The sequence below is a fragment of the Chiloscyllium punctatum genome, chromosome 2 (genome assembly GCF_047496795.1).
Source record: "Chiloscyllium punctatum isolate Juve2018m chromosome 2, sChiPun1.3, whole genome shotgun sequence".
NCBI classification, from domain to species: Eukaryota; Metazoa; Chordata; class Chondrichthyes; order Orectolobiformes; family Hemiscylliidae; genus Chiloscyllium; species Chiloscyllium punctatum.
Window position 1 is genome coordinate 8664154 of NC_092740.1, and position 144179 is coordinate 8808332.

The following is a 144179-nucleotide window of genomic DNA, read 5'->3' on the forward strand; positions in this document are numbered from 1 at the left end:
CAAGACATCCCCAGAAGGTAACTACAGAGCAGGTGAATTCCCCCAAAAAAGGACTCAAAAAAGAACATTGTGTTAGTTACCTGTAGGTGAGCAGGCCAATGCAGTCACTGTCAATCAGACTAACGTAGAAGACCTTAGACAAGAGCAGCATCGTGATGACCCGTTGAAACAGATTGTGGCAGGGATTTATCCAGATGCCTAAGCTTGGTGGAAAGATTCCCTGCAAGTACATGATGGGTTAGTCCAAACGGCAGGATTCGATGTAGTCCTGACTCAGGACAGTAACCACATTATTTACCAATTCCATGATGGGCTTGGGCACCAGGGAATAGAGACTGTGACAGAACACTTGAAGAACTGTGTTGGCACACACGTCCAGTGGAAGGGCCCTGGACAAACCTCCAAGTTGACTCTATAGGTGCCCTGCCTCCATGTGAAAACAGATACACCTCCATCCATGACATCATAGACACTTTTACAAAATGGATCGATGCATTTCCCAATGGGACAAACACAGTGAGAACAACAGCCCAGATCCTCACACAACAGGGGTTCACGAGATGGGGTTTACCCTGCAGTATCGAGTCAGATCAGGGAACCCCATTTCACCAGCCGAGTAATACAAAATGTGATGACCATGTTTGGTATCAAACAGGAATTCCACATCGCTTACCACTCCCAATCCAGTGGGATCACAGACAGAATGAACCGCAGACTGAAAGGGATGATGAGGAAAACAGTGCAACAGAATAACAAAGCCTGGGAGACAGTGCTTCCATTTGTCCTCATGGTGAGGAGATACCACCCCCTCACCCCCCAACAATGAATGACAGGCTGACCCATGAAAGGGGTTGTCTACCTGTTCGGACTTGACCTATCAGTGCCTGCCCTCACTGCCCTCCCCCACAAAAAGCCAGACAGCACCTCCCCCACAATAGCAAAGGCACTTAGCTGGCAGTAGCCGTCCAGTTAGGGACGAGAAATAAACTAAGTAAGGCTTACTTCAATCGCAAAGTTAACCGTGTCGAGAATCCCACAGGATAGCAAGTAATGCTCCAGGTCTATGAGCCAAGTTCCTTCCTTTCCCCTAAATATTCCAATCCACTTATGGTGGGGGATTAAGCTAGCCCCTCAGTGTATAAGATTCTACTAGCCACGGGTAAAACTGGCTGGTACCACAGAAACCAGTTAAAAGCCTTTGGCACACAACACAGCCACTCTCATCACCTTAGTGTATGGAAGGCAGATGACACAGTTTCAGACCAAATAACAAGACCAAAGACACCCCATAACACATCCTCAGGGCACCCACCCCTGATGGAAATGATACACTTCCATCACCGGCAGCAGTCACCGGCAGCAGATTCCACATCCAAGGGACCCCCGACCAGTTTAAATGACCCAATAGGAGAGTGTCCAACAGATTGGCATCACTAACTACTCAGTGACAACACGGACATGTCACAGATTGCCGAGACCCCCTGACAGATCGGCAAACTGAACATTCCCAACTCAGTATAACTCAGACACTTAACGGTATCCCCGCACCATGGACATGAGACTCACTCAGAACAGACTCACTCAGACTGTCAGGCAGCAGTTCCTGATGACTCCAAAAGAGGAGGGACAGTAAACCAACAGGGAAACCCAGAGCAGACGAGATGAGACCCCCAGACGGTAATTCCAGATGTCTCCAATAGGGGGCATGGCACAGCCCATGTCTGGGAACCGAGAGAATTCCAGACGAAACAAAACTGATGCAAACTCCCAGGTGGCAATTCCACATTTCCCCAATAGGGGGACTGAGAGCACACCAATAGGAGAACAGAGAGGATTTGATACAGACACCCCAGAGACAGAGGATTCAGACTCTCTGTTTGGTGTCTCTTTGACAAATTCACTGATTCAGTGATCCAAGTGATGAAACAGCTCCTGACAGCCACTCAAGGGAAGGTGCAACTGTTTCTGGTGATCAAAACTCTCATGCAGCTCACACCTCTTCCTGCTTTATTCCTCTGCACGCTGAGGAATTTAACCAAGTTATAATTCTTCAATTTTCTGCTCATTGGATAGAATCTCCAAGTCAGATTCTTCATGGTACCTTCACTTTCATCTTCATTTCTATGACCCACATTTAAAGTGGTCTCTGTCAGTCAGGCCAGCTTCATTTTGGTTTATATTTTGATGATTGATCTCTTGAAATCCCCGACACATTCACTCGTCTTTGAAACATTGGTCTTCATGACCACCTCGTCTCAGATTTTGTTTTTCTCCTAACCACATCATGGTCAGGTCATTTAAACAGTCCTAACCTCTACCGCTAGAAACCAAGGTTGGAGCCTAATAGGCCTCGAAACCCAATCTAACATTCCACCTGGGATTCACATTACCAGGTTTTGTTTTTGTTTTAAAAAAAGTGGGGGAGGGTTAGATCATATACATCCTGAGCATATCCATTGTATTGTATCAAAACAGTTCAGCTATTAAACAAGGATAACAACAGATCTCTCCCCAGGGTAACCATGGACCGCAAGCAAGAGCTATTTCATCACATCAAACAATCCAGGATGCACTTATCAATTCATTGCCGCTTTCAGTGGTTGGGATAGTTTGTTTGTTTTTATCGTAAAGTACTTAAACTGACCCATTAAGGCAAGCACTTGAGAATTCTTTGTTCAGTTAAGTAGATTAGACCAGTGTAGACATCCTGTGGTTACCCCCCTGCTGTGCACTCTGTGCGGTAGGGTACTTGAAACTGACCCTTCAAGGTTAGTCCCCAATGACTCTGCTTCCACCACCACAACTGGCAATGCATTTCATACATTCACAACTCTCTGCATAAAGGACCTGCCTCTGACGTCTCCTTTATATCTTCAAACTATGACTTCTCGTACCAGTCAATCCTGCCCTGGGGAAAAGTCTCTGGCTATTGCCTCTGTCTATTCCTCTCATTATTTTGTACGCCTTGATCAGGACTCCTCTCTCCCTCCTTTTCTCCAGAGAGAAAAGTCCAAACTTATTCAACCTTTCTTCATAAGGCAAGCTCTCCAGTCCAGGCAGCATCCTGGCAAACCTTCTTTGCACCCTCTCCAAACCCTCTGTATCTTTACTATAGTAGGGCGACCAGAACTGGACACAATATTCCAAGTGTGGTCTATTACATATGGATGGATACTATTATGCCTCACTGAGGTAGCATGTTGGAAATCAAGTTGCATTATTCCCTGAGTTGTCACAAAAGTTTGTTTCTCCTGAGTTTTAGACTAAAGATGACAGAAAGCACAGACTAGGTTTCTGGACTTCACAAGGGTTACTATTTATCACACATAAGTAGATTCTAATTCCACAGAAAAATGATGGACCATTGAGCTATAACACCATTAGTTCAAACTCTAAGATGCTCATGAACCAAGTCCCCTAAAAAGCAAGCACATATTGTACACACACACACATACACACAAACACACACACACAGAAACACACACAGAAACACACACAGACACAGACACACACTCACACACACAGACATACATACACACAGAGACACATACACGTACATGTGCACACACACACACACACAGATACACACAGTCGTGCACGTGCACACACAGACACACACACAGAAACTAAACATCAATCTTTGAGTGGAAGGAACACACAGAAAACAGTTTCGTCGATCCCTGTTCACGGGATTCGCTGAGATGATTCTTGAGCTGATCAGAATGCTGCTTCCCCAGATGCTGTCACTGGTTTACTAGAGATACAGTCTGTGGTTTATGAAAGGTCTGGCTTACTCATTAAAGGTCAGAACTTTCTGCAGCTGCTGAAGGAAAAGACAATCAGCTGGTTATCCTCAGATTTAAAGTCGCTTTTCCTGCCAGGAACAGAGCTGATGATGAACAGGTCCTCAGATGGTGGAGGTCGGATGGCTTCTCCCTGTCATGTTCATATCCACAACCTGTTCAATTACCTGGGAACCAATCACATAGTCATTGGCAGCAAGACGGTCTTTGTCATTGATTACTGGTCTTTAGTACAAAGACCAATCAGATACTTGTTTCTGCCTGAATCACCATTTGTACATGGGCATGTCTCCAGTTCGTCTGCACCTTCTTCTGCTGCTGTCTGACCCAGCAGCTGTGTAAACAATACTTACAATGAGCGTCAGGTTACTTGCTTTCAAAAGTGTGCAGTATCCCTGAAACAATCCTTGGTTTTCAACAATTCTGATGCGTTTCAGTCCACAATTAAAAATACACTAAGATAAAAAGGCACAAATTTTTTAAAAAATTTAAAAATCACTTTTGAAGAATAATAATGCCAAGTTTCTGAGCTGGTAAGTTCCATGATGTTCCTTGAATTTGATCTGAGAAACAATGCAACCTCAGTTACACAGGTTCAGTTCTTATTCGCTCCTAATGAGTCTTCACCACAGCTGCATAGGTTACATCCGCTAGAAAGAGACAGAAATCAGAGCTGATGATCATTATCAATTCAGTTTGAAGGTAAATACAGGAAAGGGGCATATTTATCCAAATATCAGTCCCATCACTATCAGAGTAGCTACAGGAAAGGGAAATATTTACTCCATCAGTTGTACATTATCCCCCTCATTCTCTTTATGACGCTCACAAATACATTGGAAGAGAAAAGCTTTTTGAGAGACAGTCAAGTATCATCCAATGGGATAGTGGAGAGACTGTTTACTTTCTGATTGGTGGAGTAAAGGAACACCCTAATAATGATGAACAGACTGACGGGCCAATGACAACAGCATCGTGGTGAGGGATTGGGGCTTTAAGGTCATGTGATCAAATCTCCATAATGGCGCCACCCAAAGTTGGGGTCTCAAATAACAAGGAAATGGATCACCCAGGCCCAACTAGCACTGTCCCACACATTGGAAAATGGGCTTCAGGGATTGGGAAATGAGAAAGGATTTGGATTCGGATTCTGAAAGGACAAAACTGACTCACTCTCTTCTGAATCAGCAACCCGGAGAATCTTGCCACCTTGAAATGAAAGAGAATAGTCTGTTAGTGAGGAGGATGTATTTTAAATGTTTAGAAATACCACTATGTGGGAAAAAAGTATGTAGCTGGTTACCTTTTCTGTTGCTGTCAAACACGATGCTGGCATAGGTACAGGAATCAGGCTGAGCTGTAATACAAACAGTATTCACTCTGAAACTGCCTTACTGCATCAGCTTTCTGACTCTAGAATCAAAGAATCATACAGAATCCTGGATTCACATCACAGCTTTACCATTGGAAAATGTTGAATGAACTGCATGAGAATCAGACATCAAACCATATTCGGAGTTATTTGGACAGGTGGTGTTCCAACACGCATGTCTTAAGGAGCGACTTAAGAGGGGGAAAGAGAGTTGGAGAGGTTTGGACAGGGATTCTCACAGTCTTGGAGATTGAAAATTAGACACCAGTGATGTTACTATTACAGTCCGGTGAATCCACCACCACACATTTCTCTCCAATGAGTGTAGATTAGAGTGGTGCTAGAAAACCACAGCAGGTCAGGCAGCATCCGAGGAGCAGGAAAATTGACATTTCGGGCAAAAGCCCTTCATCACTGTAATCTAGACTCTGATCTCCAGAACCTGCAGTCCTCACGTTTGCCGAGCTTTTCCTCTCTAATGAGAGAACAGCCCGATGCCCTCTGGGACTATGGTGAGTTTACATTTACAGGAAGGGATATGGAGGAGCCAGATTTGGAAATATTGTGAGTATATGAGGATGACAGACCCAATGCCGTGGAAGAATTTGAACCTGAGAAGGATAATCTTTAATTTTATTTCTTTTTCAATTCAGGAGCCGTTCTGGGCACCACACCTTGGGAAGGATATTCTGACCTGAGAAAGAGTGTGGCGCAGAATGATGACATCAGGTCTCACAGAGTTAAATTACAAGGTGTAGGATCACAAATTATGTTTGTATCCTGTTGCACTGGAAGGTTTGGGGATGATTTGATTGAAGTTCTCAACAAAAGAAGAGCATAAACTATCTTTCCACATTCTCCAAGTTGGGAAGTCTCAGATGCCTTCCCATGGGTTTCCTCATTCCATGATTCCCAACCCTATCCCAGGATTTCCAATTTTCCCACAGTCCCATGGTTCAGGTTATAAAACCCTGCACCCAGCACTCTGAGCCAATCCTCTCCATTGCAGAGAGAAACACATCCTGCTCCTCCACAATGTACACCCAGTCGGTCCATGATTTTAAAGGATCACGGTTCACAGTGTCTCAGATATTGTGGATCACAGTTTACATGAGGGAACTTATTGGGAGTTAAATTCAAAGTGTGCCCCTTGCTAAGGCATACCTTTTATGCTCTCCCTTCCAGAACGCACTTACCATCCCCTCACCTTGCTAAGATGTGGCACTTTGATGCCCATTGCCAGGTATTTCAAGTGAGTCATACTTTCCTGGAGATATTGTCCAAACACATTGATGAGAGATATTATTACACACTTGAGGATCAAGTGGGACTTCACGGAGGCCTCCTGGCTTTGAAGGAGGAACATTACCACTGTACCACAAGATCCCTAATGGTTTTAATCATAGAGTCATAGAGTTTTAGAGCACAGTAAAAGGCCCTTTGGCCCATTGAGTCCATGCTGGTCAAAACCAACCATCTTGGTAAAAATAATGACTGCAGATGCTGGAAACCAGATTCTGGATTAGTGGTGCTGGAAGAGCACAGCAGTTCAGGCAGCATCCAAAGGAATTCCTGATGAAGGGCTTTTGCCCGAAATGTCGATTTTGCTGCACTTTGGATGCTGCCTGAACTGCTGTGCTCTTCCAGCACCACTAATCCAAAACCAACCATCTACCCATTCCAATTCGATTATCGAGCAGTTGCCCCAATGCCTTATACATCGACATTGCAAGTGCACACCTAAACAAGTCTTTAACATTATGAGTGTCTCATGTCTTTGTCACCCTTAAAAGCAATGCCTTCCTGATTCCCACCATCCTCCGAGTGAAAAGGATTCCCTCACATCTCCGATAAACCTCTAACATTCATCAAAGATCCTCAGACATCACCTTCCCAACCCCACGACCATCTCCAGCGAAACGTTCAGTGGCAGCAGATAAAGGGGAACACCATCACCTGTAAATTCCCCTCCAAGGCACTCACCATCCCGGCTCGGAAATATATCATCACTCCTTCACTCTTGTTCGGTCAAAATCCTGGAATTCACTCCCTCAAGGCATTATGGGTCTACATCCAGCACGTGGACTGTAAGGGTTTAAGAAGGCAGCCCATCGCCATCTTCTCAAGAGGTCAACAAGGGATGGGCAATGAATGCTGGCCAGCCAGTGATATACATGTTTCATGAATGAATAAAAACAATCGCCCTGCCCCGTACCTTAAATTAATGTCCCATGGTCACTGAACACTCTATCATGGGGAAACAATTTTCAATTCAACTGTATTTATGTCCCTCATAATTTTACGCATCTCAATCATGTCTCCTCTCAATCTCCTCCTCCCTGGAGAAAACAATCTATTCAAATTCTCTTCAGAATTGAAACTCTCCAGCCCAAGTAACATCCTGGCAAATCTGCTCTATACCATAATGTGGATTCCTGAACTTCACACAATTCTTTAGCTGTGATCTAACCAATTTTGCATACAGTTCCGACATAACCTCACTGCTCTGAATTAAACTCTGTGCTTCAACTAATAAAGGGAAGTATCCCATAGGGTTTTTTATCCATGTTATCCACCTGTCCCGATACATTAAGGGACTGGTGTACATGCACACCAAGGTCGCTCTGATCCTTGGTGTTTCCCAGGGTCCTATTGCTCATTATATCTTCCCTTCCCTTTTCCGTCCTGCCCAAGTGTATCACCTCACACTTATCCATGTTGGATACTGTTTGCTCCTGATCAGTCTATCTGACCAGCCCGTAAAGATCCTCTTGTTGTCTAAGGCTATCCTCCTCAATATTTACTACCCCAACTATTTGTTTATCATCTGGGACTATATTGATCAACCCCTCTTCATTCAAGTCGAAATCATTTACGACAAACCGCAAATAGCAAGGGCCCCAACAGTGACCCCTGTGGGAACCCCCAGGACACACACTTCCAGTCACAAAAATGTCCCTCGACCATCATCCTCTGTTTCCTGCCAATCAGCAAGTTGTGCATCCAATTTACCCCAAATTTCCTTGGATCCCATGGGCTCTCACCTTTGCTATCGTTCTCCCATGTGGAACCTGATCAAAAGTTTTGCCGAAGTCCAAGGAGACACAAGAACATAAGAAATAGGAGCAGGAGAGGGTTATCTGACCCCTCAAGGAGAATGTGAGGACTGTGAATGCTGGAGAGTCAGAGTTTAACAGTGTGGCACTGGAAAAGCACAGCAGCTCAGGCAACATCTGAGGAGCAGGAGGGTCGATGTTTTGGGCACGAGCCGTTCATCAACCTGACCTGCCACACGTTTTGACACAGAGTTGAGACTGACTAGCCTGAAGTTTCCTGGTTTATCCCTTGTTCCCTTCTTGAGGTACCAGACTGGCTGTCCTCCTGTCCTCCAGCACCTCTCCTGCAGACGGAGAGGAATGGAAAATTATTTCCAAAGCCCCTGCTATTTTCTCCCCTGCCTCACTCAACAACCTGAGATACATTTCATCCTGCCCTGGAGATTTATCTACTTTTTGCTGCCCATACCACTCAGCAGTTCCTCTCTATGTTAATTTCTTTCATCTTGTCACAGACTATCTCCCCGATTTCTACACCAAAATCATCCCTCTCACGCCTGAACACCAACATAAAGTTGTCAATTACAGCCTCTGGGTTCAAGTTTCAATTACAACCATGTTCTTTGTTGTCTTTTTACCATGAATATTCCTTTCAATATTTTGGATGCTTCTTTATATTACCTGTCAGTATACTTTCATATTTCCTTTTAGCACTCTGAATCTTCACTTTAATTTCCCACTTGCACATTTTATAATCCTCCAGAAATTGCTACTGTTTTGAATTCTCAGTGTCTGCCATAAGCCTCCCTTTTCCCTTCATCCAGTGCTGTGTATTCCTCAGTATTCAAGGTTCACTGGATTTGTTGGTCCCACCCTTTAGCCCTGGACTCTCCTTATTTCCTTCTTCAATGCATCCCATTGCATACCTGGTCTGGTCTACATGTGACACCAGTCCCACAAAAGGACACTGGTGTAAGGTACAGTAATTGTTGAAGAATGAGAGGGGCTGTCAGTGAGCAGATTTATACAGGGCGACAAGGTGCCACATGCTCAAAGAGGAAGCCAATGTCATCAGGAAGTGATGGAAAGCAGCAGCCAGTCTCAAAGATTGCACTGCAGCAAGTCTGCATTTAGAAACATTGTACAGGATGATTTTCCATTTATTTTGGTAAATGGAGGGTACAGAAACAGATATTTTAATAGAAATAAATAGAGATTTGCCTCAAGGTGAGGAAGCACATTGTTGAGAGCTTGTACAGAATCCTTGGATTCTGTTTAGTCACAGGACAGGTCCCAGAGCACTGGAGAAGAGCCAACATTGTCACTTTGTTTGAGGGCAATAGGGATAATACAGGAACTTACAGGCTGGTGAGCATTACGTCCGTGGTAGGGAAAATATTGGAGTAGATTCTTAATGACTGGCTTTACTCAATTTGAAAAAATATCTTCTTATTAACACGAGGCAACATGGTTTTGTGCAGGAAGGTCATGTCACAGAAACTTGATTCAGCCTTTTGAGCAAGTTTCATGATTGACAACAACAGGGTGATAGATATTGTCCACATGGACTTTCATAAGGCCTTTGACAAAGTTTTTCATGGCAGGCTGATAGTGAAATTGAAGTCACATGGATCTGTGGAGAGGTGGTAAGATGGATGCAGAATTGGCTTAGTCATAGAAGACAGAGAGTAGTGGTGGAAGGGTGTTTTTCTGACTGGAAATCTGTGACCATTGGTGATCCACAGGAGTCAGTGTTGGGACCCCTGTTAGTTCACAACATTTATAAATATTTTGGAGAATATTGTAGGTGGCATGATTAGTAAGTTTGCAGATGACACAAAGATTGAGGGAGCTTTGGATAGTGAGGAAGATTGCCAGAGGATACAGCAGGACATATAAAGGTTGTAGACTTGGGCACAGAAATGGCTGCTGAAATTTAATTTGGAGAGACATGTGGTGATGCCTAAGGTCTAATGCAAGAGGGAAGTATACAGTAAATGGTACAACCCTTGGAAGCATTGAAGAGATCGAGGGTAGTTTACTCACTCCTGGTTCAGTCCTTCCCTCACTCCTGGTTCAGTCCTTCCTTCACTCCTGGTTCATGCCTTCCTTCACTCCTGGTTCAGGCCTTCCCTCACTCCTGGTTCAGTCCTTCCCTCACTCCTGGTTCAGTCCTTCCTTCACTCCTGATGTGGCCCTCCCTTAATTCCTGACATCTCACTGCAATTATATCGATCTTTGGTGAGATCCCATCTGGAATGTGGTGAACGGATCAGATTTCCATATCAACAAAAGGATTCACTTGTTACCGAGTGAGTGTCATACACTGGCTTGAACCAGGGAATACAGTCTCAGAATGAGGGATAGGTGGTTGGAACTGAGATAAGGGGGAATTTATTGTTTCGAAGCAGTTAATCTTGGGAATTCTCTCATCAGAGAGCTGTGGAAGCTTAACCATTGAGTATATTCATGAATGAGATTGATAGATTTCCCAGCATTAAAAACATTGAGGGATAAGGGGATAGTGCAGGAAAGTGGTGTTGAACTACGAGCTCAGACATGATCCTCTTGAATGGTGGAGCATCTTGTCCTTAGTGGAGAACATCCTAATCCACATTCTCCCGACTCTCCTACTTCCTGTGGCTGTGGGAATCCTCCCAAAGACACACTACAGCTTTAAACCTTCCAATGGAATCTCCAACGTGGCCTTTGTTGTCAGACAAATCCAAGTAAAATGTCAAACACAACACCAGGAACTCTGTATTACATTTCTCAACCTGATCACAGCAGATGTCTCAGTAAATCACTTGATGAATCATACTCTTAAAATTTGGAATGTCCAGAAACTTCTTCCAAATTCTGCAACTGCTTTGGGATGACTTGACATCTTCAGGAACGGATGTCTTCAAGGAACAGGACCAGAGTAAAGCAACGCTGTTTGATAGCTCCATATTATCTATAATCTACCAAACAGCAGCTTTGACCTCTGGTGTCAGGATTAAACCTGGCCCAGATAGAAATCTCTTCAACCTCAGTCTCATCCATGCCAATAATAAAATGACCACAACAGACCCACATAAGATGCAGTATGCACTGATAACATCACTGTTGTTTTCACATTCTGCACCCGACTAGCAAGCCACCCTTGGTCTCTTCAGTGCTGCAAACAAGGGACTTGGCCAATGCTTGAGTGTTGCCAAACCAAACCACAAATCACTGGTCAGTTCAATATTCTACCTCTTGTATATGCTAAGACTCCGGGATACATTTAGCACTCTCGATAGCTTGGGAGGCACCTCCCTCAAAACAGAGCCCAGGGCTGACATCACTGGCTCTGCCCATCAATGCCAGTCTCAGTCCAGCCCATAGGTGACCACGAGGGCACTCTGCTTCTCAATGCCCATTGGAAAAGTGATCCAACACTGGATCAGCTGAGACAGCTCAACCTTCCAGAAATTATGGCAGTGACTGTTTGACAACAAAGTTCTCCACAAGGCAGCAAAAAGTCCTTGCTTTCATGATCAGTCCGTGTAAATGTTGGGAGACCCACAATGCCACTGGGGAGGGAATTCCAGGATTATGACCCAGTGACAGTGAGTGAACGACAATATATTTCCATGTCAGTACAGAGTGGGTGGCTTGGAAGGGAACTTGGAGGTGGTGATGATCCCATGTAACTGCAGTAAGGAACAGGAATGTAGTGACTGCATCCTCACGGTCAGGAAACTGAACAGTGTTTGGACACATTCCTTGTTCTTCCAAAGACAAAAACTTCAAAATCTTTTGCCTCTGTATTTTTGAATCATTTCATTGTTTGTGTGTGTTTGGGACTTCTTCAATTCATGAACCAACTACTGCAGCTTGTGAACATTTGGTCATCTTGCAGGATGTTTTATAATGTTTCAATTCACAATCACCTTGTTAAATACAAATGGTTCTGAGACTCAGAGCTCATTAAGGGGTGCCATGGTGGCACAGTGGTTAGCACTGCTGCCTCACAGCGCCAGGGACCCGGGTTCAATTCCCACCTTGGGCAACTGTCTGTGTAGAGTTTGCACATTCTCCCTGTGTCTGTGTGGGTTTCCTCCAGGTGCTCCAATGTCCTCCCACAGTCCAAAGATGTGCAGGTTAGGTGAATTGGCCATGCTAAATTGCCTGTAGTGTTTGGTGAAAGGGTAAATGTAGGGGAATTGGTCTGGGTGAGTTGCTCTTTGGAGGGTCGGTGTGGACTGGGTGGGCCGAAAGGCCTGTTTCCACACTGTAAGTAATCTAATCTAATTAACTGTTCCAGTCTCTGACAGGTACAGATCAGAGTTAACTCTCTCATATCACATGTGCCTCTTATGGAATGCCACTCCAGTGTGGCAGCAAAACAGGAAATATTGTCTTCCCGTTGTACAGTATCATACATAACAGGAGAAGACCACTCAGCCCCCCTGTGCCTGGGCTGGCCCTTTGAAAAAGCTATTGAAATCCGTCACACACCCAATGTCCTTTCCTGGGTCTGGGTTTAATCTGTCATGTGACCTCTGGTTCTTTCATCAACACCTTTACCTGGATCCATTTACTAACTGACTGTCCTGCCATTGGAAACAGTTTCTCATGACTTACTTTCGAAAGACTGTTCTTGAATTGGCACAGCCCAACCAAATCTCCCCTGAATCTTCTCTGCTGTAAAGACAACACCAGTTCCTCCAAAAAACTGAAGTCTCTCTTCCCTGGAACCATTCGATTCATCTGCTTTGCACAAAAACATCTTCCTTAAAGGATAGTGCTCAGAATTGGTCATGTGTCGAACTGATGTTTTGGAAATGTCCATCCTTGCTTTTCTACTCCATGTGCCATTCAATAAAAACAAACATTTCTTTTGCCTTTTTTGATCCATTTCAATGAAACCTCCAAGCTTCAAAGACTTCTCAATGTGCATTTCTGCTAATTTTCTGTTCCTGTAACCATTGTAAAATTGCACCATTTATCACACCTCTCTTTGTTCTTCCTATCATGATGTGTCACTTCACTCTTCCCAGTGTTAACTTTCATTGGGCTGGCCATTTCACCAGCCTATATGCCCCAGAGCCTGTGAGCACTTTCCTCACTCTTCACTGTGTTTTTGAATTTTGTGTCATCTGCAAACTTTGGAGTTTGTCCTGTATCTCTGAGTGCAGATCATTCACAAAGATCAAGAAGAGAATTATATCACCAGCGCTGCACACTTCCCTCGCGTCTGAACTAAAACCACAGACCACAGCGCTCTGCTTCCTGGCCCAAAGCCAATTTCCAAACCACACAACCAGCAACTTTGAAACTCATCTGCTTCAATTTCAAGAAGATATGTACATTGTACTTCACAGCAGGAGCAAGCCCTATGGCCCATCGAGTTTTCTCCACAATTCATTAAGACCATAACTGATCTGGTTCTGTCTCAGTTCTGCTCTCCTACCTTGTCCCCACTACTCTCGATAAGGCCAAAGGCTGGTAGTCAGACAGCATGTGTTAGCACCGAGGCTATAGGGATGAGAGGGATTGATGGGACGGGATGGGGTCATTCGTTGACACAAACAGTGAAAGAGTTTCATCCTTTGTGTTTTGAATCCACCCAGGATCACAGCTCTCTCCATGATGTCCATCACTCCTCAGACAGCTGCTCTCACCACATCCTGAGACCCACACTCAGTGCTATGTGCCATCATATACACACTCTTGACCTCTCTCTCCATCAGCACCCCTTCACACTGTCTCAAAGCTGTCCTCAGCCCCAGTTCAACTTAATTCTCTGGCTCATTCACCCGATACCATGTACCCCCACCCCTCTGGAACTTTCCTCCACCCACTCTCCCACTTGTCTCTCCCCATTCTCCTACCTCCACCTCTTGTTGGACATTCACTCTCCCTTCTCCGATACTGAGTACAGAACATTCAGCAAAGGTCTCAGTTTTAATCACTTTGCACTCCCACCTCACCGAAGTTCAGACACGACATGATGTTGATCTCCTCTTCCGTTGCCTTTGTCTCTGTGCCCATTTCTTTGAACAGGAGTCCTCTGTCCATCCCACAGACCCCTTCATCCACCTCCAACTCTCTTCCTCCACCTGGACCCCTCCCTCTGGCCTTTAAGCCGCACTTGACCTGTTCATTGAGAACTGACACTGGTCTTTGTATTTCTCTGCCCTCCTCCATTCACTCCTATCTCCCACTGAACTGAATACTCTCAGGCTGTTCTGTCCTCAACAGTCACTCATCTCATCTCAGATCGAGACAAAAGCTCAAAACCACCAAGGTGAAGCCATTTCCCTGTTCTGTTGCTGTCAATCTTGGCACAGAGTCTGGAATTGTCCTGATCTGTAACACAAACAGGAATGATAAGGGGATATTTATTGGTCGGTTTGTTGTTAGGTATGGGACGGGATGGGGTCATTCGTTGACACAAACAGTGAATGAGTTTCATCCTTTATGTTTTGAATCCACCCAGGATCACAGCTCTCTCCATGATGTCCATCACTCCTCAGACAGCTGCCCTCACCACATCCTGAGACCCACACTCAGTGCAACAGCTCAGTGGACACCACATATCCCTCAGAGTTAGAAGGCTGTGGGTTCAATTCCCCATTCCAGTGGCTACATCGTAAGATCAATGCTGAGACTTCGGAGCAGTTCAAATGGAGCGCTGCAATGTCTAAAGTTATCTTGGGGCTGAGATGTTAAAGGTTGCACTGGTCTGCTCTCTCAGGTGGTTGTGAACAATTCCAAATGTGTTACTTCAATGAAGAACAGAGGAGCTCTCTACTGTGTCCTTGTCACTCATCCCCCAACCCAGATCATTGTGTCCTCAACATCACTCACCCCTCAGAATACATCATGAAAATACACAGGCTAACTGATTGAGCACAGGGCTGTTTGGGGGACATTACTCTTCACTAACTGGTTGTTGCATTTCTCATTACCAGAATGAAAATAAATGCATTTACGCCTAACTTTTCATGATCTCAGGGGACTGAATAACCCCTTACAGCAGATGGAGCTCTATTTTTATGTTTGCAGTCAACTAATTTCTTACTGCAAGCTGCCACAAACCACAATGTGATCATGATGTCATCATCTGGTTAAAGCACTGAACAGGAGAGTTGGATTAGCTTGTATTGATCACAGAGTACAGACATTGGGCAGGGCAGACACACTAAACACAGGGAAAAAGGAGAGAATTATGTGAATGGAGAACCACTGCAGTATTCTAACATGATGTGGGAATCAGGTCACAAAGGTAGGTACACTCTTACACCATGGAATCAGGAAGGTTAATAAAATGCTATCCTTGAATAAAAGAGGAATTGGATATAAACGTAAACATGTTATTTTAGATATACAAGGCAGTTCTGAGACCATATCTCAAATGCTGTACATAATGAAGGATATTGGTGCTGGCTCAAAGGAGGTTTCTGAGATTGAGAAGCAGGTTGTCTCATGAGGAGAGGGAGGACAGGCTGGGTTTGTTTCCCCTGGAGTTTAGAATAATGAGGGGCTGTGAGAATGTAAACTTCAGAACTTTGGTAATGATTCAGAGTTTGAATGAATCAACAATGATTTTTTCTGAAATGCAGTGGTACTGAGATGAAAGGGACAAGGAGAAACTGTAATCAAGGAATTAAAAGCAACATGTTAATTAGCCGTCCCTGAGAAGAAGGAGTCAACGCAACATCAAGGATCTGTTCCTGGGAGACAGGAGAGAGTTAACACTGAATGTAACAAGGAACAAGGGAGCTACTCCTGATAAGAAGACAAGCTACAGACTTAATGACTCAAGAAGAGTAATCAATGTTGTGGTTGAACGAATTGAAATGATCATCAATAATCTCACACCGGAAATTTTGCCTGTCCATCGAGAACTGCTAACATTACATGGGTCATTTTAATTTTTCTGCCCTCCTCCATTCACCCCTATGTCCCCTAAACTGACTGGTCTCAGGCTGTTGTGTCCATAACAGTCACAAAGTTCATCTGATCCAGGCTCTCCACACCACCCCCACAGCCTCCAAGCTCAGATTCCCACAATCCTGACCTGCCCACTTCTACCTTCTCCCCAAAATCTATAGCTGGACTACCCGGGCAGATCCAGTGTTCTTGCTTCTTCCTGCCTGAGGGAACTTATCTCTGCTGTCCTTGACTGAATTTTTCCTCCCCTTGTCCATCCCTTCCCAACTACATCCATGATACTTTTGCCATTTATGTCAGTGTCAGAATTACTGGTTAGTGAGCTCCAGCCACCTTCTCTTCACTGGTGTGGCCAACGGTACCCACATGGGCCCCAGTTATGCCTCTCTCATTGTGGGGCAAGTGGAACATTCCTCATTCCAGGCCTCCTCAGGCCATTCCCACAACTCTTTCTCCTGTATGTCGATGACATCATCAGTGCTGTTTCCCTTTCTCATCCAGAATTGGAAAATTTGAACAATTTCACTTCCAATATCCACCCAGCTCTCACCTTCACCTGATCTCTGACTCCTCCCTTCCCTTCCTTGACATCTCTGTTTCTATTTCTGGGGATAGGCTGGTCACCAATATTCATGACAATCTCAGTCTCACACAGTTACCTTGACTCCCCATCCTCACACCCTGCTTCCTGTAAAGACTCTGTTCCATTCTCCCAGTTTCTCCAAGCCCACCACATCTGTCTGATGGGGCCACATTCTGCAAAGGGGACCTCCGAAATGTCAAGCTTTATCCTCAACCAAGGATTCTCCATCACCATGGTTGACAAGGCCCTCAGCCGTGTCCAATCCATCTCCTGCATTTCTGCCCTCATCACTTCTCTTCCCTTGAGGTAAAAACAATGACTGCAGATGCTGGAAAGCAAATACTGGATTAGTGGTGCTGGAAGAGTACAGCAGTTCGGGCAGCATCCAACGAGAAGCGAAATCGACGTTTCGGGCAAAAGCCCTTCATCAGGAATAAAGGCAGTGAGCCTGAAGCATGGATAGATAAGCTCGAGGAGGGTGGGGGGTGGGGAGAGAGTAGCATAGAGTACAATGGGTGAGTGGGGGAGGAGATGAAGGTGATAGGTCAAGGAGGAGAGGGTGGAGTGGATAGGTGGAAAAGAAGATAGGCAGGTCAGACAAGTCCAGACAAATCAAGGAGACAGTGCTGAGCTGGAAGTTTGAAACTAGGATGAGGTGGGGGAAGGGGAAATGAGGAAGCTGTTGAAGTCCACATTGATGCCCTGGGGTTGAAGTGTTCCGAGGAGGAAGATGAGGCGTTCTTCCTCCAGGCGGCTGGTGGTGAGGGAGCGGCGGTGAAGGAGGCCCAGGACCTCCATGTCCTCTGCAGAGTGGGAGGGGGAGTTGAAATGTTGGGCCACGGAGCGGTTTGGTTGATTGGTGCGGGTGTCTCGGAGATGTTCCCTGAAGCGCTCTGCTAGGAGGCGCCCATTCTCCCCGATGTAGAGGAGACCACATCGGGAGCAACGGATACAATAAATGATATTAGTGGATGTGCAGGTAAAACTTTGATGGATGTGGAAGGCTCCTTTAGGGCCTTGGATAGAGGTGAGGGAGGAGGTGTGGGCACAGGTTTTACAGTTCCTGCGGTGGCAGGAGAAAGTGCCAGAATGGGAGGGTGGGTCGTAGGGGGGTGTGGACCTGAACAGGTAGTCGCGGAGGGAACGGTCTTTGCAGAAGGCGGAAAGGGGTGGGGAGGGAAATATATCCCTGGTGGTGGGGTCTTTTTGGAGGTGACAAAAATGTCGGCGGATGATTTGGTTTATGCGAAGGTTTGTAGGGAGGAAGGTGAGCACCAGGGGCGTTCTGTCCTTGTTATGGTTGGAGGGGTGGGGTTTGAGGGCGGAGGTGCGGGATGTGGACGAGATGCGTTGGAGGGCATCTTTAACCACGTGGGTAGGGAAATTGCGGTCTCTAAAGAAGGAGGCCATCTGGTGTGTTCTATGGTGGAACTGGTCCTCCAGGGAGCAGATACGGCGGAGGCGGAGAAATTGCGAATATGGGATGGTATTTTTGCAAGAGATAGGGTGGGAAGAGGTGTAATCCAGGTAGCTGTGGGAGTCGGTGGGTTTGTAAAAAAATGTCAGTGTCAAGTCGGTCATCACTAATGGAGATGGAGAGGTCCAGGAAGGGGAGCGAGGTGTCAGAGATGGTCCAGGTAAATTTAAGGTCAGGGTGGAATGTGTTTGTGAAGTTATGAATTGCTCAAATCCCTTGCCCTCATCGATCATCGCACCAGCTTCCACATCCGGAGGATCATTAACCACCATTTCCACAGCACTCCAGCGGTGCTCAGTGCAAGTTGGAAGAACAGCATCTCATTCTCCACATGGGCACCCTGCAGCTTCCTGGCCTCAGTATTGAGTTCTAAATAATTTTACAGCCAGAATGAGGTGTTTTATCCATCCTCACACCTCAGGCCCTGCCGTGACATGAGTTGTTTTCAGCACAGCCAAACCATTTTCACCAACTTATTGTCCCCACTATCAGCTTTTCATTCTCCCTCCCATCCTTTTGATGATCTGACTTCCATTCACTCTCTCTGGGCTCCATCTCCACCTTTCTGCTCACTCCTTTTCCCCTCCCCCACCACCTGTCTTTACCATAGATACCACTTTTCCCCAGCTACAGACAGTTCTGAAGAAGGATTTGAAATTTTAACTCTGGTTTCTCTCCACAGATGCTGCCAGACCTGCTGAGTTTCTCCAGCAATTTCTATTGATTTCTATTGGAAGGTTTCCCAAACAAGAGGAAGAGGCTATTCAGCCCATTGTATATGTGTTGATTGATAAAGAGCTCTCTAGAACACCCCACTGCCCAGCTCCTGGTCCATAGCCCTGGAGACTCATGTTCTTCAAATCCTTATCCAAGTGAGTTTTAAATGTCGGAGTCAAAAAGGTTGGTGCTGGAAAAGCACAGCCGGTCAGGCAGCATCCGAGGAGCAGAAGACTCATTCCTGATGAAGAGTTTATACTTGAAACATCGACTCTCCTGCCTCTCGGATGCTGCCGAACTAGCTGTGCTTTTCCAGCACCACACATTTTGACTCTGATTTCCAGCATCTGCAGTCCACACTTTCTCCTGGGTTTTAGATGTGTTGATGGTTCCTGTCTCTCTAAACATAGAATACAGAACATGGGACAGTACAGTGCAGGAACATGGCCTTTGGTCCACCATGTCAGTGCAAACCATGATGCCATTCTAAACTAATCCCATTTCCCAGCACATGGTCCATCCCTCTCTGTTCCTGTTGTTCATGGGCCTGTCTAAATGGCTCTTAAATGTTGCTAACGTATCTGCTTCTATCACCTCCCCTGGTAGCCTGTTCCAGACGTCTACCATTCTCTTTGTTAAAAGCTATCCTCACAAATAACCCTCAAATTTTTCCTCATTCACCTTAAATTTATGCCGCTTGTATATGACATCTCCACTCTTTGAAAGAAAACTGACTGTCCCCCCTATCCCTGCCTCTCATAAATTTATGTATTTCTGTTCGGTCTCCCCTCACCCTCCAATACTCTCGCAAAAATAAATCCAGGTTTGACCAAGTTCTCCTGATAGTTAACACACACCAAATCAGGGAACATCCTGCTCAATCTCTTCTGCACCTTTGTTTTGTGCACAAGTACCCCTATGTCCCTTCATGTTGTAGCTTTCTTCCATTTCTTTTCTCCAGACCTGCTGAGTTTGTCTGTTTGTTTCTCAGTCATGACACCTACAGACATGTGCAAACTTTGATTGAGCCTGAACACTGAGGGAACTGGTTCTGAATGGCCCTCGGAACAGCATCACAGTCACAAAACTCACAATAACTCAATGTCTCCTGCTTTGGATCAATCTCGCCACTTTCCCCTGGATCCCATGAACCTTTGATTTTGTGACCAGTCTGCCTTGTGGAACTTCACCAAACACCTTGCTAACATCCGCATTGATGGTCAATATCAAACACCCAATCAACCATCCTTCAATACTCCTTAAAAATTCGATCATGTTTATCAGATCCGACCACCCTTCAACAATCGTCTTCTGAGGGAATGGTACTGGGTCAGACTCGCATCATGAAGACCTCATCAGGGGAGAATTCAAGGTCATTTAAAACTGAACTGGGAGCTCTCATTTGGGATGATTCTCTGAGGGTGACCAGGCACGAATTCTATGAGTTGACCAGTTTCCCACTGCAGCTTCAAACATCAACACTGCAACTCCTCCTCAGGAAACCAGACCCCCAGTGAAATCAGCTCTTAAAGATATGGGGGAGTGGGAGTGATCTCAAACGATACACTTTCTCAATATAGAAACAAATGTTGACTCACGGCCTTCTGACAGACTGTTTGTGAATCTCTTGCCACCTTTAACAAAGACAAAATGTTCTCTTAGTTTGATTATAGAATCTGATTATCAATTAGACAATTGCTCAAAACCTTTAAGGTGCAGCCATTTACCTGTTCTGTTGCTGTCAATCTCAGCATAGAGGATGGAACTGTCCTGATCTGTAACACAAACAGGAATGATAAGGGACCATGCATCGACAGGCTTGTCCTTAAATATCAGCAATGGCTCAGTGGACACCACATCATTCTCTGAGTTAGAGATGTGATTGGAGCAGGTGAAATATTGGACTTGCAGCATGGGTTGGTACCTGGGACTTCGATGTTGTGCTTAAAAATGTGTTGCTGGAAAAGCGCAGCAGGTCAGACAGCGTCAAAAGAACAGGAGAATCGATGTTTCGGGCATAAGCCCTTCTTCAGGAATCAAACATCCTGAAGAAGGGGTTATGCCTGAATCGTCGATTCTCCTGTTCCTTTGATGCTGCCTGACCTGCTGCGCTTTTCCAGCAACACATTTTTAAGTTCTGATCTCCAGCATCTGCAGTCCTCACTTCCTCCTATTTCGATGTTGTGGCCATTTTGGAGATATAGGTAGAGTAGGGACAGGAATGGTTGTTGCAGTTCCAGGATTTAGATGTTTCAGTAAGAACAGGGAAGACGGTAAGGTGGGGGGAGGGGGTATGCAGTGGCATTGTTAGTCAAGGAGAGTATTATGGTTGCTGAAAGGACATTTGAGAACTCTCTACTGAGGTAGTATGGGCTGAGGTTAAAAACAGGAAAGGTGAGGTCACCCTGTTGGGAGTTTTCTATAGGCCTCCAAATAGTTCCAGAGATGTAGAGGAAAGGATAGCAAAGATGATTCTGGACAGGAGCAAGAGTGACACAGTAGTTGTTATGGGGGTCTTTAACTTTCCAAATATTGACTAGGAATACTATAGTTCAAGTACTTTAGATGGGTCAGTTGTTGTCCAATGTGTGCAGGAGGATTTCCTGACACAGTACACAGACAGGCCAACAAGGGACGAGGCCACGTCAGATTTGGTACTGGGTAATGAACCTGGCCAAGTGTTCAATTTGGAGGTAGGTGAGCACTTTCATGATAGTGACCACAAATTGGTTAAGTTTACTTTAGCAATGGAAAGGGATGGGTATATATTGCAGGACAAGAGTTATGAGCTGGAGGAAAGGCAACTACGATGTGATTAGGCAAGATTTAGGATGCATGGGATGGGCAAGGAAACTGGAGGGGATGGGCACAATTGAAATGTGCAGCTTATACAAGGAACAGTTACTGTGGGTCCTTGATACATATGTACCTGTCAGGCAGGGAGGAAGTTACTGAGCGCGGGAGCCGTGGTTTACTCAGGAAGTTGGATCTCTTGTCAAGAGGAAGAAGAAGGCTTATGTTAGGATGAGATGTGAAGGCTCAGTTAGGGTGCTTGAGAGTGACAAGCTAGCCAGGAAAGACCTAAAAAGAGAGCTAAGAGGAGCCAGGAGGGGACATAAGACACCATTGTCAGATAGGATCAAGGAAAACCCTCAGGCTGTCCATAGGGATATCAGGAATAAAAGAATGACAAGAGTAAGACTAGGGCCAATACAAGGATTGTAGTGGGAAGTTGTACACCGAGTCAGAGGAGATAGGGGAAGCGGTAAATTAATGTTTTTTCTCAGTATTCACACAAGATAAAGATAATGTTGTCGAGGAAAATACTGAGATACAGGCCACTAGACGAGATGGGATTGATGGTCACAAGGAGGAGGTGTTAGCAATTCGAGAAAGTGTGAAAATAGATAAGTCGGATATGATTTACCATGGGTTCTCTGGAAAGCCAGGGAGGAGATTGATGAGCCTTTCACTTTGATCTTTATGTTGTCGTTGTCAACAGGAATGGTGCCAGAAGACTGGAGGAGGGAAAATGTTGTTCCTTTATTCAAGAAGGGGAGTAGAGACAACCCTGGTAATTATAGACCAGTGAGTAACGAGGGTAACGTGTTGCAAAAGGTTATAAGTGATAAGATTTATAATCATCTGGAAAGGAATAAGTTAATTAGGGATTGTCAACATGGTTTTGTGAGGGTCGTGCTTCACAAACCTTATTGAGTTCTTTGTAAAGGTGAACAAACAGGTGGATGGGGGGGAAAGCTGTTGATCTTGTGTATATGGATTTCAATAAGGCATTTGGTAAGGTTGCCCATGGTAGGCTACTGCACAAAATACAAAGGCATGGGATTGAGGGTGATTTAGTTGTTTGGATCAGAAATTGGCTATGTGAAAGGAGACAGAGGGTGGTAGTTGCTGGAAGATGTTTATCCAGGAGTTCAATTACTAGTGGTGTACCCAAGGATCTGTTTTGGGTCATGTTTGTGGATGACCCGGGTGAGGGCTTTGATGAATGGGTTAGTAAATTTGCAGATGACACTCAGGTTGGTGGAGTTGTGGATCATATTGAAGGATGTTGTGGGTTAAAGAGAGACATAGATAAACTGCAGAGCTGGGCTGAGAGGTGGCAAATGGCGTTTAATGTGGAAAAGTGTGAGGGGATTCACTTTGGAAGGAGTAACAGGAGTACAGAGTACTGGACTAATTGTAAGATTCTTAGTAGTGTAGATGAGCAGAGAGTTCTCCGTGTCCATGCACATAGCTCTCTGAAAGTTTCTCCCCAGGTTGATAGAGTTGCTAAGAAGGCATACAATGTGTTAGCTTGTATTAGTGAAGGGATTGAGTTTTGGAACCATGAGGTCATGCTGCAGCTATACAAAACTCTGGTGTGGCTGCACTTGGAGTATTGAATGCAGATCTGGTCACCGTATTACAGGAAGGATGTGGAAGCTTTGGAAAGGGTGCAGAGGACATTTTGAGGATGTTCCCTGGTATGGAGGGAAGGTCTTACAAGGAAAGGCTGAGGGACTTGAGGCTGTTTCCATAAGAGAGAAGAAGGCTGAGAGCTGACTTAATTGAAACATAAAATAATCAGAGGGTTAGATAGAGTGGACAGTGAGAGCCTTATTCCTCAGATGGTGATGGCTAGCACGAAGGGGCATAGCTTTAAATTGAGGGGGGAACGATATCGGACAGATGTCAGAGGTAGCTTATTTACTTAGAGAGTCGTATAAGAGTGGTACACGCTGCCTGCAACAGCAGTAGACTCGCCAACTTGAAGAGCATTTAATGGTCATTCGATAAACATATGGATGAAAATGTAATAGTGTTTGATGGGCTTCAGATTGGTTTCACAGGTCGGCACAAAATTGAGGGCCAAAGGGCCTGTGCTGCACTGTAATGTTCTATGTTCAATGTTGGACGCTGGTGGAGAGTTGAGGTGAGGCAGGGGGGATCATTGGAGGATTCAGGGATTGAGAAGAGAATGAGAACAAATTCAGTAGTTTTCATATCCTTGCAAGGCACGTGGGACTCACAGGCAAGGCCAGCGTTTGTTGCCCATCCCTGAACACCCTTGAAGTGAGAGGCTTGCTTGGCCATTTCAGAGGGCAGCAGGTCAGAGTCAGACACATTGCATTCAATCGCTCCTAAAAGGACAACTGAGGTTGAAATGGGGATCTGAAGTCACCTGTCGGGGAGATTGGGTAAAGATGGTAAGTTTGCTTCCCTGAAGGAGACTGCCAAACAGAAACTTTTTTTAAGACAACAACTAATGTTAATTCAGATGGCCACCATCACAGAGTTGAGTTTATGCTTCCAGATTTAATAATTAAATGTAAATATTACAAGTTGCCATGGTGAAAATTGAACCCCTCTCCCCAGAGCATGAACCCGACCCTCAGGTTCCCCACAGCAGCCCAGCGACTGGGAGTCATTTGAGACGTGTGACACCCAACTGGACTGTTTTCCTTGACCCATACCGAAGCAGCAGACAGACCGGCCGTGAACAGCTCGAGGCAGCAAGGACCGGGCCGAGCCAGTTACTCAGCCAGATGATTCAGGGAATCGGAAATGGTTATTGTCCAAGAATCCATCCAGGGTCAGTGACTGAGGAGAAGATTTCCATCTCCATTGCCTGAACAATAATCCAGAGTCTGGTCAGCTCCCTTAATGGAAACCCATAGCTTTTCATTCATTTACATTGAATGGTCTGAAAGTTAAAAGGTTCATCTATCAAAGACGTCAATCTGTGCAATAAGTGTGAAGGGTTAAGGATGGGGGTGGGGATAGTTTTCAACTGATGCAGACTCAATGGGCCGAAGGGCTTTATTCGGTGCTGGAGAACGGTTTAACTCAATGTAACAGTCTGTCCCTGAATATCTCTCCAGGATTCACACTCTCTCCATTAGAGTCTCTGAAATGGACAATGATCGGTCAGTTAGAGTACAGACAGTACCTGGGGCAGTGAGCTGCGGGGCCTGATCAGTCCCGGGAATGCTGGATGAACTTGGATCATTCCTGAAAAATACACAAGGAAGATGAATATTCCAAGGAATCTAAATGCATTCTGTCAGGTCACAGAAAGGAACATTCTTACTGTACATCAATCTCTTGCTTTGGTTACACAGAGAACAGATTCCAAAGAGTGATAAACACAGTTAATGGAATGAACTTTGCTAGAAATCACAGATACTCAGATGTAGACACAATCAGAAAAGTCATCCTTGAATAAATTGTCATGAGAAACAGTTTTGCCTTGGCATCAGAATATGGCTGGCACCCAGGGAACCCAAGGTGTAGTCAGCTGCTGTAACACAGGGAGGGCTGTGCAGACACTGTCAGGAATCACAGTGACAGATCATTCCAGGCAGCTCTGGCTCAGCTTGGAGCAACTAGTCACAGGGCAGGGAGGGAGGGTGTTGGAGATGAGGGGAAAGTGCTTGCAGGGGCTTCCCATCTGCTGTAACTTTGGAGGATATTACAGGGCATGGAAATCTTGGAAAGTGGGGAATGATCAGGAAATCACATTCCCACCCAATGGAAATTCAGCTGCTCGGAGAGCAAGGGAGAAAATAGTAGGATTCACAAAAACATCCTTTTTATCCTCAGCACTCACTGCAAGTGATAACAGTTTAACCTTTCCCTCCATAAAACATTCATTACAACTCAAAGTATCCACTGTGATAAAAATAAGCAACATTTCAGTTTTGCATAAGGATAAATTGCAGGTTAATTTGGAGACGGTGAATCTGGAGCTTGAGATTTACAAACAGCTGGAAAGTGACAAATCCTGCTCAGAAATCATTAACCTGTCATTTACCTCAGTCTATTGATTACTTTCCAACTCTGAGTGCTCTAGCAGCTTCTCAAAATTATAAATGATAGTAAAAGTTTCTTTCAATACATAAGAAACAAACGACAGGCAAAAGTAGACATTGGGCCACTTCAAACTGATGCTGGAAGCCGAGTGATGGGAGAGAAGGAAACAGCTGGAGAACTTAATAAGTACTTTGCGTCAGTCTTCACAGTGGAAGACATGAGGAATATCCCAACAATTAAAGGGAGTCAGGGGGCTGAGATGAGTATGGTTGCCGTTACAAAAGAGAAAGTGCTAGAAAAGCTAAAAGGTCTTAAAATTGATAAATCTCCTGGCCCCGATGGGCTACATCCTAGAGTTCTCAGGAAGGTGGCTGCGGAAATAGCGGAGGCGTTGGTTGAGATCTTTCAAAAGTCACTGGAGTCAGGGAACGTCCCGGATGATTGGAAGATCGCTGTTGTAACCCCACTGTTCAAGAAAGGATCAAGACAAAAGATGGAAAATTATAGGCCAATTAGCCTAACCTCGGTTGCTGGTAAAATTCTAGAATCCATCATTAAGGATGAGGTTTCTAAATTCTTGGAAGAGCAGGGTCAGATTCAAACAAGTCAACATGGATTTAGTAAGGGGAGGTCGTGCCTGACAAACCTGTTGGAATTCTTTGAAGACGTGACAAGTAGGTTAGACCAGGGAAACCCAGTGGATGTGGTCAATCTAGACTTCCAAAAGGCCTTTGATAAGGTGCCACACGGGAGGCTGCTGAGCAAGGTGAGGGCCCATGGTGTTCAAGGTGAGCTACTGGTATGGATTGAGGATTGGCTATCTGACAGAAGGCAGAGAGTTGAGATAAAAGATTCTTTTTCGGAAGGGCAGGTGTGTGAGGTGTCAGTGAGGGAGCACTTTGTGGCCAGCGACCATAATTCTATTTATTTTAAAATCGTGATGGAAAAGGTTAGACCAGATCTAAAAGTTGAAGTTCTAAATTGGAGGAAGGCCAATTTTGACAGTATCAGGCAAGAACTTTCGAAAGCTGATTGGGTGGACAGATGTTCGCAAGTAAAGGGACGGCTGGAAAATGGGAAGCCTTCAGAAATGAGATAACAAGAATCCAGGGAATGTATATTTCTGTCAGGGTGAAAGGGAAGGCTGGTAGGTATAGAGAATGCTGGATGACTCAAGAAATTGAGGGTTTGGTTAAGAAAAAGAAGGAAGCATATGTCAGGGATAGACAGGATAGATCGAGTGAATCCTTAGAAGACTATAAAGGAAGTAGGAGTATACTTCAGAGGGAAATCAGGAGGGCAAAAAGGGGACATGAGATAGCTTTGGCAAATAGAATTAAGGAGAATCCGAAGGGCTTTTACAAATATATTAAGGACAAAAGGGTAACTAGGGAGAGAATCAGGCAGCTCAAAGATCAGCAAGGTGGCCTTTGTGTGGAGCCACAGAAAATAGGGGAGATACTAAATGAATATTTACTGGGGAAAAGGATAAGGAAGTTATAGACTGTAGGGAAATAAATGGTGACATCTTGCAAAATGTCCAGATTACAGAGGAGGAAGTGCTGGATGTCTTGAAATGATAAATCCCCAGGACCTGATCAGGTGTACGCGAGAACTCTGTGGGAAGCTAGAGAAGTGATTGCTGGGCCTCTTGCTGAGATATTTGTATCATCGATAGTCACAGGTGAGGTACCGGAAGACTGGAGGTTGGCAAACGTGGTGCCACTGTTTAAGAAAGGCAGTAAGGACAAGCCAGAGAACTATAGACCGGTGAGCCTGACGTCGGTGGTGGGCAAGTTGTTGGAGGGAATCCTGAGGGACAGGATGTACATGTATTTGGAAAGGCAAGACTGATTAGGGATAGTCGACATGGCTTTATGCGTGGGAAATAATGTCTCACAAACTTGACTGAGTTTTTTGAAGAAGTAACAAAGAAGATTGATGAGGGCAGAGTAGTAGATGTGATCTATATGGACTTCAGTATGGCAATCGACAAGGTTCCCAATGTGAGACTGATTAGCAAGGTTAGATCTCATGGAATACAGGGAGAACTTGCCATTTGGATACAAAACTGGCTCAAAGGTAGAAGACAGAGGGTGCTGGAGGAGGGTTGTTTTTCAGACTGGAGGCCTGTGACCAGTGGAGTGCCAAAGGAATATTTGCTGGGTCCTCTAGTTTTTGTCATTTACATAAATGATTTGGATGCGAGCACAAGAGGTACAGTTAGTGAGTTTGCAGATGAGATCAAAATTGGAGGTGTAGTGGACAGCGAAGAGGGTTACCTCAGATTACAACAGGATCTGGACCAGATGGGCCAATGAGCTGAGAAGTGGCAGATGGAATTTAATTCAGATAAATGCGGGGTGCTGTATTTTGAGAAAGCAAATCTTAGCAGGACTTATACACTAAATGGTAAGGTCCTAAGGAGTGTTGCTGAACAAAGAGACCTTGGATTGCAGGTTCATTGCTCCTTGAAAGTGGAGTCACAGGTAGATAGGATAGTGAAGAAGGCGTTTGGTATGCTTTCCTTTATTGGTCAGAGTATTGAGTACAGGAGTTGGGAGGTCATGTTGCGGCTGTACAGGACATTGGCTAGGCACTGTTGGAATATTGCGTGCAACTCTGGTCTCCTTCCTATCGGAAAGATGTTGTGAAACTTGAAAGGATTCAGAAAAGATATACAAGGGCGTTGCCAGGGTTGGAGGATTTGAGCTATAGGGAGAGGCTGAACAGGCTGGGACTGTTTTCCCTGGAGCGTCGGAGAATTATACAGGTTTACAAAATTATGAGGGGCATAGATAGGATAAACAGACAAAGTCTTTTCCCTGGGGTCGGGTAGTCCAGAACTAGAGGACATAGGTTTAGGGTGAGAGGGGAAAGGTATAAAAGAGACAACGTTTTCACACAGAGGTGTTACATGTATGGAATGAGCTGCCAGAGGATGTGGTGGAGGCTGGTACAATTGCAACAGTTAAGAGGCATTTGGATGGGTATATGAATAGGAAGGGTTTGGAGGGATATGGGCCAGGTGCTGGCAGGTGGGACTAGATTGGGTTGGGATATCTGGTCGGCATGGATGGGTTGGACCGAAGCGTCTGTTTCCATACTGTACATCTGTATGACTCTATGGCCCAGCGCATTTCTACAACCACGTTTATATCAGTCACTGATGACCTTACCTTTTCAAAGCTGTGGTCGGATCCATTTGCTGTGAACCCCCTAAAGAGATAAAAATAATTCGTAAATATTTTGTTAAATTATGAACAAATTTGCCACATTGTCTCCACAGTTGGATGAGTCTCAAGCAAAACCATCCCTGACCAACAATATATATATTTTGCACGGTTAGATACAGTGATCTCTCGAATCTTATCTGATTGCTAAAGCTTTACTTAGGGGTGTCCTCCTTAGCCCAGTCCAATATCAATAATGGACCAACAACAAAAACAGACGTTGCTGGAAAAGCTCAGCAGGTCTGGCAGCATCTCTGAAGAGAAATCAGAGTTAATTAAATTACCTACAGTGTGGAAACAGGCACTTCGGCCCAACAAGTCCACACCGACCCGCAACCCACCCAGACCCATTCTCCTACAATTACCCCTTCACCTCACAATACAGGCAATTTAGCAAGGCCAATTCACCTGATCTGCATATTTTTGGATTGTGGGAGGAAACCGGAGCACCCGGAGGAAACCCACACAGCTACGGAGAGAAAGGTATTAATATTGTTCTGGTCCCAGTTGATGTTATTCCTGGACAAGTCAGGTCCCAGACTGAAACAGGTTTGCTCGAGCATATTTTGAGTTGTTTTTGTTTCTGATGAAATGGTCTCTCTCTGAAAGATAAGCGCACGATGCTGCAGAGTTTGCTGTCATACTATAGCAGAAGCTCATTCCCAAAAGAAATGAAGATAAAACATGTGTCTACTGAAGACATAAGTTCAAAAAAGTTTAAAAATAGAGTTAAACTTTATCGTATTAATGCCAAAATACTTCTTTATAAATTAAAAATAATAAAAGCTCTGTGTCAACCCCAGCACTCATCCCCAGTACAGTACTCAAAAATACATCTTGTTTTATACCCAGAAAGACTACTTGGGCAAGACTAACCCCAGGGTACCTGTTTCGAACACACTGGGAGATTTAATTTTGATCATAAGCAGTCAATGAGCTAAAGTTCACTTATAAATTATGTGAAGGGAATGGTCAAGAGATACAGATATCTCACGAGGAGTAATAGATAACTGTAAAAAAATTAATGACAGTGTCAAACTGAAAGAAAACACAAATATTTACACAAAATAAAGGAACAGGTGAGAAGATTGGACAGGATATAAAAATCATCAATCAAAGGCAACAAAATTCAAAAGGAGGGAAATCTTACTGTCCAGAGAAAGTTAGGCAGTAATGTAAGAGTGGATAGTTAGAGTTTCTCGAGACATTTTGCAGGTATGTTGGTGAGACAGCTGACTTGGGATGTAAAGCATGGATTCAGTTACCACATTAGCTGATCTTACCACAAAGGTCCCACTTTTTCAACTTCAACTCTTACTTGAGATAAGATGATTATCAGGTTAAACACACCACCAGTCATCTGTCTCTCTCTCTCTCTCTGATCAGAGAACACCACTGTGGTCCTCTGGGAATATGGCAACATTACATGAAGATGGTTTAAAAACAACAGGAGTTTGTAGAATTAGTCATGGAAATGCCAATTGCATTAAATGGGTATTTTGCATCAGTCTTCAGGATAAGGGATAAAAATAACATTCCAGATCATTATAAATCTGGAAATGAAAAGGAAGGAGCAACCCAGAAAATTCCAAACACCAGAGAAGTGGTCCTGAGTAAATCATTGATGCTGTGGACTGACAGTTCCCTGAGTCCCTGATGGACTTCATCCCAGGGTCTTTAAAGAGGAGCTGCTGGGAAAATTGAACAATTGCTTTACATTTGCCACGATTCCCAAGGTTCTGGGCTGGTCCCACTGCCTTCTACAATAGCAAATGTAACTCCTGTATTCAAAAAGAGACTATGTTTTTAATTTGATCAACCAGTGCAAAGGGAGGACACGAGGTCAGCCCCAAAACAGATCAGTGCCTGAACATAGCCCCCACTGCACAGGCCCGAACAGGAGCCATTGTTACCATTCCACCCCGAGATGTCTGTTACTCAGACTATCTGAGGCACCAGGTTGTCTTTTTGCAGCAAATTAATTTTAACAATAAAAACACAAAAAGGAATTGTTTCAAATTGCAGCTTCCTTTATGTTCCATCGAGATTCTGTACTGAGTGAGAATGAATGGAAAAGGTGTGGTCTGTTGGGATTCTGTCAAATGGAAGGGAATGAGAAGACATTTTGGTGCATTCAGAGTTGACAGTAATGGGGAGAAGAATGGGGATTAATCCATCAGAGTTTAATAGAATGGAGTGGAATGGCCTTGCTTGTGAAACAGCCTCAATCTTCAATCACCCATGAGTCAGACATCAGACAGTGGGTGATACTATTGAACAGGCCACCTTCGCCCACCCTCCACCACCCACCAAAGACAAAGCCAGCGTTTTCAGAGAATGTACTGAAGAGGAGAGAGTCGGTGAGGGAAAATTAATCCAGGGCCATTGTTTATTGCTGTTTCAAAAACAGAACCATATTGTTTTATGAACCTCGTTCTCGACAGAACCCACCTCCTTTCTTCCTGAAGGTGATGAAGATGATGACAATGACAATGACGATGAGGAGGAGGAGGAGGATGAGCAGTGGAATGACCAGTGAATATACTGAGACATACTGAGCAGGCTGAGTCTTCACTGTAAAACAGCAAGAACAACATTGGTTAGGAATATCTCAATGTTGCTGCAGTGAAACCTGTAGCAGGGTGATAGAGTGTGAGATTAAATGTACACATTGGGCATTCTTTGACAGAGCAATCCAGTTCATCCCCCTCCCCCTGTCCATCACTATAACCCTGTAACTTGCTCCTTTCTGAATACTTATCCCTTGTTTCTGAAAGATGCCCCTGTTGAATCTGTTTCCATCGCCCTGTCAGGCAGTGCTTTCCAGATCAGGACAATTCTTGAAGGAGGCAGCTGCTTAATTCTGTGACACAGAATAGAAGTTTAGATGGATATTTCACATCATTCCACAGGGCAGTTGTTGGATCCGGTGATGACTTGCCTGGTCTCAGCTGGATAATGGGAAGGACAGATTTAGCTCCAGCTCCCCCGGACTGAGGGAGAGAAGAATTGGTAATAGTGACTGCCCTTGGGATTTCGGCACACCAGATGTTGTTATGAAGGAATCAATAACAAATATTGCTGGAGAAACTCTGCAGGTCTGGCAGCCATCTGTGGACAGAACTCAGAATGAAAGTTTTGAGTCCAGTGATCCTTCATCAGAACTGACAGCTGCTAAGGAAAGGTGGTATGGAAACTGTTGACAGGGGATTGTGGGACCGGGGTGGGAGTGGGGGGGAAATGAGTGAGAGGCTGGGTGGAGACTGAGCCCAGAAGGTGAGAAAGACAGTCACATAGACAAAGGGACACTGAATGGCCCTCCAGGGAGAAAGACAATGTGATAATGGGAACCAGGAAATAGGTGAAAGCAACTCATGTCATTACCAGGCCAGAGATGTGCTGTGGTGGGATTTGAACCCATGATCTGGGTTTCTGGATTGGTCACCCAGTGACAGTAGCAGAAAACCACCACCTTCCTTTATAACCCATGTGTGAATGCAGGACATGGTTTGGTTCCACATTGTTGTGCTTCCTCACACAGTCAGATGGACACTGGGGGAACATACCAGCATTGATGGAACTATTCCTGATGAAGGTGTGAACACTTTCATTGTCACCAAGAGGGACACATTAGGCTGTTGCACCTTCCTGCTCGAGGAGATGATCTCAGTGTCAGTATAACTTTGGTGCATTTGGAGATTGAACTGAATGTTCTGAGTGTGTCAATGTCTTTCAATACTGACATCAGAATGAACCTAAAAGAATCAGCACATCAAATTACACTAAACATTTAAAAAATCAAATTTCAAACACAAAAGCAAAATATTGCAGATGGTGGGAATTTGAAATAAAAATCAAATAGTCAGCAGGCCAGCTCATACCTGTGGAGAGAAACAGTTTCATATTTTAGTTCAATGACCTTTCACTAGAAAATCAAATTGTAAAAAGTTCACACAATCTGTTCCACCCACACTATCGACCCTTTACAGACTAAAGCCTTCATCATGGTCATTAAGTTATGAGGGTGTGACTGGCTCAGTCAGCCTTTATTGCCCATGCCTCATAGTTAAGAATCAGCCACATTACTGTGGGGTATGGAGTCACATGTAGGCCAGGCCAGGTTAGAATGGCAGTTTCCTTCCCTGAAGGACACCAATGATCCAGATGGGGATTTACAACAATCAACCTTGGTCACACAGCCATCTTTAGATTCTTACTTTGACAATTTATTTGATTTCACATTGTACCATCTGCCAAGGTGGGATTTGAACCCTGGTCCCCAGAACATTACCTGGGTCTCTGGATTAACAGTCCAGCAATAATACCATCAGCTGTTGCCTTTTTTGCAGAATGATTTCGAACATGTACCAGTAGCCGGGTTTCCTTCAGGATCAGATACTGAGAATCAGGTTCTGACCTGTATTCCACCAGACACAGGTAAGTGTGATTGTCCCTCACTCTCAGCTGGTTTATCCCAGTCGAGGCGTTTCCCTCCTCTGAGCTCGTACCGATTTCCATCGTGTACAGTTGTCCAAGTTCCCTGTGATTGGGCTCTAAATGTAATGACGTGTTGATAGGGCTCCTTCCTCATCCAGGTAACAGTGGTCAGGGTGTGGGAGCCCCAGCTCCTGAAGATACAGGGTAAAGAGACTAAATCTCCCTCTGTCCCAGTCACCACTGAGACATTTCCCTGAGCAGCTGAGGAAAGGACAAACATCAGAATGGATGAGGTCAGTGCCCAGAAGTTCCAGATTCAATTTTTTACATTTCTTTCAACTTCACAATGAAATGAGTAATTAAATACCTCACGCATATTTCTCATGGGTCTGGACCAGGCAATTATAGTTTCCTGAAGGATGCACCGTGTTGAAAATCACTTACGCTCCACCCCCTCATTTTGAGTTTCTCATTCGTGGGATCGTTACAGCTTAGTAAATGGACTAAACCCACATCACTTCATTCATTCTGGGCCCAACATCCCTCCCACCTTCACTAAAACCTTTTGTTTTTCGTTCCACAGCCCTATACTTCAGTTGGTGTTCCTTCACACTGTGAAGGAGGGGTGGGGCAGTGGTTAGGATTTAGACCCATCCTGTACCACATTTATACTTTAATAATCCCATGAAAGGGGTAATCTCCCCCATCTCCATCCTAATTTGAAATAGGTTTCAGATTCACCCACATCCTCTCAGCATCTACTCCCTCAAGACCCCTCAACATCTTGCAAGTTTCAATAAAGTCACTTCTCAATCTTCTGCAACGAGCAGCCCCCATCTGACTCTGAACCAATCAGGATGGGCAGGTAACAACACTCTGACATTCTCAGCCAATGGGAGGTAGGGAGGTGGCTCTTCACATATTCTCGGCCAATGAGACCTGAAGTTCCACCATGTGCTCACTCAGTGAGGGATTGGAAGATACTTGCCCTATCTTGTCCTCAGTCAATGCCAATCATTGGATTGACGACAAGAAGGAGGTCATTTTACCCATTGGGTCCTGGTTAGCTCCACATGGAACAATCCAGGTGAGACCCACCCATCTGTTCGAGACCCCCAAGTTCTGCCGGTTCACTTCCTTCAAGGACCTATCAGGTTTAATTCTGAGATCAATGACTGTTTCCACATGCCCCTTCGTTGATGTTGGTGACTGTCAGTCATCAGTACTCACTGTGTAAACATTTCACTCTCACATTCTCTCTGTACCTCTGCCCCAAAATCTAAGGCCTGCATCCTTGTGCCAACAGCGAATGGATAGACCTTTTACTTGTTTACTTTCTCTTCACTTGTCACTGTCTCAATCAAATCTCCCCTCAATCTCCTTAGCTCCGAGGAGAATGACCCTTGCTTCTCAAAACTTACAACGAAAACCAGTCTCTGATCCCCTCCCTGAAACACCCCAAGCCCATCCCTGGAATAATTTGGGTCACTCTGCACTCTCTCAAGGACATTCACATTCCTCTTAATAGGTGGTGACAGATCTGGACACAATACCCTCATTGGGGACCAGTTGGAGAGTTAACAATGTCCACAGTTGTTCGGCCCCTGAACTGCAAAGTCAGGAATGATGGGGCATAATTTTCATGTGAAAGCAAGTGTGATGAGAGGGGCTTTGCAGAAACGGTGATGGGAGTTTGGAATGCACTCCCTTGGGAGGGTAATAGAGGCGGAAAACCTGGCAACATTTAAAAAGTATCTGGATGAGCAGTTGAACCATCATAACATTCCTACCAGGGGAAAGCCATAGTGGCCAGGCCTCTGGCACTGAGCCTGGATCTGTGGCTCAGAAGGGAACGGGGAGAATAGAAAAGTGCTAGTGGTAGGAGACTCAATCATTAGAGGAATGAATTTTGATTTGAAGACAGGAGCTATGTTTAGTAAGTTTTCAGATGACAGCAAAATCGATGATGTCGTGAACAGCGAAGAAGGTTATCTCAGAGGACAACAGGACTTTGATCAGATGAGATGATGGGCTGAGGAATGGCAGATGGAGTTTAATTTAGATAAATGTGAGATGTTACATTTTAGTAGGTGAAACTTAGTGCAGGGCTTACACACTTAATGGTCAGGTCCTGGGGAGTGTTGACGAACAAAGAGGTCTTGGAGTGAAAATTCATTGTTCTTTGAAAGTCGAGTCACAGGTAGACAGGGTACTGAAGAGGGTGTTTGGTACGCTTGCTTTTCTTCATCAGTGCATTGAGTATAACAGTTGGGGGGTCATGTTGTTACTCAACAGGTCACTGGTAAGGCCACTTTTGGAATATTGCATTCACCTCTGGTTTCCCTGCGATCGGAAAGGTTTTGTGAAATCAGAAAGGGTCCAGGAAATATATGGGAGGATGTTGCCAGGGTTGGAGTATTTGAATATAAGGAGAAGCTGAATAGGTTTGGGCTATTTTCCCTGGTGCATCAGAGGCTGAGGGCTGAGCTTTTAGAAGGGGCATGGAGAGGGTGATTCGTCAAGGTCTTTTCCCCAGGGTATGGGAGTCCAAAACTAGAAAATAGACAAGGCCTTTTTCCTGGTGTGCGAAAGTGTAGAACTAGAGGGTATAAGTTTAGGGTGAGAGGGGAAACATTTAAAAGGGACATAAGGGGCAACTTTTTCACACTGAAGGTGGTGCATGTATGGAATGAGATGCCAGAGGAAGTGGTGGAGTCAGGTACAATTACAAAAATTAAAAAGGCATCTGGATAGGTATATGAATAGGAAGGGTTTAGAGAGACATGGCCCAAGCACTGGCAAAAGGGACGAGATTAATTTAGGAAATCTGGTCAGCATGGATGGGTTGGACAGATGGGTCTGTTTTCGTGCTGTACATCTCTATGATTCTGTAGACCAATTAGTGAATGTCTGTTATTGGGAAAATGTGAGATCAAAATTAAGATGTCTTGGCAGAACATTTAGAAATGTATAATATGATCAAGCAGAGTCAACATGACTTCATAAAGAGGAAATTATCTTGAAATCTTTGAGGTGGTTACAAGTTGGATAGATAAAAAGGAATTGGTGGATTAGATTAGATTTTTTTTTTAGATTAGATTACTTACAGTGTGGAAACAGGCCCTTCGGCCCAACAAGTCCACACCGCCCCGCCAAAGCGCAACCCACCCATACCCCTACATCTACCCCTTACCTAACACTACGGGCAATTTAGCATGGCCAATTCATCTAACCTGCACATCTTTGGACTGTGGGAGGAAACCGGAGCACCCGGGGATGTTTCATATGTTTTTAGAAGATATTTCAGAAGGTGTAACAGATTAAACTCCTTAATGCGATTAGATTCTATGGTGCTGGTGGTACTATACAAACATGGATAGAGAATTGACTGACTGATAGAAAACAGAGAGTTGGGATAAGGCAGGAGTGATATCCAGCCTGCAAACTGTAATTAGTGGTGTATCACAGGATCTGAGATGGGGCCACATTTACTATAATATACATTAATGATTTGGATGAGGTCAGTGAATGAGGTCAGTGTAGCCAAGTTTGCTGATGACAAAAATGTAGGTGAGAAGGCAAGTGATGATGATGAAACAAAGAAGCTGCAAAGAAATGTCGACAGTTAAATAAGTGGGAAAAACTTGGCAGTTGGAATATAATGTGGAAAAAGTAAGGTTATACATTTGGCACAAAGAAAAGAGAGGCTGAATATAGTGAAACAGAGAAAGCCTGCAGAAAGTTACAGAACAGAAGAATATGGAGGTTTCTCAAAAACATTCAGCAGAGAGTAGGGAAGGTCAATGGAATGCTGACCTTTATTTCAAATGGAATCGAAGTTTAAAGTGGGGAGGTTTTACCAGACACTAGTTAGCTCACAGCTGGAATATTGTGGATAGTTTTGGTCCCTTATCAAAGGAAAGTGAAACTGGCATTGGAGGCAGTCCAGAGAAGATTCAATTAGTTGATGCCAGGTCGGGAGGGGCTGTCTTATGGGCAGCGTTTGACAAGATTGAGCCTGTACTTGATGGATCACAGAAGAATGAAGAGTGACCAAACTGAGACATTAAAGATGCTTCGGGTGCTTGATAAGGTGGATGCAGCGTGGTTGTCCCCCTTGTCAGGAACAGAGAGCATCAGCTCACAATGAGGGGTTACACATTTCAGATGAGAGGAATGTTTTCTCTGAGTGGGTAGTGAATCTCTGGGCTACTTTACCACAGACAGCAGTTAATGTTGGGTCATTAATTATAGCCAAGGCTGAGATAGACAAATTTTTAATCATTCATGGAATCGAGAATTGTGAAGATAAAGCAAGTATGGGGAATTGACGTTTGTCATCTCAGTCACGATCTCATTGAATGTGGAACAGACTCAATGGGCTGAATGGCCTTCTACTGTTCCTATGTCTTATGGGCTACCTGCCTCAGTTCTCAACACCTCCATTTCTGAAACCTGTAAATCCCATTTGCTTTTCCAACCACATTCTCAATATGTCCTGACATCTTCAAAAACCGATGCACTCTGACCACCGACTTCCTTTATCCAGATCCATCCTTGAGATCCCTGTCATTGACTCCATATTGCCCATAGGGAACATGGAACCAGGTGGATCTTGGAGCTTGCATCCTTGGTGATATTTTCTCTGGTCCTGACCTCAGAACACTGAAGCCAGTTTGAACACAACAAATTAGGGAGTTGATGGGAGACTCTGGGAAGTTTAAGACACAGTGGTGGAATGGTCCATAAATCCCAGCCTCATTTCTCTCTCTCTCCTTCTCACTGACTCCTGCCTGAGACCAACTGAAAGAGCCCAAGAAAAGGAGCCAACCCGAGTGCTCCCGGTCCAGGTGGACACTGTTCCCATTGAGCTATCGGGACAGTGACACCATCCAAACATTGTTCCTTCCCTTCAACTTCCTACGTTGTTGGAGGCTTTGTTTGAAAACTATCAATATTGCGCTCCACACGACACTGATAGGGACCAGCATCCTCCTGGCTCAGTCCCTCCATCATTACTGAGACAACTTTGTTGGTGAGACTCCCCACAAATCTGAATCAATTCCCACAGTCCCGCTGTCTCACATTCTCACACAGCTCACCCTGGGAATGGTCTGGACCAGGATATGTACAGGTAAAGATAGCTCCTGTGCCAGATTTAATCCGTATGATGGATCCGGTGAGTGTGAGGTGAGTGTCAGGGTAGGTGAAGCTGCAGGGTAAGACAGCGGAGCCTCCTTCCTCAGCCCTCACTCCATCCACGACTGTCATTGACCAATCAAGGGCCAATCAAGGACAGTAGTGGGAAGTTGTGTGTGGAGTCAGAGGAGACAGGGGAAGCACTAAATGAATATTTTTCAACAGTATTCACTCTAGAAAACGACAATGTTGTCGAGGAGAGTACTGACATCCAGGCCACGAGACTAGGTGGGATTGAGGTTCACAAGGAAGAGGTGTGAAAATAGATAAGTCCCCTGGTCCGGATGGGATTTATCCTGGGATCCTCTGAGAAGCCAGGAAGGAGATTGCCGAGCCTTTGACATTGATCTTTAAATCGTCATTGTCTACAGGAATAGTGCCAGAAGACTGGAGGATAGCAAATATGGTTCCCCTGTTCAAGGAGGGGAGTAGAGACAACCCTGGTAATTATAGACCAGTGTGCCTTACTTCAGTTGTTGGTAAAGTGTTGGAAAAGGTCATAAGAGTTAGGATTTATAATCATCAAGAAGAGAATAATTAGATTAGGGATAGTCAGCACGGTTTTGTGAAGGGTAGGTCGTGCCGCACAAACCTAATTGAGTTCTTTGAGAAGGTGACCAAACAGGTAGATGAGAGTAAACCGGTTGATGTGGTGTATATGGATTTCAGCAAAGCGTTCGTTAAGATTCCCCACAGTAGGCTATTGCACAAAATGCGGAGGAATGGGATTGTGGGAGATAAAGCAGTTTGGATCAGTAATTGGCTTGCTGAAAGAAGACAGAGTGTGGTGATTGACGGGAAATGTTCATCCTGGAGTCCAGTTATTAGTGGTGTACTGCAAGGGTCGGTGCTGTTCATCATTTTTACAAATGACCTGGATGAGGGCGTAGAAGGGTGCGTTAGTAAATTTGCAGATGACACTAAGGTGGAGTTGTGGATAGTGACAAAGGATGTTGTAGATTACAGAAAGACATAGATAAGCTGCACAGATGGGCTGAGAGGTGACAAATGGAGTTTAATACGGACAAGTGTGAGGTGATTCACTTTGGTCGGAGTAACCGGAATGCAAAGTACTGGGCTAATGGTAAGATTCTTGGTAGTGTAGACGAGCAGAGAGATCTCAGTGTCCATGTACACAGATCCTTGAAAGTTGACACACAGGTTGACAGGGTTGTTAAGAAGTTATACAGTGTTTTAGCTTTTATTAATAGAGGGGTCAAGTTCTGGAACCATGAGGTTATGTACAAAACTCTGGTGCGGCCGCACTTGGAATATTGTGTACAATTCTGTTCACCACATTATAAGACGGATGTGGAGACTTTGGAAAGGGTGCAGAGGCGATTTACTAGGATGTTGCCTGGTATGGAGGGAAGGTCTTATGAGGAAAGGCTGAGGGACTTGAGGCTGTTTTCGTTAGAGAGAAGAAGGTTGAGAGCTGACTTAATAGAGAGACATAAGGTAATCAGAGGGTTAGACAGGGTGGACAGGGAGAACCTTTTTCCAAGTATGGTGATGGCGAGCACGAGGGGGCATAGCTTTAAATTCAGGGGTGATAGATATAGGACAGATATCAGAGGTAGTTTCTTCACTCAGAGAGGAGTAAGGGTATGGAATGCTTTGCCTGCAACGGTAGTCGATTCGCCAGCTTGAAGTGCATTTAAGTCGTCATTGGACAAACATGGACGTACATGGAATAGTGTAGGTTAGGTGGGCTTCAGATTGGTATGACTGGTCGGCGCAATATCGAGGGCAGAAGGGCCTGTACTGCGCTGTAATGTTCTATGTTCTAAGTTCTAACCCTGAGCAGACACTGCTGTGAGGAGAAAGACAGGGAGAGAGAGGATATGAACACAGCACTGGGACAGATATCAGTGTGTGGGACTGAAACTTGGAGACTCTATTCTGAGTATGTTATATAGTAAAAAAATAGGGTTCGCAGCTATAATGAGAGGTAGTGAACAAATAGTAATGTAAATTCATGAGCAATGCAATACACTGGGGACAGAGTTTCAGTTCCCACCATGGCAGCTGCTGGAAATTCAATTCAGTTATTACATCAGGAATTAAACACCAGTCTAATGGGAACCATGAAACCATGATCAATTTTGGAAAAAATTCATCTGGTTCACTGACGTTCTTTAGAGAAGGGAAATACCGTCCTTACCCAGTCTGACCTGCATGTGACTCCAGTCCCACAACAACAGATTAGACTCTGAAACTCCCACATCAATGGCAAAGGGAGACACTGAGTTGGACAAAACCAGTACAAAATGTGAAAGGAAAGTTATAGGTATGTGCAGCATAGAATCAGACCCTTCAGTCCAACTTGTCCATGCCCATCAGATATCTTGAATATCTTTTCTGAACTCTTTTGAGTTTCTCAACATCTTTCCTACAGCAGGGAGGCCAGAAATGAATGGAGTATTCCAAAAGTGTCTAACCAGCATCCTGTACAGCCATGACAAGACCTCCTCATTCCTATACTCAGTGCATTCAACAATAAAGGTGAGTTTACCAAATGCTTCCGTCATTAACCAGTCTAACCTTTGACTCCACTTTCAAAGAACTGTGAACCTGCACTCCAAGGTCTCTTTGTTTGGCAACACTCCCCAGTACCTTATCAGTAAGTGTATAAATCCTGCCCTGATTTGCCTTAACAAAATGCAACACCTCAAATTTATCTAAGTTAAACTCCATCTGCCACTCCTCAGCCCATTGGCCCACCTGATCAAAGTCCCATTCTACACTGAGATAACCCTCTTTGCTGTCAACTCCACCTCCAATTTTGGTGTCATCTGGAAACTTACTGACCATTTCTCTGATATTCCCATCCAAGCCATTTATATAAATGTCAATAAGCAGTGGATCTAGCCCCGATCCTTGCAGCACACCGCTGGGAACAGGCCTCCAGTCTAAAAAGTAATCCTGCGCCACCACACTCTGTGTCCTATCTTCAAGCCAGTTATGTATCTAAATGGCTAGTTCCCCCTGTATTCCATGTGATCTCACCTTGTTAACCAGTCTATCATGCAGAACCTTGTCAAAGACCTTGCTGAAGTCCATTGAGGCCATGTCCACCACTCTCCATTCATCAATCATCTTCATCACTCCTTCATAAAACTCAATGAGTCATGCTCTGTCTGAACATGTCCTACTGCTCTACACATTATCAGGAGCTACACAAATGGACAAGAATCCCAGTAGGATCACCCTAACACCCAAAGTTCCTGACAGACTGCTCCTCAGGACAGAAGTGAGCCACACCAGGATTCTTCAGTAACAGTTAAAATAATTCCATTAATTAATAATTCCAGTAATAAGAACAGTGAAAGAAAAGGATTTTTAATTAATGCTCCTGAACTGCGCCCCTTCAAAACCACACACACACACACACACACACACACACACACACAGACAACCACAATTAAGACAGAGAAAAGATAAATCATTTCTATTTCGACCATGAGTGCAAAAAGAACATAGACAGGGTAACAGGCTAAACAAAATGCTGAAAATAAAAGTCCTGACCACAAGATGGAAGGATTGCTCTCTCTCACAGTCCTTGTGTTGTTTCACAGCAATGAGATGCTGTGTTCTGGACAGTGATGGGCAAACTTCAAATCCAACGGCCAATCAGGTGAACTCAGGACTTTTCTTTCCAGATTACTTGTGGTTTCTCTGCTTTTCTCTACAGTGATGGGGGAGAGGCAGAGCTGGCTGCTTTCACTCTGTAGGCTCTAGATACTTTACACTTTCAGACACTCCAGGAACGTATAGCTTTGTAACAGCACAGTTCAACCAATCAGACAGCAGTTGCTAAGCAGAATTTTCTAAACTCGAAACATTATGATGAAGTCCAATGGCATCAGGTCAAACATGAGCAAGGGAATCTCCGGATGACTACCCACTGCCACAATCCCCCCACTCCCAGGCTTCCGATCATGTTTATCATCATTTGGAGGAAGCACTTTGGTCAACACTGGCACAGAATGTACTCTGGGTGGGAGACGTCACTGTCCAACACCAAGACAGACTCAGCAGCTTTCCTACTGCCTGAGCTGGTGGAATCTGAAATGACATAGCTCTTGGACTGGGTCTGTGGCGGGTGGTGAGGGAACCAACAAGAGAGAAAAGCTTGACCTTGTCCTCAGCCGTCTATCTGCCTATTATAGGATTGGGAGGAGTAACTACCACACAGTCCCATGGAGACAAAGTCCCATCATCACATTGAGGTACATCCCCATCATGTATGGCACTAGCCCTGTGTTAAATAGGACAGACTTTGAACAGATCGAGCAAATCAATTCTGGGATCCCTGATGCACTGTGGGCCATCAGTACAGCAGAATTGGGCTGTAACACAATCTGTAAACCCATGGCCTGTAATATTCCCCCACTCAGCCATTAACATCAAGTCAGGACATCAATCCTGGTTCAATGAACAATGCAGGAGGGGATGCCAGGAACAGCACCATCAAACCTGAAAATGAGATGTCAGCTATAAAACAGGGTTACTTCCGTGTCAAACAGCATGAGCAGCAATTGATGCTCTGGGGTAAGTGATTCCACTGTCAGTGCATCAGATATAAGCTCAGCAGACCTGTCACATGCAGTTATGAATGGTTGAGGACAATTAAGCAACTAACAGGAATATGAGTCTCCACAAATATCCCCATCCTCAATGAGGGGGAGCCCTGCTCATTAGTGCAAATGTTAGGGCTGAAGGATTCCCAAATCACTTGACCCAGAAGATGTCCCCAGCATCACAGATGATTCCTTACCCAGCCGCCAAATATAATTCAGTGGGTCAGCATTCACATGTAGATAGGGCTAGGGACAGAAATCATGGGACCTAGTGCTGTTCCTCACACAGCCCCTGACCCAACCTCCAGGACCCACACTTGCTTCCACTGACCTGAGACAGTGAACACCCTTCTTCAATACTGATGTACTGTCCACCCCTGTCCTGGAGACCTGACCAAGTAAGGATGGCAGAGACAAAAACAGAAATTGCAGGAAAAACTCAGCAGATACAGTGGCATCTCTGCAGAGAAAGTAGAGTTAATGTTTTGGGTTCAGTGACACTTCTTCAGTGGACCGAGAGGAGTATGGATCTTGCAGCTGCTCCTGAGATTCAGATTTATTTCCAGATTTACTTTCAGATTTCTTACGTTTATTAAATTTCAGTCAGAAAAGCTTTTCATTTGATTCATTTTTAGCTCTTTTCTCGTCAAAAATGCCAAAGAAGCAAAACAAACTGACACAATTTTTTATGAAATGGAGTTTTCTCAATGGAAGTTTTGGACAGGCCCACATGTGGACTGTTCAGTCTTTTTCCACTATGAAATTATGAGAGAGATGTTTTAAACTCACTGAAGCAATTTTTTTTTAAATTGCTGAGGAATGTTTTGTTTCAAACCAAGTTGTAGTTTCCACACCTCTTGGACAGGCTGACACATGGGATTTTACTTTTAATCAGAACATTGATAGCTGTCTGCTGGACCACTTGTGCTTAATATTAACTCTTCAGTCATGAAAGGTAAGAAAGGTAAGAAGGTAGTTCAGAAATCTCTCATCCTGTTGAAAGGATAATCTCTCAGAGGAAATTAGAAGGGTCAGTCAAATCTTGGGCTGTAAGAATGTATCTTATGTTTGAAGGGGTTTGACAAAATTTAAAAGAATAATTGTTGTCGGTGATTCTAATGTCAAGGACACAGACAGGAGGTTCTGCAGCAGTGAGCATGAATCTAGGATATTATACTGTTTTCTTGGTTCTAGGATTAAGGACATTACAAAATGTTTGACACATACTGTTAAAGGGAAGAGTGAGATACTGGAAGTTTTTGTACACGTTGATGGGAATGACATAGTTAGGGAAAGAATAAAGGCTTTACAAAGTGAATATCAGTGGTTAGGGAGAAGATTTAAAAAACAGACCCTCAAAAGTAATAATCTCTGGTTTACTCCCAGGGCCAAGCTCAGATGAGGGAACAAAAGGATAAAGGAGACAAATCAATGGCAGAAGAGGTGGTGTAATGTTCAGGGATTCAGATTCTTGGATCACTGCGATCTCTTCTGAGTCAGAAAAGACCGTTCACAAAGGATGGTTTTAACTGTAATGCTTTCGAGAACAACAGGTAAATAAAGAGATTGAGGTTCCAGTCAGGGATAAAAAAGAATCATATACTAAATATAAACAACTGGGTGCAAATGTATCTCTTGCACTGTATAATGAGTGTCAGAACATTCATAAGAGGGAGATCAGGAAGTCAAAGAAAAGATATGGGATAGCCTCAGCAAATAAGGTTAAGGATAATCCAAAGGGATTCTATAAGTACATTAAGACCAAGACAGCAACAAGAGATAGAGTGGAAGTCTCCTTAAAAAACAAAGAGGTTGCCTTTGTGTTTTAGATTCCCTACAATGTGGGCAGCACGGTGGCACAGTGGTTAGCACTGCTGCCTCACAGCGCCAGAGACCCAGGTTCAATTCTATGCCTCAGGCGACTGTCTGTGTGGAGTTTGCACATTCTCCCCGTGTCTGCGTGGGTCTCCTCCGGGTGCTCCGGTTTCCTCCCACAGTCCACAAAATGTGCAGGTTTGGTGAATTAGCTAAGCTAAAATTGACCGTAGTGCTCGGTGAAGGGGTAAATGTACGTGAATGGGTCTGGGTGGGTTGCGCTTCGGCGGGTCAGTGTAGAGTTGTTGGGTCAAAGGGCCTGTTTCCACACTGTAACAAATCTAATCTAATCTAATGTGGAAACAGGCCCTTCAGCCCAACAAACCGTCATCGACCCTCGAAAGAGTAACCCACCCAGACCCATTTCCACTGACTAATGCACCTCACACTATGGACAACGTAGCATGGCCAATTCACCGAACCTGCACATCTTTGGACTGTGGGAGGAAACCCTCACCACACAGGGAGAACATGCAAACTCCAGCTGCCTGAGGCTGGAATTGAACTCAGGTCCCTGGTGCCAGTGCTAACCACTGAGCCATCATGCCACCCCTCAGGAGATGGGAGAGATATCAAATGAATATTTTGTGTCAGTTTTTACTGTGGAGAAAGAAGTGGAGGCTAGAGAACTCTGAGAAATAAATATTGACATTTTGAAAACAGCTTGTATTCCAGAAGAGGAATTGTTAGAGGTGTTCGAAAATATAAATATAAATCTCTGAGACGTGATCTACTCAATCCCAGGACTTTGTCAGAAGTGAAGAGGAAATTGCTGGGCCCCCTGCAGGAACATTTGTATCATCCATAAATAACAGTCAGGTGCTGAATGACTGGAGAGTGGCTCATGTTCAAGCAGGAATGTCAGGAGAAGCCTGGGAACTTCAGACCTGGGAGTCTGACTTCGGTGGTGAGGAAGTTGTTCTGAAAGTTTAGATTTATATGCATTTGGAGAGGCAAGGAATGATTCGGGACAGTCAACATGGTTTTGTGCAAGGGATATCGTGTCTCACAAACTTGATGGAGTTTTTTGAAAAAGTAAACAAGAAAATTGATGAGAGCAGAGGGGTTAACATTGTTTACTTAGACTTTGGTAAATCCTTTGACAAGGCTCCGCATGGTAGACTAATTAGTGAAGTTAGATCCCATGGGATTCAGGGTGAGCTTGGCAAGTGGATGCACAATTGGCTGAAAGGCAGAAGACAGAGAGTGACAGTGGAGGGAGGGTTTTGTTCTGGAGGCCTATGACCAGCAGTGTTCCACGGGGATCAGTGCTGGGCCCACTTTGGTCAGTCATTTATATGAACAATTTTGATGAGACTACAAAAAGCATGTTTTGCAAGTTTGTGGTTGATACCAAAATTGATAGAATATTGAACAGTGAAGAAGGTTATCTTAGAATACAAAAAGATCTTAGTCAAATGGGTCAATGGGCTGAAGAGTGACAGGAGTTGGGATGTTATGTTCAGGTTGGACAGGATGCTGGTGAGGCCTCTATTGTGTCCAGTTCTGGTCACCCTGTCATTGCAAGGATATCATTGAGCTGGAGAAGAGATTTACCAGGATGTTGCAAATAAAGCAGGCCTTGAGTTATCGGAAGAGTACGGAGCGACAAGGACATTTCTCACTGGAGCGTACAAGGTTGAGAGGTGACCTTATTAAGATCGATATAAGCATGAGGAATATAGATAAGGTGAACGGCAGGTGTCTTTTTGCTCAGGTGGGAGATTTCAAGAGTCAGACATATCTTTAAGGTGACAGAAGAAAGATTTTAAAAAGACATAAGGAAGGAGGCTGAGGGGTGACCTTATAGAGGTTTACAATATTACTAGAGGCATGGATCGGATAAATAGGCAAAATCTTTTCCCTGGGGTCGGAGAGTCCAGAACTAGAGGGCATAGGTTTAGGATGAGAGGGGAAAGATATAAAACAGACCTAAGGGGCAACCTTTTCACGCAGAGGGTGGTATGTGTATGGAATGGGCTGCCAGACGAAGTGGTGAAGGCTGGTACAATTTCAACATTTAAGCGGCATTTGGATGGGTATATGAATAGGAAGGGTTTGGAGGGATATGGGCCAGGTGCTGACAGGTGGAACTAGATTGGGTAGGGATATCTGGTCGACATGGATGGGTTGGACCGAAGGGTCTGTTTCCATGCTGCACATCTCTATGACTCTATGCCTCTAAGGGGCAGTTTTATTTTACAGAGAGAGTGGATTATGTGGAATGAACTTCCAGAGAAATTGCTGGATGTGGGGACAGTTACAACGTTTAAAAGACATTTAGATAATTTCTTGAAAAAGAAATGTTTGGAGGGATATGTACAAAGCGCAGGCAGGTGGGACTACTTTAGTTTAGGATTATGGTCAGCATGGACTCGTTGAACTGAAGGATCTGCTCCTGTGCTGTATGATTCTATAACTGATTATAGCTGGGAAAAGGTTGGTATAGAGGCTGAAGATGGGGAAGGGGGGTGAAGGGGCAGGAGTAAACACTCAGTGGAAACAGACCCCAGACAGAGAGAAAAGCAATTGGACAGACAAACAAAAGGGGAAAGGTCAGCCTGGGAGAATGAACAGCTGCTGATGGAGACCATTCGTCACTGACAATGGATTGTTTTGGTGGTAGCCCATGTGATGACAAGGCCTGGTGTGTGGGGGTTGGGGGAAGGAGGTAGGAAAAGGTGCTGAGGCCGTAAAATTATTCACCTCAATATTGAGTCCAGAAGGTCACTGGGTCCCAAAACGTGGTGTGTGGAAATGGCAGGCAACTGGATGCTGATAATCATTTTTGTGGGCAGAACATTTCTGTTCTGCAAAGTAATCACCCAGTCTGTGTTTTGTTTTCCCAATACAGAGTTAGAAGTGGACTGTGCAGAGTTGGTGGATTATGAGCAGCCCTGAGTCTGTGTGAGGTGGTGCTGATGGAGAGAGAGGGCTCAAGATTGTGCATATGGCAACACATGACACTGAGTGTGTATGGCAGATTTCATTCTCTAAATCAAGTTGCTATATTATTACCAGACCATGGGCTGCTTTCTCTTGAGAGAGCGATAGAGAGAGAGAGAGAGAGAGAGACAACTGGTGGTGGTTTAACCTGAGGGCCACCACACCTCAGTGAGGGGAGAGATGAGAAGGAGGGTCCTTCATGGTCACCTGAGCCAATGTGGGGATTGAACCCACACTGTTGGCATCACACTGCTTTGCAAACCAACCGTCCAGCTAACTGAACCAAAACCCAGATTCCCGAAAGTGTATGATTGAATCAGATCAGCTTTTCCAAATCTCAACAATGGTCACATGCAGCCATTAGGTTCGCTTTTTTTTAAAATCTTGATTTTAAAAAATTCACCTGCTGCGGTGGGATTTGAACCCATGGCCCCAGCATTGGGTGTCTGGATTTGTCACCCAGTGACAGTAACAGTGCACCACCAACTCCTGGTATAACCCAAGGCTGAATGCAGGGCTAGGATAGGTCCCACATGGCTGGGATTTCTCACACAGTCAGATGGACACTGGGGGAATGTACTTGCATTGATGGAACTATTCCTGATGAAGGTTGGAACCAAGAGGGACACATTAGTCTGTAGCACCTTCCTGTTCAAGGAGATGATCTTCATGTCAGTATAACTTTGGGTCATTTGGAGATTGAACTAAATATTCTGAGTGTGTCAATGTCTTTCAATACTGACATCAGAAGCACCTAAAAATACCAGCACATCATAGTACATTAAATATTTTTAAAAATTTGAAACCAAAAGCTAAAACACTACAGATGCTGGACATTTTAAATAAACATCAAAATGCTGCAAACACTCAGCAGGGCAGACAATACCGATGGAGAGAAACAGGGTTAATGTTTTAGTTCCATGTCCTTTCAGCAGAAAATCAAATCACAAAACATTCACAGAATCTGTTCCACTCTCATTGTGCACCTTCTACAGGCTAAAGAATGTGTGAACGGTTTCTTACCGTGTACCTGCAACCGAGTCTCTTTCTGGATCAGATACAAAAGATTGTGTCTTGACCTGTATTCCACCAGACACAGGTAAGTGTGATTGTCCCTCACCCTCAGCTGGTTTATCCTGGTCGAGGCGTTTCCCTCCTCTGGGTTCCCGATGAGCTCGTACCGATTTCCACCATGTCCAGTTGTCCAATTTCCCTGTGATTGGGCTGTAAATGTAACGATGTGTTGGTAGGGCTCCTTCCTCATCCAGGTAACAGTGGTCAGGGTGTGGGAGTCCCAGCTCCTGAAGATACAGGGTAAAGTAACTGAATCTCCCTCTGTCCCAGTCACCACTGAGACATTTCCCTGAGCAGCTGAGGAAAGGACAAACATCAGAATGGATGAGGTCAGTGTGCAGAAGGTCTTATTTCAATATGTTACATTCCTTTCAACTTCACAATAAAATGAACAATTAAAGACTCCACTCATATCTCTAACAGGTCTGTGCTGGACATTCCCCAAGAAGAGTCACCCTGATCAAAATGTCTCCTCGCCACTCAATTTGAAAACCTTGATTACAAGATTCAGAATCAGACATCACCAGGTTATAGTCCGACAGGTTTAATTTGAAGCACTAGCTTCCGGAATGCTGCTCCTTCATCAGGTGATTGTGGAGTATAAGATTGTAAGACACAGAATTGACAGCAAATGTTTACAGTGTGATGTAACTGAAATTATATTTTGAAAAAGACCAGGATAATTTGTTAAGTCTCTCGTCCGTTAGAGTGACCATGTTGGTTTCAGTTCTTTTAGATGTAAATCACAATTTTCTTTTAAAAGTTACATTCACGAGTGAACTTTAACAATTGGTGTTTGTCAGCCCAGATAATGTATTGAAGGTGTGAGCTCCCCTGGGTGATACTGTCTGTGCCACAATGTTTAGACTGATTCTAATCTAAAAAATGACTTTATAGAAACTTACATGGATTCATGCAGTTTTTGGAGCAAAGTATGATGAAACTCTGAAAGTACAAATTCACCCCACAAACGTATAAGTGTGTGTGTTTGTGTTTGTGTGTGTGTGTGTGTTTGTTGGGGGGTGGCTGTGAGTGTCTTTGAAAGAGTGTGCGCATGTGTGTGAGTATGAGTATAAAGGGGTCTAAGTCTGTAAGATGGAGCATGTGTGATTGTGGGAGTGTATTTGTGAGCGTATGAAAGAGCATCTGCGCCAGTATGTGTGTCTGGAGGAGTGTGTATTTGGGAGTGTCTGAGTGTGTGTGGGCACGCGCATGTGTGTGTTTGTGTGTGTGTGTGTACGCACATGTGTGTGTTTGTGTGTGTATATGTATGTCTGTGAGTGCAGGACCATTGAAGTGTTCTCTGACTGGTTGAGGGGCGGGGTGGGGGGGGGGGTGGGGGATGTGGGGAGCACTCCTGTCTGTTGATTGTTGTCCGGTGCCCATCCATCCAATGCTGTAGCCTCTGTTTGCTCTCACCAATGTAGCATGCCTCAGGGCATCCTTGCCTGCAGCGAATGAGATAGCCAACATTGGCTGAATTGCATGAGTACCTGCCACATACAGCAGTCTGGGACATTCAACCTTGGACTTTCAGGTGACCATCCTCCAAGGCGGACTTCGGGACAGGCAGCAACAAAAAGTGGCCGAGCAGAGGCTCTTGGCCAAGTTCGGTACCCATGGGGATGGCCTCAACTGGGATCTTGGGTTCATGTCACACTACAGGTGACCCCATCACGCAACACACAGACACAGACACACACACACACACACACACACACACACACACACACACACACACACACACAGAGACACTCCTACACACACACACACACAGACACTCCTATACACACACAGACACTCCTATACACACACACACACACACACACACTCCTACGGTTACACACACTCTCCTATGGATGCACACACTGATGCATACCCTCACTCATATGCTCACACATTCACTGCCACACTCACGCATTCACCCTCTCACAGACTTTATACTTACACTCACACACAGGCACACACTCCTCACAGACATTCACAACCACCCCCCTCACCCCTTCCCCACCCCCCCCCCCCCCCTCCTCCCCCCCCCCCCCCCCCCCCCCCCACACGCACACGCACACACACACACACATGCACATATAGGTTTGTGGGGGTGAATTTGTACTTGCAGAGTTACATTTTACTTTGCTCAAAAATCCATGTAAGATTCTACAAATTCATTTTCTTAGATTAGAATCAGTCTAAACATTGTGGCACAGACAGTATCACCCAGGGGAGCTCACACCTTCAATACATTATCTGGGCTGATAGACACCAATTGATAAAGTTCACTTGAGAATGGAACATTTAAAAAAAAGTTTTGTGATTTTCATTTTAAAAAAATGAAAGCCAACATGGTCAATCTAATGGATGAGAGATTTAACAAGTAATCCAGGTCTTTTTCAATATATAATTTCAGTTACATCACACTGTAAACCTTTGCTATAAATTCTGTGTCTTACAATCTTACGCTCCACAACCACCTGATGAAGGAGCAGCGCTCCAAAAGCTAGTGCTTCCAAATAAGCCTGTTGGACTATAACCTGGTGTTGTGTGATTTTTAACTTTGTACATCCCAGTCCAACACCAGCATCTCCATATCTTGATTACAAGATATTTCCATGATGTGGAGATGTCAGTGTTGCACTGAGGTGGACAAAGTCAGAAGTCACACTACACCAGGACTTCACCTGATGCAGGAGCAGTACTCTGAACCTTGTTATTTCAAATAAACCTGTTGGACTATAACCTGGTGCCATGTGCCTGCTGAAGGTACTAACAGATTGGATCCATTGAACCCTCCTGAATTCATTCATGCAGAACCCTCCACCCATTGCTCAAAGTTAATTTTCTTTAAATGAGGTCAAGGATTTTACAGCCTTCCCCCTCACTCTGTCCAGCAAACACATTCAAAGTATTGACCACACTCTGTGTGAAGGAGAACCCCCTGGTGTCATTCCTAATGGAACCATTCACCAGCTCCAACCTGTGACCTTTGAAATGAGCACAGGTTAAATTAAACTCAGAGTCCAGATTAAACTTTTCTACATTAAGTAAGATATTTGGGTGCAGGAGGAGGGGCATAATCAGCCATGTGGTTCTTTGCTTCATCAACTTAAAAGAGAAGCTGAGAGATTAAATGTTTCCTCATTTCAATTTAGAGAAAATCCGTTATTTTGCAATTGTTCCCCTGTTTGACTTCTGTTCACAAGAACAAATATCCTCTCAGAATCTGTCTTGTCAAACATCTCAGCATCTTGAGGAAGGGTCACTCTGCCTGAAACATTAACTCTGATTTCTCTCCACAGGTGCTCCCAGACCTGCTGAGCTTTTCTGACAATTTCCATTTTTGTTTCTGATTGGCAGCATCTGCAGCTTTGTTTTTGGTTTTTCCTCAGGATGTTCTTTGTTTCATTAATTTCTCCTTTTGTTTTATTCCATCATGGGTATCGCTGGCCCAGATGATGTACATGTATTGTCCATCCTGATTGCCCAGGTGAAGCTGCTGTTACGAGACGGCGGTGAAGCCTTCTGCTAATTAAACCAAAACCCCAGAAAAGCTCACCTCGCATCGCCATCTGTTAAAGTATGAGGAACAGAGAACTCCCAAAATTCACTTTTATATTAAAAAAAGCAATTCATTCTTTGACTTGAAAACCAAAGAGCTGTGTGCCAACTGTACCATGTGATCTTTCCATGACTCACTAAAGATCACTGCATCATCCAGATATACTGCACAGTTTGTTACCACAGCCACACCTCTGTTCACGAGCCTTTTAAATGTGGCTGGTGTGTTCTTCATTCCAAAGGGCAGCACTTTGAATTGACATAACCCATTTGGGGTGACAAACGCAGAAATTTATTTCACTTTCTCTGATAAAGTGATGACAATACCCAAACAGTAAGTCCAACTTTGTGACGTAAGGGGCTTGTCCAAATTTCTCTATACAGGCCTCCAATTTTAGTATTGATCTGAGTTTGATTTTGTAACTGCCTTAACCTTCCAATGGTCCACGCAAAATTGTTGAATCCCGTCAGGTTTGGCAACTAACACGATCATCGAACTCCACTTGCTTTGACTCAGTACGATGATAGCTTCACTGAGCATTGCATCCACTTCCTTCTGGACCTATGTGGCATTGAAAGGATTAAGCCTGTAAGTGTGTTGTTTTATTGGAACAGCATTTCCTACTTCTACCTCGTGCACAAGAGGATCAGGCCTCTCCATCTTATTCCTGCATATGTCCTTGTACTGCTGCAACAATCCTTTCAACTGGTTCTTTGTTCCAGTTGACCTCCGACTTCAGTCCTGTCAATTTCTCTTTAATTAATTTCAAAGTACCTCTCACTTCATGTCCGAATATTAACTCAAAGGGAGTGAACTGAGTAGATTAATTTGAGCCATCTCTAATGGCAAACAATATGAATGGGATACCTTCATCCCAATCATTCAGGTAATCCTGACAGAACACTCTTAACATGGTCTTCAGGGTCTGATGCCACCTTTCCAAAGCTCCCTGAGTTTCAGGATGATCTGCACTTGGTTTAATGTGCTGTATGCCTAATCTATCCATGACTTCTTTAAACAGCTGAGCAATAAAATTAGACAATGGTCTGACTGAATCTCTCTGAATAGCTCATACCAAGTGAAGAAAGCTAATAACTTCTCTACCACCCATTTTGTCTTCATGCTCTGGCAAAAGTTAACAACATCTTTGTGCATCCCAGGCCAATACAACTGCTTTTGTACCTTAATCTGAGTCTTCCTTAGACTGAGGTGACCTCCTACTGGTAGTTCATGTGCTCCATGGAACATCTCCTGTCTGTATACGACCAGCAACACAATCTGGTGGAAGTTGAGTGATGTGAGTTTTTAACCTCGTCAGCAGAATAACCTCTTCTAGAGCCTCAAAGGTCCTATCGATCTTTAAATCATGTTCCCATCTGTCAAAATGACTGATTGATTCTTTCAAACTCAATACAAGTCTGACTTGATTCCTTCTTTATATTTCTGAACCACTGTCTATACATTTCTGGTACCAATTCAGAAGCACTCAAAATAGCATGTTTGACATCATCATAATCTCTTGACCCCTCATCTGACAGCACTGCAAATACCTCACTAGCTCTGCCGACCAGCTTATTCCGAACTAACATTACACAGAGGTTCCCTGACCACTCCCTATGCCGAGCCAAATTGTCTAATGAAATAAAAAAGGCTTCAACATCTTTCTCATCAAAATGTAGCAGAGCTTTGACGTATTTGTATATATCACGACCTTCACTCTTCATCTCCTTCCTGTTAACTTGACTTTCCTGACTAATTCACAACTTCGAAGTTCAAATTCTCTCTCCCTTTCTCTTTCTCTTTCTTCGCTCTCTCTTTGCTCTGCTAACAACATTCTCTCTTTCTTTTTCACTCTCTCTCTCTCTTTCTTTTTCCTTTCTCTTTCTTCACTCTTTCTCTCTCCCTTTCTTCTCTTTTTCTCTCTCCCTCTGTCTCTTTCCCTCCATTTATTCTATCTCTCTTTGTCTCTCTCTCTCTCTCTTTTTTCTCTCATGGATCCTTTTCTTTATCTTGAAACTCCATTTTCCTCAATTGTAAACTAAATTTTTCGAACTCTCCTGCACTTCTCTTTTTCTCTGACACACCAGAGTGCTTGACTAACTCCCTTACAATTTCAGCTTTCCCATGTCCCTGGTTCGATCCAATTCTAAGGGGGATTTAAACAATCCTTTGATAAGTACATGGATGATGATGGGTTAGTGTAGGGGGATGATCTGAGAATAGTTCACAGGTCGGCACAACATCGAGGGCCAAAGGGCCTGTACTGTGTTGTATTATTCTATGTTTTATGTTCTATGTTCTAACCTCAATGCTAATTCTAAAATTATGGTCTTCTGCTGTCTTTCTAAACTTTCTTGGCAAATTTGGAACCATTTTCAAACCACAGAACGTCTTCAGCAATTTTAAGAGCCATTTCTCTCACTTTTAATTTAACCAACCACAAATAACTGAAAATAAATCAATTCTCTCACCCAAATTTTCTTTAAAAATCTCGGACACTAATCGGCAAATGTTTAAATCTGCTGGGATCTTTTGTACCCAAATCTTTCCAAATCTCAGACTGGATCTGTCTAAACCTGTCCAAATCGAAGTTGAGCCCCCAAACTGTAACGACATGGTGGTGAACCCCTCTGCTAATTAAACCAAACACCCAGAAAAGCTCACCTCGCATCGTAATCTGTTAAAGTCTGAGTGAGAGAGAACTCCAAAATTCCACTCCTTAAACAAAAAAATCAAATTATTCTTCAACTCTCAAAGTGAACATTAAACAACAACTATTTCCAACTCTAAGACTCCTTTCCCTTAACTGATTTCTCACACACACACACACACATACACACACACACACACACATTCACTTTCTCACACTCACAACCCCCATCCCAGACAGACACACACACACAGATAGACAAAGACCCACATGCACACATATATTTTGTGTGGTGAATTTGTACTTGCAGAGTTACATTGCACTTTGCTCAGAAACTGCATACATTCATGTAGAACTCTGAGCTCAAAAACTGCATGAATTTATGTAAAACTCTGTTGTCTCACTTTTTAGATTAGAGTCAATCTAAACATCAGGTCATAGACAGAGAACACAGGGGGCTGACACCTTCAACATATTGTCTAGCTATCACCACTGTTAACAGCTAAACCGAGAATGCCCTTTAAAAAAAAGGTTTTGTGATTTACACATGAAAGAAGTGAAACTATCACCGTATTCGAACAGATGAAAGGCTTAACAGACAATCAATTTTTCAATGTATAATTTCAGTTACATCACACGGCAAATTTTTGCTATAAATTCTGTGTTACAATCGAGATCTCCACAATCACCTGATGAAGGAGCGTCGCTCCGAAAGCTAATGTGCTTCCAATTAAACCTGTTGGACTATAACCTGGTGTTGTGTGATTTTTAACTTTGCCTTAACTGCTTGCTATCTGCCTCCAATTCTATAATAATATACTGTTCCAATAACCACCTGTATTAAAATTACATCAGCTTCATTACAAAACCACACAGTGGCTGTTATTCTCAGTGTGTTTCTTCATTCAGCTAAAGATCTCCTGGGTCGACTTCTGTCTTTCACTGCAAAGATGTTTCATATGAAGAAGGTCCCTTTGATTGAGAATGTTTTGTACAGCAGTCTCTCAATGGCAGTTACTCTCTGTCTAACTTTCAAAATATCTGCTTTTTTTAATACCCCAAACATCAGATTGTCTCATTAGTTTGAGGTTGGCAAAAACAATAAATTCAAACTCGATTGGGTTTTAGTATTCTGGGGGATAATTTAATCTGATTGTTTAGATTCAAATCATGCTCAAAACAACTGAGGTTCCTCGTTTGCAGTGACATGTTACATATTTTCAATTTGGCCAATTAAACTGCTGGAAACTGTCAGTGACTGAATTGAATTGAATTGAATTGAATCGAATGGAATCGATTCGAATTGAATTTATTGTCACATGTACCGAGGCACGGCAAAAAGCTTTGTCTTGTGAGCAGTACAGGCAGATCACAGAGTTAAGTAGCATAGATAGTAAATAATAGGTAAACAACGGAAAAAACAAAAAGACAGGTACAGGCGAATGTGCCTGTTGTTAACATCAAGGCTGTATTTGAGCGAGTGTAGCATCAAGGAACCTGAGCAAAACTGAATCCAGTGGGAAGCCGAGGGGGGAAACCTCCATGGGTTTCAGTCAGACCTGGCACAGAGGAACCTGGTTGTTCTTCTTGGAGATCAGTCATCTCAGCTCCAGAACACATCTCTGCAGGAGTTCCTCAGGTTAGTGTGTCCTTGGTCTAACCATCTTTAGCTGCATCATCAATGACCCTCCCTCCACCATAAGGTCCGAAGAAGGGATGGTTGTTCACTGATGAACATGGGACACAGGAGAACATCTCCATCTACAAGCTTCCCTCCAAGACACTCACCATCCTGACTTGGGAATATTTCATCATTCCTTCAGAGTCACTGGGTCAAAGCCTTGGAAATCCTTTCCCAACCGTATCGTGAATGTCTCTGCAGCTGAGGGAATACAGCAGTTCAAGAAGGATAGCAGATTTCCCTCCCAAAAGGACATGATTAACCCAGATTCTTTTTTTAATGGTGATGGTTACACAGTCATTATTAGACTAGTTTTCAGTTCTAGATATTTTCAAATTCAAATTTCACAATCTGCCACAATCCCCAGGACATTAGCCTCTGGCAAGGACAGTTCCCCCCATTTTCTCCTCAGCCAATAGAGGGGGAGGATAGCAACAGTGAGGTTCTCAGCCAATGTGAGCTGAGGGTTCCTTCACCCTGAGATGAGCTCATCCAATGAGGGTTCAGGAGGTGCCAGGTCTCTCTTGTCCTCACCCAATGCTGATAAAGCTGGACCCTCATTGGTGGGGATCTTGGAGCTTGGATTGTCAGTGATGTTTTCTCTGTTCCCCATCCCAGAGCAATGAAGCCAGTTTGAACGTGATAATGAACGAATGTGACTGTGGGAGGTTTCAAAGATGGTGATGGAATGGTCTCTAAATTCCAGTCATGTCTCTCTCTCTCTCTCTCTCTCTCTGTTTGTCTCTCTCTCTCTCCTTCTATCTCTCTCTCTCTCTCTCTTTGTGCCTCTCTGTCTCTGTCCTTCTCACTGCCTCCTGCCTTAGACCAACTGGAAGAGCCCAGGAGAAGGAGCCAACCCAAGAGCTCCCAGACCAGGTGGAGCCTGTCCCCATTGAGCTGTCAGGGCAGTGACACATCAGAACGTTGTTCCTCACCTTCCACTTTCAGGCGTGTTCCTTTTCCAGATCCAAACTTGTCAATATTGAGCTCCACACGACACCGATAGGAACCACCATCCTCCTGGCTCAGTCCCTCCATCATTATTGAGGCATCTTTGTTGCTGAGGTTCCCCACGAATCTGAATCGATTCCCACCGTCCCACTGTATCACATTCTCACACAGCTCACCCTGGGAATGGTCTGGACCAGGAACCGTCCACTTAAAGATTAAAGCTCGTGTTTCCTCCTTGTACCATAAGATGGAGCCGGTGAGTGTGAGGTTAGTGTCAGGGTGGGTGAAGCTGCAGGGTAAGACAGCGGTGCCTCCTTCCTCAGCCCTCACTTCATCCGCGATTGTCATTGACCAACCATTAGCAGAATCCGCTGTGAAGGGAGAGAGAGAGAGAGGATATGAACACAGCACAGACACCAAACAGTGAGGTAAAACACTGAATCTGTTATTTAGTGAGAAAAGATATAATATGATACAATAGTGGTTTCTGAACAGACTAGTGACAGAGTGGAATGAGCTTCGGGCTGGATACAACAGAGGGCTTCAGGTGGTTTGTAAACATCCTGAGGTTAGACTGTGGGGGGTTGTTGCTCTTGGTTGAAGAGAGGGTTTGGTGCCTGAGAGTTATCTGAACTCTCCATTGTTCCAGGAGACCCAGAGTGATCTGAAGAGCAGGACTCAGGGCCCTCTCTGCAGAACCTTTTCTATTTCCCATCACTTTCTACTCTATTACCCAGCCAGCCTTCAGCAACCTGGCCCATTCATCAGTCACAGCAGAGGGATGGGGGATGCAGTGGAAGCATTGTGGGGGTGGGGGTGGAGGTGGAGACAGACAGACATGAAGATGGAAAAAAAGTAAACTGAAGTAAAAAAGTAAACTCATCATTGTGCGAGAGAACTCCTATCTCGTTAAAGGAAGTTATGACTGGTAATGATTTAACCTGAGAGTCACTCTGCCTCAGACAATGGGCAAGGTTGAGAAGATTCGAACTTCATGGTCACCGCAGACAATATGGGAATTACACATCCCTTGTTGGCATCACTCCACATCACAGACCAACTGTCCAGCCAACTGAGCTAACTGACATTGAGAAGGCAATCCAAGTAAATCCAGAAGGCAGTGTGAATATCGTCAAGTGAGGGCATAAGGGAGTGTGGCATGGCTGGATGGCATTTACTTGTGAGTAAGGCAGACGAGCTGAGGGTGTAGATTAATGAGTGGGGATGAGATATTGTTGTTATCACAGAGACATGGTTGAGGGTGTGACAGGATTGATAGCACAATGTTTTGGGCTATTGAACTGTGAGATGAGACATGTAGGGGTAGGGGGAATGTCAAAGAGGAGGGGGTGTTGCAACATTGATGAAGGAGTTAATCACTGACATAAGATGGATGATATCTTAGAATGTTCCTCAAATGCGGTCTCATGGATCAATGTAAAAACAAACCTCCATCACTACACTCTGTCTCTTACCATCAAGCAAATTTTGTATCCAACTGGCATTCTCTCCCTGAATCCCATGCCACCTAACTTCACTAATTAGTCCACCATGTGGAACTTTGACAACAGCTTTACACAAGTTCATGTAAACAATATCTCCCCTTCTGCCCTCACTGGTCTTTTGGTTACATTTTCAAAAAGCTCAGTCAAGTTTGTGACACATGATTTCCCCTGCACAAAGCCACTTTTATGTTTTTGAAGACCTCCAACACTTCCTCTTCAGTAAAGTGAGTTGCTTTCAAGACATTAATATTTATTTGCCTGAGTTCCCTTGCATCAATTTCTTTCTCCACAGTAAAAACTGGTGCAAAATATTTGACAATAGACAATAGACAAAAGACAATAGGTGCAGGAGTAGGCCATTCTGCCCTTCGAGCCTGCACCACCATTCAATATGATCATGACTGATCATTCCTAATCAGTATCCTCTTCCTGCCTTATCTACAGAACCCTTGATTCCACTATCTTTGAGAGCTCTATCCAACTCTTTCTTAAATGAATCCAGAGACTGGGCCTCCACTGCCCTCTGGGGGAATGCATTCCACATAGTCACCACTCTCTGGGTGAAGAAGTTTCTCCTCATCTCTGTCCTAAATGGTCTACCCCATATTTTTAAGCTGTGTCCTCTGGTTCGGCACTCACCCATCAGCGGAAACATGTTTCCTGCTGCCAGAGTGCCCAATCCTTTCATAATCTAAGATGTCTCAATCAGATCCCCTCTCAGCCTTCTAAACTCAAGGATATACAAGCCCAGTCGCTTCAATCTTTACGTGTAAGGTAATCCCGCCATTCCAGGAATTGACCTCGTGAACCTACGCTGCACTCCCTCAATAGCCAGAATGTCTTTCCTCAAATTTGGAGACCAGAACTGCACACAGTACTCCAGGTGTGGTCTCACCAGGTCCCTGTACAGCTGCAGAAGAACCTCTTTGCTTCTTTACTCAATCCCTCTTGGTATGATGGACAGCATGCTATTAGCCTTCTTCACTACCTGCTGTACCTGCATGCTTGCCTTCATTGACTGGTGTACAAGAACACCCAGATCTCTCTGTACTGCCCCTTTACACAAATTGATTCCATTGAGGTAGTAATCTGCGTTCCGGTTCTTGCCACCAAAGTGGATAACCATACATTTATGGTAAAAACAATAACTGCAGATGCTGGAAACCAGATTCTGGATTAGTGGTGCTGGAAGAGCACAGCAGTTCAGGCAGCATCCAAGTAGCTTCGGAATCAACGTTTCGGGCAAAAACCCTTCATCAGCAATTATTCCTGATGAAGGGCTTTTGCCTGAAACGTCGATTTCGAAGCTCCTTGGATGCTGCCTGAACTGCTGTGCTCTTCCAGCACCACTAATCCAGAACCATACATTTTTCCACATTAAACTGCATCTGCCATGCACCTGCCCACTCCCCTAACTTGTCCAGGTCACCCTGTAATCTCCTAACATCCTCATCACATTTCACCCTGCCACCCAGCTTTATATCATCAGCAAATTTGCGAATGTTATTGCTGATACCATCTTCGATATCATTAACATATATTGTAAAAAGCTGCGGTCCCAACACGGATCCCTGCGGTACCCCACTGGTCACTGCCTGCCATTCTGAAATGGAGCCGTTTATCATTACCCTTTGTTTCCTATCAGCCAACCAATTTTCAATCCAATCTAGTCCTTTGCCCCCAATACCATGTGCCCTAATTTTGCTCCCTAACCTCCTATGTAGAACTTTATCAAAAGCTTTCTGAAAGTCCAGGTACACTACATCTACTGGATCTCCCACATCTATCTTCAGAGTTACACCTGCAAAAAATTCAAGAAGATTAGTCAAGCTTGATTTCCCCTTCATAAATTCATGCTGACTCTGTCCTCTCCTGTTACTATGCAGATGTGCCATAATTTCATCCTTTATAATAGACTCCAGCATCTTTCCCACCACTGAGGTCAGACTAACTGGTCTATAATTTCCTGCTTTCTCTCTCCCACCTTTCTTAAAAAGTGGTAGAACATTTGCCAACCTCCAATCCTCAGGAACCGACCCCAAATCTATCGAACTCTGGAAAATAATCACCAACGCATCCACGATTTCCCGAGCCACCTCCTTCAGTACCCTGGGATGTAGACCATCAGGCCCCGGGGACTTATCAACCTTCAGACCTAACAGTCTCTCCAACACCAAATCCTGGCAAATATAAATTCCCTTAAGTTCAGGTCCTTCAGCCACTGTTACCTCCGGGAGATTGCTTGTGTCTTCCCCAGTGAATACAGATCTGAAGTACCCATTTAATTCTTCTGCCATTTCTTTGTTCCCCGTAATATATTCCCCTGTTTCTGACTTCAAGGGCCCAATTTTAGTCCTAACCATTTTTTTGCCTTGCACATACCTAAACAAGCTTTTCCTATCCTCCTTTATATTATTGGCCAGTTTACCTTCATACCTCATTTTTCCCCTGCGTATTTCCTTCTTAATAATCCTCTGTTGATCTTTAAAAGGTTCCCAATCGTCAGTTTTCCAACTTATCTTTGCTATGTTATACTTTTTCTCTTTTAACTTTATATGTTTCTTCACTTCCCTCGTCAGCTACGGCCACCCATGCCTCCTCCTAGGATCTTTCTTCCTTTTAGGAATGAACTGATCCTGCAACTTCTGTATTATACACAGAAATATCCACCATTGTTCCTCCATGGTCATCCCTGCTAAGGTATTGCACCATTGACCTTTGGCCAGCTCCTCCCTCATAGCTCCATAGTTCCCTTTATTCAACAGAAGTCCTGTCACTTCCGACTGTCACTTCTGACTAGGAAGCTTTTAAAGAACAACGGAGGAGACAAAGGTTAATCCAGGATATTTAGCATGAATTTGTTTTGGATATCTCCCCCCTCTCCTCTGGTTCTACACATAGATGACCTCATTGATCTTGAAGAGGCCCTATTCCCTCCCTGGTTGCTCTCTGGCTTCTAATGACTTTGTAGAATATCGTTGGCTTATCCTCAGCCTTATCTGCTGAGGTTCTCTGATGTCCACTTTTTGCACTCCTGATATCCCTCATAAGAATGCCCCGATACCCCTTACACTCTTCAAGAGATTCACTTGATCCCAGTTGTCTACACCTAAGACATGACTCTTTCATATTCTTAACCAGAGCCTCAATATATTTACTCATCCATTGTTCCCTCATCTTACTGGCCTTACCCTTCACTCTAACAGGAGGACAGTGTCTCTGAACCCTTGTGATTTCACTTGCCAATCATCCCTTTACCTGTTACCCTATTGTTCAAGGGTGGTCGTGATAAACCAGGACAGTACAAGCCAGTGAAGACAACATCAATGGTGGGGAAAATATTGGAAATCATTCTGAGGGACAGAATGAATCATTACTTGGAGAGACAAAGGTTAATCCAGGATATTTAGCATGAATTTGTAAAGGAATTTGATTGAGTTGGATTTGATGGAATCTTAGAGGAGGTGTCTAGGTATGAAGATGAGAATAATACAGTTGATGTCGTCTACAGTGACTTCAGTAAGCTTCACTTAAGGATGTCTCACTCAACTGAATCTCAGCATTTTCACCAGATAGGATTCTCTCTGTCTCTCTATGAAATGCATTAACATAAACCAACTCATTGACTCTTTCTCTCCCTCTTCCTTTGAGTACTGAAACAGCTTCAGACTTATTTTCAACGCTGATGATCTGGAGATTTTTTTACAACTCTCAACCTGGAGACTTTCGGAATTTTTTTAAAACAACTATTCTTCCGACTACTGTTCTTCTGAACTCAGCTGACTGGTGGTATTCAAAAATCTGTTTGTATCGACTGTAAAACTCACCTTGGTAAATATTCAGCAATGAACGCTCCAGGTCACTTATCTCCAGGACATGGGCGGCACGGTGGCACAGTGGTTAGCACTGCTGCCTCACAGCGCCTGAGACCTGCGTTCAATTCTCGCCTCAGGCGACTGACTGTGTGGAGTTTGCACGTTCTCCCCGTGTCTGCGTGGGTTTCCTCCGGGTGCTCTGGTTTCCTCCCACAGTCCAAAGATGTGCAGGCCAGGTGAATTGGCCATGCTAAATTGCCCATAGTGTTAGGTAAGGGGTAAATGTAGATGTAGGGGTATGGGTGGGTTACGCTTCGGCGGGGCGGTGTGGACTTGTTGGGCCGAAGGGCCTGTTTCCACACTGTAAGTAATCTAATCTAATCTAATCTAGACACTTTCTCAGTGTCTTTACTTCAATGTTCCAGATCACATTCTGACCCTTTGTTTCAAATGAACAAGTCACTTTCACAGAACTGAAACCTAAAATCTCTTTTCACTCCACTTTTGAACCCACATTCTGAGTGAACAATAATATTTTATAAACTGCCATCCCACTGTGCCCTCTAGTTCTTGATCCCTTCATGAGTGGGTACGGTCTCTCTATCTACACTATCCTGACCCTTCATGAGTGGGTACAGTCTCTCTATTGACACTATCCTGACCCTTCATGAGTGGGTACAGTCTCTCTCTATCTACACTATCCTGACCCTTCATGAGTGGGTACGGTCTCTCTCTATCTACACTATCCTGACCCTTCATGAGTGGGTACAGTCTCTCTCTATCTACACTATCCTGACCCTTCATGAGTGGGTACGGTCTCTCTCTATCTACACTATCCTGACCCTTCATGAGTGGGTACAGTCTCTCTCTATCTACACTATCCTGACCCTTCATGAGTGGGTACAGTCTCTCTATTGACACTATCCTGACCCTTCATGAGTTTGAACATCTCAATCAAATCTTCCCTCAGCCTTCCCTTTGGCCCAAATCCATTCTGACCTCAGTTATTCTGATGTCTCCAATTGTGAAGTTCAAGGGGAAACATTCTATCCACTCTATCTAAAGATTGTATGATTTGAAATATCTCTGTTCAATTATCCCTTTATTATGTTCTTCTCTTCGATGCAAAAATAACAGGCACACACAGGATCAGTGTGTATGTGAAACAATAATGTGTGTTTTTATGTGAAGGGAATATTTTGATTGACTGGGATGTGATGTTTATTGTCAATCTGACTTCGATTTTGCTGCTTCAGACTGTCTAACAAGTCATGGGGCTGACCCATCATATGCTGATGAAGTATGTAATGATTGACAGCAGTTTAAGGTGTATGTTGTCACAACATCTCCTATGTAATAAAGTGTTATAATTGACTCCCAACTTTCTCTTAAAGGGCCATCTAGCGAATTAGGATCCATTCATGATGACAATCTCTGGTAGAGTCCTGAGTAGGCTGAAGGCAAAATGTGACTTGAAGTGGGGACACTCCCCACTGCACCACAACAATGTCCTACATATTGAACAGGACATAAGCTCAATGTCAAGATCACTTAGCTCACCAAGACCAGAATACTGACTCCCCGTGACAACCCAGCAATCCTCCCTCCCTTATGGCCCGATAGGTTACAGTGCTGAAGCCAGAGGCAGCTAGACCCAACGACATTGGAAAAGCTTCGAAAAAAGATTGACATGAATTGTACGAGATTGGAGTGGTTTACTAGGAGATTCCATGAGGGAAGATTATTGCTACAAAACCACATATTGAAGCAGTGAAGAAAGACAGGAACAAGGTCATTGCTCAGTATTGTACTGAAAAGTGAAGATTCTGTGTGGTTCACTCAAGACAAGTGACTGCCATTACTCGGGGGTGCAATAGCAGAGTTGTCTTGTAAGGAGGCTATAAATCTAGAGATCCAGGTCATTTTCTGGGGTAATGGAGTTCAAAGCCCTCCATCGTCGAGTTTCATTTATTTTAAATCTGGAATTAAGAATCTCATGATGACCATAAACTCTCGGGAAGGAAATTTGTTATTCTTACCTGGACGGTTCACATTGCTTAACGATGGAAAAGGAAACATTGCTATCAGCTCTTCAACACTTTGAAATTTATGTCTGATATGGAATTAATGAGACAACAGTTTTTGCTAATTATAATCTGCTAATCTTGTAGAAAAGCTTAAAGAGAAGACTTCAGGTCATACAGATGGAGCTTAGACCTGCAGATGGAGAGGTGCCAGAAGACAGGAGGAAAGCCAATGTGGTACCATGATTCAAGAAGTGAGCAAGGGATTAACCAGGTATCTACAGGCCAGTCAGTCTAACCTCAGTGGTAGGGAAACTATGGAAGCAATTCTGAGGGGCAGAATTCATCTACACTTAAGAGATGGAGATGGATCAAAGGCAGACAGAATGGTTTTGTTAAGGAGAGCGAGGCAGAAGATGGGATTCGATAGGCTGTTTAGCCTGACCTCGGTTATTTGAAAGATTTTACAGAAATCATGGGACCTAGTGCTGTTCCTCACACAGCCCCTGACCCAACCTCCAGGACCCACACTCGCTTCCACTGACCTGACACAGTGAACACCCTTCTTCAATACTGATGTACTGTCAACCCCTGTCCTGGAGACCTGACCAAGTAAGGATGGCAGAGACAAAAACAGAAATTGTGGGAAAAACTCAGCAGGTACAGTGGCATCTCTGCAGAGAAAGTAGAGTTAATGTTTTGGGTCCAGTGACACATCTTCAGACATAAAATGATCAAAAAAGGTGGACCGAGAGGAGTGTGGATCTTGCAGCTGCTCCTGAGATTCAGATTTATTTCCAGATTTACTTTGAGATTTCTTACGTTTATTAAATTTCATTAATATAAGCTTTTTATTTGATTCATTTTTAGCTCTTTTCTCGTCAAAAATGCAAAAGAAGCAAAACAACCTCACACAATTTTTTATGAAATGGAGTTTTCTCAATGGAAGTTTTGGACAGGCCCACATGTGGACTGTTCAGTCTTTTTCCACTATGAAATTATGAGAGAGATGTTTTTAAACTCACTAAAGCAATTTTTTTTTTTAATTGCTGAGGAATGTTTTGTTTCAAACCTAGTTGTGTTTACACACCTCTTGGACAGGCTGACACGTGGGATTTTATTTTTAATCAGAACATTGATAGCTGGGGCTGGACCACTTGTGCTTAATATTAACTCTTTGGATAAAGAAAGGTTTATCTTTGGATAAAGAAAGGTAGTTTATTTTAGAGATAATATGCTATTGTAAGTTGCTTCTTTTTAGACTTAATGACATTGCAGGCATACAAGAGACACAGAGTTAGATGGCCAGTAGATTTTGAGAGGTGATAACACAGCAGGATCAGTCAGATAGAAGGATGACTGTCAGGAAAGGTAAGAAGGTAGTTCAGAAATCTCTCGTACTGTTGAAAGGATAGTCTCTCAGAGGAAATTAGGAGGGACAGTCAGATCTTGGGCTGTAAGAATGAATCTTATGTTTGGAGGGGTTTGACAAATTTAAAAGAATAATTGTTGTCGGTGATTCTCCTGTCAAGGGCACAGATAGGAGGTTCCGCAGCAGTGAGCATGAATCTAGGATATTATACTGTTTTCTTGGTGCTAGGATTAAGGACATTGCAAAATGTTTGACACATTCTGTTAAAGGGAAGAGTGAGATACTGGAAGTTTTTGTACACATTGAAGGGAAAGAATAAAAGCTTTACAAAGTGAATATCAGAGGTTAGGTAGAAGATTTAAAAACTAGACCCTCAAAAGTAGTAATCTCTAATTTACTCCCAGGGCCAAGCTCAGATGAGGGAACAAAAGGATAAAGGAGACAAATCAATGGCAGAAGAGGTGGTGTAATGTTCAGGGATTCAGATTCTTGGATCACTGCGATCTCTTCTGAGTCTGAAAAGACCGTTCACAAAGGATGGTTTCAACTGTACTGCTTTCGGGAACAATGGGTGAATAAAGAGATAGAGGTTCCAGTCAGGGATAGGACAGAATCATACACTAAATATAAACAACTGGGTCCAAATGGATCTCTTGCACTGTATAATGAGTGTCAGGCCATTCATAAGAGGGAGATCAGGAAGTCAAAGAAAGGATATGGGATAACCTCAACAAATAAGGTTAAGGATAATCCAAAGGGATTGTGTAAGTACATTAAGACCAAGACAGCAACAAGAGATAGAGTGTAAGTCTCCTTAAAAATCAAAGAGATTGCCTTTGTGTTTTCGATTCCCTACAATGTGGGCAGCACGGTGGCACAGTGTTTAGCACAGCTGCCTCACAGCGCCAGAAACTCGGGTTCAATTCTACGCCTCAGGCGACTGTCTGTGTGGAGTTTGCACATTCTCCCCGTGTCTGCGTGGGTCTCCTCCGGGTGCTCCGGTTTCCTCCCACAGTCCACAAAATGTGCACATTTGGTGAATTGGCTAAGCTAAAATTGACCGTAGTGTTAGGTGAAGGGATAAATGTACAGGCCCTTTGGACCAACAAGTCCACACCGACCTGCCAAAGTGCAACCCACCCAGACTCATTTCCACTGACTAATGCACCTCACACTATGGGCAACGTAGCATGGCCAATTCACCGAACCTGCACATCTTTGGACTGTGGGAGGAAACCCTCACCACACAGGGAGAACACGCAAACTCCAGCTGCCTGAGGCTGGAATTGAACTCAGGTCCCTGGTGCCAGTGCTAACCACTGAGCCATCATGCCACCCCTCAGGAGATGGGAGAGATATCAAATGAATATTTTGTGTCAGTTTTTACTGTGTAGAAAGAATTGGAGGCTAGAGAACTCTGAGAAATAAATATTGATGTTTTGAAAACAGCTTGTAATACAGAAGAGGAATTGTTAGAGGTCTTTGAAAATATAAATATATATCTCTGAGACGTGATCTACTCAATCCCAGGACATTGTCAGAAGTGAAGAGGAAATTGCTGGGCCCCCTCCAGGAACATTTGTATCATCCATAAATAACAGTCAGGTGCTGAATGACTGGAGAGTGGCTCATGTTCAAGAAGGAATGTCAGGAGAAGCCTGGGAACTTCAGACCTGTGAGTCTGACTTCGGTGGTGAGTAAGTTGTTCTGAAAGTTTGGATTTATATGCATTTGGAGAGGCAAGGAATGATTCGGGATAGTCAGCATGGGTTTGTGCAAGGGATATCGTGTCTCACAAACTTGATGGAGGTTTTTGAAGAAGTAAACATGAAAATTGATGAGGGCAGAGGGGTAAACATTGTTTACTTAGAATTTGGTAAATCCTTTGACAAGGCTCCGCATGGTAGACTAATTAGTGAAGTTAGATCCCATGGGATTCAGGGTGAGCTTGGCAAGTGGATGCACAATTGGCTGAAAGGCAGAAGACAGAGAGTGACGGTGGAGGGAGGGTTTTGTTCTGGAGGCCTGTGACCAGCAGTGTTCCACGGGGATCAGTGCTGGGCCCACTTTTATCAGTCACTTATATGTACAATTTCGAAGAGACTACAAAGAGCATGTTTTGCAAGTTTGTGGTTGATACCAAAATTGATAGAATATTGAACAGTGAAGAAGGTTATCTTAGAATACAAAAAAATCTTAATCAAATGGTCAATGGGCTGAAGAGTGACAGATGGAGTTTAAGATAAGTGTGAGGTGTTGCACTTTGGGAAAACAAACAAAGGGAAGACTTACACAATTAAAAGTAGGGCCTTGGGTAGTGCTGAAGAACAGAGACCGAGGGATTCAGGTACAGAATTCTTCCAAATTTGCATCATCTCTGTATATGGTGGTTCAGCACACTTGCCTTCATTGATTAGACCTTTTTCAATCGGAGTTGGGATGTTATGTTCAGGTTGGACAGGATGCTGGTGAGGCCTCTATTGTGTCCAGTTCTGGTCACCCTGTTATTGCAAGGATATCATTTAGCTGGAGAAGAGATTTACCAGGATGTTGCAAATAAAGCAGGCCTTGAGTTATTGGAAGAGTCCGGAGCGACTAGGACATTTCTCACTGGGGCGTACAAGATTGAGAGGTGACCTTATCAAGATCGATAAAAGCATGAGGAATATAGATAAGGTGAATGGCAGGTGTCTTTTTGCTCATGTGGGAGATTTCAAGACTGAGGCATATCTTTAAGGTGAGAGGAGAAAGATTTTAAAAAGACATAAGGAAGGAGGCTGAGGGGTGACCTTATAAAGGTTTACGAAATTACGAAAGGCATGAATAGGATAATTAGGCAAAATCTTTTCCCTGGTGTTGGAGAGTCCAGAACTAGAGGGCGTAGGTTTAGGGTGAGAGGGGAAAGATATAAAACAGACTTCACGCAGAGGGTGGTATCTGTATGGAATGAGCTGCCAGACGAAGTGGTGTAGGCTGGTACAATTGCAACATTTAAGAGGCATTTGGATGGGTATATGAATAGGAAGTGTTTGGAGGGATATAGGCCGGGTGCTGGAAGGTGGAACGAGATTGGGTTGGGATATCTGGTCGGCCTGGACGGGTTGGACCGAAGGGTCTGTTTCCATGCTGCACATCTCTATGACTCTATGCCTCTAAGGGGCAGTTTTTATTTTACATAGAGAGTGGTTTATGTGGAATAAACTTCCAGAGGAAATGGTGGATGTGGGGACAGTTACAACGTTTAAAAGGCATTTAGATAATTTCATGAAAAAGAAATGATTGGAGGGATATGTACAAAGCGCAGGCAGGTGGGGCTACTTTAGTTTGGGATTATGGTCAGCATGGACTCGTTGAACTGAAGGGTCTGCTCCTGTGCTGTATGACTCTATAACTGATTATAGCTGGGAAAAGGTTGGTATAGAGGCTGAAGATGGGGAGGGGGGTGAGGGGACAGGAGTAAACACTCAGTGGAAACAGACCCCAGACAGAGAGAAAAGCAATTGGACAGACAAACAAAAGGGGAAAGGTCAGCCTGGGAGAATGAACAGCTGCTGATGGGGACCATTCATCACTGACAATGGATTGTTTTGGTAGTAGCCCATGTGATGACAAGGCCTGGTGTGTGGGGGTTGGGGGAAGGAGGTAGGAGAAGGTGCTGTGGCCCTAAAGTTATTCAGCTCAATATTGAGTCCAGAAGGTCACTGGGTCCCCAAAAGGTGGTGTGTGGAAATGGCAGGCAACTGGATGCTGAGAATCATTTTTTTGTGGGCAGAACATTTCTGTTCTGCAAAGTAATCACCCAGTCAGTGTTTTGTTTTCCCAATACAGAGTTAGAAGTGGACTGTGCAGAGTTGGTGGATTATGAGCAGCCCTGAGTCTGTGTGAGGTGGTGCTGATGGAGAGAGAGGGCTCAAGATTCTGCATATGGCAACACATGACACTGAGTGTGAATGGCAGATTTCATTCCCTAAATCAAGTTGTTATATTATTACCAGACCATGGGCTGCTTTCTCTTGAGAGAGAGAGAGAGAGAGAGACAACTGGTGGTGGTTTAACCTGAGGGCCACCACACCTCAGTGAGGGGAGAGTTGAGAAGGAGGGTCCTTCATGGTCACCTGAGCCAATGTGGGGATTGAACCCACACTGTTGGCATCACACTGCTTTGGAAACCAACCATCCAGCTAACTGATCCAAAGTCAGGAGGCATGGGATAGAGGGAAATTTGGCCAATTGGATAGAAAACTGGCTAACCGGTCGAAGTCAGAGAGTGGTAGTAGATGGTAAATATTCAGCATGGAGTCCAGTTACAAGTGGAGTTCCGCAGGGATCAGTTCTGGGTCCTCTGCTGTTTGTAATTTTTATTAATGACTTAGATGAGGGAGTCGAAGGGTGGGTCAGTAAATTTGCAGATGATACGAAGATAGGTGGAGTTGTGGACAGTGAGGAGGGCTGTTGTCGGCTGCAGAGGGACTTAGATATGATGCAGAGCTGGGCTGAGGAGTGGCAGATGGAGTTCAACCCTGCCAAGTGTGAAGTTGTCCATTTTGGAAGAACAAATAAGAATGCGGAATACAGGGTTAATGGTAGGGTTCTTGGTCAGGTGGAGGAACAGAGGGATCTTGGGGTCTATGTACATAGATCTTTGAAGGTTGCCACTCAGGTGGATAGAGTTTGTAAGAAGGCCTATGGAGTATTATCGTTCATTAGCAGAGGGATTGAATTCAAGAGTCGTGAGGTGATGTTGCAGCTGTACAGGACTTTGGTTAGGCCACATTTGGAGTACTGTGTGCAGTTCTGGTCGCCTCACTTTAGGAAAGATGTGGAAGCTTTGGAGAGGGTGCAGAGAAGATTTACCAGAATGTTGCCTGGAATGGAGTGTAGGTCGTACGAGGATAGGTTGAGAGTTCTCGGCCTTTTCTCGTTGGAACGGCGAAGGATGAGGGGTGACTTGATAGAGGTTTATAAGATGATCAGAGGAATAGATAGAGTAGACAGTCAGAAACTTTTTCCCCGGGTACAACAGAGTGTTACAAGGGGACATAAATTTAAGGTGAAGGGTGGAAGGTATAGGGGAGATGTCAGGGGTGGGTTCTTCACCCAGAGAGTGGTGGGGGCATGGAATGCGCTGCCCGTGGGAGTGGTAGAGTCAGATTCATTGGCGACCTTTAAGCGGCATTTGGATAGGTACATGGATGGGTGCTTAATCTAGGATAGAAGTTCGGCACAACATCGTGGGCCGAAGGGCCTGTTCTATGCTGTATTGTTCTATTGTTCTATTGTTCTAACCCAGATTCCCTAAAGTGTATGATTGAATCAGATCAGCTTTTCTAAATCTCAACAATGGTCACATGCAACCATTAGGTTAGCTTTTTTTTAAATTCCAGATTCAAAAAAAAATTCACCTGCTGCTGGGATTTGAACCCACGGCCCCAGAATTGGGTGTCTGGATTAGTCACCCAGTGACAGTAACAGTACACCACCAACTCCTGTTTTCGCCCATGGGTGAATGCAGGGCTCGGATAGGTCCCACGTGTCTGGGATGCCTCACACAGTCAGATGGACACTGGGGGAATGATCTTAATGTCAGTATAACTTTGGGTCATTTGGAGATTGAGCTAAATATTCTCAGTGTGTCAATGTCTTTCAATACTTACATCAGAAGCACCTAAAAAATATCAGCAAAGCATAGTACATTAAATATTGAAAAAAATTCAATTTGAATCCCAAAGTTAAAATACTACAGATGCTGGACATTTTAATTAAACATCAAAATGCTGCAAACACTCAGCAGTGCAGACAATACCGATGGAGAGAAACAGGGTTAGTGTTTTAGTTCCATGTCCTTTCAGCAGAAAATCAAATCACAAAACATTCACAGAATCTGTTCCACTCTCATTGTGCACCTTCTACAGGCTGAAGAATGTGTGAACGGTTTCTTACCATGTACCTGCAGCCGTGTCTCTTTCTGGATTAGATACAAAAGATTGACTCTTGATCTGTACTCCACCAGACACAGGTAAGTGTGATTGTCCCTCAGTCTCAGCTGGTTTATCCTGATTGAGGCGTTTCCCTCCCCTGGGTTCCCGATGAGCTCGTACCGATTTCCACCGCGTCCAGTTGTCCAGGTTCCCTGTGATTGGGCTGTAAATGTAACGATGTGTTGGTAGGGCTCCTTCCTCATCCAGGTAACAGTGGTCAGGGGAGGGTAGGATCTGGTCTCAAAGATACAGGGTAAAGTAACTGAATCTCCCTCTGTCCCACTCACCACTGAGAGGTCTCCCTGAACATCTGAGGAAAGGACAAACATCAGAATGGATGAGATCAGTGTGCAGAAGGTCTTATTTCAATATGTTACATTCCTTTCAACTTCACAATAAAATGAGCAATTAAAGACTCCACTCATATCTCTAACAGGTCTGTGCTGGACATTCCCCAAGAAGAGTCACCCTGATCAAAATTTCTCCTCGCCACTCAATTTGAAAACCTTGATTACAAGATTAAAAATCAGATATCACCAGGTTATAGTCCAACAGGTTTAATTTGAAGCACTAGATTTCAGAGTGCTGCTCCTTCATCAGGTGATTGTGGATATAAGATTGTAAGACACAGAATTTATAGCAAATGTTTACAGTGTGATGTAACTGAAATTATATATTGAAAAAGACCAGGATATTTGTTAAGTCTCTCGTCTGTGAGTGACCATGTTGGTTTCAGTTCTTTTATATGTAAATCACAATTTTCTTTTAAAAATTACATTCTCAAGTGAACTTTAACAATTGGTGTCTGTCAGCCAAGGTAATGTATTGAAGGTGTGAGCTCCCCTGGGTGTTACTGTCTGTGCCACAACATTTAGACTGATTCTAATCTAAAAATTGACTTTATAGAAACTTACATGGATTCATGCAGTTTTTTGAGCAAAATTTGATGAAACTCTGAAAGTACAAATTCACCCCACAAACGTATATGTGTGTGTGTGTGGGTGTGTGTGTGTGTTTTTTGGGGGGTGGCTGTGAGTGTCTGTGAAAGAGTGTACGCGTGTGTGAGTATGAGTATAAAGGGGTATAAGTCTGTAAGACTGAGCATGTGTGATTGTGGGAGTGTATTTGTGAGCGTATGAAAGAGTATCTGCGTCCGTATGTGTGTCGAGAGGAGTGTATGTGTGTGTGTGTGTGTGTGTGTGTAGGACCGCTGAAGTGTTCTCTGACTGTGGAGGTGGGGGACGGGGGGGAGCAGTCCTGTCTGTTGATTGTTGTACGGTGCCCATCCATCCGTTGCTGTAGCCTCTCCTTGCTCTCACCAATGTAGCATGCCTCAGGGCATCCTTGCCTGCAGCGAATGGGATAGACAACATTGGCTGAGTTGCATGAGTCCCTGCCACATACAGCAGTCTGGGACATTCAACCTTGGACTTTCAGGTGACCATCCTCCAAGGCAGACTTCGGGACAGGCAGCAACAAAAACTGGCCGAGCAGAGGCTCTTGGCCAAGTTCGGTACCCATGGGGATGGCCTCAACCAGGATCTTGGGTTCATGTCACATGACAAGTGACCGCATCACGCTACACACACACACACACACTCCTACGGACGCACACACTGATGCAAACCCTCTCTCATACGCTCACACATACACTGCCACACTCACACATGCCCCTCTCACAGACTTTATACTTACACTCACATACAGGCACACACTCCTCACAGACATTCACAACCACCCCCCTCCCCCCTTCCCCACCCCCGCCCCACACACACACACACACACACACACACACATATGCACATATAATTTTGTGGGGGTGAATTTGTACTTGCAGAGTTACATTTTACTTTGCTCAAAAATCTATGTAAGATTCTATAACTTCATTTTTTTCGATTAGAATCAGTCTAAACATTGTGGCACAGACAGTATCACCCAGGGGAGCTCACACCTTCAATACATTATCTGGGCTGACAGACACCAATTGTTAAATTTCACTTGTGAATGTAACTTTTAAAAAAATGTTTTGTGATCTACATGTAAAAGAATTGAAGCCAACATGGTCATTCCAATGGATGAGAGACTTAACAAATAATCCAGATCTTTTTCAATATATAATTTCAGTTACGTCAGCTGTAAACCTTTGCAATAAATTGTGTGTCTTACAAGCTTATACTTCACAACCACCTGATGAAGGAGTAGTGCTCCAAAAGCGAGTGCTTCCAGATAAACCTGTTGGACTATAACCTGGTGTTGTGTGATTTTTACCTTTGTACATCCCAGTCCAACACCGGCATCTCCAAATCTTGATTACAAGATATTTCCATGATGTGGAGATGCCAGTGTTGCACTGAGGTGGACAAAGTCAGAAGTCACATGATACAAGGACTTCACCTGATTCAGGAGCAGTACTCTGAACCTTGTTATTTCAAATAAACCTGTTGGACTATAACCTGGTGCCGTGTGACTGCTGAAGGTACTTACAGATTGGATCCATTGAACCCTCCTGAATTCATTCATGCAGAACCCTCCACCCGTTGCTCAAAGTTAATTTTCTTTAAATGAGGTCAAGGATTTTACAGCTTTCCCCCTCACTCTGTCCAGCAAACACGTTCAAAGTATTGACCACACTCTGTGTGAAGGAGAACCCCCTGGTGTCATTCCTAATGGAACCATTCACCAGCTCCAACCTGTGACCTTTGAAATGAGCACAGGTTAATTTAAACTCAGAGTCCAGATTAAACTTTTCTACATTAAGTCAGATATTTGGGTGCAGGAGGAGGGGGATAATCAGCCATGTGGTTCTTTGCTTCATGAACTTAAAAGAGGAGCTGAGAGATTAAATGTTTCCTCATCTCAATTTACATAGAAAATCCGTTATTTTGCAATTGTTCCCCTGTTTGACTTCTGTTCACAAGAACAAATATCCTCTCAGAATCTGTCTTGTCAAACTTCTCAGCATCTTGAGGAAGGGTCACTCTGCCTGAAACGTTAACTCTGATTTCTCTCCACAGGTGCTCCCAGACCTGCTGAGCTTTTCTGACAATTTCCATTTTTGTTTCGGATTTGCAGCATCTGCAGCTTTGTTTTTGGTTTTTCCTCAGGATGTTCTTTGTTTCATTAATTTCTCCTTTTGTTTTATTCCATCATGGGTATCACTGGCCCAGATGATGTACATGTATTGTCCATCCTGATTGCCCAGGTGAAGCTGCTGTTATGAGACGGCGGTGAAGCCTTCTGCTAATTAAACCAAACACCCAGAAAAGCTCACCTCGCATCGCCATCTGTTAAAGTATGAGGAACAGAGAACTCCAAAAATTCACTTTTATATTAAAAATCAATTTATTCTTTAACTCTCAAAGTGAACATTAAACAACATCTATTTCCAACTCTTAGCCTCCTTTCCCTAAACTGCTTGTTATCTGTCTCCAACTCTATAACAATCTACTGTTCCAAGAACCACCCATATTAAAGTTACATCAGCTTCGTTACAAAACCACACAGTCGCTGTTATTACTGGTGTGTTTCTTCTTTCAGCTCAAGAAGTCCCTTAGTTGTCTTCTGTCTTTCACTGTAAAGATGTTTCATATGAGAAAGGTACCTTTGATAGAGAATGATTTGAATCGCAGTTTCTCAATGGCAGTTACTCTCTGTCTAACTTTCAAAATGTCTGCTTTTTTTTATCCCCCAAACATCAGGTGATTTCATTGTTGTGAAGTTGGCAAAAACAATAAATTCAAACTCGATTGTGTTTTAGTATCCTGGGGCATAATTTAAACGGATTGGTGAGATTTAAATTATGGTCAAAGCAACTGGTATCTAGTTTACAGCTAAATGTTACATATTTTCAATTTTCCAGTACAGTCTGAGACTGCTCGTTAGTCACGTGACAGGTGCCTGCATGTTCTCAGTGCAGAACAGCTTTCACTCTCACTTAAAGGTACAGTACGCACCTTCAACTTCATAACAACCCCCCCCCGAAAAAAAATGGACCATCATAATGAAAAGATGTCTCCATTTTTTGCCTAATTCTTAATCCCATGACAATGAAATTCATAGGATATTAATTGAAGTTCATATTAATTTCCGCACACATATGTATAACATTGTTATCTGTTCAACCTTATTTAAAATTTATCCATTAAATTTGCGATAATGTTGTTCCGACAGTACCAAACTCAATAATTCCTTTTCGATGGTAGAATATTTTTCTCTGGTGGGTGTTGGGTTTCTTTGAAAAGTAACCAACTGGCTATTCAATTCCATCATCATCTTCCTGTAGCAGTACAGCCTCAAGACCAATATCATGAGCATCGATTGCAACTTTGATTGCAACATTTGGTGCAGCTAAAACTGGTGCCGCGGTTAATACAACTCTTACATTGTCAAGTGTCTCCAGGCATTGTTCCATCCACCGAAATGTTGTGGTCTTCTTCAGGAAATCCGTGAGTGAAGTCACTACCCTGCTGACATTTGGAACAAACTCCCAGTAGAATCCACTTAGTCCCCAAAATCAAAGCACTTCTTTCTTTGAGGTTGTTTGTGGAAATTCCTCGATGGTCTTTGTCTTTGCATTCCTGAGGGTCAACATTTCATGCCCGATGTATTGTCCCAATAATGTCTCCTCTGCCTTCACAAATTGTGTTTTCTTCAATTTTATTACCGCTTTGCTTCTCTTAATCCTTCAAAGAGCTGTGTGCCAACTGTACCATGTGATCTTTCCATGACTCACTATAGATCACTGCATCATCCAGATGTACTGCACAGTTTGTTACCACAGCCACACCTCTGTTCACGAGCCTTTTAAATGTGGCTGGTGTGTTCTTCATTCCAAAGGGCAGGACATTGAATTGACATAACCCATTTGGGGTGACAAACACAGAAATGTATTTCACTTTCTCTGATAAAGGGATGACAATACCCAAACAGTAAGTCCAACTTTGTGATATAAGGGGATTGTCCAAATTTTTCTGTACAGTCCTCCAATTTTAGTATTGATCCCGTCAGGTTTGGCAACTAACATGATCATCGAACTCCACTTGCTTTGACTCAGTTCGATGATAGCTTCATTGCGCATTGCATCCACTTCCTTCTGGACCTGTGTGGCATTGAAAGGATTAAGCCTGTAGGTGTGTTGTTTTATTGGAACAGCATTCCCTACTTCTACCTCATGCACAAGAGGATCAGGCCTCTCCATCTTATTCCTGCATATGTCCTTGTACTGCTGCAACAATCATTTCAACTGGTTCTTTGTTCCTGGGACAGATTGTTCACTAACCTATCCCACTCCTCAAGGACTTCTTCATTGTTTAATATATTTTCAGGCAATCAAACTGCACAGCATGAGATTTGATTCCTCACTCTGTGGGCCAGTAACTAACACTGTTCCTCCAGTTCCCCCTCTCTCTATTATAATAATGTTTCAACATATTCCCATGACATACCCAATATAGTTTTTTCCTGTCCAGCATCTTTACCAGATAGTTTACCTGACTCAACTTTTTTCTCAATTTGTCAGGGACCACAGAACCTGACTTTGAAAGGATATCCTGCCATTGGTAACAATACTAACACGTCATCCCCACGGGAAAATGTCTGAATTCCGGAGTTTTTATCTGCCACCTGCTTCAATCTACACTGCACCCTCTTTCAGTGCTGTTTAGCTAACTCACCTGCCTGATTTGATCTCTCTCTCTCCTCTGATACACAATCCAAGGGTGTGACCTCCGACTTTTGATTTAACCAACCACAAATAACTGAAAATAAATCAATTCTCTCACCTACATTTTCTTTAAAAATCTTGGACACTAATCGGCAAGTGTTTAAATCTGCTGGGATCTTTTGTACCCAAATCTTTTCAAATCTCAGACTGGATCTGTCTAAACCGGTCCAAATCGCAGATGAGCCCCCAAACTGAAACTTTAACTGCGACTTCAACCAAACACCCAGAAAAGCTCATCTCACATCGTAATCTGTTAACGTCTAAGTGATAGAGAACTCCCAAATTCCAATACTTAAACAAAAAAATCAAATTATTCTTTAACTCTCAAAGTGAACATTAAACAACAACTATTTCCAACTCTAAGCTTCCTTTCCCTTAGTTGCTTGCTTTCTGCCTCCAACTCAATAACAATATACTGTTCCAATAACCACCTGTATTAAAATTACATCAGCTTCATTACAAAACCACACAGTGGCTGTCATTGTCAGTGTGTTTCTTCTTTCAGCTAAAGATCTCCTGGATCGACTTCTGTCTTTCACTGCAAAGATGTTTCATATGAAGAAGGTCCCTTTGATTGAGAGTGTTTTGTACAGCAGTTTTTCAATGGCAGTTACTCTCTGTCTAACTTTCAACATATCTGCTTTTTTTTTATATACCCCAAACATCAGATTGTCTCATTAGTTTGATGTTGGCAAAAACAATAAATTCAAACTCGATTGGGTTTTAATATTCGGGGGGATAATTTAATCTGATTGTTTAGATTCAAATCATGCTCAAAACAACTGAGGTATCTCGTTTGCAGTGAAATGTTACATATTTTCAATTTGGCCAATTAAACTGCTGGAAGCTGTCAGTGACTGAATTGAATTGAATTGAATTGAATCGAATCGAATCGAATTGAATCGAATCGAATTGAATTGAATTTATTGTCACATGTACCGAGGCACGGCAAAAAGCTTTGTCTTGTGAGCAGTACAGGCAGATCACAGAGTTAAGTAGCATAGATAGTAAATAATAGGGAAACAACGGAAAAAACAAAAAGACAGGTACAGGCGAATGTGCCTGTTGTTAACATCAAGGCTGTATTTGAGCGAGTGTAGCATCAAGGAACCTGAGCAAAACTGAATCCAGGGGGAAGCTGAGGGGGGAAACCTCCATGGGTTTCAGTCAGACCTGGCACAGAGGAAGCTGGTTGTTCTTCTTGGAGATCAGTCATCTCAGCTCCAGAGCACATCTCTGCAGGAGTTCCTCAGGTTAGTGTGTCCTTGGTCTAACCATCTTTAGCTGCATCGTCAATGACCCTCCCTCCACCATAAGGTCAGAATGGGGATGGTTGTTCACTGATGAACATGGGTTACAGGAGAACATCTCCACCTACAAGCTTCCCTCCAAGACACTCACCACCCTGATGGGAATATTTCATCATTCCTTCAGTGTCACTGGGACAAAGCCTTGGAAATCCTTTCCCAACCGTATCGTGAATGTCCCTGCAGCTGAGGGAATACAGCAGTTCAAGAAGGCAGCTCACCATTCCTTCTCCAGGGCTGGCCAATAAAGGCTGACTGTGCATGGGACACCCACATCCACTTGGACAATGAAAAGATAGTTCCAAGTCAGGATGGCCTGTATCTGATGTCATTGTTCACTGAGCTCTTCAAGGTCCCTACTTTGGAAGGTGCTGGTGGAGGAAATGTTGCTGTCTTGCTGCAGTGCATTTTATAGTTATTTTTATTCCTACAATGATGTTAGGGTGGGATTTCCAGGACTTTGACCCAGTAATAATGACAGAGCAGTGAGATATTTTCCTGCACTGTTCCAGGCAAGTGGGAAGTATTTCATCACACTCCTGACTGGCCAATAGGCTTTGGAGTCAGGAGGTGTGTAAATTCATAGGATTCTTAGCCTGTGACCTGCTCTTGCAGCCACAGTTTCATTTGCACTCCTGGGTTCACTCCTTATCCACAACTGAGGGGCAGTTAAGAGTCAAACACATAACTGTGGGTATGGAGTCACATGTAGGTCAGATCGGGTAAGGATAGCAGATTTCCCTTCGAAAAGGACATGATTAACCCAGATTCTTTTTGAATGGTGACGATTACACAGTCATTATTAGACTAGTTTTCAGTTCTAGATATTTTCAAATTCAAATTTCACAATCTGCCACAATCCCCAGGACATTAGCCTCTGGCAAGGACAGCTCCCCCCATTTTCTCCTCAGCCAATAGAGGTGGAGGATAGCAACAGTGAGGTTCTCAGCTCATGTGAACTGAGGGTTCCTTCACCCTGAGATGAGCTCATCCAATGAGGGTTCAGGAGGTGCCAGGTCTCTCTTGTCCTCACCCAATGCTGATAAACCTGGACCCTCATTGGTGGGGATCTTGGAGCTTGGATTGTCAGTGATGTTTTCTCTGTTCCCGATCCCAGAGCAATGAAGCCAGTTTGAACATGATAATGAATGAGTGTAACTGTGGGAGGTTTCAAAGTTAGTAATGGAATGGTCTCTAAATCCCAGTCATGCCTCTCTCTCTCTCTCTCTCTTTGTGCCTCTCTGTCTCTGTCCTTCTCACTGCCTCCTGCCTTAGACCAACTGGAAGAGCCCAAGTGAAGGAACCAACCCAAGAGCTCCCAGACCAGGTGGAGCCTGTCCCCATTGAGTTGTCAGGGCAGTAACACATCAGAACATTGTTCCTCACCTTCCACTTTCAGACGTGTTCGATACCGTGGTTGACACTTGCCGATATTGAGCTCCACACGACACCGATAGGAACCAGCATCCTCCCGGCTCAGTCCCTCCATCATTATTGAGGCATCTTTGTTGCTGAGGTTCCCCACGAATCTGAATCGATTCCCACCGTCCCGCATTATCACATTCTCACACAGCTCACCCTGGGAATGGTCTGGACCAGGATCTGTGCACTTAAAGATTAAAGCCCGTGATTTCCCCTTGTACCATAAGATGGAGCCGGTGAGTGTGAGGTTAGTGTCAGGGTGGGTGAAGCTGCAGGGTAAGACAGCGGAGCCTCCTTCCTCAGCCCTCACTCCATCCGCGATTGTTATTGACCAACCATTAGCAGAATCCGCTGTGGGGGGAGAGAGAGAGAGAGAGAGGATATGAACACAGCACAGACACCAAACAGTGAGGTAAGACATTGAATCTGTTATTGAGTGAGAAAAGATATAATATGATACAATTGTGGTTTCTGAACAGACGAGTGACAGAGTGGAAGGAGCTCCGGGCTGGATACAACAGAGGGCTTTGGGTGGTTTGTAAACATCCTGATGTTAGACAGTGGGTGTTTGTCGCTGTTGGTTGAAGAGAGGGTTTGGTACCTGAGAGTTATAGAACATAGAACATAGAACAATACAGCACAGAACAGGCCCTTCGGCCCACAATGTTGTGCCGAACATCTATCCTAGATTAAGCACCCATCCATGTACCTATCCAAATGCCGCTTAAAGGTCGCCAATGATTCTGACTCTACCACTCCCACGGGCAGCGCATTCCATGCCCCCACCACTCACTGGGTAAAGAACCCAGCCCTGACATCTCCCCTATACCTTCCACCCTTCACCTTAAATTTATGTCCCTTTGTAACACTCTGTTGTACCCGGGGAAAAAGTTTCTGCCTGTCTACTCTATCTATTCCTCTGATCATCTTATAAACCTCTGTCAAGTCACCCCTCATCCTTCGCCGTTCCAACAAGAAAAGGCCGAGAACTCTCAACCTCTCCTCGTACGACCTATTCTCCATTCCAGGCAACATCCTGGTAAATCTTCTCTGCAACCTCTCCAAAGCTTCTACATCTTTCCTAAAGTGAGGCGACCAGAACTGCACACAGTACTCCAAATGTGGCCTAACCAAAGTCCTGTACAGCTGCAACATCACTTCACGACTCTTGAATTCAATCCCTCTGCTAATGAACGATAATAGACCATAGGCCTTCTTACAAACTCTATCCACCTGAGTGGCAACTTTCAAAGATCTATGTACATAGACCCCAAGATCCCTCTGTTCCTCCACCTGACTAAGAACCCTACCATTAACCCTGTATTCCGCATTCTTATTTGTTCTTCCAAAATGGACAACCTCACACTTGGCAGGGTTGAACTCCATCTGCCACTCCTCAGCCCAGCTCTGCATCATATCTAAGTCCCTTTGCAAATGACAAATGCCCTCCTCACTGTCCACAACTCCACCTATCTTTGTATCATCTGCAAATTTACAGACCCAACCTTCGACTCCCTCATCCAAGTCATTAATAAAAATTACAAACAGCAGAGGACCCAGAACTGATCCCTGTGGAACCCCACTTGTAACTGGACTCTCCATTATCTGAACTCTCCATTGTTCCAGGAGACCCAGAGTGATCTGAAGAGCAGGACTCAGGGCCCTCCCTGCAGAACCTTTTCTATTTCCCATCACTTTCTACTCTATTACCCAGCCAGCCTTCAGCAACCTGGCTCATTCATCAGTCATAGCAGAGGGATGGGGGATGCTGTCGAAGCATTGAGGGGGTGTGGGGGAGGGGATACAGAGAGACATGAAGATGGAAAAAAATAAACTGAAGTAAAAAAGTAAACTCATCATTGTGCGAGAGAACTCCTGTCTCGTTAAAGGAAGTTATGACTGGTCATGATTTAACCTGAGGGTCACTCTTCCTCAGACAAGGAGCAAGGTTGAGAAGATTCGAACTTCATGGTCACCTCAGACAATATGGGAATTAAACATCCCTTGTTGGCATCACTCCACATCCCAGACCAACTGAGCTAACAGACGATGAGAAGGAAATCCAAGTAAATCCAGAAGGCAGTGTGAATATCGTCAAGTGAGGGCATAAGGGAGTGTGGCATGGATGGATGGCATTTACTTGTGAGTAAGGCAGACGAGCTGAGGGTGTAGATTAATGAGTGGGGATGAGATATTGTTGTTTTCACAGACACGTAGTTGAGGGTGTGACAGGATTGACAGCACAATGTTCTGGGCTATCGAACTGTGAGATGAGACATGTCGGGGTAGGGGGAATGTCAAAGAGGAGGGGGTGTTGCAACATTGATGAAGGAGTTAATCACTGACATAAGATGGATGATATCTTAGAATGTTCCTCAAATGAGGTCTCATGGATCAATGTAAAAACAAACCTCCATCACTACACTCTGTCTCTTACCATCAAGCAAATTTTGTATCCAACTGGCATTCTCTCCCTGAATCCCATGCCACCTAACTTCACTAATTAGTCCACCATGTGGAACTTTGACAACAGCTTTACACAAGTTCATGTAAACAATATCTCCCCCTCTGCCCTCACTGGTCTTTTGATAACATTTTCAAAAAGCTCAGTCAAGTTTGTGACACATGATTTCCCTGCACAAAGCCACTTTTATGTTTTTCAAGACCTCCAACACTTCCTCTTCAGTAAAGTGAGTTGCTTTCAAGACATTAATATTTATTTGCCTGAGTTCCCTTGCATCAATTTCTTTCTCCACAGTAAAAACTGATGCAAAATATTTGTTTCGGATATCACCCCCCTCTCCTCTGGTTCTACCCATAGATGACCTCATTGATCTTGAAGAGGCCCTATTCCCTCCCTGGTTGCTCTCTGACTTCTAATGACTTTCTAGAATATCGTTGGCTTATCCTCAGCCTTATCTACTGAGGTTATCTGATGTCCACTTTTTGCCCTCCTGATATCCCTCATAAGAATGCCCCGATAGCCCTTACACTCTTCAAGAGATTCACTTGATCCCAGTTGTCTACACCTAAGACATGACTCTTTCATATTCTTAACCAGAGCCTCAATATATTTACTCATCCATTGTTCCCTCATCTTACTGGCCTTACCCTTCACTCTAACAAGAGCACAGTATCTCTGAACCCTTGTTATTTCACTTGCCAATCATCCCTTTACATGTTACCCTATTGTTCAAGGGTGGTAGTGATAAACCAGGAGAGTACAAGCCAGTGAGGCCAACATGAATGGTGGGGAAAATATTGGAAACAATTCTGAGGGACAGAATGAATAATTACTTGGAGAGACAAAGGTTAATCCAGGATATTTAGCATGAATTTGTAAAGGAATTTGATTGAATTGGATTTGATGGAATTTTAGAGGAGGTGACGAGGTATGAAGATGAGAATAATACAGTTGATGTCGTCTACAGTGACTTCAGTAAGCTTCACTTAAGGATGTCTCACTCAACTGAATCTCAGCATTTTCACCAGATAGGATTCTCTCTGTCTCTCTATGAAATGCATTAACATAAACTAACTCATTGACTCTTTCTCTCCCTCTTCCTTTGAGAACTGAAACAGCTTCAGACTTATTTTCAATGCTGATGATCTGGAGATTTTTTTACAACTCTCAACCTGGAGACTTTCAGAATTTTTTAAAACAACTACTCTTCTGACTTCTGCTCTTCTGAACTCAGCTGACTGGTGGTACTGAAAAATCTGTTTGTATCGACTGTAAAACTCACCTTGGTAAATATTCAGCAATGAACTCTCCAGGTCACCTATCTCCAGGACACTTTCTCAGTGTCTTTACTTCACTGTTCCAGATCACATTCTGACCCTTTGTTTCAAATGAACAAGTCACTTTCACAGAACTGAAACCTAAAATCTCTTTTCACTCCACTTTTGAATCCACATTCTGAGTGAACAATAATATTTTATAAACTGCCATCCCACTGTGCCCTCTAGTTCTTGATCCCTTCATGAGTGGGTACGGTCTCTCTCTATCTACACTATCCTGACCCTTCATGAGTGGGTACGGTCTCTCTCTATCTACACTATCCTGAGTCTTCATGAGTGGGTACTGTCTCTCTCTATCTACACTATCCTGACCCTTCATGAGTGGGTACTGTCTCTCTATTGACACTATCCTGACCCTTCATGAGTTTGAATATCTCAATCAAATCTTCCTTCAGCCTTCCCTTTGGCCCAAATCCATTCTGACCTCAGTTATTCTGATATCTCCAATTGTGACTCCCCGTGACAACCCAGCAATCCTCCTTCCCTTATGGCCCGATAGGTTACAGTGCTGAAGCCAGAGGCAGCTAAACCCAACGACATTGGAAAAGCTTCAAAAAAAGATTGACATGAATTGTACGAGGTTGCAGTGGTTTACTAGGAGATTCCATGAGGGAAGATTATTGCTACAAAACCACATATTGAAGCAGTGAAGAAAGACAGGAACAAGGTCATTGCTCAGTATTGTACTGAAAAGTGAAGATTGTGTGTGGTTCACTCAAAACAAGTGACTGCCAATACTGGGGGGGGCAATAGTGGAGTTGTCTTGTCAGGAGGCTATAAATCTAGAGATCCAGGTCATTTTCTGGGGTAATGGAGTTCAAAGCCCTCCATAGTCGAGTTTCATTTTATTTTAAATCTGGAATTAAGAATCTCATGATGACCATAAACTCTTGGGAAGGAAATTTGTTATTCTTACCTGGTTGGTTCACATTGCTTAACGATGGAAAAGGAAACATTGCTCTCAGCTCTTCAACACTTTGAAATTTATGTCTGATATGGAATTAATGAGACAATAGTTTTTGCTAATTATAATCCTCTTATCTTTGTAGAAAAGCTTAAAGATAAGACTTCAGGTTATACAGTTGGAGCTTAGATCTGCAGATGGAGAGGTGCCAGAAGACAGGAGGAAAGCCAATGTGGTACCATGATTCAAGAAGTGAGCAAGGGATTAACCAGGTATCTACAGGCCAGTCAGTCTAACCTCAGTGGTAGGGAAACTATGGAAGCAATTCTGAGGGGCAGAATTCATCTACACTTAAGAGGTGGAGATGGATCAAAAACAGACAGAATGGTTTTGTTCAGGAGAGGGAGGCAGAAGATGGGATACGATAGGCTGTTTAGCCTGACCTCGGTTATTTGAAAGATTTTACAATCCATTATTAAGAATGAGATTGTGGAGAAGAAGAAGTTCTTTGAGGAGGTGACAAGACAGGTCGACGAAGGTCAAGCAGTTGATCTGGTGTATGTGGACTTCAGCAAGGCATTTGATAAGGTTCCGCATAGTAGGCTCATTCAAAATGTCAGGAAGTATGGGATACAGGGAGATTTGGCTATCTGGAGTCAGAATTGGTTGGCTAACAGAAGGCAGAGAGTGGTTGTAGATGGAAAGTATTCTGCCTGGAAGACAATGATGAGTGGGGTCCCCCAGGGGTCTGTTCTTTGTAGTTTTTATAAATGACTTGGATGAGGAGGTTGAGGGGTGGGTTAGTAAATTTGCAGATGACATAAAGTTTAGAGGTGCCATTGATAGTATTGAGGGTTATTGCAGGCTGCAGCGCAACATAGACAGGATGCAGATCTGGGCTGAGAAATAGCAGATGGAGTTCAACCTGGATAAATGTGAACTGATGCATTTTGGAAGGTCAAAATCGAATGCTGAATATCGGATTAAAGACAGGATTCTTGACAGTGTTGAGTAACAGAGGGATCTGGGTGTGCAAGTACATAGATCCCTCAAAGTTGCCACCCAAGTGGACAGCAAAGCATATCGTGTTTTGGCTTTCATTAACAAAGGTGATTGAGTTTAAGAGCTGTAAGATTTTGCTACAGCTCTACAAGTCCCTGGTGAGACCACACTTGGAATATTGTGTCCAGTTCTGGTCACCCTACAACAGGAAAGATACAGAGGCTTTGGAGAGGATGCAAAGAATAGACAATAGACAATAGGTGCAGGAGAAGGCCATTCTGCCCTTCGGGCCTGCACCACCATTCAATATGATCATGGCTTATCATCCTCAATCAGTATCCATAACCCTTGATTCCACTATCCTTGAGAGATCTATCCAACTCTTTCTCAAATGAATCCAGAGACTGGGCCTCCACTGCCCTCTGGGGCAGAGCATTCCAAACACCCACCACTGTCTGGGTGAAGAAGTTTCTCCTCATCTCTGTCCTAAATGGCCTACCCCTTATTTTTAAGCTGTGTCCTCTGGTTCGGCACTCACCCATCAGCAGAAACATGTTTCCTGCCTCCAGAGTGTCCAATCCTTTAATAATCTTATATGTCTCAATCAGATCCCCTCTCAGTCTTCTAAACTCAAGGGTATACAAGCCCAGTCGCTCCAGTCTATCAGCGTAAGGTAATCCCGCCATTCCAGGAATTGACCTCGTGAACCTACATTGCACTCCCTCAATAGCCAGATTGACTTTCCTCAAATGTGGAGACCAGAACGGCACACAATACTCTAGGTTTGGTCTCACCAGGACCCTGTACAGCTGCAGAAGAATCTCTTTGCTTCTATACTCAATCCCTCTTGTTATGAAGGCCAGCATGCTATTAGCCTTCTTCACCACCCGCTGTACCTGCATGCTTACCTTCATTGACTGGTGCACAAGAACACCCAGACCTCTTTATACTGCCCCTTTACCGAACTTGACTCCATTTAGGTAGTAATCTGCCTTCCTGTTCTTGCCACCAAAGTGGATAACCATACATTTATCCACATTAAACTGCATCTGCCATGCATCTGTCCACTCGCCTAACCTGTCCAGATCACCCTGTAATCTCCTAACATCCTCCTCACATTTCACCCTGCCACCCAGCTTTGTATCATCAGCAAATTTGCTAATGTTACTATTAATACCACCTTCTATATCATTAATATATATTGTAAAAAGCTGCTGTCCCAGCACTGATCCCTGCGGTACCCCACTGGTCATTGCCTGCCATTCCTAAAGGGAGCCGTTTATCACTACTCTTTGTTTCCTGTCAGCCAACCAACTTTCAGTCCAAGTCAGTACTTTGCCCCCAATACCACGTGCCCTAATTTTGCTCACTAACCTCCTGTGTGGGACTTTATCAAAGGCTTTCAGAAAGTCCAGGTACACTACATCCACTGGATCCCCTCGTCCATCTTCAGAGTTACATCCTCAAACATTCCAGAAGATTAGTCAAGCATGATTTCTCCTTCATAAATCCACGCTGACTCTGACCTATCCTGTTACTACTATCCAAATGTGTAGTAATTTCATCCTTTATAATTGACTCCCCAGCATCTTTCCCACCACTGAGGTCTGACTAACTGGTCGATAACTTCCTGCTTTCTCTCTCGCTCCTTTCTTAAAAAGTGGTACAACATTAAGCACCCTCCAATCTGCAGGAACTGATCCTGAATCTATCAAACTCTGGAAAATAATCACCAACTCATCCACGATTTCTAGAGCCACCTCCTTCAGTACCCTGGGATGTAGACCATCAGGCCCTGGGGACTTATCAACCTTCAGACCTAACAGTCTCTCCAACACCAATTCCTGGCAAATATGAATACCCTTCAGTTCAGGTCCTTCAGCCACTGTTACCTCTGGGAGATTGCTTGTGTCTTCCCCAGTGAATACAGATCTGAAGTACCAATTCAATTCTTCTGCCATTTCTTTGTTCCCCGTAATATGTTCCCCTGTTTCTGTCTTCAAGGGACCAATTTTAGTCTTAACCATTTTTTTCCCTTTCACATACCAAAATAGCTTTTACTATCCTCCTTTATATTTTTGGTCAGTTTACCTTCGTACCTCATTTTTTCTCTGCATATTTCCTTCTTAGTAATCCTCTGCTGTTCTTTAAAAGCTTCCCAGTCCTCCGTTTTCCCATCTTCTTTGCTATGTTATACTTTTTCTCTTTTAACTTTATATGTTTCTTAACTTTCCTCGTCAGCCATGGCCACCCATACCTCTTCCTAGGATCTTTCTTCCTTTTTGGAATGAACTGATCCTGCATCTTCTGCATTATACCCAAAAGTATCTGCCATTGTTCCTCCACTGTCATCCCTGCTAAGGTATTGCACCATTGAACTTTGGCCAGCTCCTCCCTCATAGCTCCATAGTTCTCTTCATTCAACTGAAATATTGTCACTACCGATTGTACCCTCTCCCTTTCAAATTGCAGATTGAAGCTTATTTTATTATGGTCACTACCTCCTAATGGCTCCTTCACTTCGAGGTCCCTGATCAATTCTGGTTCGTTGCACAATACCAGATCCAGAATTGCCTTCTCCCTGGTAGGCTCCAGCACCAGCTGCTCTAAGAATCCATCTCGGAGGCACTCCACAAAGTCTCTTTCTTGAGGTCCAATACCATCCTGATTCTCCCAGTCTATCTGCATGTTGAAATCCCCCATAACAACTGTAGTAACATCTTTGTGACAGGCCAACTTCAGCTCCTTATTCAACTTACACCCGCCATCCATACTACTGTTTCGGGGCCTGTCTTTGTGGGTCTTTCTACCCTTAGAATTTCACAGCTCTATCCATACTGACTCTACATCCCCTGATTGTAGGTACCCCCCGCGCAAGGGACTGAATATCATCCTTTACCAACAGGGCCATCCCACCCCCTCTGCCCGTCAGTCTGTCCTTACGATAGCACGTATAGCCTTGAATATTCATTTCCCAGGCCCTGTCCACTTGAAGCCACGTCTCAGTTATCCCCACAATATCGTAGCTGCCAATTTCCAAAAGAGCCTCAAACTCATCCATCTTATTTCTAATACTTTGTGCATTCATATATAGTATTTTTAATTTGTTACTGCTCTCACCCTTCCTATCAACCCCTATTTCACTCAACCTTACGGCATGATCCCTTTTAGAATTTTCTGCTTCATTGATACCGTTGACTTTCTTGACTTCCCTTGTTCTAACTTTCCCTTCAATTTCCTTCTTAAACTTCCAGTTTGCCCCCTCACCCCCCGCTATTGAGTTTAAATGCAGCTGTGTTGCAGTAGCAAACCTGCCTGCCAGAATGCTGGTCCCCAACCTATTAAGGTGCAAACTGTCTCTTTTGTATAATTTATGCTGACCACAAAACATACCCCAGTGATCCAAGAATTTAAATCCTTGCTTCCTGCACCAGTTCCCCAGCCACATGTTCAAGTCCATTATCTCCCTGTTCCTGGCCTCTCCAACCTTCAGAAAGCATATGGTGTTTCGGCTTTCATTAACAGGGGGATTGAGTTTAAGAGCTGTAAGGTTTTGCTACAGCTCGACAAGTCCGTGGTGAGACCACACTTGGAATATTGTGTCCAGTTCTGGTCGCCCTACTATAGGAAAGATACAGAGGCTTTGGAGAGGGTGCAAAGAAAATTTACCAGGATGCTGCCTGGACTGGAGGGCTTGCCTTATGAAGAAAGGTTGAAAAAGCTCGGATATATCTCTCTGGAGAGAAGGAAGAAGAGAGGAGACCTGATCGAGGTGTACAAGGTAATGAGAGAAATAGATAGAGTCAATAGCCAGAGACTTTTCCCCAGGGCAGGATTGACTGGTATGAGGGGTCATAGTTATAAGATATTAGGAGAAAGGTATTGAGGAGATGTCAGAGGTAGGCTCTTTACACAGAGAGTTGCGAATGCATGGAATGCATTGCCAGCGGTGGTGGTGGTGGAGGCAGAGTCATTAGGGACATTTAAGCGACTGCTGGACATGAACATGCATCGCAGGGAGTTGAGGGGTGTGTAGGTGAAGTTACTATAATTTACATTAGGATTAAACCTCGGCACAACATCGTGGGCCGAAGGGCCTGTTCTGTGCTGTACTTTTTTATGTTCTATGTTCTAAGTTCTAAGTACAGTTGGCAGTTCAGAAAACAAATGCAATGTTAGCATTACATTCGAGAGGGTGTAAATTCAAGGCTAGGGGGTGTATGGCCTATGCTGTATAAGGCTACATCTGGCCAGACGACATTTGGAATATTGACAGCAGTTTTGGGCCCCAAATCTGAGGATGGAGCTGTTGACATTGGAAGAGATCAAGGAAGTTACAAGAATGATCCAGGGGGTGAAAACTTGTTATGATGAGTACAGATTCTGGGTCTGTACTCAAGGAGGTTTAGGAGGATGAGGGGGATCTGATTGAAACTTACAGAATACTGAGAGGCCTGGATATCATGAACGTGAAGATGTTTCTACTCGGGGGAGAGATGAGGACCCAGGGGCACAGCCACAGAATGCAGGGTTAGATTTGAGACGAGGAAGAATTTCTTCAGCCTGTGGTGAGAATTCTGTTGAACTCATTGCTGCAGAGGACTGTGGAGGCCAAGTCATTGAGTGTATTTCTGACAGGGTTCTTGATTAGTCAGGGGTTCAAGGGTGTTATGGGGAGAAGGCAGAGAATGTGTTTGAGGAACATATCAGCCATGATCACAAACAGAGCAGACTTGATGGGTCAAATGGCTTAGCTCTACTCCAATATCCTACGGTCTTATATCTGACCAACATAATTGAATTTGTTTGAAGCAAAGACCAGGTGTGCAGATGAGGCAATGATTTTGATGTTGTCTACTTGGACTTCAGCAAGGCTTTTATCAATCTCCACATGGGAGACTGATAGTAAAGGTCAGAGCCCATGGGATCCAAGGACATTTGGGAAATTGGATCCACAATTTGCTGACAAGCAGGAAGTAGAAGATGAAGGATGAGGGACCCTTTTCCGACTGGATGTTCGTGTCCACTGGGGGCCCACCGGGGTAGGTGTTGGGATCCTTGCTGTCTGTGGTTTATATCAATGATATAAACTTATATGTCGGCAGATTGATCAACAAGTTCCCAGAGGATAAACAACTTGGTGGGGTGATCAATAATGAGGAGGATAGCCTTAGGCAGAAAGAAAATATGGACAGGCTGGTCATGAGGTATGTGAGGGCAAGGGCTGGATAATCGGATTAGAATAGATAGGTGACCAGCACAGACTCAGTGGGCTGAATGGCCTTCTGTGCTGTTAACTTCTATGAGCTGATCACCATGTAAATCTAAATTATCTACCATTTCCCTGTTCCATGTTTTAAATTCCCAACTTTCTCCCTCACATAGTTCCACAATTATTTTCTTTCTCTGTATATGCCCAGAGCATCGATTGCTGTTAGTTTTTCTATTTCTTGTCCAGTTACTGTCATCCCAATTGTCTCCACCTTTACGATCTTTATTGGTATCTGCTGTTGGTTTAGAATCACAGAATCAGATGGTGCAGAAGTGGCCCTTCAGCCCATCAAGACTGGACCATCAAAATATATACTACTGCTGACTAATGCACCGATCACAATGGGCAATTTAGCATGACCAATTCACCTGACCTCTCCATCCTAGGATTGTGAGAGGAAACTGGAGCACCCAGAGAAAACCCACACAGACATGGGGAGAATGTACAAACTCCACACAGACAGTCACCCGAGGTGGGAATTGAACCCAGGACCCTGGCGCTGTGAGGCAGCAGGGCTAACCACTGAGCCACTGTGCAACCCAGATGAAGCATATTCATTTAACGCCACTCCTATCTCTTCAGACTCCACACACAACTTCCCACTACTGTCATTGACCTGCCCTAATCTTTCTCTAGTCATTTTTTTTATTCCTGATACACCGAAAGGAAGCTTCAGAGGTTTCCTTGATCCTACCTGCCAAAGAATTCTCATGTCTCCTCCTGACTCTTCTTAGCTCTCTCTTTAGGTCCTTCCTGGCTAACGTCTAACAATCAAGTGCCCTATCTGAGTCTCCCATCTCATCTTTCCATAAGCTTCCTTCTTCCTCTTGACAAGAGCTTCAACTTCTTTCGTAAATCATGGTTCCTTCACTCAACCACGTCCTCCCTGCCTGACTGGTACATACTTATCAAGGACACGCAGGAGCTGTTCCTTGAACAGGCTCCACATTTCAATTGTGACCATCCCCTGTAGTTTCGTTCCCCATCTTATGCTTCGCAAATCTTGCCTCATTGCATCATAATTGCCTTTCCCCCAGCTATAACACTTGCCCTGCAGTATATACCTGCACCTTGCCATCGCTAAAGTAAACTTAACCAAATTGTGGTCACTATCATCAAATCTAACAGCTGGCCCAGTTGATTGCCCAGTACCAAATCCAATGTGGCCTCGCCTCTTGTATCTTTCTCTGTACATCTCCGACCCATTCCCATCACACTTTGATTATCATTCACCTCTTCACTACCCTGCATTCTCTGCTCTCTTTTTTTATTATTGTTTGACAGGAAAACTAATAAAATATGGACAATTATGAGTGCTCAGATAGGATAGGCAAGAAGGTCCTTTCTTCATTCATACTGTGGTTAGTAAACAGGGAATATAGATTTAAGGTCGGAGATAGAGGGTGAGAGGAGACTTGAACAGATTCTTCCTCAGGTCGAGGTTAATCCGACTCTGGAACACACTGCCTGAAAGGGCGGTTGAGTTATAAACACTGGTAACATTTGTACTTCGATGTTCATTTGCATTTCTGTTTGCCTCTTCAGTAGCCTGCACCTCTGCTCTGTCATTTCTATTTTTCCGAATCCCTGCAGTGTGAAAACTGGAGATTTGACCCAACAAATCCACATTGACCCTCTGAACAGCATTCCTTTTTGATTTTCAAAATTCCCTCCAACTGAATCCCACCTCCCACCGTGATCTCCACCCCACTAATTACATTAAATCTCTCAATCAGTTGGTTAAGAAGGCTTTTAGATGGAGAGCTGCAAAATGAGAGAAGTAGAGTGAGATCATTGTTGACTGATACAGACATGATCACCCAAAATGGTCTCCTTCTACGCTGTAAATGTCTAAGATTCATGAATCTACAAGGAAAACATGAAGGAATAAATCATCACGCTCGGAATAGTCAATTGTCACTGCTTTCATTTTTGATAAAACAAATGAATTCTCCCTGATGTAGAAACCGCAGTGAAGGAAAAGGCACATCGTGCTGAGCAGGAACAGTTTGGGAACGAAATACCAGACAGTAAACAGACCATCAAGGAGGAGGCAATTCCATGATGAACAAAGTGGATTTGAAAGTTCAGTATTAGAAAGTACTTACTGTGACCCCGTACTGAGACTGACAGCAGGACTGCAGAAAGACAAACATAGAGAGACCTCATCGTTAATACTTCACCATTTCATCCTTCTCACTCCCTTACTCTTGTCGTTTTACAGAAAAATACAGAAGTTACTTGACTTCCTACCAAATAAATGTGAGGCAATCATACACGATACGAACAACAAACGGGAAGTCTGTGTACGGTCAGTAGGAGCTGAGAGAATGACAAAGCTATTATAAAACTGAGGCACTGCAACCGTTGAGAAAAGGGGATGTTACTTCAGCTTCCAACACAAATCTCAAAATCAACAGCGTCAGCATCAAACACTCTGTGAGCTGGGGCAGGACAGTGTTAGAGACAGAGGAAAGCTCTTTCAACACCATCTCCATCAAACACTCCCAGGACAGCCACAGCTCGGGGTTGGATCCAGAGTAAAACTCCTTCTACTTTTTAACATTGAAAATAACCAGAAGGAAAGCACCTTGACATTATCCCCCCGAATGGATACAAAGACTCAGGAGGCAGACAGGATTCAGGCACATGGCCAACGTTTATTCAAGTAAAAACCAGTTCGTGCAGGGAGACGACCAAAGGGCCCTTTCTCATACACCCGCTCTCTCTCAGACACACACACATACACTCCCCACACTCACACCCAAGCAAAAATCCTCTCACAGGCTTATGCACCGTCACACTCACACACACACACTACCAAGTACGCACACACGCAAACACACACCCTCAAGCACTCACATTCACATCCATACATACACACTCAAGTGCAAACACTCACACTCTCTCGTTCCCTCACTCACTCACATACACATACACACCCACTCTCCCTGTCCCTCACATGCTCACACACATTGATATTGGGTGAATGTGAATTTGCAAAAGTGCAGGGACATTCCATTTTGTCAAAACGTCCACAACCTGCAGGCAGTCAATGCAGGCAGCCAATCTATGTAACATTTTATAAATTCCTACTTTGGAAATAGAACCAGTCTGACTCAAGATTGGAATACATACAAACTCTAACCTCACACCTTTAATGCATTGACTGAACTAAGATGTCACTTTTTACACTAAAACTGTAAGTTATCTCAAGAATGTGATTTATTTTTTTTTAACAGTACAGCACAGAACAGGCCCTTCAGCCCACGATGTTTTGCCAACCATTGATCCTCATGTACGGTAAACCTAATGTATAAACCCTCAAATTTCTGTGACCATATGCATGTCCAGCAGTCTCTTAAATATCCCCAATGACCTCACTTTCACAACTGCTGCTGGCAACGCATTCCATGCTCTCACAACTCTCTGCAAAATGAACCCGCCTCTGACATCCCCGCTATACTTTCCGCCAAACAGCTTAAAACTATGATCCCTCGTGTTAACAATTTCTGCCCTGGAAAAAGTCTCTGGCTATCAACTCCACCTATGCCTCTCATTATCTTGTACACCTCAATTAGGTCCTCTCTCTTCCTTCTTTTTTCCAATGAAAACAGTCTGAGCTCAGTCAACCTCTCTTTGTAAGATAAGCCCTCCATTCCAGGCAGCACTCTGGTAAACCTCCTCTGAACCCTCTCCAAAGCATCCACATCTTTCCTATAATAGGGCAACCAGAACTGAACACAGTATTCCAAGTGCAGTCTAACCAAAGTTTTATAGAGCTGCAACAAGATCTCACGGCTCTTAAATTCAATCCCCCTGTTAATGAAAGCCAAAACACCATATGCTTTCTTAACAACCCTGTCCACTTGGGTGGCCATTTTCAGGGATTTATGTACCTGCACACCAAGATCCCACTGTTCGTCCACACTGCCAAGAATCCTATCCTTAATCCTGTACTCAACTTTCAAGTTCGACCTTCCAAAATGCACTAATTCGCATTTATCCAGGTTGAACTCCATCTGCCACCTCTCAGCCCATCTCTGAATTCTGTCAATGTCCCGCTGCAGCCTACAACAGTCTTCTATACTGTCAACGACACCTCCAACCTTTGTGTCGTCTGCAAACTTGCTAATCCATCCTTCAATCTCCTCATCCAAGTCATTAATAAAAATTACAGAGAGTAGAGGCCCAAGAACAGAGCCCTGTGGAACACTGCACACCTCCAGGTAGAATACTTTCCTTGCACTACCAGCCAATTCTGTATCCAGACAGCTAAATTTCCCTGTATCCCATTTCTCCTGACCTTCTGAACGAGCCTACCATGGGAAACCTTATCAAATGCCTTACTGAAGTCCATATACACCACATCTACCACTCAACCCTCATCAACTTGTCTAGTAACATCCTCAAAGAACTCAATAAATTTTTTGAGGCATGACCTGCCCTCACAAAGCCGTGCTGGCTGCATTTAATCAAGCCATGCTTTTCCAGATGGTCATAAATCCTATCCCTTTCTAACAGCTCGCAGACGTGAGACTGACTGGTCTGTAATTGCTGGGAATTTCTCTGTTTCCCTTCTTGAAGAGAGGAATTACATTTGCCTCTCTGCAGTCCTCAGGTATGACTCCTGTGGAGAGCAAAGATGCAAAGATCTTTGCAAGCGGTGAAGCAATCACATTTCTCGCTTCCCAAAGCAGCCGAGGACAAATCTGGTCTGGCCCTGGTGACTTGTCAATCTTAATGTTTGTCAAAATTTGCAGCACATCAGCTTCCTTGATCTCTATCTGTTCCAGCATGCTTACCTGCTCCTCAATGATTTCATACACTACAAGGTCCTTTTCTTGAGTAAAGACAGAAGCATAAAAGTCATTTAGGGCCTCCCCTACCTCCTCAGACTCTATACACAAGTTCCCTACGCTATCCCTGATCGGCCCTACTCTTTCTTTGATAATTCTCTTATTCCTCACATTCATGTAAAATGCCTTTGGATTCTCCCTAATCCTTCCTGCCAAGCCTTTCTCGTGCCCACTCCTGGCTCTCCTCAGACCATTTTTGAGCTCCTTCCTCGCCTGCTTGTAATCCTCTAGAGGTAAAAATCAACGAGGCTTTTGCCCGAAACGTCGATTTCGAAGCTCCTTGGATGCTGCCTGAACTGCTGTGCTCTTCCAGCATCACTAATCCAGAATGTAATCCTCTAGAGCTGAGCAAGACCCTTACTTCCTCCATCTTATGGAAGCTGCCTTCTTTCTTTTGATGAGAAGCGCCTCCGCTCTCGTCATCCAAGGTTCCTTTATCTTAGCCCTTCTTGCCTGTCTCAGAGGAACACATCCATGCATCACTTGCAACAACTGTTCCTTAAACAGTCTCCACATGTCTATAATGCCCTTTCCATGGGACAATTGCTCCCAGTCCATGCTCCCCAACTCATGCCTGATAGCATCATAGTTTCCATTTCCCCAATTAGATATCCTCCCATTGTGCCTGCTTCTCTTCTTCTCCACAGCTATGTAGAATGTGAGGCAGTTGTGGTCACTATCACCAAAATGCTCTCCCACCGCAAGATCTGACACCTGCCCCAGCTCATTGCCGTGCACCAAATCCAAAATGGCCTCCCCCTTGTCAGGCCTGTCAATGTACCGAGTTAGGAAACCCTCCTGAACACACCTTACAAAAACAACAACTTCCAAACCATCTGCTCAAAGGAGGTTCCAATCAATATTGGGAAAGTTAAAGTCACCATTACAACAACCCTACTACATTCACACTTTTCCAAAACCTGCTGACCTATGCTTTCTTCAATCTCCCTGCTGCTATTGGGGGGCCTGTAGTAAATCCCTAATGAGGTGACTGCTCCCTTACTGTTCCTAACTTCCACCCATACTGACTCAGTAGGCAGACCCTCCTCGACAATGGTAACTTCTGTAGCTGTGATACCCTCTCTGGTTAGCAGTGCTACACCCCCTCCTCTTTTCCCCCCCTCCCTATTCTTTTTAAATGTTCTAAACCCTGGAACTTCCAGCAACCATTCCTGCCCCTGAGAAACCCACATCTCTGTTATGGCCACAATATCATAGCACCAGGTACTGATCCATGCTCTAAGCTCATCACTTTTGTTCCTGATACTCCTTGCATTAAAGCAAACATACTTTAATCAATCCCTTGTTTCTTTCCCAGGAAATCCCTTCCCACTGGCTGCGCTACCTCTTGCTATTGCCTCATCTCCATCAACTCTCACCACCGGTATATAGCTCAGGTTCCCACCCCCCCTGCCATACTAGTTTAAACCCTCCTGAACCACTCGAGCAAACCTTCCACCCAGGACATTGGTCCCCTTCCAGCTCAGGTGCAACCCGTCCTACATTCACAGGTCCCACCTTCCCCAGAAGGCATCCCAATTATCTACATATCTGAAGCCCTCCCTCCTAAACGAGCTGCGAAGCCATGGGTTAAGCTGTGCCAGCTTCCTGTTCCTCATCTCTCCAACTTGTGGCACCGGTAGTAAACCTGAGAACACTACTCTGTTCGTCCTGCTCTGCAGCTTCCACCCTAACTCCCTGAAATCACTTTTTATATCCTCAATCCTTTTCCTGGCTATATCATTGGTGCCAATATATAACACGATTTCTGGTTGTTCGCCCTCCCCTTTCAGAATTTTATACACCCGATCGGAGACATCCCGGACCCTGGCACCAAAGAGGCAACATACCTTCCGGGAATCCCGATCCTGACCACACAATCTCCTGTCAATTCTCCTAACAATCAAGTCTCCTACCACGAGCACTTTCCTATTCTGCCCCCCTTCCCTTCTGGGCCACAGTGTCAGGCTCAGTGCCAGAGCACTGACCACTATGGCTTTCCTCTGGTCGGTCACCCCCCCAGCAGTATCCAAAATGATATACTTATTGCTGAGGGGAATGTCCACAGGGGATCTCTGCACTGTCTGTCTGTCCCCTTTCCTCCCCCTGACTGTAACCCATCTATCCTTATCCTGAGACTCAGGAGTGACCAACTGCCGGTAACTCCTCTCAATTCCCCCCCTCAGCCTCCCGAATGATCCGCAGTTCATCCAGCTCCAGCTCCAATTCCCGAACACAATTTTCAATGAGCTGGAGTTGGGTGCACTTCCCACAGATGGAGCCAGCGGAGACATGTGTCATGTCTCTCACCTGCCACGTTCTGCAGGAGGAGCAAGCCGCCTTGCTAATATATATGGTCACTTACTTTCCTTCCCGACAGCCCCTCTGATCTGGGTCACTTCCCCCGCTGCTCCCACACCTACTGTGGAGGATAAACACCGCTGGTGACTCCCGTTAAGTAATGTTAAACATCCCCTTTAACTTAGCTGGAGCCTTCCTGGTTTGCCTTACCTCCGCTGCTGCTCTCACTCTAAAAGGTTGCTGGTGTCGAAGGGTAAGTACTTATACTCACTCCTTTCCTTTGAGAGAAGTTCTGGGATTTACATCATAATGAGCCTAAAACCGTAACCCATTCTAAAATGTGAAAGACTTAACACCAATCTCGGTTTGATCAATCTATCGTTTCAGTTGCATGACACTGTGATCTTTTGCTATAAATTCTGTGCCTTCTGATCCTGCTCCACAGCTCCCTGATGAAGGAGCAGCGCTCCGGAAGCTCGTACTTCCAAATAAACCTGTTGGACTCTAACCTGGTGTTGTGTGATTTTTAACTTTGTCCCATGTAAGACACTTCCCGTTTGCTGAGCTGGGCTTTCTTTGGTTTTATTTTTAATCCAGAAGCTCCAATGGTTTTTAACGTTTTCAGTTCTGTCTTGTAGTGGTTTCCCTCAGTACTAGAAGCAATCAGCATCTCGTCAACCTGTTATAATCTTACACACTCTGTTTTGGGACCTTTTGCGATTACATCAGCCATTGCAGAGCTAATGAAGAGCCCTTGTGGTCCTCTTGTCCAGGTGTACTGTCAGTCACCTGTGGGAAAGGGAAATGTATATTGGTGTTTGGGGTCGAGAGGCAGAGTCCAGAACCCGTTTGCTATGTCTAGGATTATAAAGGGCTTGGTTTCTGACCCTATATTGTTTATTATAGTGTTGGGATCTGCATCACCAGTCCCCAGTTTATCTGCATATTTCTTTAGACTGCGAGAGTCAGTCATTATTCTGTATGATCCTTCAGGTTTCTTCACTGGCCAATTTTGGGAGTTTGTGGTGCATCCCTCAACACGTAGTCCTGGACCTTGGAATGTGCCACTCTGCAACACTCAATCCGGGTCAACTCCTTCAGCTGGAAGATCAACAGGTTTCGGACCGCCCAGAGAGCATCCTTCACCGAGTTGATGATCCTCCAGGCACAGTTGATGTTCGTCTCGGTGTGCGTCCCAGGGAACAGACCGTAGAGCACGGAGTCCCGCGTCACAGCACTGCTCGGGACGAACCTCGACAAACACCAATGCATTCCTCTCCAGACTTCTTCTGCGTAGGCACATCCCAGAAGGAGGTGTGTAACAGTCTCGTTCCCCCCCGCAGCCGCTTCGAGGGCAGCGTGCGGTGTTGCTGAGAGTCCAGGCGTGCATAAAGGATCTCACAGGCAGAGCCCTTCTCACCACCAGCCAAGCCACGTCTTGGTGCTTGTTGGAAAGTTCTGGCGATGAGGCATTCTGCCAAATGGCTTTGACAGTCTGCTCAGGGAACCGCTCGATAGGATCCGCCCTCTCCTTTTCCCGAAGGGTCTCAAGGACACTACGTGCTGACCACTTCCTGATGGACTTGTGGTCAAAGGTGTTTTTCTTCATAAACTTCTCCACGAAGGACAGGTGATACGGAACGGTCCAACTACTCGGAGCGTTCCGCAGCAGCGATGCCAGGCCCATCCTTCGCAAGACCGGGGACAGGTAGAATCTCAGTACGTAGTGACACTTGGTGTTTGCGTACCGGGGATCCACGCACAGCTTGATGCAGCCACACACAAAGGTGGCCATCAGGGTGAGGGTGGCATTGGGTGTATTATTTCCCCCGTTGCCCAGATCTTTGTACAGCGAGTCCCTTCGGACCCGGTCCATCTTTGAACTCCATATAAACTGGAAGATGGCCCGGGTGACTGCAGCGGCACAGGTTCTGGGAATAGGCCAGACCTGTGCCACGTACAACAGCAATGACAGTGCCTCACACCTGATGACCAGGTTTTTTCCTGCAATGGAGAGTGACCGTAGCTTCCATCTGCCCAGTTTCTGCCTCACTTTGCTGACACGCTCCTTCCAAGACTTGGTGCACGACCCACTCCCCCCGAACCAAATACCCAGCACCTTCAGGTGGTCGGTCCTGACGGTGAAGGGGATTGAGGATTGGTCGGCCCAGTTCCCAAAGAGCATGGCCTCACTCTTGCCTCGGTTTTCCTTGGCCCCCGAGGCCCGTTCGAACTGGTCACATATGCACATGAGTCTGTGCACGGACAGCGGATCCGAGCAGAAAACAGCAACGTCATCCATGTACAGGGAGGCCTTAACCTGCAGGCCCCCGCTGCCAGGAAAAGTTCCCCCTCTCAGGCTCGCATCCTTCCTGATGGACTCGGCAAATGGCTCTATGCAGCGCACAAACAAGGCAGGAGAGAGAGGACAGCCCTGCTTGACTCAGATCTGACTGGGAAGTTATCTGATTCCCACCCATTGATTGAGTCTGCACTGACAATGTTGGTGTTGAGCAGATTCCCTCCCCAAAGCCCATTTTACCCAGCAATAATACCACTCAGCCATTGTGTGCTAGCTCCTTCCTAGCCCAATTGAGTACTCTCTTAACTTGTGTTAATTTCTTAATATTTTTATCCTCCAGTCTCTATTTACAGGTCCCTTCACCCAGTAGCAATAAAATAACATCATCTATGGATTCAAAATTCCTAAAGGAAGTATCCATCCATTCCATGAGAAGTAGAATGGGTTAATTAGTTTTCAACGATGCAAAAAGGGGAGGGGGGCACAATCTCTTGCAGGTAATTAAATCATCCGTCATTCCTCCTCCTCCAAAATAAATGTTATACTTTAGGAAAAAAAACACCTCCTTTGTTAAATTTGCCTTTCCTAATTATTTTATCAGCTTTATCAGATTTTAGAACAGACCATCAGAATTTTGATCAAAGAGAATTGTATTTCCAAGATTCCACATTTCATATATTTTTTTAATTGTCTCACACCAAAGTACCTTTACAATGAGCAAATCTTATCATCTGGAATTAAAGATTCACTCATGTGTTAGAACAGTGTTTGGAAGTTCATTCTGGCAAGAAACTGCAATCCCAAATATTGGTAATTTCTGGAATGAAAATTTTACCCAAGTCCAAACACAGCACGGAGCCAATTCCAAAAGCTTTTACCAAGCCTGATGAACCAACTTCTTAAATCAACATTTTGTCGCAGACTTCTGCCATGCACAACCACTGATAGTTTCTTAAATGGACATTATATTAACCAGACTGGCTCACATATGGCACATATCACACTTCTAAATCACCCAACATTTCCAAAATACAAACTAACTTCAACATATCCCCAGATCTAAAGTTCCAAGAAACAAAAACACACAAATTGCACAAGAAAACATTTTGCAAACAACACTCGTGCATTCAAACCAAACCACAAAGAGTTAACCCTTCTCCAAGGTTCAGTGAACCAGCCCGGTGCAGAAATTCAGTCTTCCTCTGTCACTTTTTCAGTTATGAACACTGCAGCTATTTCAGCTTAATTCTGTTCCTCTTTTGTATTCTGCTTGAACAGACCCACAAAGCTGATTAACTCATTGGTCGATTTCTCTTTCTTTGACCCAGCCACCAAGCTTCCTGTTCTGATTCAGTTCCCTCCCTATTCCAACTGTCCTCTATCATATCTTTAATTTAGGTTTTATTTTTCTCAAACACAGACTGGTCTGGAACCCAGTGGGTTTTTCTTTTCAGTTCTGTTCTGCCATTGTCCTCGACTCTATGTCGGGCTGTGTCTGATTCCATTTGGAGTCATAGAGTCATAGAGATGTACAGCAGAGAAACAGACCCTTCGGTCCAACCCGTCCATGCTGACCAGATATCCCAACCCAATCTAGTCCCACCTGCCAGCACCTGGCCCATATCCCTCCAAACCCTTCCTATTCATACACTCATCCAAATGCCTCTTAAATGTTGCAATTTTACCAGCCTCCACCGTTTCCTCTGGCAGCTCATTCCATACATGTACCACCCTCTGTATGAAAAAGTTGCCCCTTAGATCTCTTTCATATCATTCCCCTCTCACCCTAAACCTACACTCTCTGGTTCTGGACTCCCCGACCCCAGGGAAAAGACTTTGTCTATTTATCCTATCCATGTCCCTCATAATTTTGTAAACTTCGATAAGGTCACCCTCAACCTCTGATGCTCCAGGGAAAACAGCCCCAGCCTGTTCAGCCTCTCTCTATAGCTCAAATCCTTCAATCCTGGCAACATCCTTATAAATCTTTTCTGAACCCTTTCAAGTTTCACAACATCCTTCAAATACGAAGGAGACCAGAATTGCATGCAATATTCCAACAGTGGCTGAACCAATGTCCTGTACAGCCGCAACATGACCTCCCAACTCCTGTACTCAATACTCTGACCAATAAAGGAAAGCATACCAAACGCTCATTCACTATCCTATCTACCTGCGACTCCACTTTCAAGGAGCAATGACAAGGAGACTCCAAGGTCTCTTTGTTCAGCAGCACTCCCTAGGACCTTATCATTAAGTGTAGAAGTCCTGCAAAAATTTTCTGTCGCAAAATGCAGCACCTCACATTTATCTGAATTAAACTCCATCTGCCACTTCTCAGCCCATTGGCCCATCTGGTCAAGATCCTGTTATAATCTGAGGTAACCTTCTTCACTGTCCACTACACCTCCAGTATTGGTGTCATCTGCAAACTTACTAACTGTACCTCTTATGTTCGCATCCAAATCATTGATGTTAATGACAAAAAGTAGTGGACCCAGCACCGATCCTTGTGGCACTCCACTGGTCACAGGCCTCCAGTCTGAAAAACAACCCTCCACCACCACCCTCTGACTTCTACCTTTGAGTCAGTTCTGTATCCAAATGGCGAGTTCTCCCTGTATTCCATGAGATCTAACCTTGCTAATCAGTCTCCCATGGGGAACTTTGTCGAACACATAACTGAAGTCCATATAGATTACATCTACTGCTCTGCCCTCATCAATCTTCTTTGTTACTTCTTCATGCTTTAGGGTCTCCCTTGCTCTCTTTGTTTTCACATTGTCCCTTGCTGAAGACTCTTGGTCTCTCTTTATCTTGCATTCTCTCACCAAGTCTCTTGGTGTCTCTTTGTCTCACGCTGTCGCGTGCCGGGCACCCCCAGTCCACCCCGACCTGTAATTCTGTCTCCACCTGCTCACTCCAATTAAACTTTTTTTTTGCCCTGGCTTTTCACGCACCAAGTGCCTTATATTCTAAGAGGGGTGGTACATAAAATTTTGCTCACCCACATCTCGGCTTCAAGCTGAGATTCCTCATTGTATCGTCAATCTGTAGGAGCGAGAACCCAGACTGGAGACAAAGAGTCAGGAGACAGACAGGAATCAGGGACGTGGCTGACTTTTATTCAATCAGAAACTGGTGAATGCATGGAGAGGGCCAAAGGATCATCCCCGAATCTGTCTTCAACATGAGAACACAATCGATCCCTGAACCTGCAGCTCAGGCTGGAAGAGAGATCAATGACACACTCTGATTTTTGCAGTCAAAAACAGTCTTTTCATACAATGTGTTTCTACAATGATCATACCCAAAATAGTTGCTGTGCCCTCCTTTTCCCCTCCATCGGACCATTCGTGTAAAACACATGATCAATGATGGGCATTCCTATAGATAATCCTGGGTTTCTTTTGTCTTTTAACAATCATTGTTTTCTCTAGGCTTGGGATTTTTCAATGTTGTATTCCAAACTTAATAGCTGTTCTCTTTTGGTCATGTCCCAGGTTTGTTTAGCTCTGAGAACTCCTTGAATTCTATTGTTCATTGTATTTGCGATCTCTATCAAATTTTATTCTTCTTTTTCAATAAAATACAGTTGATTCTGTTATAAAATTTGCAATATTCAAATGTTGTCCTTCCTCCTCCTGGTAACACTCTTTCGCGAATGAGACAAGATATGCCAAGCATTTCCTCAATGTTTTCTCTCAGTGTCTTTATTATAAAGTTTTATAATTCTGTTTAAACACACCCAGCACAGGGTTGGATACAGAGTCATGTTCCTTCTACTTTTTAAACCTGAAAATAACCTGAAGGAAAGCACCCTTGACATTATCTCCATCAAACACTCCCAGGGCAGGTACATCACAAGGTCTGATACAGAATGAGGCAATCCCTACTCTTTCAAAACTGAAAGGAAATGGAAAATAAAGATCCCTTATAAATGTCCCCATCTAACAATCCCAGGACAGGAAGAGCACAAGATCAGATAAAGAGTTTCCCTCCTTCTCTCTGGTAACCCAGATCCCCCTGTATTGCTGAAGGGACAGTGACTGGGGACACAGATGGAGGCTGCTATCCTGGACTGTCCGTCCTGAGCACACATTGTGGGGATAAGGGGTGAGCCAGGGTCACAGATCCCTGCTGAGTTAATCACTAATCCGGGTGGAGAAAGATACAAATTCAGTGAGTCTGGTTTGACTTTAAAACCAAGCACAGGTCTTAATAGAACAAAGAAATCAGTTGTGGATGCTGAAGCCTGTGTGTGGTTTGCATGTTATTTCTTTAATTTCTATACTTTCCTTCTCAGACCCCAGACGCTTTGGGCTGTATCTTGTGTCTTTTTGGTAAGTCCAAGCAGCACTAAGTTTTTTTGAGCATTGTTACCTGGCTCTCTCTCATTCCAGGAGAAAAACAGCCTGCAAAGGGGCAGAAAGAGTCTGGACGGAGAGTGTGCTGCTGATTATTCGGTTCCTCATCCCTTATATGGAGACCATCCGAGCAGGGCCAGGACAGATCGGAGGCTGCACTCGGCTGAGTGCACCAGGGGCCCCTGAGAAAGGCTGTCTCCCTGACTTAACTGTGGATGGCTGACAACTGTAAGAAGCTTCCTGTGTCTGTGCAAAATGCTAAATGTGACAGGTGGGAGGGTACTATCTCCACCACAATGACATTATATTGATAATTTTAAAACAACGAGTATAAAGAGACATTGCAATACCCACATCGATATGTCTAGCTCCCCCCCCCACCCCGCCCCCCATACTCCTTGAGATGCCCTCGCCGATCATCATTCTTGTCCCAACCTCCACAGGTCCCTCTGCCTTTCCCCACCAGGCCTCAACTCCCCCATCCCTTTCAGGAACGATTCCACCACTGTGCCTCCTGAACAATCAATGGACTGGTCCCCAGGACCGTATTCATCCCAAATCTCTGAGTGACTTTGACTGACAGCCCCTGGAACATGACTGGTCAGACCCCTGACCACTCCCAGACTAACAACACGAGGTTCTCCTGACTGAAGCTGCTGGCCCCACAGCACTGACTGTCGCCCTCTCCCTGAACTGCAGGCAGACAGATTTGCTGATGGTGCCTGGCCTGAGCAGTTGACCCCTTCATTTAACTGGCCTGAGGTCCAGCCCCCACCCAGTTTCTGACAAGGCCATCGAGTTGAATAGACATGCAGTGTGTTTGCTTGTGTGGGCAGCTGGCACATGCTGCAGGTGTTAGACTGAAGGGTGCAGCATCTGTGGAGAGAAAGCAGAGTTAATGTTTCAGGGCCAGTGATCATTGTTCAGAACTGATTACAGCTGGGAAAAGGTTGGTATGTCTGTCAAAGAAGGGCTGGAGGGAAGGAGAAGGAGTAAATGACAGCTGAAGATAGAACCCAGAGAGAGAGAGAGAGAGAGTGAGAGAGAGAGAGAGAGAGAGAGAGAGAAAGCTGGACAGACAAAGGGAATGGTAAAGGTCAGCCTGGAAGAATAAACAGCTGCTAATGGGGACCACTAGTGACTGACCATGGATTATTTGTGGACGTAGTCTATCTGCAAACAAGGCTTGGTGATTAAAGCCCGAGATGGAGCCTGGTCCAATCAAGGAGCTGCGTGCCTGTCCCTCTGCCTGCAGTAACCTTTCAATGTTAATTGCCCTCAATATGGATCTGTGCTTCCAAAGTGACCCGTCAATGTATCGGAGAGCTGCTGTGAAGATGGAGAGGGGTTGGTAAATGTTGGGATGCCAATGTCTGTGGATGATGGGTGTGTGTGTGGATGATTCCTGTGGATCATTCCCTGAGACGCTGTTTGGTGCTGAGCAGCGTGGAGACTCCTCACAGCCAGCGGTGAGCTGAAGTCTCCAGGTACCTGCTCTGTCCTCCTCCATGTTGAGGATTCAGGGTCTAGATTAGAGTGGTGCTGGAAAAGCACAGCAGTTCAGGCAGCATCCGAGGAGCAGTAAAATTGAGGTTTCGGGCAAAAGCCCTTCATCAGGAATACAGGCAGAGAGCCTGATTTTACCTGAGGATTCACCATGGAGAAAGTGAGGGCTGCAGATGCTGGAGACCAGAGCTGAAAAATGTGTTGCTAGAAAAGCGCAGCAGGTCGGGCAGCATCAAAGGAGCAGGAGAATCGATGTTTCGGCAATAAGCCCTTCTAGCTTGTTCGGCATGTTTGGTAAGACAGGAAGCTGAATGTTAGTCAGTACGGTTCGGGCAGTAATAAGACATTTAAAAAGTTATAATGCCCCTTAATTCCTAATTTGCTGCTGCCCAGTGAGAGACCTGCCTCACTGCTCAGCAAATCCATAAAAGATGCAGCGAGATGCTCCCGATACTGAGATAGACCTCAGCGCACTTCTCATCTGATTCCACCACAAATTTGATCTTGGCTCATCATTCAGGCCCCTGTAAGATTCCACTCATAATCTCAGCAGCATTAGCTGTGACAACAGGGGTAGGCCCACATGAACCAGTGGTGACTATTCAAAGTTCTCCCTGGTGACCTGCTCAATGTCTATCCATGAATCAATGTCATAGAGTCACAGAGATGTACAGCATGGAAACAGACCCTTTGGTCCAACCCGTCCATGCTGACTAGATATCCCAACTCACTCTAATCCCACCTGCCAGCACCCGAACCATATCCCTCCAAACCCTTCCTATTCATATACCCATCCTAATGCCTCTTAAATGTTGCAGTTGTACCAGCCTTCACCACTTCCTCTGGCAGCTCATTCCAGACACGTACCACCCTCTGTGTGAAAAAGTTTCCCATTAGGTCTCTTTTATATCTTTCCCCTCTCACCCTGAAACTATGCCCTCTCGTTCTGGACTCCCCGACCCCAGGGAAAAGACTTTGTCTATTTATCCTATCCAAGCTCCTTATAATTTTGTAAACCTCTGTAAGGTCACCCCTCAGCCTCCGACATTCCAGGGAAAACAGCCCCAGCCTGTTCAGTCTGTCCCTGTAGCTCAAATCTTCCAATCGTGGCAACATCCTTGTCAATCTTTTCTGAACCCTTTCAAGTTTCACAACATCTTTCTGATAGGAAGGTAACCAGAATTGCACGCTATATTCCAACAGTGGTAACACCAATGTCCTATACAGCTGCAACATGACCTCCCAACTCCAATACTCAATGATCTGCCCAGTAAATGAAAGCATACCAAACACCTTCTTCACTATCCTATCTACCTCTGACTCCACTTTCAAGGAGCTGTGAACCTGGACTCTAAGGTCTTTTTGTTCAGCAACACTCCCCAGGACCTTACCATTCAGTGCATAACTCCTGCTTTCCCAAAATGCAGCACCTCGCATTTATTTGAATTAAACTCCATCTGCCACTTCTCAGCCCATTGGCCCATTTGGTCCAGATCCTGTTGTAATCTGAGGTCACCTTCTTCGCTGTCCTCTACACCCCCAATTTTGGAGTCATCTGCAAACTTACTAACTGTACCTCTTATGCTCACATCCAAATCATTTATGTAAATGACAAAAAGTAGAGGACCCAGCACCGATCCTTATGACACTCCACCTGTCACAGGCCTCCAGTCTGAAAAACAACCTTCCATCACCACCCTCTGTCTTCTACCTTTGAGCCAGTTCTATATCCAATTGAGTATCTCTCCCTGTCTTCCTTGAGATCTAACCTTGCTCACCAGTCTCCCATGGGGAACCTTGTCGAACGCCTTACTGAAGTCCATATAGATCACATCTACCGCTCTGCCCTCATCAATCCTCTTTGTTACTTATTCAAAAAGCTCAATCAAGTTTGTGAGACATGATTTCCCACGCACAAAACCATGTTGACTATCCCGAATCAGTCTTTGCCTTTCCAAATACATGTACATCCTGTCCCTCAGGATTCCCTCCAAGAACGTGCCCACCACTGAGGTCAACCTCACTGGTCTATAGTTCCCTGGCTTGTCTTTACCGCCCTTCTTAAACAGTGGCACCATGTTTGCCAATCTCCAGTCTTCCGGCCCCTCACCTGTGACTATCAATGATGCAAATATCTCAGCAAGAGGCCCAGCAATCACTTCTCTAGCTTCCCACAGAGTTCTAGAGTACACCTGATAATGTCCTGGGGAGTTATCCACCTTTATGCATTTTCAAGACATCCAGCACTTCCTCCTCTGTAATCTGGACATTTTGCAATGTGTCACCATCTATTTCCCTACATTCTATATCTTCCATGTCCTTTTTCACAGTAAATACTGCTGCAAAATACTCAATTAGTATCTCCCCTTTTTTCTGCGGCTCCACACAAAGGCCGCCTTGCTGATCTTTGAGGGGCCCTGTTCTCTCCCTCGTTACCCTTTTGTCAATAAAACTAATAACTGGTTGTTTGCATATTGCTGTTTGTTGAGAAATGAAAACAGAAGAAAGAGACTGAAAGGAATAAATGTTTTTTTAAACTTAAATTGGAAGTTTACAAATTGTCTGGAACAATTTAAAATCTGCAAAATAAGACTCAGTGATTTTAATTCCTGCCTTTCTAGGTCAGAGGGATTGAGGATCAACCTCATTAACATGATATAAATGTGAATGTTTCCATTTCTTCATGTTCCCTGAGTGATCCAGAAAACCATTATTAAAAACACCCTCCACACAGCTGGATATCCAGCACAATCTTCTCAAGGAATAAGCAATAAAAGCTGACCCACATCAAGGGAAAGACATTGATAGAGATACAGAAAATGTATAAAGAACGTATCGATATACCACACACATGCGTCAATCCTATATTACATATGGGATCGTTACACCTCACTGAGGTAGCAGTTTGGAAATCAAGCCTCACTCTTCCTGGGATCATCCAAAATGGTGAAGTTTTTTTAGAAGTTCACAAAATTCTCCAATTTACTTGGAGTTTTCGATCCAAGTTGAAGTGCTCTCCGACTGGAAGGGAACACTCCTGCCAGTCAGAGAACACTTCTGCATCTTACAATCTTGTACTCCACAGTCATCTGACGAAGGTGCAGTGCTCCGAAAACAAGTGCTTCCAAATAACGTTGGGCTATAACCTGGTGCTGTGTGTTTTTTAACTTTTTCCACCCCAGCCCAACACTGGTACATCCAAATCATGGTTCAAGAAGGCAGCCCATCGCCATCTTCTCAAGAGATCAACAAGGAATGGGCAATGAATGCTGGCCAGACAGTGATATGCATGTTTCATGAATGAATAAAAACAATTGCCCTGCCCCGTACCTTAAATTAATGCCCCATGGTCACTGAACACTCCATCACGGGGAAACCATTTTCAATTCAACTGTATTTATGTCCCTCATAATTTTACGCATCTCAATCATGTCTCCTCTCAATCTCCTCCTCCCTGGAGAAAACAATCTATCCGAATTCTCTTCAGAATTGAAACTCTCCAGCCCAGGTAACATCCTGGCAAATCTGCTCTGTGCCATTTCCAGATCCCTCCCATAATGTGGATTCCTGAACTTCACACAATTCTTTAGCTGTGACCTAATCAATTTTTCACCCAGTTCCAACATAACCTCACTGCTCTGAATTAAGCTCTATGCTTCAACTAATAAAGGGAAGTATCCCATAGGGTTTTTTATCCATGTTATCCACCTGTCCCGATACATTAAGGGACTGGTGTACATGCACACCAAGGTCGCTCTGATCCTTGGTGTTTCCCAGGGTCCTATTGCTCATTATATCTTCCCTTCCCTTTTCCGTCCCAAGTGTATCACCTCACACTTATCCATGTTGGATACTGTTTGCTCCTGATCAGTCTATCTGACCAGCCCGTATAGATCCTCTTGTTGTCTAAGGCGATCTCCTCAATATTTACCACCACAATGTTTTTTAGATGTTTTTTAGATTAGATTACTGTGGAAACAGGCCCTTCGGCCCAACAAGTCCACACCACCCCGCCGAAACGCAACCCACCCATACCCCTACTTCTACCCCTTACCTAACACTACGGGAAATTAGCATGGCCAATTCACCTGACCTGCACATCTTTGGACTGTGGGAGGAAACCGGAGCACCCGGAGGAAAACCACGCATACACATGCAAACTCCACACAGTCAGTCACCTGAGGCGGGAATTGAACCCGGGTCTCTGGCGCTGTGAGACAGCAGTGCTAACCACTGTGGCACCGTGCCACCCACTATTTGTTTATCATCTGGGACCATATTGATCAACCCCTCTTCATTCAAGTCTAAATCATTTACGACGAACCGCAAATAGCAAGGGACCCAACAGTGACCCCTGTGGGATCCCACCGGACACACACTTCCAGTCACAAAAGTGCCCCTCGACTATCACCCTCTGTTTCCTGCCAGTCAGCAAGTTATTCATCCAATTTACCCGAAATTTCCTTGGATCCCATGGCCTCTCACCTTTGCTGTAATTCTCCCATGTGGAACCTGATCAAAAGTCTTGCCGAAGTACAAGAAGACACAAGAACAAAAGGAATAGGAGCAGGAGAGGGTTATCTGACCCCCCGAGCCTGGTTCATCATTCAATAAGATCATGGCTGATCCTTTCATGGACTCAGCTTCATTTATTGCACACTCACCATAACCTTTAATTCCTTTACTGTTCAAAAATCTATCTGTCTTTGCATTCAAAAGACAACATCAAATTCATTCTCCTCATCTACATACCTGGTCACCTCTTCCAAAAAATTCAGGGAAGTTGTTAAGACATGACTTCTCCTGAACAAATCCATGTTCATGATTGATCCCTGTCTCTCCAAATGCAGATCCATTCCGTCCCTCAGAATTACTTCGAACAGTTTCCACCCCACTGAGTATAGACTGAGAGAAAGTGAGGACTGCACATGCTGGAGAGTCAGAGTTTAACAGTGTGGCACTGGAAAAGCACAGCAGCTCAGGCAACATCTGAGGAGCAGGAGGGTCAACGTTTTAGACATAAGTCCTTCATCAGCCTGACCTGCCACACGTTTTGACACAGAGTTTAGACTGACTAGCCTGAAGTATCCTGGTTTATCCCTTGCTCTCTTCTTGAACAATGGTACCAGACTGGCTGTCCTCCTGTCGTCCAGCACCTCTCCTGCAGCCGGAGAGGAATGGATAATTATTTAGTATTAATTATTTATTATTAATTATTATTAATTATTAATTATTATATATTATTAATTATTTCCAAAGCCCCTGGGCGGCTTGGAAGGGAACTTGGAGCTGGTGGTGATCCCATGTAACTGCAGTAACGAACAGGAATGCAGTGACTGCATCCTCACGGTCAGGAAACTGAACAGTGTTTGGGCACATTCCCTGTTCTTCCAAGACACAAACTTCAAAAGCTTTTGCCTCTGTATTTTTGAATCATTTCATTGTTTGTGTGTGTTCTGAATTCAGCCAAAGTCTCAGTTTTAATCACTTTGCACTCCCACCTCACCAACGTTCAGACACGACATGATGTTGATCTCTTCTTCCGTTGCCTTTGCCTCTGTGCCCATTTCTTTGGACAGGAGTCCTCTGTCCTCAGCCTGAGCTACAAATCTTCCAAACTCACTAACCCCTTACAGCAGATGAAGCACTCTATTTTTATATTGTTAAAAATCACACAACCCCAGGTTATAGTCCAACAGGTTGAATTGGAAGAACACTAGCTTTCGGAGCGATGCTCCTTCATCAGGTGATTAAGAGCGTCGCTCCGAAAGCTAGTGTGCTTCCAATTAAACCTGTTGGACTATAACCTGGTGTTGTGTGATTTTTAACTTTGTACACCCCAGTCCAACACCGGCATCTCCACATCATTATTTTTATATTGGTAGGCAACTAATTCATTACTGCAAGGTGTCACAGACAATGTGATAATGTTGCCATAATCTGGTGAAAGGATTGAACAGGAGAGTTGGATTCGCCTGTATTGATCACAGAGTACAGACATTGGGCAGGGCAGACACACTAAACACAGGGAAAAGTAGAGAATTATTCAAATAAGAAGGACTGCAGAATTCTGAGGTGTGGTGGGAGATAGATCACAAAAGTTTAGTCAACAGATGCACCATTGTAATCAGAGTCAAGAGTCTGATGCTGGAAAAGCACAGCAGGTCAGGCAGCATCCGAGGAGCAGGAGAATCAAGTCCTGCAGTCCTTACTTGCACCATGTCATCAGGGAGGTTAACAGCATTCTATCCTAGAATAAAGGAGGAATTGGATATAAGTGTATCAATGTTTTGTTTCAGTTATACAGAGTATTTCTGTGACCATATCTCAAATGCTGTACATAATGAAGGATATTGGTGCTGGCTCAAAGGAGGTTTCTGAGATTGAGAAGCAGGTTGTCTCATGAGGAGAGGGAGGACAGGCTGGGTTTGTTTCCACTGGAGTTTAGAATAATGAGGGACTGTGAGAATGTAAACTTCAAACTTTAATAACGGTTCAGGGGTTGAAAGAATAAACAATGACTCTCTCTGGAATAAACTGGTCCTGAGATGAAAGAGACAAGGAGGAACTGTTATCAAGGAGTTAAAAGCAACATGATAATTATCCATCCCCAGGAAGAAAGAGTCAAAGCAACATCAACATGTTGTTCCTGGAGACAGGAGATAGTTAACACCAAATGTATCAAGGAACAAGGAAGCTACTCCTGATAAGAAGGCAAGTTACAGACTTGATCACTCATGGATTTTGTGGATGAAAGGATCTAACGGATACTCAATAATGTCACATCAGAAACTCCACATGAAGTAATATCCTGTAAGAATTCATCTTCAGAATTTTTCAGTAAGAGAACTCCAGAGAACAATTCAGCAAAAGGTTTGGACCTTGGATATCCAGAGATAGACGCTTAGGTTTGAATCGTAGACTAAATTCCACCAAAAATCAGGGACTAGCTCAGTTGAATCGTGAGGCTTAACTTGTTTTTTAAGGAGTCTTATTTTATTGCTATATGCAATAAAATTTGAGAAGGTGGTTCAATATTTCATTGTCTCAAAGATTTCTTAAAATGTATTCAAATTAAGCGAAGCTTGTAGTAATTTACACACAACAGGGATCACTTGATTGAAATGTATAATATCGTAAATGTTTTTAGTCATACAGTTGTACAACATGGCCATAGACCCTTCAGTCCAACACTTCCATACCAGCCAGATATCCTAAATTAATCTGGTCCCATCTGCCAGCATTTGATCCATATCCTGCTAAACCCTTCCTGTTCATATACCCATCGAGATGCCTTTCAAATATTGTAATTGTACCAGCCTCCATCACTTCCTCTGGCAGCTCATCACATACATGCAATCCCCTTTGTGGGAAAAGGTTACCCCTTTTAAATCTTTCCCCTCTCACTTTAAAATTATGCCCTTTAGTTTTGAAGTCCACTATGCTGGAGCTCTATCCATGCCCTTCATGATTTTAACTTCTCTCAGATCACCCCTCAGCTTTGAACAGTCCAGGGAAAACAGCCCCGGCCTCCTTAGTCTCTTACGAAACCTCAAACCCTCCATCCCTGACAACAACCTTGTAAATCTTTTCTGAACCCTTTCAAGTTTCCCTACATCCTTCCTATAGCAGGGAGACCAGAACTGAATGCAGCATGATAAAATTGGCCAAATCAGTGCACTATATAGCCACAGTATGACATCCCAACTCCTATCCCTAATGCACTGCCCAATAATAGAAAGCATACCAAATACCTTCATCACAGACCAGCTCTACTTGCAACTCCATCATTCGGGAACTGTGAGTCTGCACTCTAAAGTCTCTTTGCTTGGCAACACTCCCCAGAACCTAACCATTAAGTGTGTATGTCCTACCCTGATTTGCCTTTCCAAAATGTAACACCTCACATTTGTTTCGATTAAACTCCATCTGCCATTACTTGGCACATCATTCCACTGATCAAGTTCCCATTATACTCTGGGATAACCTTCTTCACTGTCCACTCCACCACCAATGTTGGTGTCCAGTTTTCTTGGACAGTTGTGTGATGTTGGAATTCTTTGCGTCAGGAAACCATGGAGGTAGGGTCATGGAATATTTTTAAAGGCAGTGATGAACAGATTCTTGTGAATCCGTGAAATCGAGGTGAAAATGTGGAATATGAAGCACAAACAAATCAGTCAAGATCTTCCTGAATGTTGGAGCAGGCTTGAGGGGCTGAATGGTCTACCTCTGCCCTAATTGCTTCTGGTCATGTGTTTCATTCTGGGTAGGAGCACACAGACTGTCCAAAACATTCATGAGAGATGTGATTGGAGCAGGAAGGATATTGGACAATAGGAGAGAGTTGAGGTGAGGCAGGAGCAAATATTAGAGGGTGTAGGGAGTGAGAAGACGGTGAAAACAGATTAGGTAGTTTTCAGATCCTTGCAAGGCACATGGGTCTCACAGGCAAGCCCAGCGTTTGTTGCCCATCCCTGAACACCCTTGAAGTGAGATGCTTGCTTGGCCATTTCAGAGGGCAGCAGGTCAGAGTCAGACACATTGCATTCAATCGCTCCTAAAAGGACAACTGAGGTTTGAAATGGGGATCTGAAGTCACCTGTCGGGCAGATTGGGTAAAGATGGTAGATTTGCTTCCCTGAAGGACATTAGTGAAACAGTTTCTATCTTTAAACAACAATTGATGTTAATTCAGATAGTCACCATCACAGAGATGAGTTTACAATTCCAGATTTAATAATTAAATGTAAATTTTACAAGTTGCCATGGTGAAAATTGAACCCCTCTCCCCAGAGCATGTACCCGACCCTCAGGTTCCCCACAGCAGCCCAGCTACTGGGAGTCATTTGAGACGTGTGACACCTAACTGGACTGTTTTCCTTGACCCATACCGAAGCAGCAGACAGACTGGCCGTGAACAGCTCGAGGCAGCAAGGACCGGGCCGAGCCAGTTACTCAGCCAGATGATTCAGGGAATCGGAAATGGTTATTGTCCAAGAATCCATCCAGGGTCAGTGACTGAGGAGAAGATTTCCATCTCCATCGCTCAGATAATAATTTAAAGGTGGATTTCCATCTCCATCGCTCAGATAATAATTTAAAGGTGGATTTCCATCTCCATTGCTCAGATAATAATTTAAAGAGCCTGGTCAGCTCCCTTCATGGAAACCCATTGGTTGTGGGATCACTAAGCTCCGTCTACCATTTGCTGCTTGTGCTGTTTGGTACACAAGTACACCTGTATGGTCACTTCTCCAGACTAACACCTCAGTTTTAGGTGTGGCTGTTGCTGCTTGTGACATGCCCTCCTACACTCTCCAGTTAAACTGGAGTAATCCCCTGGCTTACAGACACAGACACACACACACACACAGATACACACCCACACACACCCACAGACACACCAACATACACACAAACACACCCACAGACACACGCAAACCACCCACACACACATACACAGATACACAAATACACACAGACACATGCACGCACACAAAGCTATACACACACACACACACACACACACACACACAAACTAAGCTCTGGTCTTTGGGGAGGGGGAACCACATAAAGCAGTTTCAATGGTTCTCTGTTCACAAGACCTGCTGAGATGATTCTTGTGCTGATCAGAATGCTGATCCTTGCTCTTCCTTCTCCAGGTCGGTGATACCTGTAATAATGTTTTTTGAAAGTCTGTAATAAACAGAATTCAGAGCAGCTCAGAATTATAATTTCAGTTTGAGGGGAATTACCTGAAAGGGGAACATTTACCTCAACAATTGTACAGTTATTTTATTCATTGATAGAATGAGTGTATCACTGGCCAGGCCAGCATTTATTGCCCAGCCATAGTTGCCCAGAGAGCAACCAAACCATACCGCGGTGGGTCTGGAGTTACATGTCGGCAGAAGTGGGTACTGCAGATGCTGGAGATTAGAGTCAAGATTAGAGTGGTGCTGGAAAATCACAGCAGGTCAGGCAGCATCTGAAAAGCAGGAAAAAGCCTTTCACCAGGAATTCATCAGGAGTCACATGGAGGGCAGTCCCTGTAAGGATGACATTTACTGTCCATAAGGACATTACTGACCCAGATGGGTATTTCCTCACAAGTGGTAATGAGTTTGTCGTCACTATTAGACTCTTAATTCCAGATTGTTTTGTATATAAATTCCACCATCCCCTGTGGGATGATTAAAATCCAGTTCCCCAGAACATTACCTGGTTCTCTGGATTAACCGCCCAACCAATTTACCATGATGCCCTCACATCCTCTTTTCCCTCATTCTCTTCCTGACCAGGATAAACATACTGGGAGAGGCAAATTGTTGACCGACGGTCAAGTACCATCTAATAGGATAGGGGAGAATCTGTTTGCCTTCTGATTGGTGCAGAAAACCAACACCCCAATGAAGATGGGCAGGTTGGCAGACCAATGCTAGAGCACTGGGATGAGGAGTTGGGGCTTGGAAGTCAGGGATCAAACCCCAATGATCTGACTGAACAGCATTAGAGATGCCAGCAACAAGGAACTATATCACACAGCCCCAACTGGTTCTATCCAGTACATGGAGAGTGGGATTCTGGAGCCTGGGAGCAGATAGAGTGTCAGGGAGAAAGGGAGGGAAAATTAGAACTGGTGTTGAAAGGAAAGACTGATTCACTCACGTCTGAATAAGCAACTCAGAGAGTTTTGCTGCTTGAACTGAAGGAGAATTGTCTGTTATTGAGGAGGATTATTTTAACATTCAGATTCATCACAAAATGGAACAAGATATAAAATATGCTGAAGAACAATTATCGTCACTTACCGTTATCTGCTCCTGTGCCTTCCCTTTCCAGCCTGTTCAGTGTGAGGAGAAATGCACGAAAGGGAAACATTTACCCAACATCCTTCCCTTCAGTGTGAGGGTAATTTCTGTGAGGAGAATATTTACCCCAACATCCTTCCCTTCAGTGTGAGAGTAATTTCTGTGAGGAGAATATTTACCCCAACATCCTTCCCTTCAGTGTGAGGGTAATTACTGTGAGGGGAGTATTTACCCCAACATCCTTCCCTTCAGTGTGAGGGTAATTACTGTGAGGGGAGTATTTACCCCAACATCCTTCCCTTCAGTGTGAGGGTAATTACTGTGAGGGGAGTATTTACCCCAACATCCTTCCCTTCATGTGAGGGTAATTAGTGTGACGGGAGTATTTACCCCAACATCCTTCCCTTCATGGTGAGGGTAATTACTGTGAGGGGAGCATTTAGCCCAATGTCCTTCCCTTTCACTTTGAGGATAATTATAGAAAAGAGGAACATTAAAAGGCAATGTTCTGGGACAAAATTAATTGGCACTTCGTGTCACAGAGTCATATTGCACGGAAACAGGCCCTTTGGCCTAACATGTCCATCCCAGCAAGGTTTCCTAAACTGAAGCAGTCCCATTTTCCTGTGTTTGACCCATATCTCTCTCACCCTTTCCGAACCATGTACCTGTCCAAAATGTCTTTAAATGCCCTTTCCTCTGGTAAGTTGTTTCATACACTCACCATACTCTGTGTGAAAACGTTGCCCCCTCAGGTTCCTTTTTTATTCTTTCCCCTCTCATCTTTACCTCTGCTCTCGAGTTTTGGACTCCCCTTTTCTAGGGAGAAGACATTGGTTATTCACTCTCGGCATGTCCCTCAAGATTTTATAAACCTCTGTAGAATGTTATGGTCCAGACCCGACCCCCCTCAAAATATTTCAAAAAGGTACCCTAGATCCGAACTGTTTCTTAGTTTAAAGGTAGATATGAATTGGGTGTTCCAGATGTGATGCCATCAGTCAAACCACTCAACGTTTAGCAAAACACAATTTATTTAATCACTATAGGTAAAATACAAACAAAAGAAAGAGGAATTTAGAATAACTTAATGAGTGGAAAACTTAATTGAACAATAGATACAGTACCTATTGCTAATTAACTCTTCCAATATCGTAACATCCGATAAACATAGCCCTTGCCAAAATGGTAAATTCAGACACAGATGTTTACATGTCATTCAACATCAAGAGAGATTTCAGAGAAAGTCACGGTTAAAATCATTTACTGAAGCTTACAACACTTCAGGGACACAAACAGCTTTTACTGCTACAGCTAAAAAAAACTAGAAACCCTGCTCTGGCAGAACTGGCCCCTCCCCTTCCATTGTTACAAATACTTTAAAAATAATTCAGGGCCTCGACATTATTGACTGAGGCTGGTATCAACAGGGACTTCAGCATCTCTGCCTTTACAACCTCTCTTCATAAAAACCCAGGGCAAAATCCCCTTTTTAAAGTGACAGAGTTGTCACACTCTCCGCCCTTTATAAATATCAACCATCAATCTACAGAAACAGCTTCATTTTAAAACCTTTAGTCTTTCTCTATTAGTACACTACAATACATAGACATTATATGAACCCTAAGACTGCTTTTCAATCATGGGATATTTTTATTGATGAATATTCAACTTTCTGGAAAATTACCTGATAGATCTTCTCATCATCTTCTTGTAAGAGTACAGCACCAACACCACTGCAACGAGCAACTGGAACCAGCAGGCAGAAGCAGCAGGAATGAACCCAAATACATTCCAATCGACACAGTACAGCAGCACTCCACAGGAGGCTCCACAGCACTGAGGATGTCACTGAGAAAGGAGATGAAACATCTGCAAACCAACTTCCCAGCTCAGCAAACACACCCACAATAACTGTAACCAGCACCCGAGCTACAAACCTTCACACAAACCTTGAACCCACATCATTTGCATTGATAGACACCTTGAATGGCTTTGCATAATTGGGTGTGGCTCCCACTGGAGCTGTGATTAACACAGCTTTCAGGCTGTTAAATGCCTTCTGACAGTCTGCTGTTCACTGAAATATTCTGCACTTTTTCAATAAGTCATTCAGTGGAATGACCACACTGCTAAATTTAAGGACAAACTTCTGAAAAAACACATTCAGTTCCAGGAACTGCTGACTTCAATGATGGTATTGGAAAGGCCCCAATAACCTCTGTTTTCTTATTCCATGGGGCCAACTGTCCATGTCCGATGACATGGCCCAGGAACTTGACTTGAGCTTTTCTGAATTCACTCTTAGGCAGGTTAATTACAGGGTCTGTCTCCAAAGGTCAATCAAATCATTCCAATAAAAACTGTAAATGTTCCTTCCATATGTAATTAAATATCACGAGGTCATCAATGTAGACCGCAAAGTGAGGTAATCCAGAAATGACTCACTGGTTAGTCTTTGAAATGTGGCAGGAGCATTTTTCATCACAATTGCCATGCCTTTAAATTGGTATTGTCCAATTGGTCGGGGAAAGTCAGGACTGCAGATGCTGGAGATCAGTGTCAAAAAGTGTGGGACTGGAAAAGCACAGCCATCAGACAGCATCGAAGGAGCAGGAGAGTCGGAGTTTCGAGCAGAAGCTCTTCATCAGGAATGTGGGGGTGGCCCAAGGGGGCTGAGAGATAAATGAGTTGGGGGCGAGGGGGAAAGGAGCTGGGAAAGTGTTGGGTAGATGAAGGTTGGGAGGGGTGATGGTGATAGTTGGAGAGGAGTGTGGGAAGGGCAATGGACAGGTACGACATTTGAAGAGGACCATGTCAAGTTGGAAGGTTGGATCTTGGATAAAGTGAGGGGAGGGTAGATGAGGAAACTGGTGAAATCAACTTTGATCCTGTGTGTTGGAGGGTCCCAAGGAAGAAAATGAGGCATTCTTCCTCCAAGGGTAAGATGGCTAGAATCTGGCAGTGGAGGAGGCCGAGGACTTGCATATCCTTGGTTGAGCAGGAGGGGGAGTTGAAGTGTTTGACCACAGGTCGGTGGGGTTGTTTAATGACTGTATCCCAGAGATGTTCCACAAGTTGTCATCCTATCCCTCCAATGTAGAGGAGACCACATTGAGAGCAATGGACATAGTAGATGATGTATGTGAATGTGCAGGAAAATTTCTGCCGGATATGGAAGGATCCTTTGGAACCTTGGATGGAGATGACGGAGGAGGTGTGGGCATGGGTATTACACTTCCTGTGGTGGCGGGGGACGGTGCCGGAGTGGAAGGTTGGTTGGTGAAGGTGGGGGGGAATTAACTGAACAAGGGAGTCGTGGATAGATTGGCCTCGACAGAACACCTACTGTAATGGGGAGGGAAATCTATCTCTGGTGGTGGAGTCTGTTTGTAGGTTGTGGAAATGGGGAATATGAAGCATTGTATTTGGAGGTTGGTGAGGTGGAAGGTGAGGATCAGGGGGGTTCTGTCCTTGTTGCGATTGGAGGGGTGGAGTTCAAGGGCAAAGGTGTAGAGGGTGGAGGAGATGTGCTGGATGGCATCATTGACCATGTGGAAGGGGAAATTGGGGTCCTTGAAGTAGGAGGCCATCTGGGATATTCTATGGTGGAATTTGTCCTCCTGAGAATAGATGGGGTGGAGGTGGTGGAACTTGGAGTAAGGTATAGTGTCTTTGGGATCATGAAAACCAAAACTCTCTTAATTCTAACAGATAAAGTTACCTGCCAGTATCCTCTGAGTAAGTTCAACTGACAATTAAATTGATGGCCCACCTTCTCAATGCAGTCTTCCAAACATAGAGTACAGGATCAATCAGACTTTGTGACTACATTTATTTTGCAGTAGTACACACACATACTCGTTGGGTACCATCTGATTTTGTCATCATTACTTTGCGTAAGCTCCAGTCACTGCAACTCGCTTCAATGATGTTGTCTTTTAACATGCATTCAATCTCTTTTTGAACCTGTACCATCTTTAGATTGTTAAGTCTGAAAAGATTTTGATTAATTGGAACAGCATTTCCTATATCTACATCATTTATAGTTAAATGAATACTTTCCAGTTTATTCTCGAATATCTCTCCACGCCATGGTAATAACTCTTTCAGGTCATTTCAATTTTCCTCTGGAAGTTGACTCAATAGTTTATCCCAATTTTTGAGATCTTCCTCATTGTCCAAATTAATTTGAGAGATGTCCAATTCAGAATCCTCTGAACTTGCTTCTTCACTCTGTGTTGTCACCAGTAACACCTTCTCCTTTTGCTTTCATTGCATATTGAAATACCTTGTGCGCATAATCACCTGATACATTCTGTGAAATTTCTTTTCTATCTGGAACCCTTATCAAATAATTCGCCTCACTCAATCTCCTTTTGATTTGTTAAGATCCACTAAGCCTTGCTTTTAAAGGTTCACCTTTCACTGAAAAAACACTGACAATTTACCTCTTTTCGTAAAATTGCAATTTTTTGGTTTTCTTGTCTCCTTCCTGTTTCATCATATGCTGTACTATTTTTAACTGCTGTTGAGCCTACTCTCTTGCTTCATTTAATTATTCACTAAAAATTTGACACATAGATACAGTCTGCAGTTAAGTGAGAATTGGTCAACATGGTCTCTGATAAGGCATGACAAGAGATGGCAAAGAAAACTGAAGATGGATATGGGTTCAAGATTGAGACATGGAGCAACATGTGAGGGTCTTTGGACCAGCGGGCTGGAGTATGTGAGGGATGGCACACAGGCACAGCATCAGTCAGAGCCAGTTCACTCTGGTTCTAACCTTTACTTTCAACATTCCCTGTGTGTGGCAGGCCAGCAAACGGTCCTCCAATGATGAACCAATTCAACACACAGCCAGCTGCCAGTTCCGAGGCAGAGCAACATTTCAGTTCATCCACAGTGTCTTTCCAGCTGGAATTTACCTGCTGTTCGCTGCTTCAAGGATGCTGACACATGTCCCTCCAGCTGATGTGGAAAGTCTGCCTCAGTGTTGATGGGACTTATCAAGGATCACAGGATAAAGGAATCATTTCAAAAATGACCAAAAGGCTTCCCTCAATAATCCAACATTGATGTAAATGCATGGGAGACCCTCATTCAAATGAAAGTGTGTTGAAGGAAACTCCTGTGTGAAGGGACACAATTGTTTGTGAACACCCATCAGCAGACGAAGCATGGAAAAGGAACCACAGAATGGACTTTTAATGATCTCCAGGCCAAGGACCAATCTCACCTGTGGGGAAACACCCGTCAAATATGTGGTTGGAGATGTGGCTCCAGGATCAGGCTCATCAGCCACACAAGGACCCACAGACCCCATGACCAGTGGCACGGAATTTCCTCAGTGGATAGTCACACTCATAGTGAGTAATGACGATGACAATGAATTAACCTGCTTTGTCTTTCCAAGCCAGATTCCAATTACATTTGTTCCCTTTTTGTTTTCTCATCTTTTGTAAATGATGAACTGAGAGCACGGATCATTCCTTGGAGCTACGATGTTGTGTCCATTCTGGAGACTTGGATACCACAGGGGCAGGAATGGTTGTTGGATGTTCTGGGGTTTGAATGTTTCAAAAGGAATAGGGAGGGAGGTAAAAGAGGTGGGGGGAGGGGGAGTGTCATTGTTAATCAGGGATAGTATCACAGCTGCAAAAAGGGAGGTCATCCAGGAGGGTTTGCCTACAGAGTCAGTGTGGGTGGAATTCAGAAACAGGAAAGGAGCAGTTACTTCATTGGGAGTTTTCTATAGACCCTCCAATAGCAACAGAGACATGGAGGAGCAGATTGGGAGGCAGATTTTGTCAAGGTGCAGAAGTAACAGGGTTGTTGTCATGGGTGACTTTAACTTCCCTACTATTAATTGGAATCTCCTTACTGCAAATAGTTTGAATGGAGCAGGATTTGTCAGGTGTGTCCAGGAAGGATTCGGACTCAATATGTAGATAGGCCAACTAGAAGGGAGGCCATATTCCATTTGGTTCTTGGCAATGAACCAGGTCAGGTGTTAGATCTCTCGGTGGGATAGCATTTCGGTGATAGTGATCACAACTGCCTGACCTTAACTGTAATCAGGGAGCAGATGGTAGGGAAAGTATTTAATTGGGGGAGGGGGAATTCCAATGCTATTAGGCAGGAACTGTGGAACACAATTTGGGAACAGATATACTCAGGGAAATGCAGGACCGAAATGTGGAGGTTGTTCAGGGAGCACTTGCTGATAGTGCTGGACAGGTTTGTCCCACTGAGGCAAGGAAGGGATGGTAGGGTGAATGATCCTTGGATGACAAAGGATGTAGAACATCTAGTCAAGAGGAAGAAGGAAGCTTACTTCAGGTAGAGGAAGCAAGGATCAGACAGGGCTTTGAAGGGTTACAAGGGAGCCAGCAAGGAACTGAAAAATGGAGTGAGAAGAGATGGAAGGGGGCATGATAAAACCTTGGTGGGTAGGATTAAGGAAAACACCAAGGGGCATTCTACACTGATGTGAGGAGCAAGAGGATGGCCTGAGTGAGGATAGGGCTGCTCAGGGATAATGGAGGGAACTTGTGCTTGGAGATGGAGGAGGTAAGGGAGATCATTAATGAATGTTTTGCTTCAGTATTCAATAGAAAGAGGATCCTTGTCATTTGTGAGGACAGTGTGAAGCAGGCTGATATACTTGAACAGATTGATGTTAAGAAGGAGGATGTGCTGGAATTTTTAAAAAATGTGAGGATAGATAAATCCACGAGGCCAGAGAGGATGTATCCAAGGTTACTATGGGAAGCGAGGGAGCAGACTGCTGTGCCTTTGGTGATAATCTTTGTGTCCTCACTGTCCACTGGATTTGTACCAAATGAATGGAGGGTGACAAATGTTATTCCCTTGTTCAAGAAAGAAAACATGGATAATCTTGAGGATTACAGACTAGTCAGTATTATATGGTAAAACAGGATTTCCTCCCACAATCCAAAGATGTGCAGGTTAGGCGAATTGGCCAAGTTAAATTGCCCATATTGTTAGGTGCATTAGTCAAAGGTAAATATAGGGTTGGGCAATGGGACTGAGTGGATTACTCTTCGGAAGGTTGGTGGGGACTTGTTGGGCCAAAGGTCCTGTTTCCATACTGTAGGTATGTAATCTAATCTTGATTTGTGAGGGGCGGGTCACGTTTCACAAGTCTTGTTGAATTCTTTGAGGGTGTAACAAAACACATTGATGAAGGTACAGCGGTGGATGTGGTGGACATGGATTTTAGCAAGGCGCTTGATGAAACTCCACATGATAGGATCAGTCAGAAAGTAAGGAGGCATGGGATTCAGGGATATTTCGCTGTGTGGATATAGAATGGGATGGCCCAAAGAAGACAGAAGGTGCTAGTTGATGGAAAGTATTCAGCCTGGAGCTCGGTGACCAATGGTGTTCTGCAGGAATCTGTTCTGGGACCTTTGCTCTTTGTGATTTTTAAAAATGACATGGAAGAGGAAATGCAAGGGTGGGTTAGTAAGTTTGCTGCTGACATGAAGGTTAGTGGAGTTGCGGATGGTGTGGAGGGCTGTTGTAGGTTGTAATGGGACACTGAGTGGATACAGAGCCCAGCTGAGAAGTGGCAGATGGAGTTCAACTTGTAAAAGCGTGAAGTGATTCATTTTAGAAGGTCAAATTTGAACACAGATTACAGGGTTAAAGGCAGGATTCTTGGCAGTATGGAGGAGCAGGGTCATCTTGGTGTCCACATCCATAGATGCGTAAAAGTTGGTACCCAAGTTGACAGAATCGTTAAGAAGACAGATAAAGTGAGGAAAGGTGTATTGTTATGAAGATATGGATGTACTGTACCTTTAAGAGAGTTAAAAGCTAGTAGTCACGGCACTAAGTGTTCTCAATACGATACAACATAACATGTGCTCCAGCTACTGGGTTAGTTACGGTAGCTGGTTGCCTGAAGGCAAAAACAGATTTGAATTTGGCCACATTATATACCAAATAAAACAAACTGCAATCCAGATTGAATTTCGTATATTGACATTCTGAAAAGCCAATGATACAATCTGATGCTTTGATGGGAAAAGACCATGGAAAATTGAACAGTTTAGAGGAGAACTGCCAAGCCAATATCTTCTGCAAACTGCCCAGAGAATAGCTTTCTTCAAAGTACCTTTATTGATCCTTAACCTCTGGAGCAGAATCCCACTGTGTTGATGCTTCATACTCTCTCTGTCACAGTGTCTGAAATGGATGGTGATTGGTCAGTTCGAGTATAGCCAGTACCTGGAGCAGACGCTTGCTGGGCCTGATTCATCTTGGGAATACTGGATGACCCTGAATCATTCCTGAAAAACACACAAGGAACATAAGTATTCAGAGGAAGCTAATGGCATAATCCCAGTAACAAGAATCCTATCTTTTTGCTTATCCCCTCACAGGTCATGGATGTGGCTGGCTGCTCCTAGTTGCCCATGAGAAGGTGGTAGGGAACTGTTGCTGAATCAAAACCCTGGAATTCCCTCCCTAAGGACTCTGTGGCTCAGCCTATAACACACGGACTGCAGTGTTTCATAAAGGCAGCTGACCATCAACTTCTCAAGGGCAACTAAGGATAAATGCTGACCCAACAAGAGATGCTCACATCAAGAAATTAAATTTAAAAGATTTTCAAATCACCCACGTCAGCCTTGAAAAAGTGGTCACCATGAACAGCCTTGCCTTGCCTACCCAGGTGTAGTCAGCAGCTGTAACACAGGGAGGGCTGTGCAGACACTGTCAGGAATCACAGTGACAGATCATTCTGCATCAGCTTTGAGCAACGAGTCACAGGGCAGGGAGGGAGGGTGTTGGATATGGGGGGAAAGATCCTGCAGGGGCCTCCCATCTGCTGCAAATTTGTAGGAAGTTACAAGGCTTGGAAATCTTGGAAAGTGGAGGGTGATGCGCAAATCACATCCACACCCAATGGAAATTCAGCTGCTTGGAGAGCAAAAGAGGAAGTAATAGGTTTCACAAAGACTTCCATTTTATACTCAGCACTTACTGCAAGTGATAACATTTCAATCATTCCCTTCATAAAACATTAATTACAATTCAAAGTATTCATGGTAATAAAAATGAGCAATAGTTTAGTTTTCCACGGAGGTGAATCGCAGGTTAATTTGGGGAAGGGAGATCACAGGTGATTCTGGAGCTGGAGATTTGCATACAGCTGGAAATTAACAAATTCTGTTGAGAATTTATTAACCTGTCATGGTTTATGGAGATCACTTTCCCACTCTGAGTGTTTGAGCAGTTTCCTAAAAGGACAAACCACATTAGCAGCTCATCAGCAGGAAGCTGCATTCAGTAAGAGATATTCAATTCATCTCTGAACCTGAGCCTCTCCACCACTCCCCTAGTATCAATCACTAATTACCCTACCTTTTCAAAGGTGGAGTGTGCTCGATTTGGCTGTGAACACCCTAAAGAGACAAAAATGATCAGTCAATATTTTGGTAAGTGATGAACAAATCTGTTACATTCTCTCCACAACTGGAAGTGTCTCAAATGAAGCTGTCCCTTATCAACAATATATACATATCGCACAGTCAGCCACAAAGATCTCCAGAATCTAATGTGGTACCTAAACCCTTTACTCAAGAACATCCTACATAGCTCAGTCCAAGATCAGTAATTGACCAATTCAGATTGCACTGTTTTAAAATAATTACTGGGGTGAAGCGTCAAATGTCGGAAGATGTGTTCAGTAAAAGAGCAGAGACAAATTAAGATAGAAAGGTATTAATATTGTTATAATCCCAGCTGATGTTATTACTGACAAATCAGATCCCAGGCGTGGAACCTGGCTTGCGAGATCATATTTAGATTATTCTTGGTTTACAAAGAAATGTTCTCTCTGTGAAAGATAAGCACATAATGCTGCATTTATTGCTTTAATAATAAATCACAAGTTTATTCAGAATCAAAATGACAATATAAAATAAACAAAACTGTCTACATCTGACACAAACCCAAAGATTTTTAAAAAGTAGGCTACAAGTATATTTCCATTTTTGCTAAAAAACTCTTTTACAAATTAAATTCAATGAGAAGCTTTTTCATTGTACCCAAAGCTTTTCACTGGGACAGTGACTAAAATCACACTTCATATAGGAATCAAAAACACTACTTGTGCAATACTTACACCAGAATCCCTGTTTCTATCACTTCAGTAGATATAAGCCACTTGTAATTTTAACTTATTGGTTAATATATAGGTTTTTACTGGAACTATGATACAGTTGAGTTCAAATGCACTGAGTTTCAAGTAACCTCTTCAGGGTTTTGTCCCAACATTTCTGGACAGTGATTAACATTAACTCTTCACTTGAATGTAAAGTCAATTACTCTGTTCTTCCCTTCACAGGTGCCATATTCATCCAAGTATTTCATAAGATTGCACAAACCAAGAGTAAAACTAAGTATAAAGACTCTTCCTCCAAATTATAGCTGTATCCCTGAAGCTTTAAAAAGAAGTTCCAGAAAGTTCTAACAAACCTTGAGGGCCCCTTATTTATATCCCTGTGCCACAGAACAATCTAAGATAAACAAAAATCCATCAATTCTAAAGCTTGTCCGCAAAAACACTTCTCTGAAGAAATCACCATGGCTATAGCAATATTAAGCCAATTATCAATCTTAGAGACACAGAAAATCCACATGTTACTCACTTAAAAAACAAAATCGCAAACTGGGCATTTTTAATATTAAATACTCTGAGTTGGGCGAGAGAGTAAACTATGAAGATGATACAGACACTTCAGTGCAATTTGGATCAGTTCAGTGAGTGTGCAAATATATTGTTGTTGAAGTATAATGTGGTTAAGTATGAGATCATCCATTTTGGTAGCAAAAAAAGGAACAAGACAAAATGCAACCGCAAAACAAGTCCTCCACAGCCATTCATGCACAAGATATTTTCAACCAACTTGAAGGCAGCTCTTGTATGAAGGGATACAATTCTTTTAAAATACCGATAGAAAAGAGGAAGCATGGAAAAGGAACCAGAAAAAGGAATACCAGTGACCCCGTGGCCAAGGATAAATTCCAAAAGTGTGGAAGGACTAGCGGTTGCTGGATTATACTCATCAGCCACACAATGACCCACAGTACCCACAAGCAATGACATGGAATTTCCAAATGCAGAAACCCTGATAAATGTAGATGGGTAAAGATAGTCGAGATGAGGAGTACTTTGAATATGTTTGGAATCATTTTTTACAAACAGCACATTCTGGAGCCAAAAGTATATCAGACCCTACAAGACTTGTTATTCTGCAATAAGATAAGATTAATTAATAAAATGAAAACAAAGATACCCCGAGGTAGCAATGATACTAATATGACTGAATTTTACAGTTCTAGGGAGGAAACCATGGATCCAAGACTGTTAGGTTAAACTAAAATAAGGATAATTATGAGAGTATGAAAGCAGAACGAGTTGAATTGAACTGATAAATAAGGTGAAGGGAATGATCAATGGATGTAGTGGCAGATATTAAAGGGGATAAATATTCCAATGAGAAAGAGAAATTGCAAGGGGCAGGACCTAGCATTTGGAGGGAAACGCAACAAGAAATGAAGTATTGAAATGAAAGGAAAAGGAAATAATTACACAAAGCAAAGGAACAGGTCTGAAGATTGAACAGAATATAAAAGGCACAGGAATCAATGTCTCCAAGATGTACAAAGAGGGAAAAATTAATGTACGAGAGAAAATCATGTCGAAATATGTATTTCTATGAAGACTTTAGAAACAAATACAATATGAGTCAGTCTGCAGAATTAATAATGGAAATGGCAAATGAATTCAAATAATTTTTGCATCTGCAAGAAAATTACAATCCCCAGAGAAATGACACTGAGTTAATCATTGAAGCTGTGGGCTGGCAACTTCCCAGGTCCCTGATGGAGGGTATCTTGGGTCTTTAAGGTGTAGCTGCAGGGAAAGTTGACCAATTGCTTTAAATTCCCAAAGTTCTCAAGGTTCAGGGGATGTCACATTCCTTTCAAAAATAGTGAATGTAAGTCATTTATTCAAAAAGGGAAGAAGGCAGAAAGTAGAAAACAACAGGTCTGTTTTTTTATCGATCAGAGTGAAAATGCTCGAAATTAATATTGAAGACGTTCTAGCAGGTCACTTTGTGAAAATGAAATGTACTGCAGATAAAGGACAACATGTGGATACATTGAGCTTATATTTCCAGAAGGCATTTGTTAACATAGAAAATAGGAGCTGGAGGAGGCCATTCGGCCCTTTAAGCATGTTTCACCTTTCAATATGATCATGACTGATTGTCAAACTCAGGACCTTCTTCTGGTTTTCTTACTATACTCCTTGACACCTTTAGTCTGAAGGACTCTATCTAACACCTTCTTAAAGCATTCAATGTTTTGGCCTCGACTGTTTTCTGTTTAGATTCCTTCCAGTGTGGAAACAGGCCCTTCAACCCAACAAGTCCACGCTGAACCTCCGAAGAACATCCCACCCAAACCCATTCCCCTCCATTTACCCCTGACTAATGCATCTAACACTACGGCCAATTTAGCATGGCCAATTCACCTGACCTTCACATCTTTGGACAATGGGAGGAAATCGGGTCACCTGGAGGAAACCCACGCAGACACGGGGAGAATGTGCAAACTCGATACAGATAGTTGCCCGAGATGGGAATTGAACCCGGGTCCCTGGCGCTGTGAGGCAGCAGTGCTAACCACTGAGCCACTGTGCCACCTGTATAATGTATTCCTTATGCTTTCTGTGAGGAAATGAATTTCTCCTTCCTCTCTTTCCTAAGTGACCTACCCCATATCCTTATCCAGTGACCACTTGGTTCTTGACCCCTCAGTCATTGGAAACATCTTTCTTGCATTTAGTGTGTCTAGTCTTTGCTGGAATTTCATACGTTTTCTTGAGATCCCTCATGCTTAATCACAAGGTTCACTTTCCCATACTAGGCAAAGAGCCTTTGATCTCATGACACTTCATGTGTTCATCCAAATACTTTATAAAGCCTGTGAGGCTTCCTGCATCTAGTAAAGTCCCAGGCAATGCATTCCAGAATCCCACCACCCTCTGAGTGAAAACATTTTGCCTGAAACTCCCTCTGAACCTCCGACCTTTCATATTAAATTTATGCCATTTTGTTAGTGTGAAGTTCGTAATCCACTGGGAACCAGAAATTCCACATTAGGGAGGCACAGGTAAAATTCTGGACAGGAACATTTCATTGATGATGCTCACACCTCCACAACTGTCTCCTTCCTGAGCCCCTGGCACCACACCCTGCAAGGTAAAAACAATGACTGCAGATGCTGGAAACCAGATTCTGGAATAGAGTGGTGCTGGAAAAGCACAGCAGTTCAGGCAGCATCAGATGAGCACATTTCGGGCATAAGCCCTTCATCAGGAATACAGGCAGAGTTCCTGAAGGTCGGAGAGGTAAATGAGAGGAAGGTGGGGGTGGGGAGAAAGTAGCATAGAGTACAATTGGTGAATGGGGGTGGGTATGCAGGTGATAGGTCAGGGAGGAGGGCGGGGGAAGGTAACAAAGGGTACAATGGGTGGATGGGGGTGGGATGAAGGTGATAAGTGAGAGAGGAGGGTGGAGTGGATAGATGGAGAAGAAGATAGGCCGGTAGGACAGGTCATGGGGCACGGTGCTTAGCTGGAAAGTTTAGAACTGGGGTGAGGGAAGGGGAAATGACACGCTGCAAATCACCTAACCAGCTTTCTTAAAGGGGCAGCATCCAACCAGATACATAACACCCCTCCCCCTTTGTTTTAAACAAACCCCAACAAGGCTGGATGCAAACGAGTGTGGCAGGAAGGATCCCTGAAAAAAAATGGAATCAAGGGGAGTCATGGGTCAAACTCTCCATAGGTTAGAGTTAAAAATGTGTTGCTGGAAAAGCGCAGCAGGTCAGGCAGCATCCAAGGAGCAGGACAATTGACGTTTCGGGCATGAGCCCTTCTTCAGGAATTTGGAGAGGGGGAGGTGGGCTGAGAGATAAATCGAGGAGTGGGGCTGGGGGCACTCAGCTGGGAAGATGATTGGTAGATGCAGGTGGGGGGCGATGGTGATCGCTCAGAGGGGAGGGTGCAGTGAATAGGTGGGAAGGAAGATGGACAGGGAGGACAGTTCAAGAGGGCGGTGCCGAGTTGGAGAGATGGATCTGGGATGATGCCTGAAACATCGATTATCCTGCTCCTCAGATACTGCCTGACCTGCTGTGCTTTTCCAACACCACACTTCTCGACTCTGACCTCCAGTTTCTGCAGTCCTCACTTTGTCTTTGTATTTAGTATTGTACAATCATGGATTAGAAACAGATCTGAGACAGTGTGGAGTGAACTACAGACTGGAACACCACAGAGGGCTTCAGGTGGTTTGTAAACATCCTGAGGTGAGACTGTGGGTGTTTGTTGCTGTTGGTTGAAGAGAGGGTTTGGTGCCTGAGAGTTTTCTGAACTCTCCATTGTTCCAGGAGACCCAGAATGATCTGAAGAGCAGGACTCAGGGCCCTCCCTGCAGAACCTTTTCTTTTTCCCATCACTTTCTACTCTATTACCGAGCCAGCCTTCAGCAAACTGGCATCAGTCATAGCAGAAGGACGGGGTACGCAGTGGAAGTATTACAGGGGCTGGAGGTGATACACAGAGACTTGAAGAAGGAGAACTGAAGTTAAAAAAATTGGTCATAATCCAAGAGAACTGCTGTCTCATTAGAGAGTTGACTGATGGTGATTTAACCTGAGGGTCACCCTGCCTCAGACAAGGGGCAAGGTTGAGAAGGTGGGACCTTCAGGATCCCCTCAGACAATATGGGAATTAAACCCGCATTGTTAGCATCACTCTACACTGCAAACCAACTGGCCAGCCAACTGGGCTAACTGACCTGAAAAGGCAAACCAAGTATGTCCAGAAAGTAGTGTGGACATCATCAAGTGAGGGCATAAGGGAACATGGCTGGATGGCATTTACTTGTGAGTAAGGCAGATGAGCTGAGAGTGTAGATTAATGAGTGGGGATGTGATATTATGATCTCAGAGACATGGTTGAGAGTGGGACAGGATTGGCAGCACCATGTTCCAGGGTATAGAACCGTCAGATGAGACATGTAGAGATGGGGAGGGATGTAAAAGGGGAGATGGTGTTACAACATTGACCAATGAGTCAATTGCTACAAAAGAGGGATGATGCAGAGTTATAAGGTCATAGGGCCAGGGAGTTGGTTTAGCTCAGTTGGCTACATTGTTGGTTTGTAAAACAGTGTGATGTGAACAGCATGGGTTTAATTCCCATCACTGGTTTGAGGTTACCATGAAGGGCTCTCCTTCTCAATCTCTTCCCTTGCCTGAGATTTGGTGGCCCTCAGGTTAAACCACCACCAGCTGCTTCTCTCTAATGAGAAAGCAGCCCCTCTGATCTGGTAAGATTATGGTGACACAACATCATACAGCGTGGAAACAGACTATTTGGTCTAATCAGTCCACACTGACCGGGTTCTCAAACTAAACCCATTCGACTTGCTTACATTTGACCCAAATCTTTTCTATTTATGCAGATATCCAAATGTCTTTTAAATGTTGTAACTGTATATACGTCCACCATTTCCTCTGGTAGTTAGTTCCACTCAAGTGCCACCCTCTGTGTGAAAAAGTTTATCCTGTGTACTTCTAAATCTTTCTTCTCTCACCTTAAAAAAATGCCCCCTAGATTTGAACTCCTACACCCTAGGGAAAAAACTCTCGCTATTTGATTATCTATGCCCCTTGTGGTTTTATAAACCTCTATAAGGGCACCCTTCAACCTCCTGTGCTCCAATGAAAAAAGACCCAACGTTTATGACTCAAATGCTCCATGCCAAACACAATCCAACCGGACAGCCAGGACTATACACAGTACTCCAGAAGAGGAGTCACCAACATCCCGGACAACCTCAACAGACATCCCAACTCGTACACTCAAAGATCTGAGCAATCACAGCAAGCATGCTCAATGTCTTCTTAACCACACTATCTACCTGTGATGCAAATTCAGGGCATTATGGACCAACTTGATTAGAAAAGGGAAAAAAGGAAGCTTATGGGAGTTACTGAGCTCTGAAAACACTGGATATCCTCAAGGGTGTAGAAAGTACAGGGGGGTTACTTAATGAAGAAACCAAAAAATAGACAGGAAAAAGAAAATCTGTTGAATAATGTTAAAGAGAGTCCAAGGAAATGTCATACGTATGTTCGGGGCAAGAGAATAACCAGAGAAAGCGTAGAGCTGATGAGGAACCAAAATTACAATCGGAGCGTGGAGCTGCAAGTCTTAGGTGAAGTTGCAAATGAGTTTTTCACGTCGGTATTCATGATAGAGAGAAGTACAATGTTGGGATAGAAATCAGGGACATGGACCACGACAAATGTGAACAAAGTATCATGTAGATGGAAGTGGCGATGGAGATTTTAACAGACTTGAAAGTGGCTAATTCCCCAGGCCCACATGGTATCCCAGGTGGAGAATGCAAGGGCTCTGATATCACTTTCCAAATCCTCTCTGGACACAGGAGGGGTGCCAGAGGATTGAAGGAGAGGTGTCATTATTCAAGAAGGGTGGTAGTGATAAACTAGGAAACTATAGGCCAGTGAGTACAACATCAATGCTGGGGAAACTATTAGAAACAATTCTGAGAGACCGAATGACTCTTTACTTGGAGAGACAAGGGTTAATCAAGGGTAATCAGCAAGGCTTGGTTTTTTTTTAGTGACAAGCAGTGCCCTTCACATCAAAGGGCAATGCTGTGTGATCAAAACAGTGAAGGGGAGGGTAAGGACTAAATCAAAATAGAGTTGGAGGGGGAAATAATGCACTCCACTCCCTGCGGAGCCCACCTCTCCCTGAACAACTCCAGGGTGTTGGTGGACACCGCGTGCTCCTTCTCCAAGGACACCCGGGCTCTAACATAACCCCGGAAGAGGGGCAGGCAGTCGGCCCTAACGACCCCCTCCACGGTCCACTGCCTGGACCTGTTGATGGCCAGTTTGGCCAGGCCCAGCAGCAGACCCACGAGGAGGTCCTCGGACCTGCCCTCCCTCCTCCGTACCGGGTGCCCGAAGATCAGGAGCGTGGGACTGAAGTGCAGCCAGAAACAGAGGAGAAGGTTTTTGAGAAAACCAAAAAGGGAGTGCAGACGCCCACACCCAATGTATACATGGTCCACGGACTCCACAGCGCCACAGAACAAGCAGTTGGGCTGGGAGTCCGTGAACTACCGCAATCTGCGGGTGCAGGGGACTGCTGCGTGCAGCACCCTCCACCCCAGATCCCCGAGAGAAAGGGGGAGGACTCCCGCGTAGAGAGCCCTCCACTGGGGATCCCCACCGCCCGGTGGCAAATGGGCACGCCAAGGCGTGTCTGGGCGGTGGATGAGGGAGAAGAGGTGGACGGTGTGCAGCAGCAGTCGATACAGGGCCTTCCTTTTTATATCCCCTAAGGGGACAAAATTAAAATTCCGGAGGCGGCTCAGGTTGTGGGGCACAGGCTCCCACGGGAAGTACGGGACCTTGGGGCCAATGTGAAATTCCGTCCGGGCCGGGGTGAGCGCGGACGGGATCCCACCGCACACCTGAGCGTCCTCCAACCGGTGCACTACGTCGGGTCCGAGCACCGCTGTTTTAAGGCGTCGGATGGCGGTGGCCACGTACCGGACGTCTACCGCTGCCCTGCTCGCTATGTCCTGCGGCAGCGTCCAGCCCAGGCCCCCAGCACCCAGCACGTCCCCGACCCTGGTCGCCCTCGTCGCCACGGCCCTCCCCTCCAACAGCCACTCGAACCCGCGAGTACGGAGGTGCGGATTCCTGAGCAACGGCTCCCTGACGACAGCCGCTACTCCAGCCGGAGGGTAGGCGCGACGCGATTCGACCATGTTCCAGACAGTGATCAGGTCCTGGTAAAAGACAGGCAGCACCTTGAGGGAGACCTCCAAACCGTCACGGTCGACGAACAAGAGCTGCATGTCGTAGTTGAGGTTACACACCTGGCGTCAGCATGGCTTTGTTTTTTTTTTCTTTCTTTGTTTTTTTTTAAACAGTGAAGGGGAGGGCAGACCCCTGTTTTATTTTTTTTTTCTAACTGTGGTAGTGCTTATTTTTCCCCAGCACCCATGGTGTGTGTGTGTGCAGGTGTGAGACACAGTGAAAGACACAAAGTGCATGAATCTTTATTCAATTGCCACCACCAGGAAGATATGAAAAACACCCAAGTGGCCAGTGACAAGCACCGCCCTTCACACCAAAGGGCAATGCTGTGTGATCAAAACAGTGAAGGGGAGGGTAGGGGCTAAATCAAAATAGAGTTGGAGGGAGAAATAATACACTCCACTCCCTGCGGCGCCCACCTCTCCCTGAACAACTCCAGGGTGTTGGTGGACACCGTGCTCCTTCTCCAAGGACACCCGGGCTCTAATGTAACCCCGGAAGAGGGGCAGGCAGTCGGCCCTAACGACCCCCTCCACGGCCCGCTGCCTGGACCTGTTGATGGCCAGTTTGGCCAGGCCCAGCAGCAGACCCACGAGGAGGTCCTCGGACCTGCCCTCCCTCCTCCGTACCGGGTGCCCGAAGATCAGGAGCGTGGGACTGAAGTGCAGCCAAAAGCAGAGGAGAAGGTTTTTGAGAAAATCAAAAAGGGAGTGCAAACGCCCACACCCAATATATACATGGTCCACGGACTCCACAGCGCCACAGAACAAGCAGTTGGGCTGGGAGTCCGTGAACTACCGCAATCTGCGGGTGCAGGGGACTGCTGCGTGCAGCACCCTCCACCCCAGATCCCCGAGAGAAAGGGGGAGGACTCCCGCGTAGAGAGCCCTCCACTGGGGATCCCCACCGCCCGGTGGCAAATGGGCACGCCAAGGCGTGTCTGGGCGGTGGATGAGGGAGAAGAGGTGGACGGTGTGCAGCAGCAGTCTATACAGGGCCTTCCTTTTTATATCCCCTAAGGGGACAAAATTAAAATACCGGCGGCGGCTCAGGTTGTGGGGCACAGGCTCCCGCGGGAAGTACGGGACCTTGGGGCCAATGTGAAATTCCGTCCGGGCCGGGGTGAGCGCGGACGGGATCCCACCGCACACCTGAGCGTCCTCCAACTGGTGCACTACGTCGGGTCCGAGCACCGCCGTTTTAAGGCGTCGGATGGCGGTGGCCACGTACCGGACGTCTACCGCTGCCCTGCTCGCTATGTCCTGCGGCAGCGTCCAGCCCAGGCCCCCAGCACCCAGCACGTCCCCGACCCTGGTCGCCCTCGCCGCCACGGCCCTCCCCTCCATCAGCCACTCGAACCCGCGAGTACGGAGGTGCGGATTCCTGAGCAACAGCTCCCTGACGACAGCCGCTACTCCAGCCGGAGGGTAGGCGCGACGCGATTCAACCATGTTCCAAACAGTGATCAGGTCCTGGTAAAATAAGGAAACTGTTGAAGTCCATATTGATGCCCTGGGGTTGTCACATTGTATCCTGATGAAGTAGATAATGATTGACAGTGATTTTAAGATGTTACAACATCTCCTCAAGTGAAGAACAGGTAAATTTGACTTGAGGGCGACCTCCAAACCATCACGGTCGACGAACAAGAGCTGCATGTCGTAGTTGAGGTTACGCACCTGGCGTCAGCATGGCTTTGTAAAGGAATTGGATTGAATTGGATTGGATTGAATTTTTCTCGGAGGTGATGAGGTGTATAGATGAGGGTAATGTAGTTGATGTAATCTACACGGACTTCAGTCAGCTCCACTTAAGGATGTTACTGACTTTTTACACATTCACCAGACAGGATTCTCTCTGTCCCTCCATGAAACAAGTTGACATAAACTAACACAGTGGCCCTTTCCAGCCCTCCTCCTTGGTGTCTTGAAACCGATTCAGGTTTATTTTCAGCACTGATTGTCTGGAGATTTCTTTCCAACTCTCAGCTGGAGACTTTTATAAAATTAAGAAAAAAAACTTCTCCTAGCATGACTTCTAATGATCTGAACTCAACCTGCTAGTGACACTTAATTCTGATCTTAAAACTCAACTTTGAAAATATTCAGTAATTAACTCCTGAGGTGACTTGATTAATTGACATAGTTTCTCAGAAAGGCTGTCTTTCCTCTCATGATTTTGACCACCTCAATCAAATCTTCCCTCAGCCTTCCTTTGGCCCAGATCCAGTCTAAACTCAATGATAAGTGACCTCTCGTTATTATGATGTCTCCAACTGAGCAGTTCACAACAAGAGGAAACATTCTATCCACTCTGTCAAAAATTGTACAACTGGAAAGATCTCTGCTCAATCTTTGCTCTGCTTTCCTCTTCGATGCAAAAATAACACGCACAGGATCGGTCAAATAATAATGAGCATTTTTATTTGAAGGGTGTATTTTGATTTACTGGGAGGCGACCTTTGTTGGAAATCGGACTTCTATTCTGATGCTTCAGACTGTCGGACAGGTCATGGGACTGAGGTAAAAATAATGACTGCAGATGCTGGAAACCAGATTCTGGATTAGTGGTGCTGGAAGAGCACAGCAGTTCAGGCAGCATCCAAAGGAGCAGCGAAATCGACGTTTTGGGCTAAAGCCCTTCATCAGGAATAAAGGCAGAGAGCCTGAAGCGTAGAGAGATAAGCTAGAGGAGGGTGGGGGTGGGGAGAAAGTATCATAGAGTACAATGGGTGAGTGGGGGAGGGGATGAAAGTGATCGGTCAGGGAGGAGAGGGTGGTGTAGATAGGTGGAAAAGGAAATAGGCAGGTAGGACAAGTCCGGACAAGTCATGGGGACAGTGCTGAACTGGAAGTTTAGAACTAGGGTGAGGTGGGGAAAGGGGAAATAAGGAAACTGTTGAAGTCCACATTGATGCCCTGGGGTTGTCCCATTGTATCCTGATGAAGTAGATAATGATTGACAGTGATTTTAAGATGTTACAACATCTCCTAAAATGAAGAACAGGTAAAATTGGCTCCTTACTTTCCTTTAAAGTGTCATCTCATGAATTAGGGTCTGTTCATGATGACAACCTCTGTGGTGCCCTGAATAGACTGAAGGGTAAACCTGATGTGACTTGAACCCAGAGCTTGTTGAAGCGGGGACACTCCCCAGTGGATCACAACAATGTCCTACACATTGAACAGGACAGAATCAAATAAAGCTCAATGTCAAAGTCACTTAACTCACCAAGACCAGAATACTGGTTCCCCATGACAACCCAGTAAACCTCCCTCCCTTATGGCCCAATAAGTAACAGTGCTAAAGGAAGAGGCAGCTGAACCCAAAGACAATGGAGGAGCTGCAAAAAAAAGATTGATGTGGACTTCAATAAGGTGTTCAATGAAGTTCCTCATGGGAGTCTGGTTAGCAAGGTTAGATCTCATGGAATACAGGGAGAACAAGCCATTTGGATACAGAACTGGCTCGAAGGTCGAAGACAGAGGGTGGTGGTGGAGGGCTGCTTTTCAGTCTGGAGGTCTGTGACCAGTGGTGTCCCACAAGGATTGGTGCTGGGTCCACTACTTTTTGTCATTTTTATAGTTGATTTGATGTGAACTTAGGAGGTATAGTCAGTAATTTTGCAGATGTCACCAAATTTGGAGATGTAGTGGACAGCGAAGAGGGTTAGGTCAGAATACAATGGGATCTTTATCAGATGGGCCAATGGGCTGAGGAGTGGCAGATGGAGTTTAGTTTCGATAAATGTGAGGTGCTGCATTTTGGAAAGGCAAATCAGGGCAGAATTTATATACTTAATGTTAAGGTCTTGAGGAGTGTTGTTGAACAAAGAGACCTTGGAGTGCAGGTTCATTGTTCCTTGAAAGTGGTGTCAAAGGCAAATAGGATAGTGAAAAAGGTGTTTGGTATGCTTTCCTTTATTGGTCAGAGCATTGAGTATATGAGTTGGGAGGTCATGTTATGGCTGTACAGAACATTGGTTAGGCTACTTTTAGAATATTGTGTGCAATTCAGAAGGATGTTGTGAAACTTGAATGGGTTCAGAAAAGATTGACAAGGATGTTGCCAAGATTGGAGGATTTGAGCTATAGGGAGAAGCTGAATAGGCTGGAGCTGTTTACCCTGGAGCGTCAGAGGCTGAGGGGTGACTTTCCAGAGGTTTATAAAATCATGAGGGGCATGGATATGATAAATAGATAAGGTTTTTTCCTCAGGATGTGGGAATCCAGAACTAGAGGGAATAGATTTAGCGTGGGAAGGAAATGATATAAAAGGGACCTAAGGGGCAACGTTTTCACACACAAGGTGATGTATGTATGGAATGAGCTACCAGTGGAAGTGGTAGAAGCTGGTACAATTACAGCAGTTAAGAGGCATCAGGATGGGTACATGAATAGGAAGGATTCAGAGGGATATGGGCCAGGTGCTGGACGTGGGACTAGATTGGGTTGGGATATCTGGTCGGCATGGACGGGTTGGACCACAAGGTCTGTTTCTGTGCTGTACATCCGTATGACTCTATCGCTCTACAATAGGTCTGAGTAGTTCACAAGGAGTTGCCAAGAGGGAAGGTGGGGACTTCAAAACCACCTATTGAAGCAGTGAAGAAAAACAGGAACAAGGCCACTGGGCAACAATTGTACTGAAAAGTGAAGATTCTGTATGATTCACTCAAAATGAGGAGGTGAAATGGTCCCATTCTATTATCACCAGGTTATTAATCTGGAGACCCAGGTAAGGTTCTGGGGAATGAAGTTCAAGTCCCACTATGTTGGGTGTTCCTTTTTGTCAGTCTGGATTAACAGGCTCGTGATGGCCATGACCTATCGAGTAGAAAGTCTGTCATTCTTCCCTGATTGGTTCAAATATGATTCCAGACACACAGCAATGCGAGTGACTTCCCAGTGGCCTCTGGGCAATTCGGGAGGGATAATGAATGCTGGCCCGGCCAGTGGCAACTGGATGTCATGAATGAATCAAAACAAAGAGTCCATGGAAGGTGACGAAACCAAACCCATATTGTCCTCAGGATTCAGGAATTTCTGACAATGAGCAATGAGATTGACTGCTCTGAGTGTGAAAATGGCCAGGAGGATTATGGAGAGGACAGCCCAGATTACAATTACGAGTCACAAAGCCAGGTCATGCAGCAGAGACAAGGAATAAAGTGTTTTGACAAAACTATAAAAAAGCAAAATGGAAGTCTTTACAAAAAATGATGCATTCACGGAGAGGATTCATGGAGAGGAAAGACTGAACAGAATTTCAGACTCTGCTCCTGAATCAGGAAGGCCAACTGATGGGGACGGTGAAAGTTATGAGATGTCAGATAGTACAGACAAGCAGGAAATGTGGAGGGACCTGAAACCAGGAACTGTAAATATTCTAATCACCACCAAACCACCAAGGGATCCAGGAAAACACAGGGAGTGGTTAGAATGTGGAACCTGCTCATACACCAAGTGGTTGACACAGTGACCATTGTTGTACTGAAGGGGAAGCTTGATTGACACTTGAGGGAGGAAGCAACAGATTTGAAATACTGACAAAGTGAGAAAATAAAGGGTAGGGAGGAACTTGTGCAGAACATGATCACCACCAAAGACCAACAGAATTCTTTAAGTTCCATTTGCATGAGCCTTAATTAACTGTTCAGATTACTTCATATAAATCTTAACATGCTGAACTTTTATTCGTTCATGGGATGTAGGTTTTGTGAGCGGGTGTTACCTGCCCCACATTGTTGTCACAAAGGTACTAGCGAGTTGCTGCAGTTCATGATGTTATAACCCTCACTAATACTTCATTATTTTTATTTCATCAGTTTTACTTTGGAGCTGGGAATTAAAAAGATGTGAGCTGAAGGTGACAAACAAGTTTTGGTTTCTTTGTGAGGCCAGGCCTGGAAGTTATTTGCAGATTGCTTCTTGATCAAAACCATTCTATAGAACAGGTGTGAGCTTGGAGAGCAGTCTGTTTAAACAGATAGTAGATCTTGATCATTAATTTTTTGTCATTACCTCAGTCAATCCACTCTGGGGGAGACCTTCTGCTCAAGCTGATGGTAGATGTTGAATGGTAACTGGGACCTCGTGGGGAGATGGTCAGGGTGAGAGTGAAAGACCACAGTTTTGAACTGGATTTTGGTCTGTGTTTTCAGGGAGCAGGAGTTTTGATGAAAAAGCATGAAGTTTTAAAAGCTCCCTGACTAACCTTCCATTGGCACCGATTGGAAACTCAGAGAATAGAAACTCAGTTCCAAGTATTAGTGGATTCATCGGAGTGAGCTGAAACTTTGGTCCTGATTGATATCTCCAGAAAGTCAAACCGAGAAACAATCATCTCTGCCTGTGGAACTAAAGTATCATGAGAACCACCTGCATGATCTGTTCAGTTTTGTTATTGTATTGTATTTATCCCTTAACTGTGTTTGTTCATCTGTCAGTATTTTGTGTGAATGGGGCTGAAATGAAAAAAAATTGAAAATAGACATCAAGTCGACTATTTTGCTCTTTAATTTTGTTGAAATTTCACTCTGCTACAGTCACTGTATTGTTCATAAATTGCTAAGTATTTTGTTTAAGTTACAAATCAGTGTCATTTGGGTCAATTCTGAAGGTCTCTGAAGGCAAATGGAATTGAGAAAATTTGAGATTAGAATTCCAAAGAACAGAGAAAGAGATAGAAAGGGAGGAGAAATAAAAAAAATTCAAAGAGCATTAAAGCTTAAAAAATTGGAACAAGAGTGGCAAGAGAAAGAAAAGTAACAGAAATTAAAATGATGCCATTTAGGAGCAGTGGGTCAGTGGTTAGCACTGCTGCCTCACAGCATCAGTAACCCAGGTTTGATTGCACCCTTGGGACCGTCTGTGTGGGTTTGCTCCGGGTCACCTAGTCTCCTCCCACAGTCCAGAGGTATGCGGGTTAGGTGGATTGGTCATGTTAAATTACCCATAGTGCCCAGGGATTTTAGGTTAGGTGGATTAGCCATAGGAAATGCAGGGTTACAGGGACGGGATGGAATCCTCGTTTGAACGTCAACGTGGATTTGATGGGCTAAATGGCCTGTTTCCACACATTAGGGATTCTGTGTTACTCTATGCTAGGCAAGTTAAACCAAATGTTTGGAAGAGACTCAAAGAGGAAGGTTCGAACCATAATTCACAGATCAGTCAGGAGATTTTTCAGATTGTGCAGGTGAAATGATTGCACAGAGGCCAGGATCCTATCACCAAGTCACATTTTATTTTCATGGGCTCTAACCAGCCAGCTCAGAGCCAGTTCCAAGAATGAGGACACTCTCTGAATCTTCTGTTTTTATCTGCCCCCAAGTGCTCCTTGGTCCAGGTAACAACCCAATCAAGGACCTTCTAAAAAGGGTGGCACGGTGGCTCAGTGGCTAGCACTGCTGCCTCATAGTGCCAGGGATCCAGGTTCAATTCCCACCTGAGGCAACTGTCTGTGTGGATTTTGCACATTCTCCCCGTGCCTGCTTGGGTTTCCTTCCAGTGCTCCGGTTTCCTCCCACAGTCCAAAGATGTGCAGGTTAGGTGAATTGGCCATGCTAAATTGCATGTAGTGTTAGGTGCATTCGTTAGAGGTAAATGTAGGGGAATGAGTCTGGGTGGGTTGCTCTTCGGAGGGTCGGTGTGGACTTGTTTGGCCGAAGGGCCTGTTTCCGCACTGTAGGGAATCTAGTCTCATCAATGAGATCCACCAGGCCCACATTTCAATCACTGCAGCAGGTTTTGTCAAAATTTGAAAAGGAGGAAATGGAAGCAATTTTCATGTTGTTTGAGAAGATAACAACAGATATAAGGTGGGCAAAAGCAGAACTGACCTTCCCCGAGCAAAATAAGTGAACTGGTAAAGTAGAAGAGATTTCTACATCCCTGTCACAGGAACAGTGCAGGGTTTACGATGAGCTGTTCAATGTGAATAGGAGTTGGTCCTGGAAACATCCAGCTGGAGGTTATGGAA

At 44.3% G+C, this 144179-nt stretch overlaps 1 protein-coding gene and 1 long non-coding RNA gene across 2 annotated transcripts; both read right to left on the bottom strand.

Moving 5' to 3' along the window:
• Positions 1 to 3336: 3336 nt before the first annotated feature.
• LOC140492625 (uncharacterized) lies at positions 3337 to 20711 on the bottom strand. Its single transcript, XR_011963590.1, has 5 exons — positions 20662 to 20711; positions 20533 to 20568; positions 5107 to 5160; positions 4977 to 5012; positions 3337 to 4453 (listed from the first exon to the last, which is right to left on the bottom strand). It is a non-coding gene; the product is annotated as an uncharacterized lncRNA (long non-coding RNA).
• A 37173-nt stretch (positions 20712 to 57884) lies between these two features.
• Positions 57885 to 94446, bottom strand: LOC140493693 (junctional adhesion molecule-like). Its single transcript, XM_072592431.1, has 4 exons — positions 94168 to 94446; positions 81045 to 81431; positions 72592 to 72939; positions 57885 to 58306 (listed from the first exon to the last, which is right to left on the bottom strand). Exons 1-4 carry the CDS (start codon positions 94226 to 94228, stop codon positions 57885 to 57887), a joined length of 1218 nt encoding a protein of 405 aa, XP_072448532.1. The 5' UTR covers positions 94229 to 94446.
• Between the last annotated feature and the right edge of the window lie 49733 nt (positions 94447 to 144179).

Excerpts from the sequence above, each read along its gene's own strand:
- LOC140493693 (XM_072592431.1), bottom strand. The coding sequence starts at position 94,228 with ATGAGGTCTCTCTATGTTTGTCTTTCTGCAGTCCTGCTGTCAGTCTCA. Across the intron at positions 81,432-94,167 it reads AGTCTCAGTACGGGGTCACA|CGGATTCTGCTAATGGTTGG; the intron begins GTAAGTACTTTC and ends CTCCCCCCACAG. Across the intron at positions 72,940-81,044 it reads AACACGTCTGAAAGTGGAAG|ATGTTCAGGGAGACCTCTCA; the intron begins GTGAGGAACAAT and ends TCCTTTCCTCAG.